General features: G+C 35.8%; 1 protein-coding gene across 1 annotated transcript; it reads right to left on the bottom strand.

Annotated features, from left to right (window-relative positions):
* Positions 1 to 285: 285 nt before the first annotated feature.
* On the bottom strand, positions 286 to 915 carry LOC144456396 (uncharacterized). Its single transcript, XM_078151621.1, has one exon. The coding sequence runs from the start codon at positions 913 to 915 to the stop codon at positions 286 to 288; it is 630 nt and encodes a 209-aa protein (XP_078007747.1).
* Positions 916 to 144179: the final 143264 nt, after the last annotated feature.

Here is a 144179-nt window from a genome sequence, read left to right as displayed (position 1 = left end):
TGACTTGCCTAGGGTCATACAGCTAGTAAGTGTTAAGTGTCTGAGGCCAACTTTGAGCCCAGGTCCTCCTGACTCCAAGGCTGCTTGTAGTATCTCTGCTGGTCACTGGAAGGCTCTAGAGGCTGAGGGCACATTAGCTGCCTTGGGTTTCCTGCTGGCATTGGGAAGTGGCACCAAATCTCCCTCAGATCAACCTACAAAGGCAAAGATCGCAAGAGAAACTGCAGCTGGGATGCTGCAGTGGCTCTTCCATCTGGCAAGTTCTGATTTCCTATTTCTTGGTATCTAGGAGCCAGGTGGGAGCCTGGAATATGAAAGGTCATCTACAAAATCTCCCACTTGTCCTTGGACAACTAAAAGGGGCACAAATAATTCTTCATCAGGACTCCCTTCACTTTCGCTGCTCTCTAGGTCACTAGAAGCAGACATGGTGGATCCTGAAGGTGGGGCTTCCTGCTCTGTCTGCTGACTTGCTTCATTCTCTTTGTGCACTTCTTCCTCTTCCTCTTCCAGTTCTACAGCTCTTCCACTTCTCTCTACAGCATTTGTGTAGCTCTGTTCTAACTCAGTCTGCACGTTGTGAAGGTGGGAGCCACCAGTGTCCATTCCTTGTTGGAGTTTGACACAGCCATTGCTATAGACATCATTGGCAAGACCATCATGGCTGTGATTGTCACTGTGATCACTGCTGCTGTCATGATTCTCAGTGCTGTCATCAGAATTATCACCATCACTGTCATCACTGCTCTTGTCTTTGTCAGTCTGGTTGGCAGGAGGGAGGTCAGGACACATAAGGGCATCTTCCAAGTATTCAAAATGTCCTGGGACACAATGGGGTGGTGAAGGAAGTATAACGAATTCTTCATCAGAACTCTGTTCATTTCCACTGTTCTCTGGGTCACTTGAAACTGTCATGGTGGCCCCTATGGTCAACATGGAGTCTGAGGGTGAGACTGCATTTTCTTCACGTTGGTTTGATTCCTTCTCTTTCTGTAATTCTCCTTCCTTCTCTCCCATTGCCACAATTTCACTTCTTTCTACAGTTTGTCTTTTAGAGTTCTGAAACATTTCTGCTTAAAAAGTGGAGGTAAGCAGTGTACAGTTGCCTTTCCTAGAAGCTGGACTTTGATGTCCTTACTGCTCTGAGCAGAAATCTGCCTGGCTTCCTTTAAACCCCAACTAAAATCTTACTTTCTATAGGAAGCCTTCTTAATTCCAGTGCTTTCCTTCTTTTGATCATTTCCTATTCATCTGGTATTTAGTTTTCTTTGTATTTCCGTGTTGTCTTCCTCATTGAACTGTAAGCTCTTTGAGGTCAGGTGCTATCTTTTGGGTCTCTTTGTATCCCCAGGCACTTAATAAATATTTTTTCATTTGAATTGAATATCCATCCATACTGCTTCACAAATTTAATTATTGGAATTTCATTTACCCTTGAAGCTAATGGAGAGGTATCTTTGAAGTAAGCTCGAGATAATTTTGACATAAAAAAGAATTCATATATCTACAGCATTCTTAAAAGATGAATCTTTTCTTCCTTTTCCCTTTAAACTTTCTGTTATACCCTTCCTTGCTCCAATACATTCATATCCACTTACAATATTGGCATACACATACAATTCTCACCTAGAAGAGAGGTAGTGAGCTGCACTAGCTAGAGTGCTGGCATGGAAGTCAGAAAGATTGAGTTCTAATTCTGTCTTATACATTTAATCATGTGTGACTCTAATCAAGTAATTTAATTTCTCTGAACTAGCTGTCATGTGAAAAATGGTGATCAGAATAGCAGGTTTGTTATAAGATTGAATGAAATAATACATGGAAAGGATTTTACAAACCTAAACATGCTTTTTAAATGTTAGCTATTTTTCAGAATAGAAATATTACAGCTTTGTAAGAAAATGTTTACTCCTGATGCCCTTGTCCCATTTGATTACAGACAACACTGATACTGCCAACAGCAAGGCATTCTTTGTCCGTGTAGTTCAATAGAAGGTAAAACAAAGTAAATTAACTTTCATGGGCATTACCTGCATCAATTTTCCAAAGCCATTCCGATGCTTTAACCAGCATTCAAAAACCTCTTTAAAAAAATGCTAACTGTACTATACAGCTTACAGTTTAAATACACTTGTGGACTATATGCAGATTATTGATGGCCCACCTGATGACTACTTTTGGGATACCTTTCAGTATCAGTATTTGAATTACAAACTTCAATTAGCCCTATACTAGAACCATAAAAGCAAACTGCATGGGAACAGTAGAGTAAATATACAAACATCAAAGCCTGGGGACTCCGAAATCAATAAAGGTGGTCTTTCATTTACCAGAGTCCATTATGCTATTGGGATGGAAATGCACTGAGATTATATTGTCAGACCTTTCTTTCTTATTATCTTCTGTTATTAAAGTTCACAAAGAAATGTAGAAGAAAGGGGGAAGTTTTTTTTTTGTTTTAAAAGATCAACAAATATTATGGGATAGTGATTCTGAAGGGAAAAAAATAGCATACTATGAATAAACAGGCTCTCCATTTTTGTAACAAGTATTCCAGAACCATTTTTAAGCTATAACCATGGCAATGTTTTTGTCCAGTCGTTAGAACCATCACAATATGACTGATGATTCCTGCTATTTTGTACCTCTCCTTCAGTCTGCAGTGGCTACCTTCTCCTCAGTCCCTTTAATGTGCAAAGACCCATCGTCTGCAGGCAGGCAAGATTAAAGTTCCCCTTCTTGACGTAGAATGAAGGCAAATTATACAGTTTGCAAGAGAAAAGATAATAAAGGAGAGAGTCTATAGAAATACTTTGATGAATTATATAGTGGCAATTTTCCGACATTAGTAATGTAGGGCAGAAGACAATGTTTCTGATATATAGATGTAAATTCATCATCCCGACTCCATTAAAGAAAACTACAGAAGATTCCTTGCTCTGGGGACTGCTTACAAGAGCAGTCAGTGAATGTTAGTGGCCCTTCTGAGAAAGCCCCTTTGAGTGCCTAAGGGGAAGCATTATAAGGATGGAATAGCCATCTTTCTAGGTGAATTGTGCCAAATATATAATGATGTGGACACTCACAAGGTATACCAATATCCAAATGACAATGCCAATATTGGGCACCACAAAGCAAAACAAACAATAAAAGTGGCAATCTAATTCTAATTGCTTTTAACAAAACCAGAGGGTTACGCCTTCTTCACTGGTTTTCTTTCCCAGAGAGAAAGAAAGAAAATGTGATCATTTTTTTAAATGGAAAGTGTTGTGTAATACTTTTTAGGACCCCAGTCTAGTCTTTCTCATCTCTGAAGTTGATGGAGATATCCTAAATATATTGAACAATTGCTACAACAGGCAGAAGGATTGACCTTCAGAGGGAATAATCAAAACATTTTTATGGTCCCAAAACTAGACACAAATACCATACTCATTTCTAAGGTTACCAAATACCTGTACCATATTGTATTTTGTCTGTAGCTGAGAAAGTCAATGCCTTTCTTTATAATATAATGAGGAAAATAAATTTTCCTAAGGTACCCAGATGTTTATTTTCTTTTAACAATACCCCAAACTAATTCCCCACTTCTTCTTTATCTTTCATAGCTTCTGTTTATGTTTGTCCCTTTTTACTAAAGAGAAGCCTCTGTCTTTTAATTTTAATTCCTTTAAGAAGAGACATTTAAAATCAAGATAGAACTGTAGGTACCTGTAGCTAAAAGGCTCTATGCTAATTTAGTCCCTTGCTAATTGGCAAATTTGGAATACTGTTACAGGCAGATGGTTATCCATTATGCCTTGAAGGATCTCCAATCATGGAAATGTCACAAACTCCCTTAGTATCACAGTTTAATATGGAAACAAGTTCTTTCTAATATCTAACATAATTAATCACCATGAAGACAGTGAATTTCTTCCCTTTGTGTGATAATTTCTCACTATAAATTTTTACCTTATTAATCTTTAATAAGAGCAGAAAATGTAAACAAAGTGGGTGCTTACAAATCTGGAAGTGGCAAAGCAAACTGTGGTGTAAGAAGCTAATTTAATTTTAGTGTTCCATGAAAATGGCAAAAATGAAAAATTCAGGGAACCAATGGAAGACTTCTATGAACAGATGGAGAGAGAGGTGAGCAGAACCAAGTTCTCTTGTGATCATTTAAACTATGATCACAATAATGTAAAAAAACAAAACAAAACCATGAAAGTTATCAGAATTCGGCTCAATAACAAAGACCAAACTTGGCTATAGAGGATTGATGGTAAAAAACATACATCATTCTTCACAGCAGGGAGTTATGGGTTTTCAGGCATGGCCAATGTATTACTTTATTTTTCTTAGCTTTACTTCTTTGTTACAACAGAGAATATTAATGGGTAAGGAGAGTCATTTGGGAAGCGACAGGGATGTTTTTTTAACAAGCATTAATAAAACATTTTTAAAATTTTGACTGGTTAAATTTAAGAACAAAATTTTGGACAACAATTTTAAATTTTAGTGCATTCACAAAAACCACAAAAAAGGGGGATTTAGAGGAGACCTCTTGAGGAAATGTGGGATAGAATAAAAATGACAATAGATATGAACTTTTACAAAAGCCTGATGTTAACAAAATATTAAGAAATCACATTCTATTTTTGTGTAGAGATTGGCAAAGTTAATTGCTATGCTCAAGTAAATTTTTTACAAATGAAAGAAAGCTGAAAATGACCCTTAGACTACTTGGGGGACATTGTTTTGAAAAGCCCCTAGGTATCTTGTCACCACAATCTCAATACTAAAAAAAAAATCATTAGAAGAATAACTGGGTTATGTAACTTCTGAGGCTCTTGGATAACAGAATGGATGCAACAATATACCTTATAACACTGAACATCTTCACTAACAACTTTTTTTTAAACAACCAAAACAAAACCATAAATCTTTGAATTTCTCTTTTTAAAGTTTTGCTTATTAGTGAGTAAAGAAAATGGCTCTATGTGGGTGGAAGTGTGAGTTTAGAAATACAGAGTAGACATTGTCTGCTACGTAATTCAGCAGGGAAGGAGAATTAAAAAGAGGAAAGGAAGGCCAAACGGCAGCCAGCCATGCTTCCAAATCAACAATTCTTCATGAAGGTGAGCTGTGGCAATGAAAGGCAGCTGAAATCTTGGTTCTCACCTTCTTGTTATTATTACTATGGCACAGCATGACTAAAACATATCAAATCCTAACAAAAGATATTCCTGCAGGCAAGGGACAAGAGAGGAGCCAGCCACAGATAGAAAAGGAACTTATTCTCCAATGATGTAAGGCAGCAGGGAAGAGAAATCACAGAAGCAAAGGCCAACATAATGGTCATGGTGTACAAAGCAATAACAACATACTGATTGTGAGTCACTACATCTGTCAGGAGAAAGTCAGGCTTGGATGTCCATCCTCTTGATCGTACTACCTTTAAACACGACTAAAGACAGAAGCAGATACAAGCCCACCCCATCTATCTCTTCCCTCACTCCTATCTATCCATACTTATACCTTCTATATATGGGGGGGGGAAGTATTAAGAAAAAAAAGAAAAGCTTTGCACAGTACAATAGTTACTTATTCACCAATGTTGATAATGTCAACATGCTATTGTCCAGTGGGTGAATTATTAAGCAACATAGAAGGGAAATTAATGAAGCAGAGGGAAAGCTGAAACCTAAAGTAATAACATCCTTCATGTGAAAGGGGCAAGTAGGGGTAGAAAACCAGGTGTGTCTACTCTTTGATCTTTTATCTAGCAAGTTCTTTTATTTTTTTTTCATCTCTGAATTCTAGAAAAGCCATCCATCTGTATTCTCAACAAAGGTGAACTCATTTGCCAGTGGAAGTTAATGTTTAAATCCCCAGTGCAATCATCCCATTAACGGAACTACAAAAATCAGTAGGTTTTTTTCCCCTGTCTTAATGTTTATTTTAAAATACGGTAATTTTAATCACTTAGTGTTTGAACTAAATGTCTATTCTGATGTTTACTCTTAATGGGAACTTGTGATTGGTCAGGATGAAATAGAAGATATTCAACTTTAGCCATATCAAATACTGAGAGTCCTCAAAGTTTAGCCAACTACCATTGCTATGGCCAGAATGATCCTCCCTCCCATTAGAGAGGCTTCTTTTCTGCTTGTCCATCACTAAATACTACTCTGACCTTCAGGCACTCTCTGTTGATATCCTTTTTGCCCCTACCCCATAGTTGACAAATAAAATTTGGAAGGGCACTTCCTCCATAGGCACAGATCCAATTTTCTCCCTGCCTGCTCATTCCAGGGTTATGTAGAACCAGGAATAGAAAACCTTACATACCCATTAAAAATAATTAGAGTGATGACACTTCTGATTATTCTTATGTAATCATCACAAAAATGCTAGGCCCTTCCAGGGTGCTAGACACAGTCAATCTTTTCTGAGGAAGATTAGAGATCATGCAAGTTTCAGTCTGGAAGAACATTCTTTGCCACTAGGCTAGTATTAATTTCCTGTTCAAAAGGGGCTATATTGTCAATGTGACACTTTAATCAGACACCAAAGTGACTCCGGGAATGCAGACTTCACAATCAATGTCAATGTATTTCATGTTGCCTCGATGTCGCTTAGTCATTTTGCTTCAGAAGTGCACAAGGAGGGTCAATACATTTCATTAGTTTGTTTCATCTAAAGGACAGTACAACATCAGAACTTTGATTATATTATAAGAATTGCCTTAATGTGACACTAGATTCCCTGATTGTGCAATACTAGGCATTCAAGTGCTAGAGGGCAGCTGAATTATCCTTTGCCTACACATTTAACCAGCCAGCACCCACACAATGTACTGCAAATAGTAGAAGAAAAGAAGAACCAGCTCCATTTACATAGTCCATCCAAGATTATAGCACCTATAAACGTATTATAAAACTGGAGCACAGAAAATTTAACTTTCAAGTATTCCAGTGAAGAGTTACAATTCATCTTTGCCAAATATCCTGGCCTATAAAAAAATCTAAGATTTCCAAGTAGCACATTATTTTAATAGCATGTGCTACTTAACTAGCTGCAATAGAATGCTTATGTGTTTTTCTTAGACTACTTTATATCCTCATAACTGTCACATGAATACAAGTTAGTAATAAGGCCCTATTGTATCAAATGCTTTCTTCCTTCCATTATTAAGTGTTGTTTTTAGCTGCCTTCAGAAACATTAAACATGTAGTCTAGGTAGAGCCATAAGTAGGAATCCTGGTGCCCAGAGAAGGTACTACCAATCACATGAGGGGTAAGCAACATAAAATATAATCGATGTTCAATGGTGGGACAGCATGGTGGCACTAGCCCATGGGGAAGTGGTGATAGAAACCCTGAATATCAGTCTGAGACTGCTGCTGGAGAGAACACCAGCAATGTCAAAGAACAAAATGGGAAGGGAGGAAGGAGATTACTTCAGCCAAAAATTTGGGAACATCCTATTTTAACAAACAACTTTAGGTAACAATGCTAATGTCTTTCTTTTGCATGCTGTTGAAGGAATACAATCATAACAAATTAGAATTTTCAGGCAATGTTCCTGTTTTCCAGCCCTTATTCCAATTCTGAATTTAGGACATTTTTGACTATTTCCTCCTTTTTTTTATACCTGCAATTCCTTGATTATTTCCTAATCAGAATGATTAGTCTTATTTCTTGGACTGTGATTCTTCTGATTTTTTTTTCACTTCGTTCTCTCACTGAGGAGATTTAGACAACTTTTATTTGTTTGTCTTATGAGACCTATGATTTCATCCGTATAAGGAGCACTGGGGTAAGGAAATTCCTATGCCAATTCACATTCATTACAGCTTAAACTGTTAGAAAACCATACAGGACATTAAGGCATGAAGTTGTTTGCACATATAGACAGTATGTGCTAGACACTGGATTTGAATCCAGGTCTTCTTGGTGCTGGGAGGAAGGGCTTGGCTCTTTCTACTACACTGCTAAAGTATCACTCTGAGAGCACTTTGATTTACTTTTACACACCAGTACCAATTTCTATCTTAGTTATATTTGGGATCCAAGTAAATGAGACCATGACTTCCACAGGAAAAAAAAAAACAAACTTTGGTTCTATGCTCATGAAGATTCTGTACTTAATGAAACATGTATGTGAAATTAATTATTAGTGTCAAGTGTGTGCCCAAGTAAAGGGTCAAGGCTCTGTCTCTTTTCTTAATATACATAGATATAGATAGATAGACATAGATAGATAGATACATAGATAGATATAAATAGATATAGATATAGATATATATAGATACACACACATATAATATATACATATATACACATACCTTATGATTACATTATTTTTGTACTCTAAATTTTGTTCAACATATGACCATTCTATCTTGCCAAATAGCAATTGTGAGTTAATAAATAATTAGGACAAAATCCTTTTTTATATCAAGATCATTTTTCCCTAGAAAATAGAAACTAGACATTTAAACAAAGAACCTTACTATGCATGCATATGCATGTTATATACTTATTATAATAAGATCAAATCATGTTTTTGCTTTGAAACTTTAGTAAGTCTATGATTTCGTCAGGATAAATATGTGTTTCGTTGAACCCTTTTAACCTCCTGACCACCTTCCAATACTTTCTTATTCTTTTTCATGAGTTACGATGATAAAATGAGCAAATAATATATTATTTGCAAAGCACCTAGCCAAGTGCTGGGCACAGAGTAGGCAGTTAATAAATGCTTATTCTTCCCACCCAACTCTCTCTATATATAAATGACATTTTGTATGTGTGTGTGTGTGTGTATGTGTGCATAATTGACACATATATGTGTGTATATACTAGAGGCATTCTTAATGTAATATTAATATCTTGCAGTTATTAATATACTAGTTGCTGTGCCCATCTCTCATTCCCCTTTTATGACCAGCCCATATTTGTTTCTGGTCATATATGTCCTCAGTGATATCAATTATGTAGCTTATGATTCACAAGTTATTGTTAGTAACAAATGTAATCTTCCACCCACTATATATACGCCTTTCCATTGGCTTTTAGGTTACTTTTTATAATTTTAGTTATTCTGGGATTGGAATCTATGAGTCATAAGCACATAGCATGAATGGTATCACTGAAAACACTGCATTTTACAAAATATGATCCAGTCCACTTACTCTTCCTATTGAATTCTTGGCCCAAAATCTTTTTCATGTACAGGGATTATCTGTGATTCTCTAATTAATGTACTGCCCACCTGTGTGTTATAATGTGAGGCAACAGGAATTTGGACACGGTGAAAAAGACCCAGAACAAACTATTTTCCCCCTATAAATGATAAGAAATAAAACTTTCCAGTGTTTTTTCAATACTACATTTATTTTTTAGAATATATAAGAAAATAAAAATATCCATTCACCACCCATATATATTATATAATACACATATATACATATATATTTCTCTGTGTGTGTATATGTGTGTGTTAGCCATTTGCATTTCATAAAACCTGAATTTACATTATATGAGAACTGTGTATAATAATATACACAATTTTTTATTTATCCATTTTTTTTCCAAATAGGGCCATTGCTACTATTATTCATTAGTTATTATCATCATCCTAAGGTAATATACTGAAAATTGGTGTTTTTTAGTGGCTTAAATGTATAGCTCTTAAATAATTTTTAAAAATTCTTAATTTTTTTTCTGAGTGGCTTTCTCAAACTCTAATAACTGTGGAATGCTTAACTAGTATGGCACCACAATGTTGAGGAATGGCTATAGTACTAACTTTCGAGAGAAAAAGTTAAAGTGCTCAGAAATCATAGGTGCCAGCTTAACTTTAATGAAATCATAGGTGCCAGCTTAACTTTAATATCTCAAAAAAGTAGTGGCAAATAGAAATTTGACACATGAATTTCCACTACTTTCATTCTTTCAACGATTAGAACAAAGAAAAATTGACATTCTACCATCTTCAAGACACTGGTTACTAGGAAAGGTACAAAGAATAAATAGTTATTATATCCAATACAGTATACCGGCCCTCATATTATGTCAATAGATTAAGAAAGATGAGACAGGTACATAAATTGCCATAATACAAGGCAAAATATAGACTTAAAGTAAGAGAGGAACAAAGAATTATGGGAGTTCAAAAAGATAGATTTCTCTTGCATTGGGAGATTAGAGAGAATTTTGGAGAAGATGGAATGTTAATTAAGGCTTAAAGAATATGTAGAAATTAGATTCAATAAAGATGGTAAGAAATAATGTTCTTCACAGAAAATAGATTTCTCTAAGGCCATAATGTAGAGAAGTAGGTAAGTGAGGAATGTGTTTCAGGAATGAAAAATAATCTGTTTCTTATGAAGTTTGGGGTTGCATGCAGGGAGTAGGAAAGGTGAAGATTAAAAGGTAGTTAAGGCCACATTTTAGAAACTCTTGACTACTAGGCTGAAAAGTCAATTGGAAGCCTCTGGGCATTATATGGATTAGAAAAGACTTGGAGAAATAGAGCCTGTTACAGAAACTATTTAGTACCTACCTCACTGGATTATTCTGAAGATTATATATGTATATATATGTAATATACACACACACATATACACACACATACACACATATATATGTATATATACATTATATATACACACATATATAAAGTATTGTGTTATTATTTTTAAAATTCTGAACTTAACAAACCAAAATTAAATATATATGTGTATATACATATATATACATACTTATGTATACACACATATGTGTGTGTGCATAATAACATACAAAAAATAGGATTGCACATGAAACTTCAGAGGCAGGTACAAAGAAAGACACAGACAGAAAAAGAGATCTCTTGTGTACAGCTTGCTTTTCTTTGTAAACCATTGCATAAAACTTAAAGTGCTACCTACATATAAATTATTATTATTATTATTATTATTATTATTATTATTATTATTATTAAACAGCAGGGAAGGTGAAATGAGGTCATAAATTAGAGCTGGTATTGGAAATGGATTTGAGAGACTTTGTGACAAACTGAATATGTCAGAAAATGGAGGAGTCAAAGTCTCTAGCCTGGACACCGAAATAGGAAAGTTGGAAAGAAGAGCAGTTTGTATGGGATGGAATTGGATTTTTAATTTGGAGACATACTGAGCTTGAGGTATTCTTAGGCCATCCAGATAGATAATTACCAGATAGATAATTGAAGATATGTGTCCAAAATTCAGAAGAAATGTTGGAGTACCATCCATAGATATAAGAGGTCATGTGAGTAGCTGTGGTCGTTGGAAACTTGTGAGCAAAAACATTAATGAGGCAGAAGAAACAAAGATAAATAATAAAGCCCCCAGGCAAGGCAAAAAATTAAGAGATGAAGGAAAGAACTATACAAAGAGATATAGGGGGAATAGCAAGAAAGTGAGTGGAAACAGGTAGAACATAAGAGTTAAAAGACAGAATCTAAAGCAAGATGCCCTGTTCAACAATATAAACTACAAAAGAGGGCTAAAGATTGTATTTGTTTGATCATTGTATTTCAACAGAGTAGAAGGGACCACAGAGAGATAAAAAGGCCAGAAGGAAGGAAGGAGGATAAGGAATTGAAAGCAGCAAATATAAACTATTTTTCAAGAAGTTTAGTTGTAAAAGGGAGAAAAAAAGTAGGGTGGTAACTCAAGGAATTAGTAGGATTTAAGGAAGAGCTTTTTTGTTTATTTTGTTTTGTTTTAGAATAAGAGAGAAATGAGAATGTTTGTAGGCTGAGAAGTCGACAGAGAGGGAAATATTAAGGAGCTACTATAATAGCTTGTTATTTGGTTTCCCTGATTTCACCAGTCTTTTCTCTAATTAAAATTCCCACAGTTGCCAAAATAATGATCCTATGACATAGGTCTGACTGATACTTCCCTAATTTAAACCTTCTGATAGCACAAAGATAAAACACGAACTTCTCAATCTGGCATGTAAGCCTTTTCCTAATGTGGATCAAGACTACTTTTCTAGTCTTATTTCACATTTCCTCCTTCACACACCATATATCCTAGCCAAATTCAACCACTAGCTATTTCCTGAACTCAGCTTTCCAACTGCTATGCATATAAAATGTGCTTCCACCTCAAATCTACATTTCTGAATTGTAATCTTCCTTTGAGATCAGCTCGAGTATCACCTGCACCTAGGCAGAGAGCAGTTATGAAAGGCAGAGGTAAGAGGCCAAGAGGTTAGTGTCTGCTGTCCCTAGGACCATAAAGAGTTTGCTCACAAGAGAAAACACACACACACACACACACACACACACACACACATGACTATTCACAAAGGGTTAAGAGATGAGTGGAAGGGTTCACTACCCAAAGTTAGTGAATTAGGATGGGGAACCCCCAAAGTCCTCTAAAGGGTTTTGCTTTGCTAAATACTGGCTTAGAACTGGTAAGACCAGCTGCTTACTTTAAAACATCTATTTATTTTTGAGAGGAGGAGTAAAATAAGGACTGGTGGAGCCTGCTAAGGGAACAGACTAGAAAAGAAGGTCTCTGCAATCTTTCATCCCTATCCCTATGTACTTAATCAATGCTGATGAGTGTCAGTGTTATGTGAAACCCCATTTTGGGAAGAGAGAGAGAGACAGACAGAGGCAGAGAGACAGAGACACAGGAACAGACAGGGAGAGAGAGACAGAAAAAGAGACAGATACGGTGAGACAGGGAGAAATTGGGGAGAGAGAGACAGAAAGCTTGAATCTAGACTCTTACGGTTAAATCGAGGATAATTGGCACATCTGTTTTGTCCTTCCCTGCAGTTTGATCCACAAACACTCCCTCACTCCCTCAGAATTCAATAGAAATCAACTTATTTTTATCTGGAGACAAAACTTATCATAAAACTATAGACAGCAAATAAGCAAGATTTGAAGAGAGCAGGAAACTCCCAGGGGTAAGTAATGCCCATTCATCAGGCATCAATAAGGCAGAGGTGTGGAGAGAGTGGGGCTACACGATTCCAATGGGAGAGCAAATCTAGGAAGACAATTACTTAAGTGGGTCAGTGAGCCAGATAAAGCTCTAAAAGCTCAAGCTATGATATGTAACCTTTTTATCTTATGCCACTGCCCAGGTCTCCACATTACTTCTGGCACTATCCTTGCCACACCTTCTCTTGCCCTCTTTATGTGCTGAATCCCCATTAGAATATAACCTCTTTGAGGGTAGGGAATATCTCATTTCCTCCTGGGTGTATCCACAAAGATTACCACAGTGCTTGGCACACAGTCATCGTTAAATGCTCTCTGTCTCTGCCTCTCTCTTCTATCTCTGTGACTAAGTACAGTTCAAGGTAGCAGATCTCTTCATTTGTAATAGGTTCACTGCTGCCCTGATATGAATCTACAGCTATGCTCCAAAGTTTTCAGAAGGCTAAGCCTGGTACTACAAGCCTATCACCCCAGTTACTAAGAGTGATGGATGACTTCATTTTGGGAGTTCTGAGGAGCAGTCTAGCTAAAACTGATTAGATGCCTATACAAAGTCCACCATCACTGGGTGCCCAGGGAATAGAGACCCACAAGAACGTCTAAAGAGAGATAAACTAGCAGAGGTTAAAAAAAAAGGAAAGTAAAATTTCCAGGCTAATCAGTATCAGGATGGAGCCCATGAGTGGCTATTGCACTTCCAACGTGGTCTAGAGTGAGATTCAATCTCTAAAATCAGTAATAAAAAAACCAGTTCCCAGAAGTCCTCTTCCTTCCTGTTTAGAACTCTTATATCCAATGATATTTCAGTCCCTTCCTCCAACTGGGAAAACAAACACTTCCCATCAACCCATTGGCAAATAAGGTACTCCATATGCTCCAACGTAAACACCAAAAGGTGACAACTTACATGACTGGGCTAAGAATAAACCCTGACACAATTCCTTCATGGTTAATTTTATGAGTTTGATATATGGAAAGAAAATAAGACAGTATCTTCACAGTGTACAGTATATTAATTTTAGGAAGGCTTTTGATTTGCCATTATAATATACAGTACTAATAAATAAAATTGGAAAATATGGAGTGTGCTATAATTGGTAGGTGAGTGCATAACTGGCAAGAAGGTAATTCTCCAACTGCAGTTACAAATGATACAATACCAACTAAAAGAATATAGCACAGAGCTGGATCTGAGCCCAGAATTATTTAATATTTTCATCAATAATGAGAGAGAGCATACTCATTAAGGTTTCAGGTGACACCAAAGTGGTGTGATGACTAGCACTTTGGAGGTTAGCATCAGGATTTATAAATACCCCCAGAAAGTTGAACAAATGGTCAGTTGATCTGTTAAGAAACATTTATTAAGCACCCAGCGGCTACATTACTTCATATTAGACACTTGGAACAAGCATTAGTAGAGACAAATAATTGACTTAAGGGATTAATGTGGCATAATGACTCAATATGAATCACTAAGGATCCACTTGTTAAATGTGTGAGCATGAACCTAAGAATAGTAAATAGGGACATAGCTTTAAGGAACCACAGGGCAATGTTCTTTCCCTCCATGTATCTTTGTACTTTTTAGGCCCTTTTTATTTGTTCCTGCTGATATCCAAAGACAAACCAGCCATTCTGCAGCTGAAGCAGCTCACAAATACAAAAATGAAAGAAATATAGAGAGAAAGAAAGAAAGAAAGAAAGAAAGAAAGAAAGAAAGAAAGAAAGAAAGAAAGAAAGAAAGAAAGAAAGAAAGAAAGAAAGAAAGAAAGAACTGAAAAGGGAGAGGGAACCAGAAAGGTACCCAACACTGGGCCATGATTGAAAAAGTCAGAAAATTCCCAAAGTAATGAAACCACATGAGAAATGAAATGTTCTAAGCTCATCTCCCCTCTTGAATTGAGGTTTGGGAGTTCATGGCTCCACCATCCAGTCAGAGGGATAGAGGGTAATGATGAAGTAGAGTTTAAAGACAGCTGGGATCTTGCAAGATAATGAGATTATCTCAATAATAAACTTCCTGGGACATGGCAGAAAAGTCAGAGAAGGAAAAAAATTCATGCACCTGATCCTATTGACATGATATTTTTTTTAGATTAAATGGTAGATTCAAAGTAAACAAGGACAACAGACTGGAGAGACATAGAAACAGAACTTTAGTTACTAAAATTCTGTAATTCCATGTAAACCCTTAGAGTTTTTAATTTGTGTTTAAAGTTTCAAATAATAAGAGAGTGAACTGCAAGTCAATATTTTTTGTTTGTGTGTACAAATTTTAATTGATAAATGAAATATTTTACTGAAACGAAATATCTTTCAAATTGAAATTAATTCCTTTTAATTTGCTAATTGTTTTTCAAACTAAAGGATAAATTGAGAGAATAAAAGATTATATCAGTCATTTTGATTTAGTAGGGTTATTTTTTACACATTTCTGCTTTATTTAAATTTACTTGTGAAATGGGATTTTTAAGAGGATTTAATGGATGTAAAGGGATTTTTTTTTTTGAGGCAGCTAGTGTCAGGGTAGATAGGCAGCATGGAGTTAGAAAGACTTGACTTCAAATCCAGCCTCACTTACTTTCTAGCCTTGGGACCTTGGGCAAGTCACTTAACCACTCTTTGCCTCAGTTTCCTCATCTATAAAATTTGAGATAATAATAGTACCTCCCTCTCAGAGTTGTTGTGAGGATCAAATAAGATAGTAATTGTTAACTGCTTAGTATAGTACCTGACACAGAGTAAGCACCATACAAATAACAGTGATGATGATGAATCTCTGCTAAACTTATCCTTATGATTAAGATTTTTCCTACTTATTTTTGTATCTATTTCTTTATGTGAAAGAAACTTTTCCAAATTAATTTTTTAAAATATTCTTTGATCAACTATAAATGAAGATAAAATTATGACTCTGGCTACATTGTCTATAGAATATGAAGAGTGAAGAATAATTTTGATAAAGTCATCAACAAATCTGCAAAAGTTAAGGCCTGAAGACAGAAAATATAGTATTAATTACAAAAAGAATAATATGTAAATATATTACTCTTTCCATTTTCAAATAATATATTCATGCAATTAAGACGTACTAAGCCTTACTTTTTGTTCCTTTGTTTTTACATGGAAATATTTATTTTTTACCAAAATGATTACATTTACAATAAAAGAAAAAGATTTAAGTTCAGATAGATTTTTGATCCCTTATCATTGATTTTATTTCATGATACTTATTGAAAACAATTTTCTCATATCTCTAGGTGAGGGGAGAGGGCTAGTTAAAAAAGTATATTATGCATCACTAAGTTTTATGCCAAAATGAAAATTCCAGTACTAGGCTCATGGAGAGTGGTGGAAGAAAGGGAAACTAGCTTCAGGACAGCTAAGCAAAAGCTTTGGGGTGACAAAGATGCCAGTCATATGAGTGGGCTAGAAAACCCAGAAACTGGGAGAATCAAGATAAAACTACAGGTCTGGCAACAAATCAACAGATTGGAACTGAGTACATAGGTGAATGGATAAAGCATTTACTTCAGCCTGACATGTAACACTCAGTTCCAACTGACTCCTACCTATAACCTCAGCAGCATCATTTCTTCCAATTCTTCACAAATTCTATGTTCTAACCATACTGGACTATCAATGACTATTGAATCCTAACACTCAAAATCCTGTCTCCTATATCTGGATATTCACATAAACTATTCCTTTTGCCTAAAATGAACTCCCTTCCTTACCTCTAACTATCAGAACATTTTTTTCTTCTTTCAAGATGTAGCTCAGGTATCAACTCTTTAACAACATTTTCTATGATACTCCCAGTTCATCCATTCATCCATTCACTTAATAATTTATTCAACAAGCACTTTTGAAGGTCCTGTATTTCCAGGCACAATGCCAAGCATTGGGGATACTAAGACACAAACAGTTCCTGCCCTCACGAGCTTACATGATACTGAAGAGAATAGCATGTAAATATAGAAATAAACATATAGTACTTGAATGGGGCCTTGAAGAAAGCTAAGAATTCCAAGAAGCAGAGGTGAGAAAGGATATTATTCCAAAAATAGGAAACAGCATATTCAAAGGTATGGAGATGAGAGATGGAATGTCCTATGAGTCATGAGACCTATACAGAGGACAATGATTGGACCAGTTGGTCTAGAAAGTTAAGTGCTTTGATGATTATTTTCTTTATTTTCTTTGAATGTGTCACTTACTAAGATGATGACATCTTTAAGATGAGGACATTAGAATACGTTATGTGCTTATTTTTCATCTTTATTATGACTGGCATTTTTTATTATTTGGTTGTTCTACAGTATTTTTATTATGTCAGCAATCTCCTTTAATTGGTTTTTTTAATGATTGATTTTTTTTTCTGCATATACACATCTCTGTCTAGCCATTCCTCTTCTCTTTGGTTGCTTTGTTTTATTTTGTTTGTTAACTTTTTGTGAATCATGTGATGAGCCAAGATCCTTTTGAGACTCTCTCTTAAATCTTGGATCACTGCAGATTCCTATCTGACTATATCTTTCCTTTTTTTGGGGGGGGACGGGGAGGGTTATCCCTAGATGCAGGGGAAATAACTAAAACTTGATGAGATCTTTTTACATTCTAGTATTTTAAGTTCCTTTCAATATGAAATAAGATCAATTGCACAACTTATTTTAATAGTTGAACAGAACATTGTCATTAAAAAGTTAATATCAAAATTAGAAATTTTGTGAACAAAACCTTTACCTATTCATTAATCATATGTAGACACATGATAAAAAAAAAACAGCATCTAAAGAATCTGAAGGAAAATAATATCCAGTATTGAAAAGATAGAAATTGTTTTCCATTTCAAATGCTGTAATAATCAGCTGCTAAATATCCTGGGTATAGGTATTGCTTTGGCACAGAAATGGTTAATTCCCCGGGAATGTCTCCAAGTTGAAGGTAAAGTCCTAGCTTGGATGGCAATAAAAGTTTTTGAAAAGAATAAAGCAGTAAGGAATTTTAAACAAGTTCGTCTTGAGATGGCTCATGGATGGGGATTTCTGAGGACTTCCAGATCTGCTTCTCTTTCCAGAACTTAATCTCTCCAAAAGCTTTTCATGTCCTGACATCATTGTTGGTAGAGACGGAAACTCACAGCAAATATATCTTTAAACATCCACCTACTCAATCACCCTACCACTCAAACACATGTCACATCAAGGGAACTTCCATAACAGATTTCATTTGGGGGATGTTGCTGTGAAATATGAGCACTGCCCAAAAATTTAGCTGCCATTTCATTAGAGAGATGCTGGAATAGTAACAGTTCCTTCCTCCCCCCTCAAAATATCATCCTACCACTCTTGCAGCTGAGAATTCATTTCTTGACACCAAGGATCTGATATCTCATGAGATATCCTATGTAAATCCATCATATTTAAGCTTAAATGTTTTATACATATGTATGAACATTGTATGTGTACACAGACACACACATGTGCGTATCTGCAATATGTCACATCTTGTTTTAAAGCAAAGGTTTAATTGTGATAAAAGAATGTACAGAAAATCCTTCAAATGATCAATACTTTTTTTGGGAAATGAAAGTAGAGGTTGTATTTTTTCATTGATGTACTTAATTCTAGGCCAATTTTAGACATGTTTACAATTAATGCTAATTTAAGGCTTTTAAAATTACTTTTCTTGATCAAATGACTTGTCTCAAAATGACTTATCTTCTTAGTGCTTAGAAAAAAATAATAATGACACTCATAATAATAATTAATAACAATAATCACACAATTCCTATGATTCTACAAAAATTATTCAATTGATCCTTGCTTTTACCTTTTAAGTTGAGCCATGTGGCCAATCTGAAATAAAATGCTAACTCTTCCACAACCACTGCCCCTATAAATCCTAATCCAAAGCCAGATTTGCTGTTATATAGTCTTTGAGAGGTCAGATTTGTGATAAATTTATTTTGTCCTTGTGAATGGGAATAAATATTTAAGAAGATGCCTATCAATGAACTCAGCAGTGTTTTCTAGTTTCTAGTTTTCTTCCATTGAATTTATGTGCATGCTGTGCACACATATCTGAGAAGAAGACCTAAACTTACATTCTCCTCTTCTTGGAAAGAGTTTTGACAGATAAGTGGGAGTTTGGTTGGAGAAGGAAAGGCTTATTACTCATTCCTAGCGGACCTAGACTCTTGCTGAATGAAAGTGATTAATATATGCTTGGTGTGGGAGTAGGGGGAGCTCATCCATGTTTAGTAACTCAGGGAGCCAGGGAACATTTAGTAAATTACTTATTTGGGGCCACTAAATGCTACCTTTCACTGAAGCATTTGGAGCTACATATTGCCTGACAAATAACACACACATTCTTGATATTTGGCTTGCATTAGGGAGGAAATGAGGTTAATTGTAGGGTATACAGCACTCATTTTACAAAATGACCTGTATAGCATAAACTATATTTAGAACACATTGGATGGATTTGATAAAATTAAACAAAATTTAAATGTAGGTTGCTTTTGGACACAGATGAAGAGGGAGGTCTCTCCGGATGCAGCTTTCTTGATTATCTTAATTTTTAAAGTACCTAACTTATCTGCTAGACAAAAATGAATCATTTGGTGCAATGAAATCACACTGGTTCATTATGATGATATGCAATCATACAGGTGACAATATATTGCATTCCTTAAACAAAAGGTACTATGGTCAATCCAAGATATTTTTCATTAATATTATTATTAGCACAAAAGCCCTATTAACCTGAATTTTGTAGCTTAACAACAATTTTGTTTGGTGGGATTCAAGAACTGTCAGACACCCTAGAGGAGACTAAAATAATCTCATTTTAGAGTTGAAGAAATTGAAGTGACTTGACCAAAATACATACATAGCAAGGAGAAGGCTCAAAATTCAAATTCAGGACCTTTTACTCTAAGTCATGTGAGCTTTTTTAAACTATAATTAAGGAGTAACTAGAATTCCCTTTATAATTGCAAAAACAGTAGAAGTTCCTATTTCTTTAATTTTTCTTCATTAATAAATATAGCTAGGGAAAAATAAAGCTTTGATAGCTTCCAACAAGTGGGAAGCTTTGAGGATAAACCTAGAAATAAAAGATATACTTTTTGTTCAAGGACCAGACTAGATAATTTAAATGAGATGCATCACAATATTGTCCATTGTGGGGACTGGGTTGTTGGTTGGTGAAATTTTCTACTATAATAAGCCTCGGAAACTATCCACTAAATCATGAAGGGTCAATAGTCTATACCAGTGAAAATATCAATCATTCTAGTATTCAAATACATTTGAGCCAGATGTGCCTATAATTCTTGCTACCAGAGAGTCTAAGGCTGGTGGATTGCTTGCTCTTAGGAATGCAGTAATATTAAAGCCAATCAAATCTGACATCAGTACAGTGATTGCCATAGAGATGGGGACCAATAGTCTACATCAGGAGGGGTGAAGTGCTCATATAAAATATGGAACAGGTCAAAGTTTTTGTCCTAGTCAGCAATGGAACTGGGCCCAAGAGTGACCACTGAAATTCCAGCCTGGGCCAGATAAGGACCAAGTTTAAAAAACAAACAAACAAAAAAAACCCAAATATGTTTCAGCACAAAGACAAAATTTGATGTGTTTTTGATAACTACGTACCTGGCAGTATCCCCACATTCTTCATTCTGCATGGTGTAGTGGAAAGAGCATTGTGAAAACATAAAGAAACCCGGGGTCTTGTCCCAGCTTTGCAGCTAATTTGCTGTGTGACCCTTAGCAAGTCATTTAACCTGATCTGGAAAATAGGAATAATGATATCTGCCTTATCTCTCAGGCCTGTTATGAAAATGACATGAGCTAATGTCTATGAAATCCCTTTGAGTAGTATGAAGTGCTGTACAAATATAAATGATTGCTTTGTGCCATGGTCGTAAGAGTTTGGAGAGGCTATATACTAACCCTAAGGTGCCCTAGAAATTCTATGCATAGGCATTTTTACTAGATCCCTGATATGACCTTGTTTACCTATGATTTATTTGTTTCTCCTTAAAGGACATTTTGAAAAATCAATTTGCAGTTAATTGAAGCTTCCAGTTAAGTTCCTGATTTTCATATATATATACACACACACACACACACACACACATAATTTTGTGTGTGTGTGTGTGTGTGTGTGTATGAAACAACTCAAGGTTTTTTTACACTTCCTAACTCATGAGAATACTGGAATGATAATTAATAAATCATTAGTTTGAGCATACAAAATAATGAAGAAATAAAAGCTTCAGTTGCTTTTAAATATACCTGTACTGTACTTTTTAATTCAACATAATCGGTTTTCAAAAATGACAATGATGATCTTTCCCCAGTGACTGACATTGCTGCCTTAACTTGGGTAATGGCCTTCCTTATTTTTCCCCATGGGCTGACTTGGTGTATATGTAAGGAGAAAGATTTTAGAAAATATAAGGAACCCAAACATGGTGGTGTGGATTTGTGCTCCCTGCTACTAAAGAAAGGTCAGCTAGTGAATGTCCTATATTCAGGAGGTCTGAGTTGCAGTGGATGTACTCGATCAGCTCTCCACAATAATTCCAATAACCATATGGTGAGACCTCAGTAGTGGAGGGCCATCAAGCTGCTTAAGGAGTAGCAAACTCACCTAGGTTAGAAATTTGGAGCAGGAGCCTAATGGTATCGGGGTCTTCTATTTAATGACTGCTGTACTTGTACTTTGGGTGAGATTGGGAGAGATCTAGTTTCCAAAAGAAATCAATTTATAAAAAGAATTTTCAAATAATTAGAGCTGTGCAAAAGTTGAACAGGGTTAGCTCATGATGTGATTGCCTCCTTTATTAATAGGGCAGCTCAAATGGAAGCAATATGATCATGTCCCAACAATGAGCAGAATGTCTTTTCTTCAATTTGGGGGTGTGTGGTCATAGCTCTTGGAACCATTAAGCTGAAATAGAAGTGAGACTAAGGTAACTGCAGTAGATACTTATTTCACATTTAGCAAATTAAATAAAAGTGTTATCGCATACTCAAATAATAGATTTTTTTTAAAGTAAACTTGTCAATGCTCACAATGTGTTACATCTTAGCCTAAAGATAAGTCTTAAGGCCTGAAGGCTTATTGTAAATCATAAATTTACTTCCAGTTGACTGTTAGCAGGGCATAGCTGAATATGAAGACATAAAAAGAAAAATAAAAGGTAAATCTAAATTATTTTTCATTATATTTATTTATTTTGCATTGAATCTGTAATTTCATCATTATAGGGAAATACCAATGAGGAAACTCCCTTTACCAGTGTAGATCATGAACTCTTCTGCAACTTATAGATGGGAAAGATTGTCTGGGGGACTGTGAGGATGACTTGCTTGTGGTCCACACCTAGCATTGGTCAGACACAGGACCTGAACTCAGGTTTTCTTCACTCTAATATCTGGGTTGCTATCCATCCATTATGTAGTGTCACCTTTATTAAAGATAACTACATACCCTTAGTAAAATGCAAGTTCAGACAAGCAAAGTTATTGAATCTTACAGTTGAAAACAAATGCAGATGTCAATCCTCCTATGCCAACACTAAAACCACCACCACCACCAGAACAACAGTTACAAATGGCATTTATATAGCACTTTAAGGTTTGCACAGTGCTTTCTGTGGACTTTTTCATGTATTCCTAAATTTTTTTTAAGGAAAGTATATACTTATCCTTTATGCCTGATATTCAAATCAAGGTCTTCAATGAACAGAAAATGAGAACAAATTACATAAAAAGTAGGTAACAGATGTACAGTAATATCCCCGAAATATTAATAGAACCAGAGGAAAGCACTGGTCCACTGGATAGTTTCTCAATGGAGGATTTATAGGAATACAGAAATAAGAGTCAGGCAGGCCAAGAAGCCCCAGAGGGGTGGAATTCTACATCAGTGGTGCATACCCCCATTGATTAAAACATGGATCCGTCAAAGTATTCATACACAAAAAAGCACCTAAGAATTCTTCTTTTTTATGTTCTAAAAGGATGTTATTGTTGTTGTTATTCATTTCATTTGGGGTTTTTTTTTGGCAAAGATACTGGAGTGGTTTAACATTTTCCTTCTCCAGCTCATTTTACAAATGAGGACACTGAAGCAAACAATATTTAGTTTATAGACGGTCTAAAGGCTGAGTAATTCTTAGCCTCCTCTTCCCTATTTTCCACCACTTGACCACTGTCATTGCAGAAGCAAAAATATAAGGCTAAAGATAATTTTGAATTTTTCTAGGTTTCATGGTTTATCCTGGCTAGAAGAATTCATCCTATTGATCCAGACTATTGATACATACATACATAAATATGTGTGTATACATATATATGTATAAAGTCTGAGACTGAATTCAAAATCTCCCCAGATTAATGTGCTTTGTTGACACAACTGTAAAAAACTCTAGATTGTTGTCATGCAATGAGGCATCTGAGTAGGACATCGTATGTAGTATTCTCTAATAGAACCTAATGTAAAGAAAAATAGTAGGGTCATCCATAGCCATTTCAGCACCATACTAAATAAACATTATCACGAACACCATTTTATTCTCATTAATGTAAATTAAAAGAACAAATACAGAACAATAACTTTTCCCCCCTGTGCAATAATTCTTATATCTTAGCACTTTCTAAGATCATAATAGGAAAGATACTTGAATGGGATATCAATAGTTCATCATTCCTAAACTCCACAAAGTAACACCTTTCTCCAATTATAGGCCTTCCAAACCAATCTGTTACAAAAAAGAATGCCATACTAAGGAGTCAACACAAGTTCAACAGACTATAACATGTGTGTCCCAAATTGCTGGATTTAGGTCATTATATTTTTCCAGGCAGCTAATTTTCCTCTTTGAAGAGTGCACAGAAGGTCAGAAGCAGTTTAAGCATCAAAGCTTTATGAATTAAACAGTTTCATAAAGAACAGAAGGAGATAACTTGCCTGCAGTAATGCACTACTGTGAGGGACCATGGTCAACCTTCCAACTAGAATCCACTGTACAATAAAGAAATCAATAGCTCACTGTCACCAGAAAAGACTTCAAGATGCTAAGCAAAAGTGACCCTTTAAAAGATAAATCTCTTTTGATTTTTTGTTTTGTTTTGTTTTTCTTTAGAGTTTCTGGGTGGTCATTGATTTGAAAGAAAATGAGGTATTAAGGAAGAGGAAACTGTTTACTGTATTTTATAATCTGGAAATTGTTTACTACATTTTATAATCTAGCTCCAAAATTACAAATATCCAACTAAACATATAAGCAATAAATATCCTATTATAAAGGATTGAGATACTACTGAGATATAGCTTTTACGCTATATATTTAGCAGTTCAAGTAAATTTCTCTGCTTATAATGACACTCTTTTTTCCATAATATGAATACCTATAATATGAGTCTTATTCTTGCCCCATTCATTATTAATGTCACATAATTCTAGAGTATTTTCAAATCTCACCTGGAAAGACAAATTAGCCTTCTCTAGGTAAAAGGTGGTTTCTGTCAAAGTTTACTTATTTAAATTATACTTGCTATCAATAAGCAAATGTACTTGGAATTGCTTTTCACAACCTTTTCTTTTTCATTGATTTAATGCCATGATATAGTACTTAATAATCAACCACTGTAATATATATATATATATATATATATATATATATACATATATATATATATATATACATACACACATAGATAGATAGATAGATAGATAGATAGATAGATAGATAGATAGATAGATAGATAGATAGATAGATTTTCCAGGATTATGGGAGTTGTTTGTATAGCAGTTAAATGTCCTGATTGGCTTTCTACTTGTGTCTTCTGTGAGATATTGTCATTTGGGTAAAGAAGCAGGAAAAATACTTGTTCAGAAAAATAAGAAGGAGAAATGAGGGGAGAAAGGAATTACTTGGAAAGTTTTATAGTAATTGACAAGTCCAGAGATGATACTTTGGTGACAGGGATTGGGGAGGACTTGGGGAGAAGGTGAAGGAGAAAAAGAATTATGCTAAATTAAAAGAGGACTAGAGCTGATGGAGAAGAAAGATTTGGGCTAAAGCATGGGAAGAAGAGCAAAAGAATTCAAGGATAAGAATGGCTCAAGCAAGAGAACCTTAGAAAATAAGACTTATGAAGAACAGAAAAGACAAAATTGAGGAGAAAAAATAGAAGAAAAAAAGACCTTCAGAGAAGAAAAAAATAGAAGGCAGAGCAGAAAGAAAAAAGGTGAAGGAAGAGGTGAAGGAATCAATACAATGAAAGAAGAGAAGGAATTGTGAGTCTTCAAAGTCTTTGGAATTCAAACAGACAGAAATTAAATTAGAGAAGAGGAAATTTTAAAGAACTTGTAGACAATTTAAGGAGAAGAATATGCCTTTATTAATACATGACTGGAAGTCTGCATGAACTTCTAGGGCAAAGATGTGAGACTCACCAGGATGCACATATGGTTTCTGGAGTGAAAATGCCACTTATTGGAATATAGGGAGTTTGCTATGCTAGTGACTCATAGGTTATTTTCTTATGAATTAGAGTCCAAGCAGCAGAGTTATTTCACGTATATAAAAAAGTAGGACTATGCAGAAAGAGAGGAGAATTGTGTTAATTGTTTATAAATTGTGGTGAAATTGTGTTGTATGCATTTTATTGCATAGAATCAAGACTGTGTTATATATCATATATGCATTTTTACATGGAGTGTCTTCATGGGATCTAGAGATCATTTTACCCACATTTATGTGTATCTAGACACAAGGTACATCCAAACTATATTCTGAAGTTACCTCAATGGAAATAATAAGATTCAAAGACAGAGTGATTTGCAGAGTAGCCCCCCAAAATAAAACAGGACTCTCTTGTGGTGCACTTAAAATTATCCTAAGTCAAAAGACTTAGATTCAAATCTTGGCTCTCCCACTTATTGCATTTATGACATTAGGTAAGTCAATGAACTTCTCTGAGCCTCAGCATCATCATCTGTAAAATGAGAAGGTAAGACTAGGTAACTCATAATGTTCCTTTCAAACTTTGATCAATGATTTGCTTATCCTATCATCTCTTGAGGTGGCCGGAGTCCTAACTCCTCCTTCCAGGAACTTTAGATTCAGGAGTGTCAACATTTCTACAGAAACCTAGAAGTCAGAAACTCCTATCAATTTAAAACAAATAGATCACCTTTTACATAGCTTCTATATCTCAGGGTGAGATTACACCACTGCCTCTCAATGTCTGGATCAATGAATTTGGCCATCTTAGAAAAAAATATGACTAACTCACATGTACCTTTAACCCAAATCATCCACTAGCTAATGCTGGGTGTAAGGATGGGGTGGGAAATTCTAAGAGACAAAAAGGAACAGAACACACTTCAATATTGTGATAGATCTGAAATCTCATAATTCTGTGTACTGTCTTCAATGGTGTAGAACATAATAAATCACGCCTTCTCATCTTTGGGGATTTTTGTCCCTGTACTCTGCAAACATCTTCAATAGAGGATTTACTCAATATGCTAAAGATCTTTTAAATTGTCAAAGTAGTCCCATCTACTTATTCCGTACTCCCCAAACATAACCAACTTACTTCCTTTTCTATTCTCTGATGACATCTTTACCAAAACTTTTCTTCAACTCCTCATTGCTAATATTTTATGAAATTAAATAAAATACATAATTTGCAAATGTTAAGGCATGATATAAATGATAGTTATCAGTATCACAATTATTAGGTAATTATGATGATGAGAAGAAGATGATGATGATGATGATGATGATGATGAAGAAGAAGGAGAAGAAGAAAATGAAGTTATCTACTTATATCCACTCTTAATTGCCTTTTTGATGACCTACAACTTTAATTCTTTAGAGGCTGTGGTATTCCATAACTTATAGCTAAGAAGCGTAGAGCATTAAATATTGAAGTATAATTGATAAATAGTATGGGGATATTAGAACTGAATCCCTCATCATTTCCCATAAGCAAAAGCCAATTTCTTTTGCCTGACTTCTAAGGAACTCCCTATTCTTATCCTATTGTAACTATCCAATCTCAGTACCCTAAGTAAGAACTTTCCATGTTTCTCAAACCTGTCTCTTTATGCTCCAAGCCCAACACTTCTGCCTTTAATTATTCTTTTTCCTCCACTCTGAAATAGTTTCAACCCTGCTTTGTCCAAACCATGAATAAGATTCAAGATCTGGTTCATATCTTACATATTCTATGAAGTTAAAAGTATCAGAACTCCCCCTTTACCCACAATAACTGGAGGAAAGTTCAATAACTTAAATTTCATTCAATTCAACACTTATAAGAACCCAACAAGTAAGAGGGTATAGTCTTCTCCACTGCATGTTTTCATATTACTTAAATCTTTCATTTGTGCAAATCTTTTCCCTCTACCAAAGGTGTATGTATTTTAGAAGTAAATGTCTATGTATTTGTTTTTCCATGATGCCAAATCATTTATTTGATTTGACTAGATATACCTCTTAATGGGTCTTTGGGAACCATCACATATTCAAGAATGAAAATAGAGAGAAAAGTCACAGAGTTCTTCTGAGATATACTATATATGAAAGGCAAAGACAATTGCTTTAGGGCTTTTCCAGAGTTTTGGGGGTATTAAGACATGGGAGGGGTGGGGTAGCATTAGAGATCATTTAGCCCAACCTCTTCATTTCACAAATGAGGATAATAAAGCTCAGAGAAGGAAAATGACTTGCCTAAGGTAACAAAAGTAGTAAGTAACAGAATTGGCACAGAAGCCATGGCCTCTCCATTGTTCCTAACCAAAGAAGTATGCCATTGGGATGAATTACATACATAAATACACATGTGTGTGTGTGTATATATATATATATATATGTGTGTGTGTGTGTGTGTGTGTGTGTGTGTGTGTGTGTGTGTCTGTGTGTCTGTGCATATGCATATGTGTATATAATCATGGATTCTAATGCCAATCATGTATGTGTATATTAATAAACATGATGCATGTACATTTATGTTCATGTATGTATATGCATATCTGTTGTATATATTGTAAAAATAAGTAAATATAGATGCATGCATATGTATACATATTATATATGTATGTATATATATCCAGACATGCATTTTATATGTATATATGCACATATATGAATATGTATGTATATGTGTATATGCAGGACATGTGTATATGTACATAAATATGTAGACATATATCCATATACATATATAGTTATAGTTATGAACAAGTATTATGAACACATACTGCACTGTATAAACCTGCTTATTTCTACAAATGGTGAAATGGTGGTGGAAATGAACCTTTGTATATTTCTAAAGTGTAACAGAAAAAATAAAATCCAATTGAATATCTTTGACATCAAAACCTTGGGAATATTGGATAAAGTACAGTGTGATATAGCTGGTAAAGTGGTGGAGTTAGAGTCAAGAAGTCTTAGGTTCTGCTCAACTTTGTGAAAATGGGCAAGTCCTTTCAGATCTCTTTAGCTTCAGTTAACTCATATATAAAATCGTATAGGATTTCTGTAAAGCCTAAATGAGATACTCTGTGTAAAGTGTTTTGCAGACTTTAAAAGTTCAATATTAATATAAGCTACTACCATTATAAAATAAATGTTTGTGATACATTGATTCTCTTATAACCATTCAAATTATAAAATGATGCAACTGAGCCTTGATTTTATCTTTAAAACATAGATGGAAAAATTGTTTCTAAAACAAAACAAAACAAAACATAGTTTAAACAAGTTTTTTTTTGATGGTCACAATGAATTAGGAAGCAATCTCTAACATTCACCACTGACTTCCCTAAAATTGTAACAGTTGTGGCTATTTCACCTTTTAAAGTTGCAGTTCTGCTGACCTTCTAGAAGATCCTCTTTCTCTTGCCCTTGGAAGGTGAAGGGCGTGCATCTTGCTGAGATAATACTATGCTATACTAAAGCATTGCAAAATGCACTCAGAATATGACATTATCTCAGCAGGACAAACACCCTAGAGTGGCCTACTGCTCAAGTGATATATCCTGAAAAGTTGTAATGGATAGAGAAAGAATATTTTTACCAAGATACATCAGCTTCCTTCAAAAGCTACGTGAATTATTTCTTACCAATGAAGATGATACTTGTGACTGTACTATAATTCTATGTTGAATTCTCTTTTATACCACCCACCTACATGCAAATGCACATACACATAAGGATGCATCTATAGAGACAGAAAAATAGATAGACACATTAGAGGCAGTATAAGATAATGGTTAAAAGTCCAGCTTCATCAGCAGCAAGATCTGGGTTCAAATCATCCCTCTGACATAGATTGGCTTTGTGACCTAGGCAAGCAAATTAACCTCTCTGTGCTCCAGATAATTCTCTAAAATTATGAGTTATGGAATAATGTGATCTTCATTGGTAGAGGGAAGTTTCACTCCAGAAGTTTCCTTCACTAATGAAATCAAAGATTCAGAAGACAAAAATGGATACAAATACAAGCACACATTTTGATATGGATTTCATGTCCTTAAATGTGTTACATTCAACAAGCTGTACATACACACATATATGAACAATATACATATGTATATTGCAAATGTACCATCTATATATGATATGTTCATATAAACAATAAATAGCTGCATGTGTGTGCATATACACACAGAGAAATACACATATATTTATCTATGTATGTGTGTACTATATGTCTACATATATAATACATTTGCACATAGAGGCTTTCCCTAAAACTTAATTCCCTTTTAAGTTCACTTTAGTAGCTTAAAACTGAATAATTTTGCAATACACTGAATTATAGATGAAAATACCTAAATACATACATACAAAAAACCTGCATGTACTCAAATATATTTCTACATGCTTTATAATGTAATATGCATATGCATGTATAGATTACTGAATATAGCACATTTAATGATATTAAATTGATATAAACAAAACATAGCATAAGAATGTCTCAATATAGGTATTCATCAATTTTATATAAATGCACATATGTGCATAAGCATTGCAAGTTCCACTTCTCTACTTTAAAATATAAGAGTGAATCACATTTAAAAAAAAATACAATCAAAATATTCAAGTAAAGCATGCTGTATTCAATACACAGAATATTCTAGGCAGTTTCATAGGCACTTAGATTACTTATATAATCTAGTCAGTGAGGGATTCTCACTGTGTAGGAAAGGATTTGGCTGGTGGATCACCTTCATTAATATTAATGATGGTGACAAAAACCAAAACAACTTTAGCCCTGGGAAGCAGAGCTGGCCTTATTCTTGGGGGACATCTATATTGTATAATTTCTGAACCACGAGGGAAGTTGCCAGTGTACCACCCCCACCTGTTTTCTGATGCTAAAAATTGTTTTAATAGAAGAAAAATCAGAAGGTTGCGAAACTGGTTGGATGGTGTAAGATGCAAATTCTCTGAGAAAGATCACATACCAACCCATAAATAACTAATATCAGACCCTTTTTTCAGAATGGTGGTTTGATACAGAAGAGACAGATCAAGAAAAGGAAAAAGAAAGATCCTACACATTTAAAATGGGCATAAGGAAGTAGAAAGTTTGAAGTGTCCCTAGATTGCAATATTGCCTCACCCTAGACCGGCTTAAAGAATATTCACAATAATAGCAGATACACTTACCTAAACTACATAAACACCTTTCATATAGAAAAGAGATTAAATGTCCAGCTTCCTATGCCCAGTACCTAACCCAATGCCTTATATATATATAGAATTTCATTGCTTTTTGGATTAAACTGGCTTCAGAAGGCTGAACTTGGGTGAATGTTTGGAAGTAAAAGGGAGGCTCTAATTCAGAATGAAGAAGAACCTTCTAAAAAGAGAAAAGGGCAAAAAAAAATTAGAATGTTCTGCCTCACTTGCTAGTTTGGTCTCTGTTAAGAAATGTTTTCCATCAGAGAATGGGTAATCATTTGTAGGCAGGAGATTGTAGTAGATAATATTATAATATGAATTAATACTTCTAAGTTCTGGGATTCTAAGCCAAAATTCTGTGCCTAACAAATTATGTTGAATATCCAGCCCTCTGATAAGTTTGAAATAAGGAAAAAGACACAGAAGTTTACAATATTAGGCTTCATTAAGAGGATCATAGTATGCCAAATGATGGAGATGGTAACCTTACTTTACTCACTGAGGCAGAGTGAGAAAAAGGGGAACTCTGGAATAAGACCTGTGTTCAAATCTGATCTTTCACTGCATATTACCTATGTGATCTTGGGCAAGACACATATGCTTCCTTGGCCTTAATTTTTTCATCTTTAGAAGTTGGGAGTTGAACTAGATGGCCTCTAAATTCCCTTCCAGTTCTACATCTATTATGATTCTAATCTCTGCTCTGGTAAGTCCTTATCTGAAATACTTTGTTCAGTTCTAGGCACAAGATTTTAAGGATGATGATAAACTGGGAAGAATCCAGAGAAGACTAACCAGAGTGAAGAAGTGCCTCAAGATTATGCCATAGAAAGATTGATTGACAATTATTTAATATTGAATATTGATAGCTTTGAGGCAGGTCAGGCGGTGATAGTTATCCTCACTTATTTAAAGGCCTGTCGTATGAGAGATAATTATTCTTGTTATGTTTGGCTCAAGAGGCAGAAATAGGAATTATGCAAGTGGCAAAGAGGGAGATTTTAGCTTTATTTCCAGATAAAGAAATCCCCCCAAATTAGTGATAAACCAAATTAAAATGGGCTATCTGGCAAGATTTGCATGACTATTTGTGAGGAGTGTTATAGAGGGACTTTGTGAGATACAGGTTGAGGTAGTTCTTTACAATTCTCCTTCACTTGGAGTCTGTAGGTCTATGGATATGAGAGAAACCAAAAGAGATGAACTAGCAGAAAAGTCACACTTTGACTGTTACCCACTCAAATCCTCTATGGGCAGTGTAGAAACAAATATCATCATTCTGAGGCTATGAGCAAATTAAGCAATGGTTTCTAATGAAACTTCTGTTCATACTGTTTGTGGTATCATTTTCATCAATGATATAAAATTTTGGATAATTTATTCTTGACCCCCAGCCTCAAATCCCACGTGGCATCCTTGGTAACAAGTAGGCACTCAGAATCCATGTTCTGTGAAATCCCACAGACAAATCATCTCTCAGGCAGACTATGCTTATGTCTGGGGTTGCTTGAACTTTTTGAACCATTTCAGTCCATCTCTAATGGAAATCTAATGGAAATCATAAATTACCAAAACAGGTCCACAGGTGCTGAAATTTACTACTGTGTTGACTGCTGGCAAGGTCTGAAACCGAGGAACAATGCAAGATGTGCTATGGAAATGAAATATTTATGACATTCATATTCTCCCTCTAGCTTTTTTTAAAAGCCCCTTTACTTGGTGACAAAATAATAAGGCAACAGAATTTCATGAAAAACCAATTTGCACTGGTATTTTTAGAAATTTTGCTAAATAATTCTCTTTAATGGATCATAGCTTTTTAGTATTAAAACAACTTCTTGAATTCTAAATAAACCTTAAAGGAAGAGTGAAGGGGGTGGTAATGTTCCAAATCACAAATTATATTGCACTTTGCTCAACACTAGATACCACATGCAATTGCTTCAGCAACACCACTTCCTAACCTCTCGAAAGCAAATTGGTCACTGAGGAATTGAATGTACTTAATAATAGAGGCATCATAAAGAACATATAAAGGGAGGAAAAAAAATCCTGAAATGTTGCATATAGAAATGAATACAATTCAGCATGAAACAAGGTCACAAAGGATTCTTCACTAAAAAAAAACATTCAGAGAAAAAGGGAAAGAACATCCTGTTTTTGGAGACAGTGGGCTGTCAAAGAGGCACAAACATCTCGTGACATAATGTCCTACCTCTTGGGACACTGTATCATTGGGAGATGATATATATTTGAACACTGCCAAAAAAATACAACTACTCAGTTGAAGCAGTTGTGGACTTTTTAATGTTTTGAGAGTTCATGTCATCCAACCACCTCCCCAAGACCTGGAATTAATGATGAATAGAAGGCAGAATCCTGGAATGAGAAAACACAAAGCAAAGAGCTTCTACCATCTGAATGGGAAAATAAAGTTGATGAGGTTCTACTTTCCTGAGTTGGGTGACAAGTAGAAATTAAATTATATCCAATTGTTTGTTATGCCTCATACCAAATATTCAATTGGTGGCATATTTCAAACAGCTCAGCTAGCCCTACTGTGAACCCATGATTCTCTATGGAGTTATTAACAAGGTACAGATGGAAACCACATGGGAAAAAAGAATAATAAAGTAGGGTGTTGTGACGATCACAGTCTTTATTTAAAGGTGCAGATGTGCTCCAGTGATAGTTTACTAGTAGATCCAGGAGAGAAATATATGATAACAAATCAAAAAGTAAAATCACAGCATTAAAAGGCTTGATAATTATACTCATCCTTTGATATACACTGGCCAAGCAACTGGGACTTGTTCTTTCTTTGTTCCTTCTCTTTCAGTCCAATTGACTTCTGACTTCTACTAGATCTTACACTTAGCCAATCAATCAAAAATCATAAATTTAGAGCTAGAAAGGACCTTAGATAGCCATCTAGAGGTAGAAAACAACCTACAAACTCCCAAAGGCTGCCCAAATCAGAACAAAATGTAATAGGCAACTGTTTAACAAAATCAATAAAATACAATAAAACATAGATAATGTTAATTTGTGGTTTTTTAAGTCAATATGGAGCCCACAGGGATTCTTTTCTATTTAAACTCAACACTAAGTAATCTCCTTGAAGGCAAGACCTTTTTTTTTTTTTGCCATTTCTTTTGTATTCCCAATGCTTAGCCTAGTGTCTGACACATAGTAAAAACTTAAATGCTCATTGCCAAACTAATCTCCATCTTCACACTGCAGATATAGAAACTCTGGCTCAGAGAAGTCAAATTATTTACCCATAGTCACATAGTTAAAATTAAAAGAGCTTAGGTTTAAACCTAGATCCTGTAATTCTAGAAGCAGCAATCTTTCTGCTACTGCCATTCTCTGTAAGCTTAATATTAGTTTACTCAACAGGGAAAGATATACTTTTTCTGTTTTATTTTGTTTTGTTTTTACTATCCATGAGCCTTTCTTCATCTAGGTATGGGCATCAGACACTGATTCTATGCAATCACACAAAGAAAAGGAAAAATATATTGGTGGGGGAAATAGAGGAATGGTTAGGTAGAGTGTAAAGAGTTTTTGTGCCATTGTGAAAACTGCCTAGAAATTCAGGTGGGAATGAGTAAACAACAACAAAAAATGGCCATAAAAAGCTACTATAGTGGCAGGAAGACCAAGACATGAACTCAGAAGAAGACAACAATATGGCAAATGACAATAAGTAAAGCCTCAAAGAAAAATGCTAATTGGACTCAAGCTGAGCAAGAATTCCTAGAAAAGTTAAAGAAAGAGATAAGAGTAGTGAAAGGAAAATTGGGAATAGAATTGAGAATGATGTGAGAAAATTATGGAAAGACAATTAACAGGTTGGTAAAAAAGGAACAAAAAATACCGAAGAAAATAAAATCTTAAAAAAAAAACAAAACAGAACTGGCCTAATGGTAAGAGTGGCACAAAAATGCACTAAAGAAAAACCCTTTAACAAATAGAATAGGAAGACTTTGGAGAAGAGACAGATAATTACCTGAGTTCTCCCCAAAAGTCCTCAAAAAACTTTTGATAATTCTTCAAAAATCATCATTCAATTTATTCAATGTTGTACCAAGTGCTAATTAGAACAGAGACAGAAAATGTATTTGCTGCCTGAAATACTGCCAAATGAATTTAAGGGTATTACTGGGGGCCTCTTCAGTCATCCTGATCTATATCTTGCCAATGGACCCAGATGGCTCAAGAGGAGAAAGTGAGGCTGGTGATCTTACACAGCCCTCCTTCACTTAAATCCAATTCACTTGCAAGTCATGGCATCATCTTCCTGGTGTCATGGTCCTCTTCGAGAATGAAGGACAAATAATAACAATTGATGGATATCCCTTTGATTTCCAGTTCTTAGCTACCACTAAATGATCTGCTTTAAATATTTTGTACATATAGATCCTTTTCCTTTTTTCAATTTCTTTGGGATATAGATTTAGTGGTGGTATTGCTTCTTGTGTAAATCATGTGCCCATTTTGACCTTATCTTCATACATAGTGTTGGTATATAGATGGTATATCTACTTTCTGAGAGCATCCTGTTCATCATTTCTTATAGTACAATAGTATTCCATTACAATCATATACAACTTGTTCAGCCATTCCCCAACTGAGAAAGGCCTGACAGAGTCTGAATGTAGATTGAAGTATGCTTTTTTCCTTACTTTCTTTATTTTTCTTATATTTTTGTCTGTTTTCTTTTTCAAAATGACTGACATGGAAATATGTTTTGCATGATTGTGCATATAAAACCTATATAAAATTACTTGCCTTCTCAATGATAGGGAAGAGCAGGGAGGGAGAGAATTTGTACCTCAAAAATTTTAAAAAAGAGATTGCTGATAATTTTTTTGCATGTAATTGGGGAAAATAAAATATCAAATTATAAAAAAGCAGAATAGCTTAAATAAAAAGGAGATACATAAGCTCACTGAAGAAAATTATTCCTTAAAAACTAGAATTGGGAAAGCAGAAGCTAACAGTTCCATAAAACAATAAGAAACAATTAAATAAAGTTAAAGAAAAATAGAGGGCAATGTAAAATACCTCATCAGAAAAAAAGAACAGCTAGGAGTGGAGGTAAGATGGCAGAGTGAAAGCAGTGACTTACTTGAGCTCTTCCCCAAACCCCTCCAAATGCGTATAAAAAATGGCTCTAAACAAATTCTAAAGCAGCAGAACCCACAAAAAAGAGTGAAGCAAATTTCTAGCCCAAGACAATCTGGATGATTGATCAGAAAGGTATATCACGCCAAGCTGGCAAACGAGCACAATGTGGAGTGGGGGCTCAGGACACAGCGAACCTGGAGCAGGCCTCAGAGGACTGAATCAAGGGTAGCTGTGGTGGTTTCCAGACTTCTGAACCCAAGAATTCCAAAGACAACTTAGAAGGTCAATGGGAAAAGTCTGTTTCTGTGGTGAAAGAGGAGCTAGGTCTCAGAGCCAGTTCCAGAGTTCAGAGCATGGATGTCGGGGCAGCAGCTGCATCCTGAACTTCTGGCCCATAGACTGAGGGGGGAATCCAGTGGCTGATTAGAGGGGGATTGCAGAGATCTCTTTGCCAGTACTGAAGCAGGAATCTCTTGCTTTGCCTAGGCTTGGATCTGGGTCACAGTTCTGGGTGACATCGTAGGGAAGGGAGGAGCACTGGCATGGTGGAGCTTGTAGTGGCTGTGAAGAGGAAACTTTTCTCAAGTTCCAGGATATAAAGGAGTGCTTGTGGTCACTAATAGACTGGAGCACAGGCCAAGAAAGGAGTAAACACCTTGCCCCTTATCATACCACCTTGCAAGAACTGAAAATTTACAGGTCCCTACAGGTATCTCTGAAAACAGCTGTACAAACCCCTGAAGCTTGGGGCAGTACATTCTCCACATTGGAAGCAGACTCTTACCTTAACAAAGAGTTTAAAACTCAAGTAATTGGCCAGGACCATGAGCAAGTAGCACAAAAAGAGTCAGACTATATTATCTTACTTTGGTGACAAAGAAGATCAAAACATACAACCAGAAGAAGACAACAAAGTCAAAGTGCTTCCATCCAAAGCCTCTAAGAAAAATATGAATCAGTCCCAGGCCTTGGAAGAGCTCAGAAGGGATTTTGAGAAGTAAGTAAAAGAAATAGAGGAAAAACTGGGAAGAGAAATGAGAGTGGTGCAAGAAAATCATGAAAAACAAGTCAACAGCTTGTTAAAGGAGACCCCCCAAAAATACTGAAGAAAATAACACATTAAAAAATACCTAACCCAAATGGCAAAAGAGATCCAAAAAGACAGTGAGGAGAAGAATGCTCTAAAAAGCAAAATTGGCCAAATGGAAATGCCCTAAAAAGCAAAATTGGCCAAATGGAAAAGGAAGTCCAAAAGACTACTGAAGACAATACTTCCTTAAAAATTAGAATAGGGCAATTGGAAGACAGTGACTTTATGAGAAATCAAGACACTGTAAAACATGTTCAAAAGAATGAAAAATTAGAAAAACAATGTGAAATATCTCATTGGGAAAACAACTGACCTGGAAAATACATCCAGGAGAGAGAATTTAAAAATTATTGGACTATCTGAAAGCCATGATCAAAAAGAGCCTAGACACATCGTTCAAGAAATTATCAAGGAAAACTGCCCTGATATTTTAGAACCAGAAGGCAAAATGGAAATTGAAAGAATCCACCAATCTCCTCCTGAAAGAGATCCCCAAAGGAAAACTCCTAGGAATATAATAGCCAAATTCAAGAGTTCCCAGGTTGAGGAGAAAATATTACAAGCTGCCAGAAAGAAACAATTCAAGTATTGTGGAAACACAATCAGGATAGCACAAGATTTGGCAGCTTCTACATTAATGGACCCCAGGGTATGGGATATAATATTCTGGAGAGCAAAGAAGATAGGATTCAGCCCAGAATCACCTACCAAGCAAAACTGAGGATCATCCTTCAGAGGAAAAAATGGTCATTCAGTGAAATAGAGGACTTTCAAGCATTGTTGATGAAAAGACCAGAGCTGAATAGAAAATTTGTCTTTCAAATACAAGACTCAAGTGGAACATGAAGAGGTAAACAGGAAAGAGAAACCATAAGAGACTTATTAGGTCTGAACTGTTTACTTTCCTGCATGGAAAGATGATATTTATAATTCATTAGACCTTTGTCAGTATGAGGGTAGTTGAAGGGGGGAAAATTGCATGTATGTAGATAGATAGATAGAGGGCACAGGGTGAGTTGAAGATTAAGGGGTCATATCTGGAGAATAAAATTAAGGGATGAGAGATGAGTATACTAGGAGAAGAAAGGGAGAGGTAGAATGGGTAAATTATGTCACATAAAACACAGAAAAGAAAATGCTCTTACAGTGGAGGGGAAACAGGGGAAGGTGAGAGGGAATAAGTGAATCTTATTCTCATAGGATTTGGCTTAAGAAAGGAATAACATACACATTCAATTGGGTATGGAAATCTGTCTTATCCTACAGGAAAATGGGGGGCAGAAGGGGACAAGAGAGCATGGGGATGATAGAGAGGAGGGCAGATTGGGAAAGGGGATAATCAGAAGCAAATACTTCTGAAGAGGGACAAGGTCAAAAGAAAGAATACAATAAATGTGAGGGGAGGATAGGATTAAGGGGAATAGAGTTAGTTTTTCACAACATGTGTACTATGGAAGTGTTTTGCATAACTGCACATGTATAACCTATATTGAGTTGCTTGCCTTTTCAATGAGGGTGGGTGGGGAGGGAGGAAGGGAGAAAATTTGCAACCCAAAGTTTTAAAAACACATGCTTAAAAAAATGTTTTTACATGCAACCTTGAAATAAGAAATACAGGAAATGGGTACAGAAGTCTATACTGCCTTACAGGAAAATAGAAGGGGAAGGGGATAAGAGAAGGGGGAGAGATAGAAGAGAGAGCAGACTAGGGGAAGGGGTATTCAGAATGCATGCCATCTTGGGGTGGGAGGAGGAGTGAGACGGGGTGAAAATTTGGAGCTCAAAATCTTGTGGAAGTAAATGTTTAAAACTAAAAATTATTTGAAAAATATAAATAAAACAAGAGAAAAAAAAGAAATTAAGGAGAATAGCATAACTAGAGTAGAAGCTTCATACTGAGGAATAAATAAGATATGATAGCTAGGGGACCAGATTTGAAGGGCCTAAAAGTAGGTAAGTTCAGACTCAATGGAGAAGATAACAGGGATTTTCTATAGGTCCCTTGAACAAGTGACTACCACGATGGAAGTGGTATTTTAGACCTAGTCCAATAAATACTACACAAAAAATAGACGGAAAAAGCTTAGGTCTAACTCAGGTGAGTTCAGTGGTTCATATTTCGAATTGTAGCAAAAGGAGACACTCACAGGCCATCTAACAGTTAACAGAAGGAGGTTTACTTAGCCATAGCAAGAAAAGGATACTCAACAAGAATGCAGTACTGGTTCAGATAAATACAGTTGTCCTTTTCCCTCACCTTTTCTCCATATGGAAATGCATGTGGTCAATAGTTGGTATTGGATCAGAGGTATGGTGATTTCCATGGCAATGGGGCATCTTCTGCCAAGTCTGAGGGGACATTGACTTCTGGTGGGCTGAATTTTTTATGCCCTAGGTAACTGCAAAACCGTATTAGCAGCTCAAGCCCTATCTCCCTAAATCAATGAAGTCTCAGGGACAGTTTCTTTGACTTTCGGGGAACTGTTCTTCCCCGAATTATGGCAAAGTCTTAAAAGAAACTAGTCTGGCCAATATGGCAGAGTCTTTCTTAGTATATATTGTCCTATAATAATAGGAAAGAAATATTGGAAACTGGGAAGACAAATTAGAAAGTTTTTTGCAGTAATCCAGGCATGAGGTGATGAGCAATTGGACTGTGGGGATAACACAAGGAATAGAGAGTAAAAGAAAAATTTGAGAAATATTACAAAGGAAGAATTCACAGGATTTGATGACAATGAATATAATGTATCAAGGAAAGGGAAGTCAAAGATAAACTAAAGATTTTGAGCCAGAGAAACTAAAAGATTAATGGTGCTTCTGAACGAAATAGGGAAGGTTCTCCAAATTCTCAACAAAAGGAGAATCTTGATGTTGACATATTTTTTCATACCATTGCTAATTAAAATTAAAATTTCTGTATTTTTGAACATCAAAAAAAAAAAAAAGGAAAAAGAAAAAAAAACGCTGACCTGGAAAGTAGATCAAAGAGTCATTATCAAAAACATGCCATGTTCCAGGCTATATTCTAAGTGCTTTACAAATATTAACTCATTTGATCCTTACAATAACCCTGAGAAGTAGGTTGTACTTCCCTGGATATCATAACAACTCCTAATGGTATTTGAGTTCCTAAAGGCAGCCAGCAAGTGTGATGGGTGAAACGTAGAACCAGAGGTAAAAAGTATGATCTCAGAAACAGGATTTTAGGAACAAAAGTTGCTATCTTGTCTGGTCATTCAGAAAAAATCAGGATTTGCAGTCACGTTTTCAGACAAAGCAAAAGTAAAAATTTGTAGTTTCAAGAGAGATAAACAGGTAAACTGTATTATGTGATGAAGAAAGACAGGCAGTGAACTAATATCAAAAGACTGTTTCAAATACTGTCAAATTTCACAAAATCAAAGTTAAATTGCAAAAAAGATAAATATTAACAATCATCATTGGAGACCCTAATGTATCTCTCTTAGAATTTGGCAAATTTAACAGAAAGAGAAACAAAAGGGAAAATACATAAATATTAGAGAATTTTGAACAAAAATATGTTTGGCAATTTTTAAATTAAAAATTAGAAATATTGGATCGGCGGAACCAAGATGGCAGAGTGAAAGCAGTGACTTGCTTAAGCTGTCCCCCAAACCCCTCCAAATACTCATAAAAATGGCTCTAAACAAATTCTGAAGCAGCAGAACCCACAAAAAGACAGAGTGAAACAAATTTCCAGCCCAAGACAACCTGGATGATTGATCAGAAAGGTGTATCGCGCCAGGCTGGGAGTACAGCACAGCACAGCTTGGGAGTGCAGGCCGCAGCAAATCTGGAGCAGGCCCCAGAGGACTGAATCTCGGGCAGCTGTGGAGGTTTCCAGACTCCTCAACCCACTAATGCCAAAGACAACTTAAAAGGTCAATGGGAAAAGTCTTTTCTGTCGGTGCTGAGAAAGGAAGGTGGGGTTTCAGCTTCATTCCCCAAGAGCATGGTCCTGGCGGGGGGCAGCTGCTTCCCGAGCTTCCGGCCACAGACTGAGAGGGAATCCAGTGGCTGATCAGAGAGGAATTGCAGGGATCTCTTTGCCAGTGCTGAGGCAGGAATCTCTTGCTTTGCCCGTGTGTGGATCTGGGTCACAGTTCTGGGCGGCAGTGCTGGGGTGAGGAGGAGTGCTGGCGTGGTGGAGCTTGTAGTGGCTGTGGAGAGGAACCCCTCCTCACAGTTATGGGACAGAAAGGAATACTTGTGGTCACAGGCCAGGAAAGGAGTAAACACCTCGCCCCTTATCATACCACCTTGGAAGAACTGAAAATTTACAGGTCCCTACAAGTATCTCTGAAAACAGCTACACAAACCCCTGAAGCTTGGGACAGTACATTCTCCACATTGGAAGCAGACTCTTACCTTAACAAAGAGTTTAAAACTCAAGTAATTGGCTGGGATCATGAGCAAGCAGCGCAAAAAGAGTCAGACTATATTATCTTACTTTGGTGACAAAGAAGATCAAAATATACAACCAGAAGAAGACAACAAAGTCAAAGCTCCTACATCCAAAGCCTCCAAGAAAAATATGAATCAGTCCCAGGCCTTGGAAGAGCTCAAAAGGGATTTTGAGAAGCAAGTAAGGGAAGTAGAGGAAAAACTGGGAAGAGAAATGAGAGTGATGCAAGAAAATCATGAAAAACAAGTCAACAGCTTGCTAAAGGAGACCCAAAAAAATACTGAAGAAAATAACACCTTAAAAAATAGCCTAACCCAAATGGCAAAAGAGGTCCAAAAAGCCAATGAGGAGAAAAATGCCCTAAAAAGAAAAATTGGCCAAATGGAAAAGGAAGTCCAAAAGATTACTGAAGAAAATACTTCCTTAAAAATTAGAATAGAGCAATTGGAAGCTAGTGACTTTATGAGAAATCAAGACACTGTAAAACAAATCCAAAAGAATGAAAAATTAGAAAACAATGTGAAATATCTCATTGGAAAAACAACTGACCTGGAAAATAGATCCAGGAGAGAGAATTTAAAAATTATTGGACTATCTGAAAGCCATGATCAAAAAAAGAGCCTAGACATCATCTTTCAAGAAATTATCAAGGAAAACTGCCCTGATATTTAGAACCAGAGGGCAAAATAGAAATTGAAAGAATCCACAGATCTCCTCCTGAAAGAGATCCCCAAAGGAAAACTCCTAGGAATATATAGCCAAATTCCAGAGTTCCCAGGTCAAGGAGAAAATATTACAAGCTGCCAGAAGGAAACAATTCAAGTACTGTGGAAACACAATCAGGATAACACAAGATTTAGCAGCTTCTACATTAAAGGACTGCAGGGCATGGAATATAATATTCCAGAGGGCAAAGGAGATAGGATTACAACCAAGAATCACCTACCCAGCAAAACTGAGTATAATCCTTCAGGGGAAAAAATGGTCATTCAGTGAAATAGAGGACTTTCAAGCATTCTTGATGAAAAGACCAGAGCTGAATAGAAAATTTGACTTTCAAATACAGGACTCAAGTGGAACATGAAGAGGTAAACAGGAAAGAGAAATCATAAGAGACTTATTAAGATTGAACTGTTTACATTCCTGCATGGAAAGATGATATTTATAACTCATGAGACCTTTGTCAGTATTAGTGTAGTTGGAGGAAAAAAAATATATATATGTAGATAGATAGATAGATAGATAGATAGATAGATAGATAGTATAGTAGTAGATGGCACAGGGTGAGTTGAAGATTAAGGGGTCATATCTGGAGAATAAAATTAAGGGATGAGGAGGATTATACTCAGAGAAGAAGAAAGGGAGAGGTAGAATGGGGTAAATTATCTCACAAAAAAAAACAGAAAGAAAAGTCTCTTACAGTGGAGGGGAAAGCAGGTGAGAGGGAATGAGTAAATCTTATTCTCATAGGATTTGGCTTAAGGAGGGAATAACATACACATTCAATTGGGTATGGAATTTGTCTTACCCTACAGAAAATAGGGGGAGAAGGGGACAAGAGAGCAGGGGATGATAGAGAGGAGGGCAGATTGGAAAAGGGGTAATCAGAAGTAAATACTTCTGAGGAGGAACAGGGTCAAAAGAAAGAATAGAATAAATGGAGGGCAGATAGGATTAAGGGAAATAGAGTTAGTTTTTCACAACATGTCTACTGGAAGTGTTTTGCATAACTGCACATGTACAACCTATATTGAGTTGCTTGCCTTTTCAATGAGGGTGGGTGGGAGGGAGAGGAGAAAGAAAATTTGAAACCTAAAGTTTTAAAAACATATGTGTAAAAAAAAGTTTTCACATGCTATCGGGAAATAAGAAATACAGGAAATGGGGTACAGAAGTCGATCCTGCCCTACAGGAAAATAGAAGGGGAAGGGGATAAGAGAAGGAGGAAGAGAAAGAAAAGAGGACAGAGTAGGAGAAGGGATATTCAGAATGCATGTTATCTTGGGGTGGGGGGAGGGTGAGACGGGTTGAAAATTTGGCACTTAAAAACTTGTGGAAATGAATGTTAAAAACTACAAATAAATAAATTTATATTAAAAAAAAATTAGAAATATTTACCAGAATCACATAACACCTTTACATAAAAAAATCCATGTGTTAAAAAGCAGAAGTACTAAGCATATAACTTATAGGTTATAAATCAATAAAATAGAAATTAACACAGAGGAAATAAGCAAAATTTAAAGATCTAAATGGGAGACACTGATTATACCATGAATAATGGGCAGTTAAATGAACAAATTATAGAAACAATTGACAACTGTGTGAAAGAGAATGATAACAGTGGCAGCTAGGTGGCGCAGTGAATAGAGCACTGGCCCTGGCGTCAGGAGGACCTGAGTTCAAATCCAGTCTCAGACACATAACACTCATTAGCTGTGTGACCCTGGGCAAGTCACTTAACCCCAATTGCCTCACCAAAAAAAAAAGAAAAAAAAAAGAAAAAAGAAAAGAAAGAGAATGATAACAATGAAATAATATACTCAAATTTCTGAGATGAATCTAAAGCAATCCTCAGAAGAAAAAAAAATCTGAAAACATATTAATGAACTGAAAAAGAACATAAAATTGCACACCAGGCTTCTTTATTAGGTTATGTATTAATTCTTCTAAATTTGTTTTTTGGTAAGTTATTCAGTAATCTTCTAAACAGGTCAAAATTTCAACAGAATGTTAAGTCTATGTGTGATTACCTTTCTAAACAGTTGTCTAGCAGGCGGGTTACTTGTAAAATTGTTTTCCAAACATATAAGATACTTTTGAGAGAAGGTTGGATTCAATGGTCTGTAAGGTTCCTTCTAGCTCTAAACCTATGATTCTAATGATAAGATAAGATCTCCTGGACAGCTAGAGTCTCTGCTTTGCAGTGAGCAGGTGAGTCTATCTGCCCAGAAGAGCCATGTTACCTAACCAAAGGGTGGAGTGGTCAGTAAATCTGGTTCCCCCACTACTTTGAGGCAATCAGAATAGGTGACTCCTTGGGTTTCTATCCTGTTCCTTCACTGTTTGAACATGACTGCCTCTGAGGAATGGCAAGCTCCAGGAACAGCTCTTCTCTTTGCTTTTCCTTTAACCAATCTTCTTGCCAGCAAGATCTTTCTATTTTATGGACTTTTCTACCAAAGCCTTCATGCCAGGTATCGGGCAATGTGATATAATGGAAATCAATTCTGAATTTAAATTAGAAGACCAGGATTAAAATTATTAATCTATGAATAATTTGATCATATTTGTATGACAAATCACGTGAACAAATAAATGTGAGGTGAAGTGAGAGAAAAGATGTTTAACTACTTGCTTACTCTATACAGTCTATATAATCAAATCATTTAAACAAATATGAGTAAGTCACTTGATTTTTCAGGGCTTCATACTGTGTGGAACAGTGGAGAGAATGTGGAATTGCAGTCAGGAATACCTAGATTCAAATTCTGGTTGAGTTATGACAACCAAACTTGTTCTAAAGAAAAAAAATATGAAAATGATGATGGTAATGATAGCTAGCATTTATAAAGCTCCTACTGTATGTCGGGCATAATATAAATATTTTCTCATTTGATCCTTAGTAATAGGTGCTATTATTTTTATACTTGAGAAAACTGAGGCAAACAAAGGTTACGTGACCTGTCTGAGGCCACACAGCTTGTTAAGTCTCTGAGGCTAGATTTGAATTCTAGCCTTCTTGACTCTAGGACTAGTGCTCTATCCACTGTGCCACCTAGCTGATAACACCTTCCTAGCATCATGATTTCTTTGTAGATATGAGGGACTACAGCTGAGGAATACACACACACACACACACACACATATACACACATATTTGTGTATACATATATATATGTATGTATACATATATAGTCAGATATACCTGATATGTATTTTAAATATTTGTTACATTTAGCAGTTTTCTTGATAGGAGAAGAAGAGAGACATATTAAGAAATGTATGTGATATAAAAACAAAAATTAGTAATAAAAGTAAGGTAATGAGAAAACATATGTAGGAAGATCATAAAGGTATAAATAAAATAGAACATTGCAGATAATTTTGGAAAGATATTTACCAAAATAGGACCATTAATTAAGAATGTGAAGAGACCTTAGAAATGAACTAAGTAAATACTTTCATTTTATAGAAGAGCCAAATAAGGTCCAGGAAATTGATATGAATAAAGTCATACCTTTAATAAATAATAGATCCAGTATTCCAACTCAGGTCCTCTACCTTAAGATCCATTGGTCTTCCCACAGCACCATAATTTTCCTCAAATATATGAAAATGATTGTAGACCACATTAATAATGGAGCCATTCGTGGAAACTTAGAAAATAAATTAGTAACCATCAAGAATCAGAATGGCTTAATTAAAATAAGTTGATTATAATCTACTCTCATTTCATTTTTTACAAATTTACAAAACTTTTTGGTATGGAAATTCTATAGATATACTTTAACTATATTTTTAAAAAAATATTTTTTTTGGCTAGGCAATGGGGTTAAGTGACTCGCCCAGGGTCACACAAGTAGTAAGTGTTATATATCTGAAGCCAGATTTGAACTCAGGTCCTCCTGAATTCAGGGCCAGTGCTTCATCCACTGCACCACAGTAATGGAATACTGTTGTGCAATAAGAAAGGGTGAACAGCAGATTTCAGAAAATCCTGAAAAGACTTGCACAAACTGATACAAAATGAAATGAGAAGAACCAGGAAAACATTGAACACTATCAGCGAGTATTGAACAAGTATCAGAGCCAAGATTATGGAGTAAAAGTAGTGACTTACTTGAGTCCTCCCCCAAACCCTTCCAAATATCTATAAAAAATGGCTCTAAACAAGTTCTAAAGCAGCAGAACCCACAAAAGACAGAGTGAAACAAATTTCCAGCCAGACAACCTATATGATTGATCAGAAAGGTGTATCACGCTGGGTGGGGAGAAGAATGCAGTTTGGCCTGGGTGCACAGGGAAAACAGGCCTCAGCAAAACTGGAGCAAGCCTCAGAGGACTGAATCACAGGCAGCTGCAGTGATTTCCAGACCCCTCAACCCACAAACACCAAAGACAACTTAGAAGGCCAGTAGGAAAAGTCTATGTCTGCAGTAAGGGAGGAGCTCAGTCTCAGCCCCAGTTCCTGAGTGCAGCCCTGGGATGGCAGCTGCTTTCAGAGCTTTCAGCCCACAGAATCCAGTGGCTGATTAGAGGGGAATTGCAAGGATCTCTTTGTTGGTGCAGGATTCTCTTGTTTTGCCCATGTTTGGATCTGGGGCACAGTTCTTGGTGGCAGTCCTTGGGTAGGAGGAGTACTGGCATGGTGGAGCTTGTAGTAATGGTGGAAAGGAAATCCTCCTTCTCACAGTTCCAAGACAAAAAATGAGTACTTCTGGTCACTTACAGACCAGAACACAGGCCAGAAAAGGAGTAAACACCTCCTCCTTGATTATACCATCTTGGAAGAACTGAAAATTTACAGGTCCCTAGAAGTATCTCTGAAAACAGCTGCACAAAACCCCCGAAGCTTGAGACAGACCCCTACCTTAACAAAGACTTTATGACTCAAGTAATTGGCTAGGATCATGAGCAAGCAGCGCAAAAAGTCAGACTATATTATCTTACTTTGGTGACAAAGAAGATCAAAACACACAACCAGAAGAAGACAACGAAACCAAAGCCCCTACATCCAAAGCCTCCAAGAAAAATACGAATTGGTCCCAGGACATAGAAGAGCTCAAAAAGGATTTTGAGAAGCAAGTAAGAGAAGTAAAGGAAAAACCGAGAGTGATGCTAAAGGAGACCCAAGAAAATGCTGAAGAAAATAATGCCTTAAAAAAATAGCTTAACCCAAATGGCAGAAGAGGTCCAAAAAACCAATGAGGAGAAGAATGCCATAAAAAGCAAAATCGGCCAAATGGAAAAGGAAGTCCAAAAGCTTACTGAAGAAAATACTTCCTTAAAAATTAGAATGGAGAATTGGAAGATAGTGACTTTATGAGAAATCAAGACACTGTAAAACAAATTCAAAAGAATGAAAAAATAGAAAATAACGTGAAATATCTCATTGGAAAAACAACTGATTTGGAAAATAGATCCAAGAGAGATAATTTAAAAATTGTCGAACTATCTGAAAGCCATGATCAAAAAAGAGCCTAGACAACATCTTTCAAGAAATTATCAAGGAAAACTGCCCTGATATTTTAGAACCAGAGGGCAAAATCGAAATTGAAAAAATTTACTGGTCACCTCCTGAAAGAGATCCCCAAAGGAAAACTCCTAGGAATATTGTGGCCAAATTCCATAGTTCCCAGGTCAAGGAGAAAACATTACAAGCAGCCAGAAAGAAACAATTCAAGTACTGTGGAAACATAATCAGGATAGCACAAGATCTGGCAGCTTCTACATTAAGGGAGCAGGGGGCTTGGTATAGAATATTACGCAGGGCAAAGGAGATAGGATTACAATCAAGAATCACCTGCCCAGCAAAACTGAGTATAATCCTTCAGGGGGAAAAATGTAAATTCAGTGAAATAGAGGACTTTCAAGCATTCTTGATGAAAAGACCAGAGCTGAATAGAAAACTTGACTTTCAGATACAAGATTCAAGTGAAACATGAAGAGGTAAACAGGAAAGAGAAATCATAATAGACTTATTAAGGTTGAACTGTTTATATTCTGCACAGAAAGATGATATTTGTAACTCATGAGTCCTTTGTCAGTATTAGAGTTGTTGGAGGGAAAAAATTATATGTAGATAGATAGATACATAGATACATAGAGGGCACATGGTGATTGAAGATGAAGAGGTGATATCTGGAAAGTAAAATTAGGGGATGAGAGAGGATTATACTGGGAGAAGGAGAAAGGTAGAGGAAGATTGGGGTAAATTATCTCAATAAAAACAGGCAAGAAAAGACTTTTACAGTAGAGGGGAAATGGTGGAAGGTGAGAGTGAATGAGTGAATCTTATTCTCATAGGATTTGGCTTAAGGAGGGAATAACATACACACTCAATTGGGTATGGAAATCTATCTTACCATATAGGAAAATGGGGGGGGGACAAGAGAACAGGAGGACAATAGAGGGAGGGCAGATTGGGGGAGGGAGTAATCAGAAGTAAACATTTCTAAGGAGGAACAGGATCAAAAGAGAGAATAGAATAAATGAGAGGGCAGGATAGAATGCGCGGAAATATACTGAGTTTTTCACAACATGACTAGTATGGAAGTGTTTTGCATGACTACACACATATAACCTGTATCGAGTTACTTGCCTTCTCAATGAGGGTGGATGGGGAGGAAGGTTGTTTCATGTTTGTTTTCATTGATGAACTTACTGAAAAGAGGACACAGGAGTTGGAAAATGTCAGAACATAATATAATGAATATTATATGTATATATATATATGTATATATATGTGTGTAATATATGTGTATACATATATGTATATATGTATATGTATATATGTATATATGTATGTGTATATATGTATATATAACATATATAATATAATCAATAAAAGAAGGTCATGTTCTCTAAGCATTCTTAATATTAATTTTGTTATAATGTTATATTTGGTAACTTGAATGCAATTATTAGTGTTACCCGGGTTTTTGTGAAAATTCTGGGGCATTTTGCATTTGGTGGGAAAAAAAGTTTGATGCTCTATTGCATGCCTGCTTGAGGTAAGGAATTAGTGGGAGAATTCTGGATAGAAGACTTGGTCTTCTTATTCTTTTTTCAAGAAAAGGAAATTGATTCCAGACATGTGAAGAGAGGTAAAGATACATTTTGGAAGCTATACACAAATATGGGAAATTGGCACCTCAACACGTTTCTGATTTTGAGCTTGCCTCCATAAAGACTTGAGGGAATTTCCCCTTATGTGAGATCAGGACCTCTTACTTGGTTGGGCTGATGTGTTTTGTTGCTCTTCTAAAGAGCTCATTCACTGTACATATTTTTGGCATGTTCTGATCTATAACAAAATGAAATTTCTGTTTAGAAATTGCTTGGATAAATAGATTTACTCGTTATTCACTAATTGTGGTAGTCATTATATAAGTATCTTTTGGTAGAAAGAAGTAAGCCTTTGGGTGTAAGTTTGGAGTAACATTCAATTCTTTAAGGGATTGCAAATAAGAAGGAAGTTTTTTTGTAGTAATCCCAGACCAGAAATATTTAGTGTGTGTGTGTGGGGAGGAGGGAGGTAGATAGACATATCCCTAGCCCAGTACCTCTCTCAGGGACTAGAAGAAGGAGAGCATAGCCTTGAGCTCTTAAGGACTACTTCTCCCCACCCCCAACACACTAGATAGTGTGCTAGACATGGAGGTGGTTCTGTAAGGAAGTAGTTCAGACCTATCAGTGCCTCCATCAGCAGCATTTTGGAAACCCATGGTATGTATCTTCTACAATAGGGACACATACCTTACCTAAGACATGCTACTGAGATATATATATATATCTGTAGTCTTGGAAATTTTCAGGAGTAGTATAACTAACTTGTCTCTTAGCTCTCCAATCTGTCCTTGAAGCTGCTGTCCAATAATTTTACCAATTCATCATTGATCACATCCCTACTCCATTTGAAAACTTTCAATGGCTCTCTTTTTAACCTTCCAAAAAGAGCTAAAATTCCTTATTCTGGAATTCAAGATTCTCCACAATTAGGCTTTTCCTCTGTATTCCAATTTTATCTTACACTATTTCTCTTCCCTCTATTACATTCCAGCTGAACTGGACTATTCACAATTCCCAGTTCTTACCTTTTTCATTCACATCCTGCTCTCTCCATTCTCCAGAAGTTAATATCTTTCCAAAAACTAACTGACATATGAAGAAGATTAAGATTAAAACCTTCCCTACCCACTCAAAGCCTTCCCAGGAGAAAGGGAGTAGGATACAAATTCAGATACAAGTATAAACCAAATGTCAGGCCAAACTAGATTGTGATTCTTGCCAACAGCTTAATCTAAGGGAAAGGGTTGAGACAGAAGCAGGAAGCCTTAGGCCAGAGCAGAAATTTTAGATGAGGGAGGTCAGTAGTGAATCATGAAACAAGCTACCAAGAGTATTTGACAAAGGATTTGTTTAAGGCAATGTGACTTTCCCAAAACATGAGCCTTTTATGGTGTTATGACACCAGGGATCTTCTGTTCTCATTGTGCTCTGTTATCTTGGCATTATCATAAGCCATATCTGTCATAACCTGTTTGAACTTAGCTGCATCCTTGAGATGGTGATTTCAGACGTGTCTTTCCTTTTCTTGTCCTCCACAAACAAAATGTGGTAAGTCCTCAAAGTGATGGGATCAGCAGATCATCTTACCTGTCTCCTGAGGAACCTCTATGTGAGTCAAGAAGCAATAACTAGAACCAAACATGAAACAGCTGATTGGTTTAAGATTGGAAAAGGAGTATGAAAAGGCTGTATATTGTCACCTTATTTATTTAACTTACATGCAGAGTATATCATGTGAAATGCCAGGCTGGATGAATCAAAAGCCAGAATTAAGGTTACCAGGAGAAATGTCAGCAATCTCAGATTGTAGACAACACTACTTTGATGTGTGTATATTAGAGTGTGTATATCTTTAAGAAAGCATCTGGATCCTTTTGAGGGAAGGGGCACTTTTTGCTTTTCTTTGTATCCTTATTGCTTAGCACCATGCCTGTCACAAACCACTTAATGAATGCTTGTTGACTGACTGATTATATCTTTGGAATCTTGCATGGAATAGGTACTTAATAAACCCTTGTCAAATTAAATTAGAAATATAACTAAACAAGTTCAACAGTTACGAAAGCATTCTTCCCCTCCTACCTTTTTTTTCTGAGGGGAGACGAGAAGAATAATGGTAAAAATACTAAAAGGAATCAGCAAGTATCCATTAAGGACAAAGATAAATAGGTGGTGTTGCAGCAGAGCCATGTCCCTGGATTCCTATCCTTCTATAGGTATGATTTCCTTCTTACTTCCTTTAGTAAACAGCACTGTATGCTATGATATATTCTACTGTCTACAATATCTTTTCTCTCCTTTAGCAAAGCTATCACTACAACTTATGCTGAATTAAAATACCACCTGAGCCCTCTCTAAAACGTACTCATCACAAGTTATTGAAAAAGCCATGTTTACTATGATCCCAGCAAATCATAGCTGCACAACACATGTTTGATGATATTTGAATAATGTTTAAATAAACCAAGTATGCAGTGAATATTATTCATTTTGACAGGCTCAGTGCAATAATGCTTGAACATCTACTTGTCTTTGAGGTCTACAACTGGAGTTGAGGACCATCATTTAATTTTTAAAGTTGTTTGGCAGTTAAACAATATGTCATTCCCCTTATTAAAAATGTTAATAACTTCCTACTGGATAAAGTCCAAACTCTTTAGAATTCCCTTCAAATCCCTCCACAATCAGGCCTTAACTTAGTCTCTTTTTTAGCTCTTTACAATCCAGCACAAAAGCAACAGCTCTAACTGAACTCATTGATTTATTTTTTCTCTTGAATTTTTGAAAGCAGTATGGAGTAGTAGAAAGAATAATAGATTTGATATTAGGAGGCCCAATTCTGATATATCCTAATTGTGTGACCCAAACCAATTCAGTCAGTTAACAACCATTTATTAAATCTGTTTCACGTCAGGCACTATGCTAAGCATTGGGGTGACCAAAAAAAGGCAATAATCAGACTGCTCCTGAGGAGTTCATAGTCTAATGGTAGAGACAACATTCGGACAATATGTGCAAACACAATGGATACATGATACTTTTGGAATAATCTCAGAAGGAAGGGATATGGTAGGAGGAATTCATTCCAGATATTTGTTGTTCATTCATTCAGTTGTGTCGGATTCTTCCCTGAGAAGGGCTTTTGCAGAAGGTGAGACTCTACCTGAGACTTGAAGGAATGCAGGAATTGAGGGGCAGAGAAAAGGAAGGAGAGAGTTCCAGGCATTGACAAAAAGCAGTAAAATGCCTGAAGTCAAGAAATGCAGTGCTATCATGTAAGTGAAAGAGTAAAGAGGTCAGTGTCACAGGATGGCAGAGTTCATAGAGGGGAATAAGACATAAGAAGACTGGAAATGTAGGAAAGGGTTAGATAATGAAGGGCTTGAAAAGACAGAGGATTTTATGTTTGATCCTGGAGACTTCTGGGTGCCAGATTACTCATTTATAAAAGGGAAATCATAATATCAACCACGGAAGAGGAGAGTTATAAGGATCAAATTAAATAATGACAATAAAGTGCTTTTCAAAACTTAAAGTGCCATATGCACATTATTAACTATTATTATTATTCATCTTTGCCGAAGCTTAAGGAATAACCTCTTTCCCTCATCTACCTTGACTTCTACGTATTCAGTACTTCATAAATTATTGTTGAACATAATTGAATTGAGTATCCATCTACAAAAATCCTACCTGTCTTTGACGGCACAGCTTGCTCTCCTCTTCCAAAAAGTTTTCTCTGATCACTCCCACCCACTGGTAATTGCTCTGTCCTCTAAACTCATAGTGTGCTTTTTCTCTGCATCCTTTAGATACTGTATGAATTTCCTTTATTGTTTAGTTCCATTTTAATGAATATATGTTGCCTCTCCCCACTGTACTGTAAGCTTGTTGAAAGTGGGTCCCAAACCTTATATATATTCTATAGCCCACAATGCTTAATACTTTGTCCTGAACATAGGCAGAAGTTCCTGAATCAATATTTGCAGATGATGAGTTGATATAAATTTGTTTGTTATCAGAAAAGCTCCTGGATATTGTTTATTTCATCTCTAACATTCCAGGAAAAAGGAATATCAATGCGATGGAGTGGGGCTTGGAATATTCAAGACCTGTAAAGGGGACAGTGAAGAGCTTAATTTAGTTATAGCAGAGAGACTACATATCTATGTAAGAGGACAAAGAGATATGAATTCAGAAAGGAAGGTTGATCCCAGATTACAGTGGGTCTGAACTTTAAGTGCCAACATTATAATTTAGGCCACTCAGTCATCAGTTGGAACAGCAGCTCAAAAAACTCTCGTCTTTGAAAATGTTTCTCCTTCTTTCCTTAAAAACACTGTCTGAATGTGTAGGTTTGATTTGAAGCAGTAAAGAAAATAGTATAAGGTTAATCCTCCAAAAAAAGTGGCCATCTTTGTAATTTAAACTGTTTAAATAGCAATTCTTTTCTCACAGAGACAGAACCTATGTGAGAAAATGGTGACCCTCATTAATGCCCTCCTTACAGACTGCTTATTGTTTTTACTTGTTTTATTTCTTTGCACTTGGATATAGAAGCAATAAATTTCCAGGGAAATGAAACTCACTTATCAGATTTCTGAGCATCAAGTTTCATATTAGGAAAGTAAAAAATCATTCTAACTGGACTCAATATAGCTGTAAACCAATATATGTAAGCAGTATCAGAGATTAAGCCTTCAGAGTTGGCTTGTTCATATGAGCTTCCCATTTCAGTCTGGGAGGAATAACAGTTTTCTGGATTGTTATTTAATGATGCATAATGTTCCTTAAAAATAATACATCAACTCAATGTAAGTGACATCTTAAGATACCAAAGACTGTTCACAGTTGAAGAAAAATGTGAATTGAGTAATAATTTTGATCCTTTTGCAAATTGTTTTAACCAAGATAATTACCTGAGTCAAGGGGGCCAGGGTTTGTTATCATTCCATTGGTGATTTTTAGTAGAAGTTGGGAAAAGAAATTTGGCTACGGGGTGATTTCAAGTTTCTTGAGGTGGGGGAATATCTTTCAGCCTATTTTACTCTGGTGCAAACATTCTTTGAAGTTTCGTAGTAACCTGAAAGAACACACTGGAAAGTGAAGGCTTTCAGAAGAAAGAAAGAAAGAAAGAAAGAAAGAAAGAAAGAAAGAAAGAAAGAAAGAAAGAAAGAAAGAAAGAAAGAAAGAAAGAAAGAAGAAAGAAGAAAGAAGGAAGGAAGGAAGGAAGGAAGGAAGGAAGGAAGGAAGGAAGGAAGGAAGGAAGGAAGGAAGGAAGGAAGGAAGGAAGGAAGGAAGGAAACAACAGGGGGGGGAAATGAGGAAGGAAAGAAAGAAGGAATGCTTAATTATATTCCATACTCTATGTTTGGGGAGGGATGGGAGAGAGAGAGAGAGAGAGAGAGAGAGAGAGAGAGAGAGAGAGAGAGAGAGAGAGATATTCTTGAAATAATTATATTCCCTATTTTATGTTAGCATTCATATACACACACGTGTGCCCAAATTGTAGAAGATACTATGTATGCTTAAAGATCTAATTAAAGCAGTTAACTATTACTTTCATTTTAGCAGCATGAAATATGAGTAATTAGGCTTGTTAAGAGAAGCTAGGAAGCATAAGGGTAACAACTGTGAAAAAGCATTCCAGAGATCTGTGAACTCCAAAACCAGAAAGAGAAGTTTGTTGAACAGAAAATCAGTAAGAAAAAAAAATCTAGTCTGACTTCTCCAGATCTCATTACCCAAAGCGAATGCAGCACATACTCCAGAGTGCATTCATGTCACCATGATGGTGCATTTATGTCAGAGAGTGCTCAGGAATTCTGTCCAGAGACCCTCTGTATAATAGATATGGCCATAGAATTATTTTGTATTTAAAACCAGCAAAAATGCAAGAAGTGATATGCATTAACATCTCAAATTTAACTTGAACTTGGTCGAAGAACTTGGATTTCCAAGTATGTTTTAAAGACTAGCTTAAAATCACATGAAAAGTACAATATAGAATAGGAATTTTAATGGAGATAGGCAAATGGCGTTTGTGAGTCAAATGCGTATATGCATACCTAGAGCAAGCCAGAGAAAAACAATCGCATGGAAGGGGAAAAAAATTAAAGGCTGACATAAGTGCAGGAGACAATATTTCAATAAAAGAGAAGTTGAATTTTGAAGTCATTAGGGATTCCCAGCTCACCTTTAGTGAGCAGTTTGCCTCAAGGACTTTTATTCACTAACATTATAAATGACAAGTTTCCTGTTTCTGAGCAACCATTTTCAACTGTCAGACAAGGCTTCAATAACTACATCAAAGTTGCTGTTAAATTTCAGCAAGGAGACACTTCAGCATGTCCCAATCATGCCTTAATCTATAAGTGTTGTTTTTGTTTTCTTTTTCCTCTAAGGATGGTGGTATTTTTTTTAACCTCCCCGCTCACCGCCACCCCCTCCACCTCCAACCTCCCCAACAGCCAGCTCTAAAGTAGCAGCAGCCGGGATCTTGCGAAACCTGCAATTTCCAAAAGAGCCCAGCTCTGCTCTCGGCCACTAGGAGGCACTGCTGCCTGCTTTATGCAGGGGGAAGAAAATCTGGTGAAGTGTGTATTCCACACAGCCATGGCTCCGGTGTCATTCCCTATTTAATGGCTGTCAGTGAGGGGGAAAGACAACGTGGCGGGTAATTAAAACCAAATTGCAGGCAGGAGATGACTGCACAAGAATGATATTGTCATTAATACTGATTTAACATGCACCTGGGTAAGGTGAGGGAGAGCAGCATGGGAATTCACACAGACGCCAGGGTTACCTAATTTAAAGATGTAGTGTTTCCAGCTGAAGCATGTTTAAAAAGTGAATAAAACCATCATATTATGACAGCAGAAATAAAACTGAAACAAATGTACTACATATGTCTGCACTGTGTGTGTATGTGTGTATATATCTATACGTATATTACAATTCACTCAGTTCCATGGAGTCCAAAGCATTCATTCCATCTTTGAACTTCAAAAAGTGTTTTTCAGAATGTTTTCTTGTACATTGGCTTCTCCAGTGTGGATTTCTAATATAGATATTCACGGATTCTTGTTTTATAGAACTGAATGAGGAACTGGAACATTTATTCAAAGAAAACCCGATGGCTTTTGCAAAGTCCAGTGTCACGGGAAAAGATTTCTATTCCAGCAACATTTTCAAGAGGCAGATTTCCCACCTGGAATTGACTTTAAAGTTGTTTCATTCACTTATAAAGAAAAGAAACTACCATAAAAGTATTGAAAGGAAGGACAGGAGCCGCGAAGGGTTGTCAAACCAATGCAGGGATATAATTTGCTGAGGTAAAGCTAAAAGAAATGGGGTACATAGTTAACTGTCTGGGGAGACCCAAAATTATGCTGGTCTTCCCAATGAGCAAATGGAAAAAGACATGGAAAAAATGCAAGTACTAAACATAGTTTGGAAATGACATTCCTCACCACTACCCCTCAAGCTGGTGTCTGAAATAACCAGTGGGCATTTCAAGACCCAGTTAACATTTTCCTGCTCTAAGAATAAAATGTATCCTGATTCCTACCCAAAGGGAAGAAATACAGAACTGTGCTTTCATCATTCAAATTAAACTTTAAGGTTTGACATTAAGACTGAAAACAACCTATTTGGAACAATAAAGTAAAAGCAAAAAAGCTTACAAAAGTTTGAAATACATTCCTGCAGAAGAAAATATAACTATGGGTTAAGAGTTCACACTCTTGCTGGAACAACAGTAGTGACCGATAAATCTCCTTCTGATGTAACCTTAAATGAAACCTATGTATCCTAGAAATGGCCATCCTTCTGTCCAACTCCAAAAGAAATGAATCATTAGGAATGTCATAAAGATTTATAATCACTATAAAGAAAATAAATTCAAAGAGCATTTCTTGAGCAATAAATATGGTATTATAGCAAAGGATCTCACTAAACAATGTCGAATTGGAAAAATAATAAAACCTCATGCTTGCTAGATCTCGAAAAATCTCCAGTCAATCAGTGTGCTTATTTTAAATTTTGAGTATTTGCCAAATTCATAAATTATAGAATTATATTAGTTCTTAAGCATCCTGATTTTTTTCCAGAATGCTTTGTTGTTGAACTTTGTTAATGAGTTTTAAAAATAACAGGACTTTTATTTTACTTTGTACACAGTGGTTAGATTAGAATGGAGATCGTTATGGGATAAGTGCAAATATTTAGTATGTTACAGAAAAAAAAATCAGACCACTGAAGAATTTAAATTGTGCCTTTAACCTGGAACACATACATGAAAAATGATGTTTTTTCTGAATCCACCAGTGACTCAGATTTTCAGACTAACATAAGATGAGAGCAAAAATGCCTACTTTTTAACTTGCCCTTTATGAAATGCCAGGAAAAGGAGATAGAAGCCAAGAAGGAAAGATCCTAAAAGACAAACATATCCCATGCTTTGAATTTGCTTCAGAAAGTCAAACTTGCCCACTGACAGAACTGTAGAAATTGGTGGGGGGAGCACAGTTGTCCTTAAGCTTTCCACACAGAATTTCATCTTCAAGTTTTCTCACATTTGAACTGCAAAAGTCAGTGATGCTCATCCATACTCAAGTCTTAGGGTTATCTGGGATCAGTATCTTTTACAAGAGGAGGAAAAAAAAAGTCTCTAAGGAGAAATAACTCAGTAGACTCTCTGAGTGTTATCACATTCCAGGAAATACAAAAAAGGCAACATAGGAATCTCAAAGCTCAATTGCTAAGGACACTTGCTGACATGAAGGAACCAAAAAAAAATTAATCTGAAAAAAAGATGTTTTATTATAATTAAGACTCACTTATCAATAAGCACTATAGCCATTGTGGCAAGTTTTCTTATCCTAACTGGTCCTAATCTACACTCCTTTATTGTAGATACAGCAGGCATAGAAAGTATCAATATTGAAGTTTGTATTTAAATTTATTTTTTCATTCCATTTGCTATGAGATGGAAAATGGCTCTCATAATCACTTGAACTGGTCTCCCAGGTTGCCAGTGTAACAAATATAATTTTTCAGCAAGATGGCTGCTGCCAGAAGCAGGCTCAGAAATGTCAATTTTAATTAAACATTTTAGTTTCAATTACATTTCACAGTTTGCATATGGTGACACTTGCTTTCATCACATGGACTTTTCAGGGACTAGATTGATACTGTTTTCCTATGCAGGGAAATGTGTATTGGTCAAACTGATTCACATCTGGAAAATCAAGTACTATCTTTGATCTGATCCATGGAAAATTAGTCTCATAAAGAGAATGATAAAGGTAGTTTTGTATTTCAGGTCAAGCTCTGGGTATTTCAGAATCAGTAAGAGGGAATCAATCTTATTACCACTAATACTAAAAGTAGCTTGGATTTAAATATCTTTATGCCCTTTGTTAGTATAAATGCTGATAAGCCTGTTTAAAAAAAAAAGATTATCTATGAAAATTCATCATCACCTTTAATACAAACTTGGGTTCTGTGTTTTATATTCTGTAAAATAAATTAAACAGATATGATCCCTGTCCTCTAGGAGCTTAAAATCTAAGAGCAATAAAACTGATGTATACCCTTTTTGGGGGGGGGGAGAAATAAAGGATTATTCAAACACAAATTCAAGGACTTTTTCCACATATGTCCCAAGATCAATCTAATGATTTCACTGAAGCAAGATATGAAAACTCATTGGTGGACCTCTCTGGAAAACAGTACTTGAATTATTTATCAATCACGAGAATGTGGGGAAAGAACTTGGCTTAGTGTGCCAGGGGCTTTGGACTTCATTTTAAGCAGATAAAGCTTGAAAAGAGTACAGCTGAGGCATCTCCTATGTTGACATGAGTCTCAAAGGAAGATGTTAACCAGGATGTGGGAAGTCCATTTTCTATCTTTTTAAAGTGAAAAATCGCTGGGTGTTCCCAACCCACCTCCCCAAGCTGACTGCTGGCTAAAAGTCAAATGCATGCTGATTTTTCCTCTGCATCAGATATTCACAACTCTATGTGTTTCCCTACTGATTCCTGTGTAGAAAGAGATCTGTACCAAGAGACTGACAAATTATGTTGAAGAGGGGACTATTAAAAGAGATACTAAAGTAAATACACACACACACACACACACACACACACACACACACACACACGCACACAAACTCTTTTACTTAGAAAAATGTCCTTTAGTTTTTTCAACATGTAGTATTCCCAAATTGGGGGAGGGGGTGGAGAGGGGCAGAAATTGTTCAAAATCCTGGTAAATTCTTTTGTATTCTTTATTTTTCAATAAATTTCCAGCAAAGTGTTTTCTTAAAAAGTTAATAGGTCCCTTTTTACCTAAGGTTTTAGTAAATACATTAAGAAAAGAACACAATAGAATTTCCAATTTTCAGCTTTAAAATGAAATATCTTTTCAACAGGTTACCAGCCTGGTTATAAAAGAAGCCAACTCACAACCAGCACTGACTCTTGAACTAATGATTTTCCAGAGTTTTGATTTTACTTCCTGGTTGTAATAACTATTTGAGTCATTTAAATCTCATAAACATACCATGAGACAGGTGATTATTGTTTCTTGAATGAAGAAACTCGAATATTTAGCCAGTCACACATTTTGACTGAATTTATACAGATGAGATTTTATGACAAGTTAATCTAGTTAATTTGATACCTCCAACAGAGTTAAGCGTGGCCTTAGATAATCCAAGGTAGAGATGTCATTACTCATTTAAATAAGAACAAAACTTTAGAAGATAGAAAGATAGAAATCCTAGAAATATAATTACCATAGACAGTATATGCTATAACGAAGAAAATAGAGGTCAACAGATGTCCAAAAGCAATGAATCTCTTGCTGTCTATATGTAACCAAATAAAGTGGAAAGAATTCTGGGATTGAAGTCAGGAAATACTGAGGTTTGAATTTCTTAGAATATAAAGTTAAAACAAGCAACCTGTGGGGAAGGCCCACCTCACTTGAAGGAAGAGAAGCTTCAGAATAACTTTAGTGGGATGTGAGATAAGGGAATCAATTAAGAAGGAGTTAAAATGAAGAAAGAAAATAAGGGCATAAGCATTTCTTAAGCACCTACCACATACCAGGTGTTGTGCTAAGTGCTTTACAGATACTATCCCATTTGATGCTCGAAGCAAACCTGTAAGTTAGGAGCGATTATCTCCATCTTACAACTGAGAAAACTGAGGCTGAGAGACGTTAAGTGACTTGCCAGGGACACCTAGAAAGGGAGCATCTGAAGTCAGATTTGAACTTAGATCTTCCTAACTCCAGGCCCAGTTCTCCATCCATTGAACAACCTAGCTATCTTGCTGGAAAATGCCTAGTATAAAATATGAATTTATATGATGATCAAGAAGGGGAAAAAAGCACAGAAGGATATATTTGGTATCATGCACAAAACTACTTTTTCATTGACTAGTTTTTCCTTTGTGAAGTTTACAGATTAGAATCATACTTATGACAAATGGTAAGTGCTATACACTAGGCCAAAAATGTAAAGCATGAGGTAACTTTACTTCTAATCATATCACATTATGGTTCAAATAGGATGCTATCATTCATCTGATACAATTAATTTCAGATGTGAAAACTGAGACCCTGCAGGTTTAGGTGATTTGACTAAGGTCACATAGTTAATTAATATCAGTACAGCAACCCGTATCTCTTGACTCCAAATCCAATGGGTCTTTCTTTATGCCATGTTGCCCCTTAGGGCTAGCAACTGAGGCACTCTCAAATGAAGCAAACCTGGATAGTCCAGGAAGATTCTGGATAGCCATATGACTGTTGCTTCAGTACCTTTATTAACTACTTTTAGGGGATCTCACTCTCTTTTCTGTGCCTCGGTTTACATATCAATGACATGGAAACACCTATGTTTAAGGATTATTTCACTTATTAAATTCTCTCTCTACAATGATTTTGATTTTTTTTAATTGATAATTACACAAACTTTGAGAGGCAGCATGATACAATGCACAAAGAACAGGTCTCAGAGCCAAGGAGGACCAGAGCCTAGTCCTCCATGAGACACTGAGTATGGAACCCTGGGCATATCATTTTAACCTCTCTGATTTGAGGGCAATTCTCTAAGACAGTGAGCTGCACAGCAGTTGCTGTCTGCATTTGTAAAGGGAGCATGTTAACTATGAGTTCCTACCACCAATGAAATAATATATCCAGTAAAAGAAAAATCTGACATTAGTGATTAAAATGCGGGACATACCCAAGTTAATTAACAATTGATGTATCAAATTATCAATAATCAGTATCAAAATGCCAGTGATAGCTCCATACTCTTGTCTATGTGGCTACACTCTACAGCCATCCATCTATGCCTTCTAACCTTGTGAGACTCCTTGTTCAATTTCTCTTCTCAACCCCTTGCTATTGGTATACAACCAGTGCATGTTCATTCAAACAATATACGGTAGAATGTGTGTGAACATGTGTGTATGTGTGTTTAAGTGATATCCACCTAGTGAAAAATGCACAGTAAACCGTTAAGTGTTTGTTCAATAATGGATAGAGTACTCAATTTGGACTCAGGAAAACCTGAGATCAAATCATACCTTAAACATTTAACCAGCTGTGTGATCCTATTCAAGTCATTTAACTTTTCTCAATCTCAGTTTTCTTCTCTGCAAAATGCAGATTATAACAGCACCTCTCTCACAAGATTGTTGTGAAGGTAAAAGGAGATAATGTGTGAAGCATTCTGTAAAATACGGTGCTGTATAAATGTTAGTTATCATCATTTCCATCATCATCATCAATCATCGTTATCACTATTCCCGCGATGATATTTATCCTCTACCACATGAGCACTATATTTTCTATGCATGATTTCAAACCTACAATCTCTATCCTTCTACCACAGTAGTTCTTAACCTACATTTATCCAAGGGTTCCAAGATAGATTTCAGGGAGTCCATGGACTTGGATGGGGGAAAAAAAAAACCCTCCACAACTTTATTTCAATATAATTGGGTTTCATTTATAAACCTATGTATTTTATTCTATTCATTAAAAAAAATAACCTTCTAAGAAGGAATTCATTGGCCTCACTAGACTGCCAAAGGTTTCTATGATACACACAAAATGATTAAGAAGCACTGCTGTACACCTTTAGGTCACAGAAATGAATCTTTAAAAGTCAATGCGTTTTACACATGTAAGACTCAGCTGAACTATTCCCTTTTTCCTTGAGGTTAACCGTAACCACTTCAACTCACACTTTTTTCTTCCTTTTCCCTGAATACCTATGAAATGAATTTTCTAACAGTATTCTCTACATAGTGCTTTTGTGTGTATGTATGACTATGTTCCAAAGAGACATGACTCTTTCTTATACACCATTTGCATCCTTGAAAGTACCTGGCACAATAGAGAAGGGGTGATTTTTGAAAGGATTAGGAAGCAAGGAAGGTGGGAAGGAAGGCAGCGATGAAAGAAGGGAAGGGAAGGGAAGGAACTATTCCAAAACTCCTTGATTCACACTGATAATTAGAATTTGTAACTACCATAATTAATTTGGCATTAACTGTATATTGTGGTGGAAATACTGGGGCAAAATATTTAATTACTTGTTGTTTATATAACACAATCAGTTGTCTTAATAGATAATCTTGTTTATGCATCTCTGTTAACCACATATATATATATTTACATACTTTCAAATTTGGATGCCAACTATTTTATGACTAGAAAGACACATGTCATTGGCTCTTATTAGAATAATATAAATGTAGTTTGCTTGCAAAGAAGAACACTGAATACTAGACTTGTTTTAACTCTGCAAATACTGTAATATTAATGAATCCTCTGAGTGGATTATGACATTTGCCTTGTAGCATAGTTTTACTATTCATTCTTTCTGACTCCTAGGAAATTAAAAAAAAAAGATAACCTTTTAATTCCTCTACTTTATAATTAAATGAGGCAAATGAATGAATCAACTAGTTGATACCTATGCAGTGCAGATAAAATAATTTCATGTTTCAAAGTATGCATATTGATTAGATCACTGAAATTGCGAGCTGCATGTCATCAAATATTTTACCTATGTCACTACAGAAAATGCTGTGCTCGCTACTTAAGGCCAGCTGAAGATATCCATACACATTTTATGAACCCAGTCAAGTTATGTCAAATATTTTTTTTAAATCCTTCTACAGAGAATGTGTATTTTTAATGTTAAAATACTTTCAATTCATTCCAAATAAGCCTCTCTTTTGCTCCACCTCTATCTCAAGAACTGGGATTTCATAGTAGTGGAGGATTTTGGAAAAATTATTTGGAGATTTTTCAAGTTCATTTATTCAATTTATTGTTTGCACATTTAAACATTTGTGCTTTGTTTTTTTATCCTACTAAGCTTCCCCATCAACAGAAGGTCAAGATGTGAAGAAAAATGTGCTTCGACTCATGGGGAGCTGGGGGCATGTTAAAAAAATAAGGTTGAAATTTGACTATAAAGAAATGACTTGGACAGTAAGACATTTTAAACTTTGTGGATCCTTACCATGAATAAGTTCAATCAATTAATGAACTAATCATTAAATGCTAATTAAGTACCTACTATGTGTCAGGCACTGTGGTAAGTTCTGGGGATAACAAAAAGAGGCAAAAGACGGTGCCTGCTCTCAAAGAGCTTTCAATCTAATATAAGAAGCACTCTGAGTTCTTCAAAGCTCCATAGTTCAAGACAGCATTGCATAGTGGCAAAATCTCTAAACTCAGAATTAGAATACCTGATATCAAGTCCAGGCTTTGACATTTGAAAATCTGCATGATGTGGATAAAAGCAAAATATGGTGTTTTTATCAAATTTGCAGAAGACACAAAATTGGAAGAGATAGCTAACACACTGCATGCCAGAGTCAGGATTTAAGATCTTGATAGTCCAGAACATTGGGTTGAATTTAATAAGATAAAATATAACATGGATAAATTTCGAATTGTTGAACTTGCATTGAAAAAATTAATTTCATAAGTACAAGATGGACAAGGTGTGGCTACATAGCAGACTGCCTGAAAAAGATATTGGGATTTTAGTGGACTGAAAACTCAATGTGAGTCAAGAGCGTAATGTGATAGCCAAAAAAATCAAGTGCAATCAGGGCAAGACAACAATCACTATGCTAAGGTTGCCAAAAAAAAAAAAAGAATAATAGTTCCCAGAACTAGGGAAATGATAGACCCTTGGTACTTTGTCCTGGTCAAGCCTTATTTAGAGTATTATATCCTTGGTTCTGGGCACCACATTTTAAGAAGGACATTGATAAGTTGGATTGCTTCCAAAAATGCACTAGGGGACAAGTATGAAACAGAATGGTGCAGGAGAAAGGGAAGGAAATACATGTTTCTATAGCTCCTACCATATGCCAGGAATTGTGCTAAGTACTCAACAAATATCTCATTTGAGACTTACAACAACCCTGTGAGGTAGGTGCTATTATGATCCCAATTTTAAAGTTGAGGAAACTAAGCCAGACAGAGATTAAGTGACTTGCCCAGGATCATACAGCTAGTTAGTGTATGAAGCCAATTTAAACATTGTCTTTCTGACTCCAAGTCCAGCCTTCTGTCCATGGTATCACCTAGCTCTAAACCCTGCCATATGGGACTGAATAAAGGAAATGGAGATATTTAGCCTGGAGAACATACTTAGCCTGGAAGTGACTTAGGACCTCATGAAAGCTGTTTTCAACTCTTTGAAAAGATTTGCCTCAGAAGAGAATTTATTCTACTAAGAGCATTTTTGGAATATGAAAAAAAAACCACATGAAAACTAACTGAAAGAGGAAAAAAAATCTAATAATTACAACTGTCTCAAAGAAAAATTGGACTGCCTTGGGATTTAGTGGGTGCCTCCTCAATAGAACTTAAGGGGTTTTTTTTCCATTTTTTGGTTACATATTTTATTGATCCTTTAAAAAATAGTACTATCACTTGCCAGTGACTTTAATACCACTCACCTCCCCACAAAAATCCTAGAAAAGAGAGCATCAAGAAGAATAGGGTAGTCCAAACTCTCCATTTTGATTTTGAGCAAATGAAGTCATTAGAAGTTAATTGATTTATAAAAGGTCACACAGACTCCAAAGCCATTTTTCGCCCATTACACCACAATGCTTCCTATTTCAGGGTTCTTTTTTGTCCATTTTTCTTGAACCAGGGCCTGTTCATTCCATTAATTAGAGTTTTGATATCTTTCAATGTTATTTTCTTTTATATTATTATGACTATAATATAAATTGTTAATTTCCTTACTTCATTCTATATCAATTATTAAGTCTCCAGAAATTCCTCTGGATTTTTCATATTTGTACCAAAAATATTTCAATTACATTTATATATCACAATTTGTTATATATCACAATTTGCCCATAAAAATTGCTACACTTTCCCCCCCAACCCCCCACTGTCTTTAATTTCCATAGGATATATCAGAAGTAGTAGAAGCCAATTAGTATGTATAGCTTAATGATTTTTCTCATATAGTTTCAATTTTTTTCACAGAATTGTTGGGCCAATTCATTGATCTATTTACAAGGCACTGATGTATTTGTTTTTCTACAGTCCTTCCAACAATTATTTTTTTTTAGTTTTGTCATTTTTGCTAGTCAGATAAGTATGAAATGAAACATCAGTTATTTTCATCATCATGATCATTGTCATTATTAATTGTTATTATTATTTGTGAGTAAATGAGATATTTTTAAATCATTTAGCATGGTGCCTGACACATAGTAGGCTGCTTATAAATGCTCAATCTCTCCATGGACACTCTACTTGAGCACTTTTTTTCATTTGGATAGCTTTCAAGCCTTTTGAGAACTTTCTGTTCCTATTCTCTGACCACTTATTTCCTAGGAAATGGATCTTGGTCTTTATAGCTATATTAACTCTCTAGGTATTTGGATATAGCACATTGAGCACAGGAATTGTTTGATTTTTTTTTCTTTCTATCCACAGCATCTAGCAGTACTTGACCCACAGTATTTAGAAATGCTTGTTAATTGATTTACCATATTGATAACCAGACATTTAAAAGAGATATTTGCTATAGGTTTTCCCAAATTACAGATTCTTTTCTGATTCTAGGTGTATTGGATTTTGTTAGTATAAAAACTCTTGAACTTCATATAATTAATATTATCTATTTCATCATTAATGACTACTTCTGTCCCATTTTAATTTTTTTAAGCAGTTCTTGTCAAATAGTAAGTCCTTCTCCCTAATAACTTATATTCTTTTGTTTAATATAGTGTAGAGTGCTACTTTGATTGCTTCTAGCTCTTGCCTACTAATCTGTTCCCTGATCAACTTTTGTTATCATCTAACCAGCTTCAGAATAATATAAGCCTTGGTAGTTTCATTAGTACAGCACTGTCTGTAAATTAATTTAGGTAATATTATGTAGTGTCTTTATCTCCATTTTTTATTGTATCTTCTGAGATCCTATCTTTTTGGATTCATCTGGTACAGACTAGATTCTAACACAAATTAAAGTTTAACTCTGGTTGAATCTTTGTGTTTTAAGCATTTCTTGTGAACAATATATTTGGTTTCTACTTTCTAATTCTTTCTGCTACCCTTTTCCATTTAATAGGTGAGTTTTACCTCATTAGCATTCATAGTTATGATTGTTAAGTTAGTTTGTACTTCTATGATTTCTATTATAGTGCTTCCTATCTTCTCCTCCACCTCACCAATTTTCTTAGAAATGAAAAAAAATGGAGAAAAATAAGGAAATGAAACAAGACTAGTTATCTATAAGTAGACAAATCTGATCCTAACTCTCTACTCACCTCTCCACCCACCCCAAACTTAGATCACTGTCTTGCCTCACTCTTTTATAATTAATCCTCTTGTTTATCTTTTGACTATTCTCAATTATACCCTTTCTGTTTAACCTGTTTCCTCAATTGCCATAGTCTAGTGCCTCATTTATTTTATTGTGTTTATAAATCACACTATTTTCCCACTGATACGCCCTTGACCAGATCAGATTAAAATGAGGCTCATATATTACCTCACAAACTTCATTTTTCTTTATAGGCCTTTCACAAATTTTCAGACTTGTACTTAATCCATTTCTTTTTCTTGGGAAATTACTTGTAATTATTGTAGAGATATTCTTCTGGTTTTCTATAGTTTTATTTTATAGTTTTCATAACCCATAGTATATTTCATTGTTCATATATATACACACATACATTTATATAGCTCTCACTATGTATTAGGTATTACGCTAACCATTTTTTTTACAAATAGTATGTCATTTGATCCTCATAATAACCCTACAAAGTAAGTACTATTACTATCCCTATTATATAGATGAGGAAACTGAGGTATGCTGAGGTCAAGTGACTTGCCCAGAGTTACATGATTAATAAGTTTCTGAAGTCAGGTTTGAACTCAAGTCTTCGTGACTCTGGGGCCCTCTATCCACTATAATACCTAACACTAAAATAAGGGAGCAGCACCCTTATTTCAACTTGACTTTCTGGTAGGAATGGCTGATGAAGACTGCTGTTGCTATTTTTCTAGGCTTCTATCTCTATAAAAAAATAGAATTCTCATATAAATCCCCAGCACTGGGCCCAGATAGGAGTACAGGAATGTTAGTAACTGGGTAAAACTCTAATTCCCTGGTTAAAATAGGGTATTGGACAAGCCCTCCTGATTGTGATTATTGTTCTTTCCCCTTCAATATGGTCCTAGTGAGGGTTTTCTCCCAGCAGTTCTTCCCCTTCCTTGATAGAGTAAAAGACTAGTGGGGAGGGATCCAGGGACCAGCATAGGAGGTAGGCAAAGATAGGAGCCAAATGTGGATCTCTTTTCCTTCATTTTCCTTTGTGTCTTGAATGTAGTAGAAGCAAAACTGCAAAATTTTTCTGAAATCCAGGTATGATCTCTTTAGGCTTTTACCTTCTCTGTGCTCACTGTAGTTATGATCCATTCACCTCACTCTTTCCTTTCCCCCAACTCACTTCAGCCCCAATTAGAGAACAAGGTGGGCCTAGGTTAGAGCCCTATGCTAAGCCAATCCATGCCTGAGTGAAAATGTACTCAATCCTGAACTATAGGAAGGCTATTTGTTGTTCATTTGCTTTTTGTTTTCCCTTTTGTGTGTTAAGGAGAAGGGTTACTACATGAATATATGTTGTATTTGATTATTTTTTTTTTGCTTGGGTTTGTAGAGAAGGCATTTGTTTTGTTTTATTATTATATTTTTTCCTAGAACCTTTGAAAGTGCTGTCTCTATTTAGAAGCCCATCACTGGAGGTCTTTGAGCGAAAAGTGAATTAACACTTGCAGGTTATGTTGTAGAGGACATTGTTGTTCAAGCATAGTTAAACTAGAAAGCCATTGGGAGCCCTTCCACCTCTAAGATCCTGTCATCAAAGGCAAATTATTCAGTCTCTCAGATTTTCATTTTTCTCTCCCGTAAAATGTAAGAATTGGATTAAATTGTTTCTAAAGTTTCTTTTACATTCAAGTTTCGATAACACCCTTATTTGATCAATATTTCTGTTCCAAAGAATATATTCTAGCATTAGTTATCAAATCAACGTATGTACTCCTATTCTACTACTTCATCATTGCATGGAGATGACTTTGAGTTACTAAACATTATGCAATGCCATTCAATATCTGGCAGGTCTGCAAAATTTCCAAAGTCTGAGAATTGACCTATTGCCAATTGTTGCCTCTGTTATCTTTATACCAATTATCATATTTTCAGAGACCCTTTTCCACAGAAGTTTGCCAACAAGGTAATTAGCATGTTCACCTATAGTAACTCATGAGATGAGGGGTGTGGTATGTTAGATCTGAGAAATAGAAAGATAGATGAGAGAGAAAGAAGAAAGAAAGAGAGAGAGAGAGAGAGAGGAGAGAGAGAGAGAGAGAGAGAGAGAGAGAAGAGAGAGAGAGAGAGAGAGAGAGAGAGAGAATCATTTATTTCATTTATTTAGCACTCATTCTGTAGCAGGCATGAAAGGGTAAGCCAGTATACAGACAGAAGGTAGCATGGCTGAACATTCTCACAATTTGGAAGTTCCAGAGAAGGACTCAAGATTTATTGCATCATTGAGCTAGATTCAAGGCAATGTTATCCCCAGAAAGGACTAATATGCCTAATGTCTAATGTCTAATATGACTAGGATGTTCCTTTATCACTTCAAAATCAACGTGTCTAAAACTAAAGTTATAAACCCCTTTAAAAAGAGATGGGTTATTCTCTCAGTAACTCAAGATCAAAACTTTTGATTCATTTTGTATTCATCTTTATTCCAGAATCCTCAAAATAGTCAGGGAGTCTGGTTTATTTTGGATCTGTAGCATTTATGGTACCTTCTATTCCTTGTCATTCCCATTACCATCACCCTAATCTATTCTCCCAATATCCCAAGCCATAACTATCACATTTTCCTAATTTGTCTTACTTCCAGCCTTGCCACTTAAATCTATAGCAAGATTAATATTTCTAAAAATTTCAGCATAATATATAACATATATAATTCTAATATATAATGTTCTAAAATTCTATATATAGTATATTATTGTAGTATGTAATATATTATATTTACATAATATACTAGAATTTTAGGAAGATTGAACTTGCTATAGATTCAAATGGATAGACTGGAAGTTTATACACACACACACATATGCATATGTAACTATGTGTGTGTATATATATATATATATATATATATATATATATATATATATATATAATAGTTATATGTGTATATGAGTATATGTCCCCTTAGTCTTCAAACATATCAAGTGCCTTGCAGCACAGACTCTTAATTCATGTTCCACAGATCTCCCAGTGGTCCATGTATACATTTCAGAGATCAATTAACTAAGACAGGAAGAATAAATTTTCATTTTAAACATAATTCATTCAAATACAATTAATTAAAATTGTATGCATGGAAACATTATTCTGTGTAGGGTTCCATAAGCTTCACCAGACTATAAAAGAATTATATGACACACAAAAAAGTTAAGAATCCCTGTGGAGAAAATCCAAGCTAGATTGTCTTGGCATTCAGGTCTCCTTATAATATAGTTATATAGTTTTACCTTCATTTTCCAAACTCTCTCCCACTACACCATTACATGAAACCTTAACTTCAGTGAAAATTATATACTCATGGACATTACATTCACATTCTTGATTTCTGTTTCAAACCATCCATTATCTGTGCTTATTTAGCTCAACACTGTCTCTCTTTCTCCTCTGTGAAAACTGCCTTGGCCATGACAACTTGAAGTGGTCTCTCCCTTCTAGAATTTCCTCTAGCCTGAATTGTCCAGATTACTTATTAAAATGTGGTCCAGTGCCCTACACTTCATAGTTTTCAACACTTATGTAGATTCTGAACTGGAATTTATCATATAGTCTATTAGTTAATTTTAATGTACTTTCCCCATCTTTCCAACTAGAAGTTAACCTTTTTATGTATGGGAAGGGACCAAGGTTTAGACCTTTCTACACTGTCCGTGGGTACATTATGAATGTCCTTTCTATTATTGCTATATTTGAAGAGGATTGCCATTGAAATTTTCTCCCCTCTCCCACCATGATGGTTTTTTATATTGCTGATTATTAAAGTTAAGACTGAAGGCAAGTTAATATCTATTTGTCACTTATGCTGTATATGCAGTAACTTAATAAAAAAATCAAACTCATTGAATCTTCTTTTCTCTACTTACGTTACAATCCACTTAGCTGAGAGGCTTAGATGTGAATATAATACTTCATCAATTATTTTCCCTTTTTTATGAATTCTGTATTTCCTATCAATTGATATGCATTTCATCCAGATGGCAAAATGAATGAATGCATTTACATTCCCCCAGGTGAGTAATAAATCCCCCCCCACTGTGTATTAGAAACATTCAAACTGCACATTTTAAAACAAGACCTCTTGGATCAATCAAGAATATACTACATAGCATGAGGTAGTTGACGTTGTCCATAATAACCTTATTTCTGAGATACAGCATGGGGTAGTGGATGGAGCATGGACCTGGAGTCCAAAAGTCTAAGTTGAAATCCCACATCTGACATTTACTGGCTGCTTAACCATGGGCAAGTCACCTTAAATTTCTGAGCCTCAGGCAACTCTTGAGGACTATAAATTATGTAAGCAGGTCATGATCTGCCTCAGTAGAGTCAGTTCCCACATGGAAAAAAAATCACAGGTCCTTGATGTATTGACATAACTTTGTTCCCAGGAAGCATCGTTTTCATAGGTACATGTCCAGCTTTCATGTAAGGAGTTGCTTCCTCATCAGACAAGTTGCCAACCATTCCCTAATGGTTATTATGGGTCCAGGACAGGTCTAAACATTATGAGTAGCACAGAGGAAGTATAATATATGTAATATTTAGTCCTAGTCCCAAATGAGTTAATCCTCTAATTTGAGAAAAGACAAATGCACATGAAGTGGTTAAAGAGTCAATGCAATGTGGAATTTAGAGCTAATTGATCTAATATAAGTTATAAGTGAATATTCAAAGGATTTGAGATTTCATTAGTGTAGGAAATCTTCAGTTTGGAAACTTTCCCCCACAATTATAGAGTATCTTGTAACTCATCCATGACTTAACAGACTTGCTTGAGGCAAGATGTTAGATGACTTACCCAGGGATATCCAGTAAGTGTCAGAGGGAACATGTGAATCCTGATCTTTCATAAGCCAATCCCAACTGCAGTTCACTGCACTAAGCTGCCTTATGTGTATGTATTTCTCCAGATAGAATCTAAGCTCCCTGAGACAGGAATTATTTCAATTCTGTCTTTGTGTCCCCAGTTTCTAGGACAATGCCTGCCAAATAGTAGGCACTTATTGATTGATTACCCCTCAATATTCAGTAAAGTAGGACAAGAAAAATCTTGTTCATATAACATTTCTGTACTTAAAACATTTTAACAATGCATCATTCTTATAAGATAAATCTCCAAATTCCCTCTTTTATTTCCCACAATATAGTCTCAGTATACTTATAGAAGGCAGCATACTATGTCAATATCTCTCTGGGCTTGGAGTCAAGATTTACATTTGAAGTTGAATACCTTTGGGTAAATCTTCTGAGCCTCATTTTCTTCATGTGCAAAAATGAGGATGCTGGACCAGATGATGTACCAGATTCTTTACAGCTCTAACTTATGATCTGTGTTCCTATTTTTCCAGGCTTATCTTCCTTTACATAAACTTTCCATTCCAGCCAAATTGGTTTAAACAATCACCATTAAATTTAGGTTTTTAGTCATTAAATTTAGTCAATTCTATAGCAAAAAAAAGAATTAACTGGGTGGTGTGCTTCGAATATTTCTGAATATCAGTGCTTTAAATATCCATTTGGTTTTCTTCTCTTTGTAAAACTGTGACTTATACCTACTGACCTCTCCTGTCACTTCCTCACCCTCCCCTGTCTATGTCTGTCTATCTCTCTCTCTCTATGTATATATATACACATGTGTATATATATATATACATAGAAATATATAAATATATATGTATATATTTGTATATTTCTAAATCAAGCAATAGTTTTTCTTTTTGCACATATTTTTATCACTAAAATTTATGTATACGGTGTTTGAATTTCCAGAAAAGTTTGTGTATCTGGGAATGATTTTTCTAGTTCTTTCAAGTTTAGGTAAGTATATGTTGAATTGCTTATTATTAAAGTTAAGCCTAAAGTCAAATTAATATCTATTTTTCAGTCACACTGGTATAGCTACTTAAAGGGAAAAACTAAGTTAATGCAATCTTCCTTATTTCCATTATAATCTACTTAACTGGGAGTATAACACTTTAAAATTATTTTAATTTTTGATGAATTTGGGATTTCCTAGAAATTATATTATTGATTTTATTCAAGAGAGTTCTGTGATCTCATTAGTGTGAGTACTCTTCCCACAAGTATAGATTAAAACCAATTCATTCCTTATTTTCTGTTGCATTTCTTTCAGATTTTTTGTACATCACCACAGAAAATTTACCCCAAGTTGTTATTCATTCTTCCTTTCTGATGTATGGGAAGCTTTCCTCTTAACTTTTTAATATTTCTTTATTATCAATGCCACAGTAGGGCTATACATTGGCTATTCCTCACTGACTGACCTGCCTTCTCTTAGTCACCCTGTCCTTACTGATATCCTTTGTCTTATTTCTCCTGTACAATGGTTGATGATATTCTGGAACTTAATTATACTCATCATATTTTGACCCATTTCCCTTTGTGTCATCTGTGGTTTTAATTCTTCTCAAGTTTGAGGTGTTCAATTATTTGCAAGCATAGAACATTACTAGAAGAAAATTCTAAGAAGTAACTATGGTTTTGTTGATATGACTTTCCTTCCAGAGACACAAGAAGTAACCCACCCTTCTCTGCCCATAATGGAAGATTGATGTCCATGTTCTCTCATAAGTTTGAGAAAGATGGGTCATATCCAAAAGATGTTTTACAGTGATATAGTATCTCAGAGTCTTTGTTTAAAGACTGTGGAGTCTCTAAAATGGTATCTAGCCTATTCAGCTACTTCTACTAATTTCTGGCTAAGTTCAGATCTGACCTTAGGTACTTACTAGCTGTGTAACTCTGGGTTATAGTCTAAAACTTTGCCTCAGTTTCCTCAACTGTAAAATGGAGAAAATAATACCTACCTCACAGGGTTACTATAAGAATAAAACAATATTTGTAAAGCATTTGCTCAGTGCCAGGTACATGTTAAGTGCTTAATAAATGCTTATAACCCTTCCCAGTAGATTTTTCATTACATATTCATTGAAAGATTAATTCAGTAAGTTGAGTATCCATCCAAAAATATATATCTTAGGCAATTTGACACTTCACCATCCAACTCTATACATTTTCACTAGCTATATCTTAGGACTGCAATCCTCTCCCTCCTTCTCTCTGCCTCAGGGTTTCCCTGGATTCCTTCAAGTCTCAGCTGAAGTCCTCCCTTCTGTAAGAAGTCTTTCTTAGTCCTCTTTAATGCTAGTAACTTCCCTCCGAGATTATCTCCAATTTAGTTTGTATGTATCTTCTTTTTCCATAGTTGCTTTCATGTTGTTTCCCCAATCAGACTGTGAGCTTCTTGATGACAAGATCAGTTTTTGTCTTTCATTTTATCCTCAGTCCTTAGCGTGGTGTCTGGCACACAATAAGAGCTGAACAAATGCTTCTTGACTTGAATTCACTCAACTTTAACCATTAAGTTATTCCTATTTTATTATTAGATTTCTGAGGATTTATTGAGGAGATCCTTTTTAGAATTCCTGACCTTAATGGAGTCTTCATAGTATCCACAAAAAGAAGCATCAGGAGAACCTCATTATCTATAGAGAATTCTTCCATTTAGATTTTGTCTGAAACATCTTCCATGAAATTTTCCCTTTGGGCAACATATAGCTTAGTTGATAATGATACTCAAAGCACTCTGCTTCAACATATCCAGGAATTTTATAATGGTCTTAACATGCACATGAGAAAAATCTTGCTTGGTGAAAAGTCTTTTGCTCTATGGAGTCATTTTTTATTGCTAGCAGTAAATGGTAGACTCTTTTTTTTCTATGCTCCTCTCAATTAATAGTCTGACTCTGAATATACAATCTGGTATAGAGAACTGTCTGTAAAGTCTGACTGTTCTTTTTTCATATTTTTATTAATGCTACTGTTTTTTTCATACACAGATTCCCATAACGATTTTATAAAAAGAGAAAGTATTCATATGCATTAGTTAATCATGCTTTCTCAATTATCATTTTTGTATTAATTGTTGGTGATATTTTCAATTACTTTCAAATATTTCCCTTTTAGATATCTTGACAATAACAGTGTTTTAAAAATTGCTTCCCCATCTCAAATGTTCTGTGTATGAATTTAGTCAGATTGAGTACCCACAACCATCTTTCTTGAGTTCAATTTTCATCTGTGAGGATACATTGGGTACTGATATATGAAAGTTTAAAAGTATTGCTGTTGCTGTCATGGATGATAGGAATTGATTGCAAAATAAACATGAGAAGGTCTGTTCCATTTCACATTTGTTTGATATCTTTCCAGTTTCAACTAGATGATCTCCAGATTTGGGGAGGACGGGGGAGAGATGTTACTCACTTTCCCTTCCATTGTTTTTCACTGTTTTGATAGGAAAAGCTGCATATGATATTCTATCATTCTCAGTCCTTGTTTTGTATTCAAACCAGTGTTACTCTTTCTGCCGTATCTCTTTGCTTGAGAAAATGTGTTGGTTGGTTAAAGTGGTTTGGGAGCTATTTGGTCATGTGGTTTTTGTTGCAATTTTGTAATTTTGTTGTAATTTTGTTGTAATTATTACATAGAAATTAAGTTATCTAAAAATGTTCACTTAACTTTTATTGAATTTTTATCACCAACTTTTAAAAATTAATTAAATCAAAGCTATTGTGATTGCACAGTGACTTCTTGTGATATTTATTTTTTTCTTCTAATTTGGTGTTAAATTTAATCTTTGCTATCATCAGTCAGCATGACTATGAACAGGCAGTTGATTCTGAATGAATCCCATGACCCAGTAATTTCTTGTTAAGATACCATCAGTTTCATTGAGAGGCAGATGAGAGAGAGAGAGAGAGAGAGAGAGAGAGAGAGAGAGACAGAGAGAGAGAGAGAGAGAGAATGAGAGAGATTTTGTCTTTCCTCATCATTTTTGTTCAATTTTTAATTATTTTTATTTATTGTATTAGAAATTTCTCATTTGTATGTAAACACTTTTTAATAATTATCAAAATTTTGAGTTCCAAATTCTCTCCCTCCTGCCCCTCCCCTTCCATGAGAAGCCAATTTTTTTTTCAGTTATACATGTGAGGTCATGCAAAACACATTTCCAAATAGCCATATAGCAAAAGAAAACATATACAAAATAAACAATAAAAATTTAAAAAAAAAATTTTTTGAAGTATGCTTTAATCCCCATTCAGAGTTCATCTGTTTTCTCTCTGGAGGCTGATAGCATTTTTCCTCATGGGTCTTTTGGAATAGTCTTGGATCATTGTCTAGAACAGAGTACCTAAGTCTTATAAGTCTTCCCAGATTTTCTGAAACCATCATGCTTATCATTTCTTATAACAACAACAACAAAAAGATTCCATTGCAATCATATATTACAATTTTTTTAGCCATTCCACAATTGATGGAAATTCCCTGGATTTCCAAATTTTTGTCACCATAAGGAAAGCTGATTTAAATATTTTTATACAAATAAGTTTTTTTCTTCCATTTTCTTTGATATATCTGTATTATAGACCTAGGTGCTGTTGCTGGGGAAATGGGTATATGGAGTTTTATAGCTGTTTGGGGCTAGTTCCTTCCAAATTACTCTCCAGAATAGTTGAAATAGTTCACAACTCCACCAACAATGCACTCATGTCCCAATTTTTCTATATCCCGTCCAGCATTTGGCATTTTTCTTTTCTGTCATGTTATCCAATTTGAAAGGTATGTGGTAGTATCTCAGAATTTTTTATTTGCATTTCTCTAATCAGTATTGATTTAAAGCATTTTTTTAATGTAACTGTTGATAGCTTTGATTTCTTTTCTGAAAGCTTCCTGTTCATATCATATGACCATTTATCAACTAAGGAATGGCTCTGATTTTTACAGATTTGGCTAAGTTCTTTAATCATTTCTCCATTTAGACTTTATCTTGGTATACAATGTGAAATACTGATCTATACCTAGTTTTTGCCGAATTGCTTTCTGGTATTTCTAGCAATTTTTGTCAAATAGTGAGTTCTTAGCCCCAAAGTTTAAATCTTTGGTTTAATTGAACAGTAGACTACTACAGTCATTTATTACTTTGTATTGTGTACCTAATCTATTCCACTGATCCACTAATCTATTTCTTAATATCAGATTATTTTGATGTTTATAACTTTGTAATATACTTTGAAATCTGGAGCTGCTACACTGCCTTCCTTAATATTTTTTTTCTTTGATTTCCTTGATATTCTTGACCTTTGTTCTTCCAGAAGAATTTTGTTGCTATTTGTTCTAATTCTATAAAATAATTATTTGGTAGTTTCATTGGCATGGCACTTAATAGATATAGTAGCTTAGTTAGAATTGCCATTTTTATTGCCTATCCAGGAACAATTAATATTTCTCTGATTGTTTCTGCCCCTATTTGTTTGAAAATGTTTTCATAATTGTGTTCATATAATCCCTAGGTTTATCTCAGCAGGCAGACTCCAAAATGTTTTATACTGTCTGTAGTTATTTTAAATGGGCTTTCTCTTTCTTTATCTTGCTACTGGGTTTTGTTGGTAGCATAAAGAAATGCTGATAGTTTATGTGAGTTTCTTTTATATCCTAAAACTTTGTTGAAATTGTTAATTGTTTCAACTACTTTTTTTGGTTGATTCTCTAGAATTATCTAAGTATATCATCATGTTATCTGCAAGAGTGATAGTTTCATTTTCTCATTGCCTATTTTTACTTCTTCAATTGCTTTTTCTTATCTTATTGTTATAGCTAGCATTTTTCATATAATATTGAATAATAGTGATGGTATTAGACATCCTTGTGTCACTCCTGGTCTTACTGAGAAGGCTTCAAGTTTATCGCTGTTACAGATAATGCTTGATCTAGGTTTTGGATATAATATTTATCATTTTAAGAAAGACTACATTTATTCCTATGGTTTCTGGTAATTTTAAATAGGAATTGGCGTTGTAATTTCAAAGGCATTTTTTCATCTATTGATATAACCACACAATTTTTGTTGTTTTGTTATTAATATTATCAGTTATGCTGACATTTTCTTAATTTTGAACCAGTCCTGCATTCCTGGTATGAATTCCACCTGATCATACTGTATGATCTTTGTGACATATTACTATAATTTTTTTGCTACTATTTTGTTTAAATTTATTAAACATACAATAATTTAAATGATCTTTAGTAATAAAGGTCAAATGTAGAAACTTGTTTTTTCCATTGCTATTCTTTAAGGGAATTAGTCAACATATTTCTTTCTCTGCTTTTTATCTTCCTGGTTCAGATATCAAAATCATATTTGCATAATAAAAGGAATTTGGTAGGATTCCTTTACCTATTTTTTTCAAATAGTTTATGTGGAATTTACATTAATTTTTCTTAAATATTTGGTAGAATTGACTTTTAAATCCATCTGATCCTGAGGATTTTTTTTTAGGGTGCTCACTGATTTTTAGTTCAGTTCCTTTTTTAAGATAGGTTTCTTTAAATATTCTACTTCCTCATCTATTAATCTAGTCAATTTATATTTTTATAAAGACTTATCCATTTCACGTAGATTATCAGTTTTACTGGCATGTAATTTGGCAAAATAACTCCTGATTATGGCTTTAATTTTATCTTCATTGATGGTTCATTAACCCTTTTTGTTTTTGATGCTAGTATTTTCATTTTCTTCTTTTTTTAAATCAAATTGATCAATGATTTATCTATCTTTTTTATCAAAACCAGATTTTATTTTGTTTATTAGTTCATTTTTTAAAAATTCAATTTATTAGTCTTTCCTTTGATTTTTAAGATTTCCATTTTGGTGTTTTATTTAGATATTTAATTTATTCTTTTCCTAGTTTTTTTTAGTTGCAGACCCATTCATTGATCTTCTCTTTCTATTTTTTATTAAAGTACACATTTAGACATATAATTTTTCCCCTAAACATTGCTTTGGCTACATCTCACAGATTTTGGAATGTTGTCACATTGTTGACATTCTCTTAAATGAAATTGTTTCTATGATTTGCTCTTTGACCCACTCATTCTTTAGTTTTAGATAATTAATACTTTTAATCTATATTTCCATGGCCCTTTATTGAAGTGAAACCAGTGGATTGAGGGGCTTTCTATATCTTTTATTTTTTTTCCCTTTTCATTGTTTGCCATAGTCAAAAATCCACTACCAAGGAACCAGCCAGCAAATGTCCTCTTCATTGGGGATAGGACTCTCAATACTGAACTATGATGGTCCTTCTAAATATGGCATGATCTGTACTAGAAGCCTTTCCAAAATGATTGTATCTTCCACTGATTCAATTTGCTGACATAGTCTTTGTGAACCAAAAGTTACCTCAATGACATAGTGAAATATAATGGTAGGACATTTTTGGATATGCTGAAAGATCACTGGTGTTTTAAACATGGACCTTTATTTCTGGCAGAAACTTTTATTCAGTCATTTCAGTCCTGTCCAACTCTTTGTGACTACATTTGGGGTTTTCTTGGCAAAGATGCTGAAGTGCTTTGCCATTTCCCTCTCCAGCTCATTCTGTAGATGAGGAAACTGAGACAAATGGGGTGAAGTAACTTGCCCAGTGTCACACAGCTAGTAGGTGTTTGAGACCAGATATGAACTTAGGAAGATGAGTCTTCCTTACTTCAGGTCCAGGACTCTAGCCTCTTGGAGAAACTTGGAGTTATAAACAACTTCACATAATTTCCTAAAGGCAATTTAGCCCATGTTTTTCTCCTATTCATAATGAGCCCAGTTCATTAATCATTTCCACTAACTGTTCAAAATATATGCACCAATGTGCCTTCAATGAGCTGTCTATATTTACTGAGTACAGGAATATGTATGCACTTCAAGATATTTCAGTACTTACATTTATGACATGGGTGAATTTGGGCAAGTCATTTAACATATATGGGCCTCAGATTCCTCATCTACAAAACAATACTAATAGATTAGGGGATTTATAATGTCCTTTTAGCCCCCAAATCTATTAATCTATGCGTAAATAAATATATGAAACATCTATATTCCTACATTTCCCTATGTGTCAGGTACTGTGCTAAGTTCTGGGGGGAAAAAGAAAGTCAAAAGACAGTTTTTGCTCTTAAGGAGCTCACATTGAGATTGGGGAGACAACATAAAAGCAATTATATACAAACACATAGAGTAGCAGGATCAGAAACAGAAACATGTGGTTGTTCTCTACAATCAATTTTATAGGTTTGTTCTGGTATAAAGATTCTAAACACAGAAGCACTGGTGGGTATTCCTCTTCTTTCCTACATGTTGGGCAGCAGGAAATGGGAGGGAAAGAGAAGAAGAAAGGAAGGAAGGAAGGGAGAAAGAAGAAAGAAAGAAGAAAGAAAGAAAGAAAGAAAGAAAGAAAGAAAGAAAGAAAGAAAGAAAGAAAGAAAGAAAGAAAGAAAAAGAAAGAAAGAAAGAAAGAGAGAAAGAAAGAAAGAAAGAAAGAAGGAAAGAAAGAAGGAAGGAAGGAAGGAAGGAAGGAAGGAAGAAGGAAGGAAGGAAGGAAGGAAGGAAGGAAGGAAGGAAGGAAGAAAGGAAGGAAAAATGAAAGAATGAAGGAACAAAGGAAAGAAGGAAGGAATGAAGAAAAGAAAGAAGGAATACAAGAACTAAAGAAGGAAGGAAGAAAGCATATATAAAGCACTATGGTTCTGGGGATACAAATAGCAAATAGAAAAGTAAGACAGCCCATGTTTTAAAGGAGCTCAGATTCTAAATGGGGGACACAACAGATATAAAAGGGAAGTATAAAAGGTTCTTTGTTCCTTAAGGTGTTGTATCAAAGCAGATGATAATAAATCTTATTTAATGTAATTTCTATTGACAAGATCATAATCAGTTTATGTTGACTCTTTCAATACAAAGACTTTGGAAGTGAGAGCTCTTTTTTCTTTCTCCCTCCCCTTCCCCTCCCCTCAGATAGTTAATAACTATGCTTCCAAAGAAGTATCATCAAAGTATCATCTCTGGGATTTGTTTTCAGGGATAATGGCTACCAGGCTGGAAAAGAAGTTTGATAATTCTGATCTCTCTGGAGGTTGTTTCCAGGTGTGATGGCTACCAGGGCTGAAAGCAAGACCAGTACATGTTTCATACTATTGTATGAGGGAAGTGCTACCATGTCCAGGGTTATTGGGCTTAACTTCCCAATACTAAGAAAATTTGTTTTGCATTGATGCTTCCTCAGCTGCTGTTGGTAGCGCTTCCCTCACTGATGATGTAGGGCCCACGATGGAAGCAAGGCCAGCTTTCTGAGGGCCATACTTTTCCAAAGGTTCTTGGACTCACCATCCTGGTCAATTTCCATCTGGATGTAAGGGGAAGTGGTGCTTATTGTTTAACTTGCCTGATATGCTGCTTCCAGTCTTTCCCAAGGGTGCCTTGTTGTTTTGCCAGGCTGGTTTTTCTGCTCTCTAGGCAGTGGTTAGGCAAATAAACATATCACTACCACCATGCCTACAATAGAAATGTCATTCAATTATTCTAACTCTATTCAACCTTCCCTGTGATTTCCCTGACCTTGCTTCTTGGCTACTACTCCCCTCTAAGTATGGTCTTCCCCTCCTATAAAAACAGCTTCTTAGAAACAAGGACTGTCTTACTTTCTTTATGTATTTATACACCCAGAACTTGAGACAATAACTAATATATAGTAAGCACTTAATAATTTCTTTTCATTCATTCATACATTTATTAATGCATTGAATTATTCATTCAAGTAGCAATGCTAAAACTTTAAACTCCCTTTTCCTTATTCAGTATCTCATATTGTTGATAACAGACTAGAATCCATTAAAAGGACTGTTTTTCATTAATTCAAAACTAATGAAAAGTTAACTCTTTGCTTGAGCTTTTGAAACATTTCACCATAACATTAAAAAACCGAGCTGGGACTGATTTTTTTTTCCTTCCTCTATTCTACTAATATATGGCATTACCAGGGAATTGTGTAGATTACCACTCACTCTCAATCCTTTTAACCCTAGAAATGGTGAGTAGTAGTTTCCATAACCTGAATTATCCTACTCAGTTTCCCCTAGGAGGATTCTGTAGATATAAGAAGCCATTGAGGGAAAAACTAGGGAACTTTGACAAGCTTCTGGATTGGTATAGAGCATTCACCTGAGCGAGAGACATACCCACCAGATCCCTGAGGGAAAGAGAACGTTGGGGCTATGGAGTAAAGGTTTCTCAATCTGCTGTGGGTAACGGAGACCTTGTAAAAGATGGTGGGGAAGAGCATGGGGATGGTGTCTTGGTCACTAAGTCCATGAGGCCAAAGGTTAGTGGGAATGAAATCAGAGTATCTAGTGCGGAGAAAGGTTTTGTGTGCCACTGTATTAGAGCTGTGTCAGAGAGAATTCCTTCTCTTGCTAAGACTGAGAGCTTGCCCACCTTTTAGTGTCATCTTATGGCCATGACAGCGGGCACAGCTAAGCTGAGCAGAGTGGGAAGAGTTACCCAGGGAACAATGTAAAATGACCCAGAACAAAAGGTAATATCACATTCTTGGAGCTGGGGGTGGGGGCAGGGAATAACCTATAAGAGGAATCGTTACTGTTAACTTTTAAAATTATACTTTTTTTTCAATTCATCAAGTATTTATTTTCTCTCTTTCCCATCTTCCATCTCTGTATGAGGGAGGGAGGGGAGTGGAAAAAGAGGGAAAGAAAGAAAAGAAAAACAAAACCCTTATAATAAATAGCAATAGGGGAAGTAGAGCCAAGAAATCAAAATACATAGCAGGAATACATAGTGAATACATAGAGGCCCCACCTCTACCCTCAAACTCCTCCACACAGAGCTAGAAAATACTCCAGACTGAATTCTGATCAAGAAATCCGAGAAAGAAGCACAAGGAGTGATTTTTCAAGCTTTATTCAGCAATGGAAAACAGATAAAGTTTTGTGAACACTGGAGATGAAGTCTGGCCAGGAACAATTTGTGCTAAACATTCCAGATCCAAAGTACCGTGCTTTAGGACAAAGCATAGACCCAGACCCATATCAGTATGTTACCTCATGCAGGCTTCAGGAATGGGTGCCAAATGGCAACTGTGTCACCTGCCCCTGGTTCTTAGGTACTGATCCAGGGCAGACTGAAGAAGGGACCTGTTTATATGTGTGGCATTCTGGAGCAATGAGTGCTAGCAGGCTCTGGGAGGCCTACCTGGGAGATGTAGAGAAACAAATAACAGTCGTATGGTTTAGACCCCAGAAACAGAACAGGTCTAGCTTCTAGTTCAGTCTGAAGCCTGCGGAGGAATAATGAGGGCAGGAACCTCAAACTCAGAGAGAAGCCCACAGTTCTGTGATTCCCAACCAGAACTTCAGAGTTGGCTGATAGGAAATGAGTCAAGCCCAGATCAGTAATTGTAGAGAGCAGACCAGGGGCTGTAATCAGACTTTGCTCTGGATCAGATCACCTTTGAAACACTGAAATCTTACAGATCCCCAGCCTGAGCAGTTCCTGAGATCCTAGACTAACATAATACTGAATGCACCTACAGAATGGGAATAAGATGAGCCCTGACCTTCCCTACCAAAATGTGTGGAACACTTCCCTAACTTAAAGCTATAAGGCAGAAAGTAAACTAAAAGAATGAACCAAGGAAGAAACAACAAAAGAACCTCCCCCCACCCAATAAAAAGCTATTGTAGTTATAATGAAGGGCAAGGCTCTAATCTGGAAGAAGAGAAAGACTCTGAAACATCCATAACAAAGCCTTAAAGAAAACACAACCTGGGATTCAAGTAGAATTCCAAGAAGAAACAGAGCAAGAATTAATATTAAAAGGAGTTAAAATTATACATATATGTATATACACAAATGTATATGAAATTAAAATACTAGAAGAGAATTTTTTTTTATTTTGGACTATGGATGAAAGATTTAGAAAGGGAAAGGAGAATTGGAAAACTAGATTCTAGAAGCACAAGACCTTGACAAAACAAAAAACTCTCTAAAAATTAGAATGGACTAAATAGAAGCCAATGACTCCACAAGAAAACAAATTTTAAAAACAAAACCAAAAGGCAAAAAAAAATATAGAAGAAAATGTAAGGGATCTCATAGCAAAAAGAAATGGCATTAAAACAGATCAAGGGGGAAAAAATGTGATAATTGTTTGGTGACCTGAAAACCCTGACCAGAACAATAAGCCTAGACATCTCACTTGAATAAATCTCAAAAGAAAAGTGTTCAGATCTCTTTGAAGCAGAGGGCAAAATAAAAATAGAAATAATCCACTGTTGACATCCCAAAAGAAAACCCCAAAATGGAAACTCCCAGAAACGCTGTAACCAAAATTCAGTTTCCATTTCAAAGAAAAAAAAATGAGACAGTCAGAAATAAATAATTCAAGTACCAAGGAGTCGCAGTCAGAATCACACATGGTTTAGCCACTACCACAGTTAAGAATTGGAGAACTTAGAATTGTTATTTTAAAAGGCAAGAGAGATAGGCTTTTAGACTAGAATAATTACTCAGCAAAAACCCTAAAAGGTAAAAATGAATCTTTGATAATGGATCTGCAAGTAATCCTGAAGAAAAGAATAGAACTGTATAGAAACTTTAAATTCAAACATAAGATATAAGAAAAACATAAAAAGAGGAATGAACCATCACAAGAGACTAAACAATGATAAACAGCTTACATTCTAATATGGATGAATGATACAAATGCCCCTTCTGAACCATATCATCATCAGGAGGCATAGAAGGGGTCTAACTAGATAGAAGTCCTGGGAATGGTTTTGCTATGTCTTAAAAAAGGAATGGAGAGAGAATGAAAGAGGAATGTTGTATAGAGCAAGGAGAAGGGAAGGGGAAGGAATGTCAAGGAAAATTATCTCAAGTAACCAGGGTGTGAAAGTAGGTCTATAGAAAAAAGGAAGGAGGAATTAGGAAGTGGTTAACAATTGAATCTCACACTTATCTGAACTCATTAAAGAAGGAAAGAATAGCATACACAAAAATGGATACTGATATAGATTTCACTCTCCAGGGAAATAGGAGGGAAAGAGAAAGAGGGAGAAGATGTAATTAGAGGGAGGGTAGACTAAAAGAGGAATTAGTCCTAATGAAAACAAAATCTAAATGAAGATGTACAAAGTTATAGCCCTTTTACAGGTGGTAAAAATTAGAGAACTGAAAACATTATAGTACATGAAGTGATGAGACACTACTGAGCTGTAAGGTGATGGACCTCATGCTTCTTGGTCTTGTACCATTTCTCCTTAAGGATACTTTCCAAATCTTCTAGAGACTATTTTACAGTTCCAAAAACTGGGATCCCTAAGATCCTGAGAGTGTTTTGCATATTTCCTTGAAATGTTTTCTTCCCATTGACCTTTGGTTTTAAAATGCAGTTAGATATCTTAACATATTCAGATACAGTTTTTCTCCTGTAACTGCTCTAGTTACAACATTTACATGTTGTGCCCGGGTGAGACAAAGGAGTTTGTAAGAATCACCTTTGCCCATTGTTGCAATTTGGTCTCCAGAATCAATATTGAATTCTTCTGCCTCTGTCTCTTCTTGGTCCAAATGATATTTTGATGTCTTTGAAAAAAGATTCTATAATAATAGCTGGCATTTATATAGTATTTTAAAGTTTGCAAAGGGCCTTGCAATTACCCTTTTGTGTAATCCTTACAGCAACCCTACGAGGTAGTTACTATTATAATTTCCATTTTACAGATGAGGAAACTGAAGCAGATAGTGATTGAGTGACTTGACCAGGATGACACACTTAGTAATTATTTGAAGCTGTATTGTAACACAAAGCTTTCTGACTTCAGGTCCAGTGCTCTAAGCATTGTATTATCTTACTGCCTACACAAAATGAATAAACTGTTTAGTTTAGTCTGTTTTGGGGGGTAGAGAAATAACTTAATGCCATTCATGTTACTTCTTGTGTTCCTTCTCATTCACAGTAATAATAACAGCAGCAGCAGTAGAAGTAATCTAGCCTTTATAATTTATTTGTGATTATCTTTTAGAATGATTTCCATTTTAATTATAACAGAGAGGTAAACCAGTGTTCTCTTCAGTTAAAATGAAGGATAATCCCACAGAGATTTCAAAAAGTTTTAATCTATAATAATGTATTTTGTTTTCTATGTTTTAAGATTATGAATACAAACATCAAATCCACCAAAATTTATGCCCATAGGATTCTATTTTTCTTATTGTTATATTATTCAACTCTTCATATTAATCGTTTGACTTATATAATTAATTCCTGTAAAATTGAAGAGATTGAGGTCAACATCTGAGGTTGCCTTCGACAGAGTTTTAATATCGAATCATAATCAAATTTATACAAATACAATAAAGCTGCTAACAAATTTAAACCATTCTTTAAAGTTGTCTAATTTATATTTATCAAGTTGCTAATTATGTCACATACCAATTGATTATTAAAAATAAAGTTTATTAAGGATGAGCAATAGATAAATGATAGACTTGCTTAGTTGTTCAGGCTCACAAATTATGCATTTAATAATGATCAATTAACTTTTAATATAGATAACTGCTTTATTAAATCTAAATCATAGTTAGATGCTTATTTAGAAGCTAACTTAGTGTTACTTCTTTAATTTTTCCGGTCATATTTTCATCATGAGAATAATTTTCCTATCTACCCATATCCAAATCTTATTATAACAATTCTTATAAATGGGAATGATTGGAAGAGAAATTCTTGATATTGTTAATTTTTTCTAAGTAAGGAAAAATCATAAAGGCTTAAGAAACAAAAAATACCTTTTTTGCACATATTACAATAATTTATATGTGTATAAACTCTTCTGATTATGTATCATACAAATTTTCTATATCATAATTATATATTATTTATAATAAATATATGACATATTATAAGGTAATGTATTAATTATGTCTAATGAAGTATGATTAGTCCACAAAAGTGAAATTAGACCTCTTTACAGAATAAGAGAAAATTAAGAGTTGTGCTTAGGATCAAAGTTGGTACTAACCATTGGAAAAATTATGAAATAAGCAGAGTTTATCTTTATTGTTATCAACTTCAGGAAGTTTGTACCCATATGTATGAACCTTTTTTCCTCAACAAAATCTGTTCATAGGAATTAATTAAAACTCATTCACACTCAGATGCATATTATAAAATATAACTTAAGTATAGAGAACGAGGCTTTGTTACAAAGATGAAAAGGTAAGACTGCAATCAGCAAATGTCATTTAGATAAAAAAACAGTTAACAGTGTGCTATTTTGAAAGGTGCCACTAAACTGGTTCCACTGAGAAATAAGCAGACATTTTCCATTTAGTTGAATCAGTCATGAATCAGTTATTATCTCATGATTTATCATGTTCTCCACAGAAAGAAGCATGTCAACACTCTACTATGTCAAGTTCCATGATATCAGCTCTCCCTCCAAACAACACTATCTAGCTGGCCTCCCATCTTGTCACAAGATGAATTCAGCTCACTGCATCAAGCTCAGTGACCTGGCCCCCAATGAGATACATTGACTCATTTTGCTTCCTTGCTTAATATCTTCTCTAGGTGGCAGAATGGAGAGATGGTGTCTGGAAGGCGATTAGGTGAAAAGAGTGGTAATTTGTTAGCAATTTTCATGGCTCCTGTACCCCAGTGGGAGTCATTCTGTTCTATCATAAGTAAGAGCTTTGATCAAACATCCAGGTAAGGAAGCATATGCACTCGACATGTAGCTAAGTTGAAGAAATGGGTAAAACACACAGAGCTGATTCTAACCCAACAGGCAACACTCTATGATAGATATGATGTGTGTACACACAGAAAAGCTGAACTGTGGAGATGGCTTAGATAAGATCACAACTATCAACACTATCATTATTCTCTTTCCATGTTTGGAGAACTTACAAACAAGGATGAGTAGCAAATACAGAGGACTCTTCTTCTTTTTTTTTTTTTAGCTAAGACAGATTTAGAGAATAAAATCATCTCATTATTTTCTTTGCAAAACCAGAGAAGAAGATTATTTCTATTTACCTGGACCAAAGACCAGAAATCCTTTGAAATGCTTTACCTGTACCTTGTTTTCTGGTTCATAGCTGATTTGCTCATCTATGATAATAAGATTATTTTTTTTGAGGGGAGACGGAAAGTGAGGCTAGACTGGCTATTTCTTGTCTACTTGTCTCTTCAAAAACATGCAGCTATATTGAAAATAGATTTTCAAAAAGCATGGCTTGATTTAAATGGGAGAGCAGAGGGATCTATAACCTACTAGAAAAATATATCTTCCTAATCCTAATCCTCACTCTCACTCTCAGTCTTCCAACTCTCCTCATGGAGTGTAAGGAATGGAGGTTAGAACCAGTGGCGGCAGAATTCTTTATCAGTGCATGCATGGTTCCAGCAAATGGCATGATCAATGCATGTGTGGCATGGGTGATAATGAAGACAGTTCTGCAGTGTGCATCACAAACCATGATTTATGAGGATTAGTGAATCTCAATGCATCCTCAAGATCTAAGAAGCTTGATTAAGGCAAAGAATCTCCTGAGTACAGAAATACAGAACTTTGAGAAAATATTTAGAACTATTGAAAAATGTAAATGGAGCAAATTATGGTGGCTTTTACATGTAAATTCTCTGTGAATAGCTATCTTCAGCTATGAAATTGAACTCAACCTATAAAAAAGAGACCAGCGTTAGAATTCTGTAGAAGTTATTCAGCTTGTGAATCAGAGGATGGGTTGATAGCCCATAGAGGATTTACATGAGCCTAATAAATCTGGTTCTTTTTTCTCAGTCTTTCTCTTCTCCTATACTGCCAGATAAATGGAAAGCTTTCCATTTTCTCCAGTGCTGGGTGGGTGGGTGGGTGGGTGGTGGGGAAGCAGAGGTGAAAAGTGGAAATTGAGCTATATATGACTGACTACAGCATGAGAAATTGGGGACATTATTTAGGTTTCTATATAAAAATGTTTGCAGTGTTCTCCCAATTAAGACCATGCTTCCCTATAGGGGCAAATAACGCTTCAAATGAAACAAGGTAATTTTTGTCCCCCTGGGCTGTTTGAATTAGTGTAGGTATATTAGCCTTCTATACCTAGCATGTACCTCATGCTCTTGAGAGGGCCTAGTGTGAGTGACCAACAAATCATACTGCTATTTTGCCAGTTCTGCCTTATGTCCGTTTTAGGTCATGCCACCCAATTTTAATGGATGCCAAAGCATTATAGGACACTATTAATTCATCATTCTGTTGTGACATACTACTTAAAAACCACAGTGGTCATAGGGTAATAGATTGAAAACTAGAAGGAACCTTAGTCCATCCTCATTTAATGGATGAGGAAACTGAACCTCAGAGAGGCTGAGTGACTTGCCCAGGGTCACACAGCTAGTATGTGTCAGAGGAAAGGTTTTAAACAAAAATTCTAAGTCCAATGTTACGTTCACTATGCCACAGGGATAAATCATTCCTTCACAAGGGGAGAAGGAATACATAATTATTCCCTTCAGTGTTTCTGGTTGTACCAAGTTGTAAGTATGTTTCCCCAAATTCTAGCTGCATGTTCCACCTCTTGTTAAAGACTTTGCAACTGAAAACAATGCTTTCACAAAAATCTAATCAAGCTATCTCAAATCCCAGCTTTGCCATTTACAACTCTGGTGACCTTGGACAAGGTGCTTCATCTTCCTAGCCTCAGTTTTCTCATCCCCAAAATGAAGGGGTTGAATTGGATGGGTTCTAAGGTCTCTTCCAGCTATGATCCCATAATCTGAAATGTGTTTTTCTCTGACACACATGATATAATCATTTATTTCAGAACTAGTAAAGTCTGAAGTTCCATGTCATCTTGGCATCTAAAATATGCCTGGCCTATAGAAAGAGTTTTGTGGCTGTTGTTTGTTTTGTTTTGTTTTGTTTTTATTAAGCATCCCATTGGAACAAATACATCCATGGGGCCATATTCCTATATCTGTACTGATGAGTTAATCATTCCCCATTGGTACAGGAAAACACACTCATTTTTACTCTGACATATAGTGTCTGCAGCTCCATAGATTTTTCAAAGGAAATAGTTTAAAGCTACATAATGACTGAAGGCCTGGGAAATAATCATCGTAGATTCTTCTTTCTAAGCCATTTGTCCTCTTGCTCCTGATTTTCATCCATTCTGTTGCAATTTTCATCACTCTGTCTCAGGATCATGAGTTATCATTGGTTGCCACTGGAACACTACAATGCAATTTATCTTATTGAAACATGGGCTAGCCCCATTGCTGTGAACAATCATTCACTTTCTAATATATCAAACATTCACTAAAATTCTCTCTCCTCCTGACACAAAAGGGAAAGCAGATAATGGTGTCCTATGGTCTGAAAAGGACAGAAATTAATAGTTTTCTTGTGACTTGAAAATTACCATAGTGTGTTCTGACAAATTCATTTTTAAACTTTGCAGTCAGTTTTAAGACATTTCATGAAAACCAAATGGTTAAAGTCCTCATTGATTAATAAAGAAGTCTTTGGCAAAATAGAACATAGCTGAGTACTGGGGACCACTCTATGGTTCTCTATTGTAATTACCCTTGAAAAGCAGCTCATATATCTGAGCCATCTTAAGATAGAAAGTGAAAGCCCTTGCACCGAGCAAGTCTAACCCTTTTAAGCTTGTTATAGATATACTGAGAGTATTGTGATTTGAGGAATCTGGGCTCTAATGATTCTGATATAAGGCTCTGAGGAGAGTGAGTATATCATGCAGGATGTGAGCATTGCCTCTCCGGTTTCCTAGGGGACAAATGTAACAAAACCAACTTCATGCCTGCCCACCCACAGCCCTCAATTTGCTACTGTTTTGTTTCCTTATCATTTTCTTTCACTAGTTTTAAAGAGAAAATGCTCTGGAATATTAACATTTAATTACCAAAATTACAAGAAAAGATTTCAAATCATCATAGAACCCACTACAGAACAAACCAAGGAATATCCTTTCACACAGGCTAGCTTCACCTATCTCAATATAAAAAAACCATAATTTTTCTAAATGGTCAATCATTTGAGATACATTTTTTTTTCTTTTTTGAAGGGGGAGAGGAACCTATAGACCTATGATTTTATCACTATAAGGAATTCAAGTTAAAGAAACGACCTCTAATAATTGAAAAATCAAATATCACTCAAATGAATGAGTAATTTGTCTGTAGCTTATACTTTTAGAGAATCATGGGGGGGGGAGAGATGGGTAATGAGAATTTAAGTGACTTGCTTATGGCCAAACATCTATGAGGTGTCAGAGACAGGGCATGAAATCAGATCTTCCTGACTCCAAGGCAAGCACTCTGTCCACTACATCTAGCTGCCTCTCTTACTAGTAGGTTTAAATATGAATAAATATTCCTATGATAGGCATAGAAATGTTATTAGTTAGTGGGAGGATGTTTGCCATATATAAAGTCAACTTCATCCTCTGGCTTTCTAAGTATCAAACTACCTTCAAAACATTTAGCATTTCTTTCTCATTGATTTGCTCCATTCAGATGATCTTTTTAAAGAGAAATGTGTGTAAAAATATTTCAAAAGGCCCTTTGGACAACAAAATAATTTCTGTAAGGCAACAGTTTGGTAAGTTAAATGCAAACAAATCAGAAACATATGGATTTAATTTTCCTTGAAGTACACATGGGCTTAAGAATTAAGGGAAATAGTGTTTGGCACAACCTATCTTGGGTCTTGCCAAACACAAAAACATTTGAAAACTAGTTTGATATATTCAGTCAACAAAAAATGTGGCCAGGTTTGTCCATCTCTATTAATTACTTAGGCAACCATGACAACTCATTCACTTTAACTGTTACAAATGTTACTGAAATGACAATGTAGCATGGGTAGCAACATCAACTGCCTTACTTTCCTATCCACCCTAAAACAGTGCTTTGCACATAGCAAGCACTTTATAAATATTTATTCAATTGCATAGCTTAATTTAATAGGAAACAACTTCACTATAAAAATCATACCCAGCAGAATTATTGCTAAAATGATCATGGCAAGTCAGTTTGTCGCTACTTGTGGCAAGAAAGGGAGAATAACTTTCACTGAAATTTGCAGCTACCCGAGCTGGCATGCTGCTCCCTTGGTATCCGGATGTTCACAGAAGAAGAATTATTGTATGACAAGTCAAGAAAAGTATGCTTATAATGGGGGATGCTTCAGCCCTCTATGACCAAGCCATAATCAGAGAATGGCTGGTAGAATGTTTAGGAGGAAGAAGTTAGGACTGGAGAAGAGCTTTTAGACATAATGATACGTTTATTTTTAGATTTAGATTTTTTTTTTACTAGAATTGCATTTTCCAAAAAAAAAGACTAATTAATTAATTCTCTATTTGTAATAATCACATAGGCTAAATACCAATTTCAACATTTTAAATAAATAATGAAATTATTCACAATATTCATTTTGCATTTTTTTAAAAAAAATGTTAGAGCAGTGTAACAGATAGAACCTTTGACTTGGTTTCTGGAAGACCTGGGTTCAAATTCTACCTCAGAAACTTAATAGCTTTGTGACTATGAGACAAATAAGTTCAATTCTCTGCCATCTATAAAACAAGGGAGTTGACTCAATAGCTTCCAAGTATCCTTCCAGCTTAAAAAAAAGAGTCAGTATTCTCTTGCTTTGGCTCAGCAGTGATCATGAACAGATCCACACCTTAAATCCCTTGAAACATATTAGTTGCAGTAATTATTACAGTAAAACAATTCATAATATTAACCAATGGTAATGCAAATTGTAATCACTAATGACTTGGACAAAGTTCATAATATGTTTGCTGTTTTGGATCAGATAAGATGTTTAAAATGACTTCAATAATAATGTACAATCACAAAGCAATTTGATTGTGAGACAGTAGAGGAAATGTATTATGTTAGATAGATGTGACCTTAAAACCAGGGAGATCTGAGTTCAAGCACTGTTTCTGACACATACCAGCTATGTAATGCCAGACAAGTCTCTTAACCTTTCAATACTCTAGGCGGGGGGGGGGGGTGAGGAGCCTGTGGCCTCAAAGCCATGTGTGGCCCTCTAGGTCCACAAGTGTAGCCCTCTAACTGAATCCAAACTTCATTGAACAAATCCCCTTAATAAAAGGATTTGTTCTGTAAAACTTGGACTCAGTCAAAAGATAGCATTCAAGGACTTAGAAGGCAACACGTGGCCTCAAGGACACAGGTTCCCCATCCCTGCTGTAGGCAATCTCTATGACTAAGTTGCATAGAAGGTGCCAACTTGTATTAGTAGAAGGGGTTTCCATCTCTGGGAGTTCCATATACTAATTAAATTATAGGTCTAGTTCTTATTCTTTTTCTATGAAGCATTTTATGTGTATTTGATCTTCACATCAATCCTGTGAGAAAATTACTATTATTATCCTGATTTTATAGATGAAACAAAGACTGAGAAAGGTCAAGTGATTTTCCCAGGGTTATACAGCTAGTAAGAAGTGTCTGAGGTGGGGTTTGAACCAACTTTTTCCTGACTCCACATCCAGTGATCTCTGTACATATGATATGTCTTTATCTGATTCAAAACATCATACATCAAGTCCAAATTTCACATCCCTATTACATAACTGACATTTTCTGTATTGAATGCTTGATAAACCTTTACAGGAAGAACAAGAATCATTATTTTGTATAGACATTTCATCTGGACTAATGAAATAATTGTAAAGTGATTTTAAAATATTCTTTAAATAAGTTCATATTATTCACTGACTCAGTCATCCAAATAAGCATTTATTGAATAGGTTCTGTGTGAGTAGCACTATGTAAAGCCAGACATCATTACTGGAACAAAGTAAGTAACTTATAACTCTTCATCTTTCACATATAGATTTCCCCCCGGCCTTGAGATTCATTTGGAGCTATTCCACATTTTTATAGAAGGATCCTCTCTTTCTAACTTCAGATTCTTTGATTTGAAGCAAATTTTTTAACGAATGGGAGCAAACTGTTATCAAGGAACATCACAGAGAGAAAATGGCATCTACATTTTTTCTGTGTTTTTTTTTCTGCCCACTAAAATCTGAGCCAATTGACTGAAATGCAATTGAATTGAATACATAAATGAACTGGGCCTAATGTGGCTTATAGGAGCACATTAAAAAAAAATGTGTCTCAATGTATTGAAAACCTTTTAGTGCAAGGTAGGGGGTTCTCAGCCTTTTTCAAACCATGACCCTACATTCAGGCACACACAACTAGCCCTCTTCAGATGTGCCGCAGTATCTTTTGTTCTCCCTTCGCTTGGAAAGACATGCCAGCTGAATCCTACAGTGATACACAGAGGGTGTCATGGGAATTAGTACAAAGGTTATGGGGTGCTCCTGGCACATGAAGGGTTCCTCACTGCAAGTGACTGAACACATCCACTTCAACGGAGGGAAGGTCAGCGCCTGGGAATAGGTTTCAGCCTCATGGCACCCCTCACCCCTGGAAAACTGCAGACAGAAGACCCTTAGATTGCGAATCACGGGGCTAGTGAACACCAGCTCCATGGAACTATCCCCTTGTGATGATTTCCCAGCATGTGTTTAATTACTGTTAGTGAAACACTTTGCAGCTGGCAATGCTAACAATTCTCCTATGTAACTCGCCTGATGCTCTGAGTATAAGGAGGCTTAGGTCTTTTAGGAGGAAGGAGTCTAAATATAATTTGCATCAAATACAATCATTCTTGACCATGTGCTTTAGCTCCCTCCACCCTATTTTTTGGTGGGGAGGGGGAAAGGAGGGAAACAACAAACAGGATTTCTCCAATGAATTAAGTCTAGCACCTGGGGTGTATCAATATTTCAACATGCTGTGTGGGAGTGAGCAAGGGTGGGTGAGTGGGAGGTGAGCTCCAAATGCTTTTCCTGTAGATTTACTATATAGGAGGTCACTCCAGGTTCCATCTGTCCAGCATTTATCTTTAACACAATCATTTTCTTTCCTTGATATTAGCAGTACTTATAGAGGTGTTAAAAGCGAGCCCTAATGTAAACCAAGCCTTTGATTTATTCTGTTTATATTCAAAGCCATGCATTACTCAGCCCCTAATACAAACAGCTCACATTCACACATTTTAGATCGCAACACTCATGGTTTCACAATCATTTTTCAAAATGTAAACAGAAACCTTTATCTTCTCCAGTGATTGGGGAGGTAAAATCCCTCTGCAGTGGAAATACATTCTTAAGAGACTTTTCTTATCCTAAAAAGTTTGCATTTAGGATTATGAATTCATATACACAGTGTCTGAAGAAGATGACCGGTTAGGAAGACTATTCAACCTTCTCACTTGTGAGGCATGAAAGCAGCTTTAAAATCCATGCTGTGCTCATTTACATGCTAATACCCACCATGCTTATTCTGGTGCTCAGCTATTTCATAGTTATACTGGGCTGTTTGTGCTGCTCAGCACCCAAGTTCTCTCTCTTTCTCTAATTAAAACAGTGAACTGTAAATATAAATTTGCTACCATGTTATATCTACCACAGAGTCAGACAAAAAAGGCTTCACCTAAAACCCTCAGAAAAAAAAATAGTTTATTTTCAGTTTCTCTACAAGGCCTAAAAATCAAGGAGTAAAATGTTAACACTAACTGATATTTAAATATTGCTTTATGGTTTGCAAAACACTCATGAGTGATTTTTAAGATTATACCCCATTATGACTTTTTTATACTTTAATATATAACACCCATAAACATAATTTCTATGGTTTCACCAAAGCTGAATCTCAATAAAGTTTTGATTTGCCCATGATTAAAATGAACCTATAACCATTATTAATAACTGTTTATATTCTACTCACCTCACAAAACCAACAAGACAGCAGAGATGAAACCATCACCATTCATGTAATTCACCTAACTCAGCATACCCCAATCTTTTTCTGCATTCTTAGATGAATGAACATATATCATTTGTCTTTGTATTGGAGTTCTCTTCCTTTTTATATTTTTTGTCAATTTGAACTTTAGAAATGTCTCTTTTATGGAAGCAAATCTATTTGATGCTGAAAGAACTTCAATTTGTCTTTTTAGCATCTAAAGATAGTTATTTAGCATTAAAGCTCAGCACTAAAAAAAAAACCTGATATATTATTATGCACATTTGGGACTAATTATCAGTACTTGTTATTAATGGAAATAAAATAGGCATTATCGTCAATAAAGATTTATTAAGCACCTACTCTGTGCCAGGCACTGTGCTAAGTCCTGGGGATACAAAGAAAGGTAAAAGACAATGCCTGCCTTCAAGGAGCTCCCACTTTAAAAGAAAGGACCAAACCAACTGTATGCAAGATGAATTAGAAATAACAATAGGAAGTCACTAGAATTAAGAAGCATCAAGAAATTCCTCATATAGAAGGTAGAATTAATTTAACTCTGACTTGAAGGATACCAGGAAAACCAGGAGGCATCAGTAGATGAAGACCAAACAAACTAGACAAGGCAGCAGAAATGCTGAACAGGAGATATGGTTAAGTGCAAGAACTATCCTGAATGTCGCCTAATGATGCCTTTATTTCTTTCATTCAGTCACCAATATTCTGTGGAGTTTTGACTTTAGATTCCTGAATCTAAATGAGTGAGGTCACACTTTGTATTATCCAGTACTCATATTTATAGTTTTCAATATTGGTTTTCAGTAAATATGGCCTACATGTCAACTCATTAATTTGGTGGGTTTGAATATAAATCAGCAGTCAAGTATTTGAAGTATAGTAGGTTAAATATTGTTTTGTGTTTACTGAGTGACAAGAATAAGGAGTAATATAATTGATTTTTATTGAATACATAATAAGCTTCCATAATTTTCAGAGCATATAAAAGGCATTGACCATACTATTTCCATATTTTAAATCTTTAAATCTCTGGTCCTTTTATTGACATGAAAAGTGAATATGCTTGTGAAAAATCCTTCATTTCTGATTGAATACATTCATTTTGAGGCTCTCACTTGTATAGTGTGTGCTTATATAGTATACAAACTGTTTTCCTCTTAACAAATTTGTGAACTAAGGGGTGAATGAATAGCTACCTCTATTTTCACAGTTGAGGGAAATAAGGCCCGAGCAAAAGGCCCAAGGTTACATACTAGCACGTGTTGGGCACAGGCAAAAATAACAATAACAATAACAATGACAACAACAACAACAATAATGTTTCTGATTCCTAATGAAGTGTTCTTTATTATCTCTGACTAAAAATGTTATGCTAAACAAAACAAAATTTTATTAAACAACTACTACGTACAGAGTTCTGCATTAGGAGCTAAAGGAAATATATAGATTAAATAAAATATCAGCCATGTTCTCATAATCTCATGGCATTTATAATGTAGTAAGAACACACACACACACATATGCACATATACACACATAAATATGTATATGTATATATATATATATATGACATCATATCCCCCCAAACAAAACAAAAAAAACCAATACACCATAAATATTTTTACTGAGAACATACACAAAATAATACATGAGGCCCATGAAGAAAATATTATTAATTCAGGGCTTTGAGAGAAAAGTGTAATTTGATTCATTGAATGAATAAATAAGCTGAATTTTAAAGGAAAGGTAGGAATTTAATAGGCAAAGGGAAGGAAGGATGTTCCAAGGAAAAGGAATAATATTAGCAATGTTAGGGAGATGGAAAACTGCAGGATAAATTCAGATGACTCTAGATTCAATGGAATGACATGAGATCACAGTTAGCATCATAGCATTATAGTTTAAAAGTCATTTAGTCCAATCTTTTCACTTTATAAATGAGAAATCTGAAACCCAAAGATATGAAATGACTTTCCCAAATCACTAAGATGGTCAATGGCACAGCTGGGGTTTGAACACAGAACCACAGATTACAAATCCCCCATTCATTCTGTAAGGAAAGTGTTGAAAGAACTCCAATTTGGCTCCATGAGGAGCACAAATATATTTTGGTTGAATCAATCAGAACTGAGCATGAGTAGGACCTGTACAACCATAGTCATTGCAATAGAGTGGGTCATTCCTTAAATAATTCATAAAAAAATAAGTAGAGACAATTTCAGGATTGACAAAGAAGGGATTCAGAGTGTTCAGATTTGAGAGGTTTAGGGAAGTATGGAACAAATGGAGAACTGAGCTGTGACAGAGCCAGCAGATAGAGGAGAATCATTAGTTCAATGGGTATCTCAGAGAAAAGTATCAAAGGTGAGGGAAGTCCCAAGAAAAGGTTTTTCCCTAACTTTTCTTCATAGAGTTTGTCTATCCACAGACACTAATGTATCTACTCTTTACCCAAATATTTCCAGTAAGCTGAATTTTGCTTCAACCATGGAGTCCAGAGGTTAATCAGAGAGAGAGATATGAATGTAAGATTAGCCAAAGCACCCAAATAGTGCATAGGTTTAAGGAACTTTTCCTAACTAGGCTTTTAGAGTGATTGTGACTACACTCAGAATTTTTCAACTGAAACTAAATTCCCCAATGCTGAAGAGAATGGAACCAAGTGGACCTTAGTGACCAATGTTGAGGATTATTGAGAGAATTAAATGAGATATATTTTCTAAATCTTTAAGTGCTATATAAGCACGTTATAGTGATAAATATTATTTTAAACAATATCATATAGAGTTTATATTTATTAATTTCTAGTACTTATACAACTTTTTAAAATCAGAAAATAAAGGATAAAAGAGAGCAGAGATGCTTGACAGGGTAATATGAATCAGTCAACATTTGTTTAAATACATGTTAATGCCAAAGAAAAATACAGAGACAAAAGTAAAACAGTTCATACCCTCAATGAGTTAATATTATGAATTGACAATTAATTTATGAAATTATGAAATGAGGTCAGTCATGCCCAATTCTTTGTATATTCACTGAGAAAGACCATGATGGCAATGGCACTATAATCACGTTTTAATAAGCACCAAGGGAGTGATGACAAATAGCACAGAAAGTGGAGACAAGTGGTGAAAGGGGTACAGAGGCAGGTGGTGTGGGGACAAGACATGGGATGGTAAAGGAAGGCAGTTATCATGAGGAAGGGGACTGGGAGTGCCAGACAGTATCACTCATGTAAATATAGATTAGAGTTGGGAGCCCCAGGCAGCATGAAGCCAATGCAGATGGAAGAGTGCTTGGGGTCCAAGAGTTTGAGGTCTCATTTTTCTAGGTTTTGGAGGGGAGAAACTAATTCTTAACTGTGCCACCTTGGAGTTAGTTCATTAACATATCCAAATAATTCCAAAGTTCTCAGTAAACATGTTAACATGTCCACATTATCTCAAAATTATCAACACAATTTGGTGTTCTGTTCATCTTCTGAAACTTGTCTAAGATTTACTTATCATAGAACCAAAAAAGTCCTTACAGCAAAGCTTAAATACTTGAAGCTTCCCCTGATTTAGCACATGTTACCAGGATGAGATTTTTGGTTAATATATAACACAATTTATAAATTATGTCCCTTAGATCTTTGCTATGATTTACATGTGACTTTCTGGTTCCTTTTTATAAACTTCCTTCTTTCTTTTGCCTCTGTACACTGGCTACATATAAATGTACTATACTGATCAGAAGAAGAAGGGTAATCGGGGGGACCACAAGAAGATATAATTTTAACACACATTTTTTCAGGAGAAACAATGTGCAGATCTACAAGTCTATACTAAGCACATACAAAGCATATTCAAAGTTATCTGTGGGGGAAGGAATGATATATTATGGGGACAGGATATAGAGGAATCAGGAAAATTCTCATGAAGGAGTAGAGACTGAGAATTAATAAAAAACGAGGAATTCCAAGAGTTAGAGATGAGGAGGAAGAGAGTTTCAGACATAGAGGAGAATAAGTGCAAAGGAACAGACAGGAGATGGTGGGGTTACATGTGAGGAAAAGAATGAAACTCAGTATGGATGGAATATACAGCACATGAATTGGAGTAAGTAATACATAATAAATCAGGAAAGGCATTATGGGGTCAGATTTTGAAGAGTTTTAGATGACAAAAACAGTAGTTGATATTTGTCCTGCATTTGGGGTTTGGGGCATAATTCTTTTAGGGAGGATAATCTGGTCAGAGCAAAACTTTAGGAAAATCACTTTGGTAGCTGTGTGGAGAAAGGTTTAGATCTGGAAGAGACTTGGGAAAGGAGGATCAATTATGAAGTTATTGTCATAGAACAGGTGAAAAGTGATGAGGGTCTAAGGTCGTGAATGCGTGAGTGAAGAGAAATGAAACAAAACAAAACAAAAAAACTCAAGCGATGTGGAGATAAAAATGACAAGATTTGACAACTGATTATAAATGTAGGGGAATAAAAGTGAAGACTTGAGGATGACATAAAGACCATGAAATGAGGCAGCTAGGTGGTGCCGTAGATAGAGCACTGGCCCTAGAGTCTGTAGGACCTGAGTTCAAATATAGCCTCAGACACTTATTAGTTGTGTGACCCTGGGCAAATCACTTAACTCCAACTGCCTAAAAATAAAATAAAAAATAAAGGCTATAAAACCAGGTAACTGGAAGGATGCCAGAGCCTTTCACAAAATTAGAGAAGTTAAGAAAAGAAAGAAGTGTCCTTAGGGGGAAAGATAATGAATTTTATTTCATAGGTGTTGAGTTTCAGACCTAGGCAGAGGTTGGGCTCTCAGCCTAATCTTACATTGATGTCTCTATCTGGTTAACCTTTGGATTCTTGGTGGTTGAATCAAAATTCAGCTTACTGGAAACATTTGGGTAATGAAAGAGTATAGCACATTAGTATATTATATATTATATAGAGACATGAAGATCAACATACCTAATAGGCAGTTAGTGATATAGGCCTAGCCCTCAGGAGGAACACAGACACAGAATATATAGATCTTGGAGTCATCTGCATATGAATGATAAGTGAACCCATGAGAGCTGATGATGTCATGAAGTGAGAATCTGTCAAAAGAACAAAGGGGTTCAGGGCATAGTCTTGGGTTATACACAGAGTTAGCAGGCCTCACACGGACAACAATCCAGCAAAGTAGACTGAGGAATGGTAAGATATATAAGATAACCAAGAGAAAATAGTGTTAACAAAAACTTGGAGAGAAGAGAGGATCCAGGAAGAAATGTGGTTAAAACTGTCAAATCCTAGAGAGGACAAAAGGGTTATTAAATCTGGCCATAACTAAATCATCAATAGTTATGTAGCAAATAATGTCAGTTGAGTGATGAGGTCAGCATCTATTTTGAATAAAATTTAAAAGAGAGAGGAAAGGAGAGGAAATGAATACAATGAGCATAGATAACTTTTTTTTTTTCTCCTAAGATTTTGGCTGGAAAAAGTAGGTGAAATATAAGAAAATATCTCGAGGACATAGTGCGTCCTAATGTTATATTTGGTTTTTGATTTTTGTCTTTGTTTTTTTGGAGGGGAAAGACCTGGGTATGTAGATAGGCCTTAGATAGGATGGTATTAAAGCTAAAGGAGAGAAACAGGATTATTGTGGAGCAATTTTCTGAAAAAAATGAGAGGACATAGGGTCATGGGTACATGTAGAAGTCTTTAATGAGGAGAAAGCCCACTTCTTCATCAGTTTAGAGAAGAGAGGAAGAGAGAATGGGTGGACAAGGGGAGAGTATAATGGCAATGGGTTTTGAGAAGAATTGAAGGAATGGGTTGGTTTTTGATTGTTTTAGGATTGGAGAAACCTGAGTATGTTTGCAGACAGATGAGAAAGAAACTATAATGGAGTGTAGCTAATGATTCATGAAAAGGAAGAGATGTCTACTGGATCATGATGCTGGAACAGGATGAAACAAGAGCACATGAAATAGGCGTAGCCTTAGCAAGGTTTGAGGATAGATTTTCTTTTATTGTAAAAGTTAAGGATGAAAAGGTGCATGAACATTTTAGTTCTGAACATTTAGTTCCCTAAATTCTGTTTAGGGAATAGAGAAGGGTGATTGAGGGCATCTGGGGAATCTGAAGGGCTGTTAAGTAGAAGTATTAGACTTTTTTTATGGCCTCGGAGACCAAAACTAAGAGTAATGGGTAGAAACTGAAAATTTTCCTCACGATTAGAGACATTCAAAAGTTAAATGAACTGCTTCAGGAAGCAATGGATTTCCCTTCATCAGAGTTATTCGAGTAAAGAGAGGATAATTGCTTGTCACATGAGTTATAAAAGAGATTCTTATTCAGGTATAGACTTCTGAGGTCCTATCTTCATCACTCCCCAGCTCAAGCAACTTCAGTTGCTCCCTATGGCCTCTAAAATAAAACATAAATGTCTCTGATTGGCATTTGAAACCCTTCACAACCTGGCTAGCTCTAACCTACCTTTCCAGGCTTATTGTACATTACTTTCTGTTATAAATTATGTGTTCCAGCCAATCTGGTCTACAATTCTATATCTCACCCTCCACCATTGTAATCATTTTTCAGTTGATATATATGTGTATATTTATACAACTATAACTATACATATGTTGTATATACTTCTCTGTTTGTAGTATTTACCCTATTAGATTATAAGCTCACTGACAGAACAAGCTTTTTTTTAATTTTTGTTTTTTTATTAGAAAAACTTAGCGGATTGAGTGTTGAGGATGTGACTATAAAGCCAGCACCCTCTTAGTTGAGCTTCAATGTTGAGATGCAATGAGGCACTCACAAGTCACTGAACATTTAACAAAGCAAGAGGTTTACTTTGCCCTAAGAGAACAAAGATAATGCAATAAGGGTATAGTGGCACCTGGATTCTCTGGATATGGCTTCCCTCATTTCCATCTGGAAATACAAATAGTCCATCAGTCATCAGAGTACGATGACTCATATTGATCTCAGGCATCCACCAAGTCTGAAAGGCAACAACTAAAGGAATTTGGGACATTTTATGTACCTAGATCAGTAAGCTGCATCAGTTAACTGAGGCCAAACATATTACGTAGGGGAAAGAAACTGTGTCAGGGTAGGGGTGGCTGTGTCAAAAAACTGATGTCCTACAACAGTGACTGTCACATAAAAGGTATTTAAGAAGTATTGATGAATGAATGAATGAAATTCTGAGATTCTGTGATCAGATGGCTTCTAGATGCTCTAAGAAGTTGGAGTATATTTCAAGAGTCTTAAGGGGAAAGAGTATGCTAATTTGGGGAAAGGATTAGATTGAAGGACTTGAGAGAGAAAAAAAGTTTAGAACAGTTACTGTGCGAATGAGGAGCAATAAGGACCTGGCTAAAGTTAAATTATCATGCATTTATGAGAGAAATTCGATTAATTTCCTGACTTTTTCTATGGACCTCAGATGTTGGGAAATTACCTAAAGTTGAAGGTTAGTAGGTCAGTACTCAGAATGTTGGAGATTAGGAAGATCATAGTGAATCAATAACATGTCCAACCATGGGGTCAAGACCAGACATGGAAACAAATCCAGTCATAGTTGGGCAGATGGATTACAAACAAAAGTTAAAGGACCAAATATCATGATGAAAGTAGAGCAAATGAGATAGTGGGGCAAGTGGAGAGATAGGAGTCTGTGATGAGACTGTAATTTCAAAGATTAACATTACAGAGGTAGTACAATTTCACTAAGGCAAAGATTCCTAATTTTTTTGCATCAAAGACCCCTTGTTAGTCTGGTGAAGCCTATGTCTGCCTTCTTAGAATAATGATTTTTAAATATTTTTTAAATGTTAAAAAATGGGAAAGCTGGGTGGTAGAGAGAGACAGAGAGACAGAGACAGAGAGTTGATCTTTCAATCAGGAAAACCTGAGTTTAAATCTAGCCTCAAATATTTCCTCACTGTGTGACCCTGAGAAAGTCACTTAACCTCTGTTTGTCTAATTTTTTTATGTGTAAAGTAGAAATAATAAAATCATCTACCTCCCAGTGTTGTGAGAATCAGATGAGATCCTCACAAATTTGTGCTTTCAAACTTTGAAGTACTATATAAACAGTAACTATTATTATTATTAAAAGTATAAAGTTAAATGCATAGGATTACAAAGTAAACCAATTGTATTTAAATAGTTACCAAAAGAGTTTAAAAAAAAGCATAGCCAAAGAACAACAGGTTAAGAATCCCTCACTACCTCATTAAGTCTAAGGTGTGACCCATATTTGTGCATTGCTAAAATGATATTTGGATGAGAACTGATTACGATGAGAAATTTAATGCCAGTTTATAAGAGGGACGAACAACATGAATATTTATGTTCCTGAGGATGGTGTCAGAAAATGAAATGAAGAGGAAGATTGTGAGTTAGTAGCTAAAGTTTTTTTTTAGAAAGTTGAGAATGGCCTGTAATTTGTTAGAAAGCAGCTAGTAATCATGGGGAGAGGATGAAGTAGACTGTATGGACTTCAAAGAATGAAAGACTACTAAAATTATCATCCTCACTACATAGCCTTCATCATTCATTCCCTAGCCATTATTATTCAATTGAACATTGGCCTCTGCACTGAGCAGACTCTCTAATATAATGGTAGGCCTTGGGATGGGCAGCCAGATGGCACAGTGGATAAAGTGCTGAGCCTACAGTCAGGAAGACTCATCTTCTTGAATTCAAATCTGTCCTCAGATACTTCCTAGCTGTGTGACCTTGGGAAAGTCACTTAACCTCATTTGTCCCAGTTTCCTTATCTGTAAAATGAACTGGAGAAGGAAATGACAACCCACTCCAGTATCTTTGCCAAGAAGACACAAAAGGGGGTCATGAGGTATCAGAAGTGACTCAACAATGACAACAAAAGGTCTCGGGATACAGCAAAATCTGCATTTATTTATTTATATTTATTTGTTTTTAGCGGCTGAGTTCATTGGATCAGAATAGGATCAATTCCTTTAAAATAAATCTCTTTTACGTTTCTGACAGGAAGGATCATTGCCAGTAATCTGTCCTCTTTGCTGCTCTATTCACTCATTTCTACACATTGACATTTTATCCCCGCATAAAGCTCTTATTCAAATTCAACTCATCATGAAGCCTCCCTAAACCCCAAGCTTTAACTTACTTCACCCAATATGATCTCCTAGTATTCTATGTTCCTTATAGGCATTTGTATTGGGCTTTTTGGGGTCTTGGGGTGTGGGTTGAGACTGCATCTCTCTATCTCAACCAGTTTGGAAATTAAGTGGCCCAAACCCATTACTTATTAGCACAGAACTTTGACCTACTCCAGGCAACTGGCATGGTGAATAGGGAAGTGGATCTGCAATCAGGAAGACCTGAGTTCAAATTTTACCTCAGACATTAACTAAGTAAAACTCTGTTTACATCAGTTTCCTCAAATGTAAAATGAGGATAATAATAGCACCTACCTCCCATGGTTGTTATGAGGATAAAATGAGGTAACATTTGTAAAAAATGCTTAGCACCCTGTCTGGCACATAGTAGGTGCTAAATAAATGCTCATTCCCTCTTTCCTTCCCCATTTTTATCTGCGCCTATTTGTCTCTTGTTAGGCACCCTTGCAGCCCCTTGCTTACGAAGGCTATGCATATTAGTGCTAGACTTATTGTGAATACCCCATCAGATTGGTCCACTGAAGGTCAGATACTTTGAGCTCATATAATTCATTTACCTCAGCTTCCCAGGTAAAAGAGATTATAGGTGAGGCCCACTACAAGTAATGTATTTTATTCTAATGTCTATCTCTTCATAAAGATTGATATCTCTAATTTTAAGTTCCTTAAAGGAGTAGAGTAGATCTTATCTTAATAGTCCCTTTTGTTTTCCCTAGTGCCTAGCCCTGTACATCTCAGATGCTTAGCAAAAGTTGCTCATTGGATGAATGATTGAGTGAAAGAGTGAAGGAACTCAGATAATTATTCCATGCCATGCACTGTTCTACTCAAACTTTATGCTCAGGTCACTGTCATTTGTGCTTTCTTGTGGAGCATAGAAGTCTATGATTCCTCCTTCTAATACACATATGCCTTCTTTAGTACAATGAGGCTTTAACCAGATCTCAGGAAACCAGAGTTACGATGTTTCATCCATACATAGGCAAAGGCTACAGAAGTATCACTATTACAGAATTATTCCTCCATAGAAACTCAACATTTCTTCGTGGTTACTGTGATTGCAATTATTTAAAAAAAAATTCTGCTCTGCTCAGAAGGCAAGTTACGTGTGTGTGTGTGTGTGTGTGTGTGTATTTATGTTATGTATAGGTATAGGCATATGTGTATGTATATGTGTATGTGTGCATCTCTGTCTATATATACACATATACACAAATATGTGTGTGTATATGTATATATATACATATATACATATACACACACACATATATGTACAGTGGAAACATTGAGCTTCCACTTCCTTATGTTGGAGGTATTGATATCTGAATACATATTTATCAAAAGTCATAAGGCAAATACTTTTAGAAATGGAAGAGTCTTCAGAGGTCATCTAGTCCAACCCATATCTAAGAGTCCACTGTACAAAAGCTCCCATAAGTGGCCATTTTGTCTCCATTTGAATGCCTCTAAAAAGGAGGAACCTACTCCAAAATCAGATGATTTTACTTGTAGATAACTCAAAAATTGCCAGATTTTTTATTTCTGTATATTATCTTCCAAGTAGTATGTAAGGTCCTTAAAGAGCAGGGTTTTTTTTTTCATTTTTTGTGTGTGTTTCCATCATTTTGAATTGGGCTAATTTCAATAGTAGGCATTTGGTAAAAACTTACTGAATTGATGAATCAATCAAACAGGTCTAAATTTGTCTCTGCAACTTCCACTGATCGCTCCTAATTTGGCACCAAGTAGAACAACTCTAATTCCTCTCCTAATTTTGCAGCTTTTCAAATACTTAAAAACAGCTGTCATGACCACCCACTCAAGTCCTCTACTTCTGGCTAAATGTCCAGGACACTGTTGGATTAAAAATATGGGATGATGGTGAAAACACTGGACTTACAGTCAGGACACTTGAGTATGATCCAAAGCTCTGATATTTACTTGCTTTTTGATGCTGGACTATTCATCTGACTTCTCTGAGCTTCAGTTTGCTCATCTATGAAATGAGTATAATAACACTTATTCTACCCACTTCACAGGGTTTGGGGGAGGAAAGCATTTTCCAGGTCTTAAAGGCCCATAAATACATAAGTTTTCATGGTGGCAATCATTTGCATAGAGATGATAAGTAAATTTATCAGAACTGACAAAGTCCTCAAGTGAGGTATTATAGAGCAAAAATGTAAGAGAGCCCAGGATAGAACTTTAGGGAATGCCCATGGTTAGTGAGCATGACATGAATGAAGAACCAGCTACTGTTTTTTAAATTGCTTTAAGGATTATAGAGTGTTTTCCTCACATTTTATATCATAGGCCAAGTGTTCTCAAACTTTTTTGGTCTTAAGACCTCTTTATATTCTTAAAAATTATAGAGAACCCAAAAAGCTTTTGTTTGTATGATACATATCTATTACTATTTACTTTTTTTTTATGGTGCCAATTTTCCTATAACTGTGAGGAGGGGTTCCTCTCCACAGCCACTACAAGCTCCACCAAGCAAGCGTTCCTCATTCCCCCAGCACCGCCACCCAGAACTATGACCCAGATCCACACACAGGCAAAGCAAAAGATTCCTGCCTCAGCACTGGCAAAGAGATCCCTGCAATCCCTCTCTGATCAGCCACTGGATTCCCCCTCAGTCTGTGGGCTGGAAGCTTGGGAAGCAGCTACCCCACCACCACCAGGGCCACGCTCTTGGGGAATGGAGCTGAGACCCCATGTTCCTCTCTCAGCACTGCAGAAACATACTTTTCCCACTGACCTTCTAAATTGTCTTTGGCATTGGTGGATTGAGGAGTCTGGAAACCTCCACAACTGCCCATGTTCAGTCCTCTGAGGCCTGCTCCAGGTTCTCTGCAGCCTGAGCACCCACACCGCACTGTGCTCCGCTACCAGCCTGGTGTCATACACCTTTCTGAGCAATCATCCAGGTTGTCTTGGGCTGGAAATTTGTTTCACTCTATCTTTTTGTGGGTTCTGCTGCTTCAGAATGTGTTTAGAGCCATTTTTTATGAGTATTTGGAAGGGTTTGGGGGAGAGCTCAAGCAAGTCACTGCTTTCACTCCGCCATCTTGGCTCCGCCTCTTAATATTTACTTCTTTAGAAATTACAATGTATTATCATAAAAAGAGTATTTATCTCACATACCCTCTGAAACTGTCTAAAGGTTGGGGAACCGGGGGTCTCGAGGCCACATGTGAACCCTTAGGTCCTCAAGTGTGGCCCTTTGATTGAATCCAAACTTCACAGAACAAATCCCCTTAATAAAAGGATTTTTTCTGTGAAACTTGAACTCAGTCAAAAGGCTGCACCCGAGGACCTATAAGGCCACATGTAGCCTCAAGGCTGCAGATTCCACATCCCTGACTAAGAGAACCTTAGGAGTCCCTGAATCACACAGAGAATTTTCATAGCTGTGATTATTCATTGCCTATTGTAGACTCCTTTGATTTAGAAGTTTATAATTTTCTATAGAACATAAAACATAGTGTGTAAGAAGATCACAAAGAAATTTATGGAACTTTGGCTAGCTGATTAGAACATTAACAATATTGCAGAGATGATATCAACATAAACAATGTGATTCCTTTATTTTCATTTACCTAATTACATTAGGTGATAGCTAATACAGGATTTTGCATGTGTCTTTGTATTTGTAGATGAGGGAATGTTATCAGGTCAAATTTTACTTATTGGTATAGTCCTCAGAAAAATTTAATTTAATAATAATTTTTAAAAACTTTAGTGTTTCTCAATCAGAGACTCATCGGTAGGAGGTTCATATGAAAAACCTAAGCATAGGTGTTTTTGTGTCCCTCCCCACCTTGTCAATATCAAAGTATTTTCTTTTCCAAATATGTGCTTCTTTGTCTATCTCCTTGTTGTTTGTGGGGTTAATGCTACCAATTTCACTGGTGGAAGAAGACTCCCTTTTTATAGCAGAACACCAATGAGTTTAACATCCTTTCTTTTGCCAGCAATAACATTTAGAATCCTGCATGGAATAAAAGGCCTTGAAAAAAAAAACCCTCTTCCTTCCATGTATTTGCGTGCATCAAACAGCAGATCCCAATTTGGGACTTGGGGAGTTCCTGGCCAACTGGAAAGGCTCTCCACCCTAGTCACTCCAGGGAGACCTGAAATGTCAAAATCTTCTGTCATCTCAATTGTCATATCACATCCTGCCACCATAACATGAAAGCTGTGAAGCATGCTCATGTTTATTGCCATGAAATCCCCATAAATGCTCACTCTCTATAAACAGTATCTCCCCAATTAAAGCCCTCTTTACCAAGCCTGATCATTTTTCAGACAGAAGTATTGATTAATTCACCTATGGGCACTGCATAGAAACATCTCTTAATGAGAATTATAATGACCCCTGAACTCTGCTCTTTAACCTCATAATATACTCTCTCAATTTTCTGTTAAGTGGCCTAGAGACATATCACCAGAGATGGAAAGACACTCTGTTTCTTTAATATCTACCCTGAAATGCACGAAAAGAAAGCTCAAAGCTTTATTGTAATGGGGCGGGGGAAGAGAATAATGTGGGCATGTGTGTGAGCGGGGATGGAAGAATATAAAGGTCACTTAAATGGAGTGCTCTCAGTTTGTTTGACAAGGATGCTTTAATAAGTCAAACGTTGTTGGGGTACACTTGCCAATCATATGGTTTAGACACTGAGGAAAAATACGTCAAGCAACCACAAATTGAGCTCTTGGGTTTATAATTGTTTCCCTATTGCTGTGTATCCATTATTTACCACATCTCACTGAATAAACAGCAATAGTTGGCACTGCTAGGTTTCTGCACAGAAATTTGAAGTCACAGTACTAACTTCAGACTATGCACATGCTTAACAATTAATCTGATACATCACCCCAATATGCTCTGTTCCTCTCAAGTTGGATTGTCACTTGGTGTGCAGTACATTGCTGACACAGGTTACCATGATACCACTTCACCAAACAGATTACAAAATTTGTTCAGAGAGGCTACACAGTTCTTCCAAGATAAATGTACACAAGAGAAAATCCTAACAGCTTTTAATTTCCATGCTTTTCAGTTTTATTGTTGTAAATGCAACTGTTTATAGGACTAATGACACAGCCTGGCTCTGTTGAGTCAATTACACCAGTAGGCACTTGGATCAGATACTTTGCCTGTGTTCCATTTACACTATCAAGATGTCTGATATTTGACTAAATTGAATTGCACCATGGTGCCTTGGTGCTTTCTGTATTTTACATCTCAAAGTCACTTTATGGAACAATGAAAAAAATAATATGCTAGATATGGTGTAGTGATTGTTTGCAAGCAAATGTGTCAACTGTTACACATTGAACAACAATCAACAAATTTCTGTTGCATCAGGAATCATTTCGATGATGGCAGTGTTAAATACGTAGAAATATTTGTCAGACTCACAAAGGACATTTGTTCCTTCATTCTAAATAACTTATTTAGATTTTTTTGTGGCTGATCTTTTTGCACAGGACTTAGGTGGTTGTGTAAAGAGATGGTGAAGAGGGGGGCAAAGGAGATTTGGTGAATTTTAGTGCTCATGAAAGTGAGAGAATAATAGGACCATCTGGACTCTAACATAGTGCAGGCAGATGCTGTGCAAGCTTTCCCCACACATATAGTGAATGTACTTCTGTCCTGACCCACAACCAACCATGCAATTCCAGTAATGAGCTACCCATTGTGCAGAGACTATCAATTGTTCTGATTTATGCTTGATTGTGGGTAGTTATACAATGCAGGGAACTGCCTGCTAAAAGTTGGACTGAGGCTCAGAAACATGTTCTCCTTTAGAGCCATATCATTCTGAACTTTGATCAACATCCCCAGAGAAACCCAGCAACTATAATATATACATACAGGCACATACATATTCATATGTATATGCATGTAGATATGTACACTAGTGTTTTATTTGTGTACATGTATAGATGCACATATGCATTGACACAAAACATACAGATGTATCTATACAGGCATGCATAGATATGTATAGGCACATTTATATGCTTATAGGGTGCTCCAAAAGCCTCAGTCTAATATTAAGTTTTAGCAGTTTAAATACTAAAATATGGACTTTTTTTTATATTAAATAACAACAACAACAAAAATGTGCAGCAGCTCTACATCCTAAACATGCCATTAAAGTTTAAAATAAGTAGGCCTGGTAAAATATATGACTTTGTTTTGCATAAAAAGGTAGAAAAATGACCATCTAAAATATAGGAAATATAGCACAAAATATATGAAATACATCAGTTAGAATCAAGACTATGGATCCTGAATAAATCAGTTTCTCTCTTGAAACTTTTTATAATATCTAATGGTCAAATGAACAAAGTATTTTGAAGCTATTTTTGGTTGTCACAAAGCTATGTCATCTTCAATTTTGTGCCATCTATTAATAGTTACGCTTTTGCTAAAAACAGAAAAAACTGACTTATTTAGAGACAAATTAAGAGAATAAAAATGACAAGCTTTTTAAAATGATTAAAGTTACTGCCTTCATATTATCTCTTATTAAACAAGGATACTTTTTTTATCTTTTCATCTCTGACTCTTGAGATCTCATAAACTTTTTCTTTCTCTATTTTTTAAACTAACATTTCTGTACCCATTAGGATAACAACAAAGAGAATGGCTTTCCCAAAACAGAAGGTACCTCTGAACCAATCATCCCAAGGCCCATCTATAAATATTACTTTGGATGGTTCCTTGTGAATAGATGCTTTTATAGAGTAAGTATATACTTTCACTAAATGGTGATACTAAGAACTCAGCTTTGTTTTTCTGTGCGTTCTTTATACGTATTTTTGGTGAAGTATTAAGCAAGGAAACCCTTAGAAAGATGGATTACACATTTTGTTCTTTTCTAAGTCCATGATCATTGTTTTGAGGCTATAATCTGCTCGATGGAAGATATAGAGGGAGATTTAAATTCAATGCAAGTAGCAACTGCCTACTGATGATAATGGTCAGAGTCAACTCAGCAAACATTTATAAAGTGCCTACTATGTTCCAGACACTATACTAAATGCTGAAGATGCAAAAAAAAAGGACAAAAATTAAAAATAACACAACCTCTACCCTTACAGAGCTCATGATTGAATGGGTGACACCAACACACGAACAACTATGTACAAACAAGATAGATGATAGCTAGCTAGATTGCTAAATAAGAAAGAAATAGAGACAGATGCATATGTATGACATATTAGAGATAATCATAGAGGGAAGGCACTAGCATCAAGAGGGATCCCTAAAGTCTTCCAACTAAAGACAGGATTTTAGCTGAGACTTGAAGGAAACTAGTGAAGCCAGGAGGCAGAGATGAGAACAGAGAACATTCTAGGCATGAGGAATAACTAATGAAAAGGCACGAATTCAAAAGATAATGTCTTGTGCAAGGAGCAGAAAGAGGCTGGTGCCACTGGATCATGAAGTTCATTGAGTAAGGAGTAAGAAGACTGGAAAGATAGGGAAGACCCAGGTTATGATAATGGAATGGGCTGTCATATTAAGTTTTCCTTCACCAGAAGTTTACAAAACACGTCAGTGACTATTTGAGTTTAGAGTAGAAATTCCTTTGCAATTAGAGGTTAAGACTAGATAATTTCCAAGAAACAATCCAGCTCTCAAATTCTATGGCTCTGGAATCCTTTTCTAGTCTTATGTACTTCTCTCAACTTTACTAACCCTTCAGTCTATAGAGCAGTGGAAAGGAGATTGAATCTGGAGTTAGAAAACTTAAAGTCAAATCTTAGTTCTGACTCTGTGTGTGTGTGTGTGTGTGTGTGTGTGTGTGTGTGTGTGTGTGAGCACGTGCCCTCAAACAACTCACAACTCTTATGGGCTTTGTTTCCTAATCTGCAAATTAGAGGCTGGATTAAATTAATTGTAATATCTCTTCTACCCTAAATCTGTAATTCTAGACACGGAAGAGTATAAATCAGGGGTGGGGAGCCTGCTGCCTCAAGCCCATTCCTTAAATAGCCAATCCTAGAGGGCATCATGTGGGCTCCTGGCCACAGGTTCTCCACCCCTAAAGGACATTAGTGGGTTGGCTATTTAAGGAATGGTTAGTGACTATTTCATACACTATCTTGACCATCTAAAAATCATTAACCATGTCCTTGTTAAGCAGTAAGAAATAAAGAAAAATGAAATGTATTAGAGCTTTCCAAATTGCTATAAGTTCACTTAAGCTAAAACAATTTCAGAAAAGTTTACAATATCCAAGTTTTAAAGTAAACCTTGGTATTTTCTTCAAGAACCTTAAAACTTTTTTTTAAATTACATTTATCTCTGTTTAGTACCTGTAAAGTTAGTATGGAAGAAGAATTTTATCCCACTTTCCACATGAACAAATTAAACCCACAGCTGTATTGATGTCACTACGTAATACAAGATTCTAAGTCTTTGTTCCAAAGTTTCTTCTCTATTAAGTTTTCTTAAATGTCTCAGATCAATACAACTCTTTCATAATTTTTCCTGTCTTCCCTGTCTCCATGTTAGAGATTCTAGTAAGAAGAGGAGAAATGTAAAGTTGAAGAAAACTGCTATTTTATAAATTATATATGCTCTAATAATCCTTTCATGAGTGAGGGTGAGAAAATTGCCCCCTTTAAGGGCATCCAGGTATTATTTAGTGCATTATTGTTTCCAGGGCACTTGATGGTACCTAGGATACCTAGGATAAGATAATTTCTATTACTAGGTGGGCCAATTATTTGAGAGTATTACACTCACCTGTTGTACTTTCACAGTAACCTGTTGTCTCCCTGTTGTGCCTGTTAAGATAACCCCCATAAATCATCAGATGCATTATTTTTAGACATATAATGGTATAATCAGAAAGGCACACACATTAAGAATATATAATTATGCTTAGTGGCCTATTTCTGCTAGTTTGGGTCTTGGTCAGTCATACGAGAACAAATTTATCACAGAAAATTACCACATTAAATACTAAACAAGTGATTTTTTTTTCATTTTGTGAGTGGCATGTTTTTCAAGAATAAGTTATAAATATATATATATATAATGAATATATATTAAGACAAAAATTTTATTAAAAAATCAGAATTCAATATACATTTGCCACATTCCATGCCAAACTACCAAAATATATATCCAAGGATATAAAAATTAAAAATGTATCCTTTGGAGAAATGTGTGTATGATTGAAGGACTACTGATTTCAGGTGATTAATTACTGTAGGAAAAAGTCAGAATATTAACTCCCAGCCGGCATGGTAAAAGGGGCTATAATTTAGAAAATCAGAAACTCATATCAGACAACAGTTCTGTATAGGCAAGCTGCCTATACTAAATATATACACACACATATATATATACACATATATATGCACACACACACATGCACATATACACACACATATATTTACATATATATACACACACACATACATATATATGTATATACTAAAATATAGACTATAATTTATAAAATCAGAAACTCAGATAGCAGTTCTGTATAGGCAAGCTGCCTATACTATATATATATTACACACTCACACACATACACACATACACACATACACACACACATATATATTTACATATATATACACACATACATATATATGTGTATATACTAAAATATAGACTATAATTTAGAAAATGAGAAACTCATATCAGACAGCAGTTCTGTATATTCATAGCTGCCCTATGACTAAATAGTTATAATTCTAAATCAGATGTTCATATTAAGTGGTAGCTAAATGTTAGTTGTTGTTATTGTTATTATTCCATATTTTTAGTTAGTTCTCATATTTCTTCAAAACAAATTCCTATTAGGTGGCAGCACTCCCTGTATTTCTTCTTTAATTATAACATTTTTTTCCACAAACTAAGAAAATATAAAACTATATTGCCAGAAATACAGTACTTGTTTCACATACATTCTATTTTATAAGGCAATTTACTTCCATGCCAAACCAAATCAAAAGCTGGTTTTGTAAGGACCACATGGACACTGAGGTTAGAAAGAAAATCCAACTTGTATATAATGTTTTGTTCAGCCATTGTTTAGCTTTGCATACATCTATTGCCATCAAAGCAAAGTAGAAAGGATATGAAGCAAGCAGTCATAAGGGGAAATCTTCCAAACACATAATAAGTTTAAATTTTGAATATGTTTCTTAGCTCGATGACTATAAGGGCATTTATCCCCCTGCCCCCTTCCCTTTTTAACCTTACAATCTGTCAGCAGGATTTTGAAGAGTGTTTTGGTTGGTATTTACATTCTTCTATTTCCCCACTTTGTGCATTTACATTTGATTTTAGAGAGAAGAATAAAAGTTGGATTTCACATTAGCCTCTGCTACTGTTAACTCAGTTGGATCTGAATTGTAACAAAGCATCTGGCCAGCCCGAAGAGGATACAGTAGCATTTTGCTTTATAACTTGGAAAGCACTGCACCCCATTATGAAGGAATTAAATCCTTACTGTATATTTTGATGGTGATGTCTTTCTAGAAAATCACTACCATTCCCAGCTCTCATGTATTTCATTATCCACCAGAATTGTTCTCCACCATATGAAGTCAGGGGAAACTAAGAAGCAGTGTTAGCGAAACAAAGCCATTGAGAGCCTGAAGAGACTGTTATCTCATTGTGTCAGTCAGAAATTTTGAATTAAATCTGTTCACTTACCACATGATAATGTTATTCCCACATACAACTGCATTTTTTCATCTTTCTACCACTACTTTTCAAATACATTTGGGTTTTTCATTTCCCTTCCTTTTCCTTTTTCTTTCTTTTCTTCTCTTTCTCTCTCTCTTCTATCTTTTCATCTGGTGGCAGCTGTTTCCTCTGACCTCTTACATCTCAAACTGCTGGGGTGTGCAGTTCCAGGACACCTTATGGGTATCCTGTAGAAATTGTGTTGCTTGCCATCTCAAAGAAATACTAGTTTGTCAATAGATAAAATTTAATGGTAACGATAATGTTAATGCTGGGAGCTTTGATGTACTAAACTTCAAGATTACTAATCCTAATTTTCTTGTTATTATTGTAGATGTGGAATGGTGTCATTGATATGCACACCCAAATATCAATACTTTCCAACCAGTAACATTCTCTTCCACTCTTAAACTTGGTTCTTTAACCTATTGTTGATAGAGGAGCTTTTTGCTAAGGGAACTATTTTTATTTTCCAGTCAGGAAGAAATGTTGTCTCCTTTTTTTTTTAAAAAGGGAAAACCTATAAAGAAATGGAATATTTCAAAACAGTGTGTTTTAAAAAAGCAAATGGAATCCTTACTGTCCACTTGCTGGGCTCAGAGATCCTCCCCACAGTATGACAAGGTCCGACCGCAGTTACTCTGATGGAGACAGGACATGTATTTCTCAGTAACAAGATAAGGTAGCCAAGCTGTATCTTCTAAAACACATTTTATTTTTGTTGGCTGCTGCCCTTTCCCCTTAGTCACCTCCATCAGTTCTGTTCTTGAATGTCCTCCTGAAAAGCCTGTATGCTCTATAGTTAGCTTTCTTTCTGTGAATTGTAGTGGCTTTAATATGTTGACTATATGGAGGGAGAGAGAGAAAGAAAGAGAGAGAGAGAGAGAGAGAGAGAGAGAGAGAGAGAGAGAGAGAGAGAGAGAGCTATTGAGGAAGAGAATAGCAAGTCCACAAAGTCAAGACAAGTCTTTTGAACATCATTTTGTTATGTATGTAAAGTAACATTATTTGTTTGCATTTTAGATTGTCATTATCAAAATAAAATCATTCAAAATCAAAAAACAATTCTCAAAAATTTAAGTCATAGCATACCATAAAATAAATAATTTTTAAATGTTTTATTTAAAATAAATCATTATAGCTTAAAATTTGTTAGGTTTGTATTTTTTTCTTTTACATCACAATGATCTCAAATTATTCCCCAGGGTTATATAATGACCATACATATTACATTTGAATTTGGGTGAATCATATCAAAACGTTAAGGCTTGAGGGCAGAAATATCTCATTTTCCCCTCAATTGGTATAATTTTAGATATTTTAAAAGAGTTAAATCACCAGTTTTACTTCCCTTGACTGAGGGGAGGGGGAAACCCTTTTACATTTCACCAGTTCTTGGTATAGTAGGATTCTCAGGAGTGGGAAGGTCATTGAAATGTAAGCATTGAACTAAAACCAGTTAGACAGGGATGAGGAAGAGAAAAACCAGAAAGAACTTTTTTTTTAACTTCAAGAATCCATGTATCTCTTTATCAATTATTTAATAGAGGGTATGAGGGGGAAAGAAAGCAGAATAAACCATTTCCCTCTGGAATACAGTCTTCTTTATATTCTCTTAATGGAATAGTTTCTTCATTCATCACAAGAATAGATCAGTAAAATCTAGTTTTAATTTCAGATATCCAAAATATTCGAGGGAAGCACAGGTTGGGGGTAGCTGGGTCATTTGCTTATCATTTTGTGGTCAGGAGACTCTGATTCATTTTGTTGGTCTGTGATAAGTTATATAAAATGCCCAATCATAAATCCTGGCATTCCTGTGTTCCACTGTAAAACTCTATTACTGTATCCTCAAAGGGTTAATGGCACTGTTGGCCAGGGGGACAATTCATTCTGTAGCTAAACGCAATGACAAATAACCATTATTCTTCCCAACTGCACTGATAATCGGGACAGCTTAAACATTTTCGCCAATATAAGTGAAACCATTAATCCTCTTGGATTTCACGATAAGTGGTGACTGCGAAATAATGACTGTGTCATTGCAGGCAAGAAAAAATGTTAACAATTAAAACAAGTTAGCCATTATCTTACAGAGTACTGAATCGCTTTCACATTTCATTAGCAATATTGTAAGTGATATGTACCTTATTAAAAAGCTCTTATTATCTGAGAAACCTAATTAGTCAAAATCTCTCAGTCATTGCTTTAATTTTCTAATGATGGTGGTTAATTCAATATGAGAGAATGTGTCTGTTTGTCCAAATGAAAGAGCTGCAATGTATAATCCTTTCTAGTAGAGCAAGCATGGTTATGAATGGGGACAGTCGGGGGCAGGGGAACTATCTCCTTCTGGAAAAACACTATTTTATTTAAAGTGCTTCACATACATATGTGTGTATATAACATAGGTATGTATTTGTGAATATGTATGAGTGCATACAGACACACGAGTGAGTAGAAGGGGGGACATTTTTTCCCCTACTTAACCTACTGCATATTCAAGTGAAACATTGAGTATGATAGCAAAAGTATATGACGTTTTGGGAAATAATAATAAAACTTTTTTTCAATAGAATTAAGAGACTTCACACTCAACCCTAGAGCTTCCCTTAAATAAAACCAATGAACTAACACCTGAGGCATGTCTATACCTGGAAACTTAAGAGGAGGCTCCTATGTTTCTCAAAAGCCATGTCAAAGATCAGTTTCAAATCCTTTAGGCTTTAGTTTTTAAAACCCATTAAAGGGCTGACAATATCAATATTTCTGAAGGTATGTATATGTGCATGTGTGCACATGGATATGAATGTATATGTATTCTTGCACATATTCTTTGTATAAATAAATGGCTATATATACTGTCTGATATTTGTACCTGTATGATATTGGACAGCTTGCTTGAATTTTCTGGTCCCAAGTCTCTTCATCCATGAAGTGAGGGGTTTTGATTACATAATTTATATGATCCCTTTAAACAAAATAATAATAATAAAAAATCTAAGATTATGTATACTCATATGCACATGTTAGAGCTATATAAATATGAAGGGTTATATAATCCGTGGAAGAACATCAATGGCAGAAACTAAGGGACTTCAAGGACTAGAACAGTACACTCCGACAATTGTTTAGGGAGTTTGCTGGGCTATCGGCTAAACTTTATCAGCTTGATGGGAAGTGAGCCTTTGAGATCTTATGGAGGGTATGGATATGTTCATTGGTATGAGAGTATGGACATGCCTGTTGCTGCCTGATTGGGGGAATTGGAGGCATTTCCTTAAACCTCAGTTATTAGGGATGAATCAATTGGCTTTCACTATTGTGGATCACAGCCAACCTTTCTGTGATAAGCTATAATGAAGAAGAGATATCAGTCAAAAACATGCCCTTTTCCTTCTTAGAGAGATCAAGAGAGAACTGAGTACAGACTAGAGAACAGCAGAGTTAAGAAGGTTCCTATTAGGGGCTCCCCTCCTCTCCACCACCTATACTCCAGCTAGAGCAAACTTGGGTCAAAGAACATTGCCATGGTACATTATCTCTACCACCCAGTTCAAGACAACTCACTTCAAGAGACAGCAGTTATAGGTAATGTGAGTAGAGTAACATCTCACTGTTTAAATTTTTTGAAGCTAAACTATTTATGCTAGCAAGAAATGAGTCAGGAGATACCACTTAAAATTTTGCCACATAGGTTACTGTTATTAACTGCACAGTATTTTAAAATATTTATTTTTCTCTATAGATGGTGCTCAGTCCTTGTCAGTAGTTTACAATTTAATTCATTTCCTCTAAATACCAACTACATTTCTATCTTCTAAAGACTTTTTCAATCCCTCTTAATTCTACTGCTTTTCCTCTCTTATTTCCTATTTATCCTATATAAAGTGTGTGTGTGTGTGTGTGTGTGTGTGTGTGTGTGTGTGTGTGTGCTTGTTGTTTCCCCCATTAAACTGTGAACTCCCTGAGGGTAAGGACTTTTTGCCTTTTTTAAAAAATCCTCAGCACTTAACATTGTGCCTGCCTCATAGTAGGCACTTAACAAATATTTACTGATTGATTGATAACTGGGAGCAGGAGAAGCAGGAGACTTTGTGAGATATGTAGCTAAATAACAATAATTTAAGTAGGAATAAAATAGATTTAAAAGGAGAATTCCAGACCAAATATTATGAGAAATTTGAGATGGGATAGATCACTTTCAGCTGAAGGGAGGGTGGGGTGAGAATAAAGCACTATGAGTCCATGGGCCATATTGGTGGTGGTGGGGGAGAGTGGTCACAAATTCAAGGATCAGAGTTTATGCTTAATTTGGTAGCAGAGTAGTGAAGTGTCAGAGGGGATCATTAGGATGATTATTTGTGTAGTGGTGCAATGGATTGGAGAGGGCATCAACTGAAAGTAAAAAATTAGTTAGGCGACTATTTGTCTAAAACGTTAGAAACAAGGCCAGCATCAGTAAGGTGTAATAGTTACTATTTATTTAGTGCTTAAATTTTTAAAATGCACTTTAGAAATTTTGTCTCATCTGTTTCTCACAACTATCCTACATGAGGTGCCATTAACATTCCCATTTTGTACACAAGGAAACTGAGGCTGAGAGGTTAAGTGACTTGCACAGTATCATACAGCTATTATCCGAAGTAGAAATTGAACTCAGATGTTCCTAACTCCAAGGCCTGCACTCAACCCATTGTACCCCCTATCTGTGTAGTAGAAAGAATCCTGGAGATAATTTCAAAATATCTAGGCTTGAGTCCTGACCCAACTTCTTGCTAATGATATAATCTAGGCAAGATCAGTTTACTTTTTTTGTCTTTTTTTTTTCATTGTAAAATACAAAGTTTGGTTGGGGCAGCTAGGTGGCACAGTGGATAGGGCACCAGCCCTGGATTCAGGAGGACCTGAGTTTAAATCCGACCTCAGACATATAACACTTACTAGCTGTGTGACCCTGGGCAAGCCACTTAACCCCATTGCCTAGCCCCCCCCCAAAAAAAATACAAGTTTTGGACAAGATGATCCTGACCTGGATAGAACCTATGGGAAACATCTGTGTAAAAGGGTTTGTAGGAGGCTGAGTAGTCTTCAGAAAACTTCACATATCGATTTACTTTTTAAAAAACAATATATATATATATATATATTCATAACCATTTTAATATAATCACTATTCTTTTTTTTAAAATTCTATATATTTTAGTGTGTTCATTAAAAAAAAAATCTTTGGAGAAAGGTATTAAAGCTTCACCAGACCTCCAGAGGAGTCCATGACACAAAAATGATCAAGACCCTCTGGCATGAAAGAAAAATTGAAAGTCTACATTTTATTGTACCAGGGCATGAGAAAGGAAAGAAACTATGACTGGAGGGAACAGGTAACGATAATGAAAAAGAAAGTGGTCAGGTCAGTCTGTGGGCTGTGGAAGAAAAGGTCAATAAGCAGACACAGGGAGGTGAAAACATTTCCAAAAAGATTTAAACAAGCAGAAGGTTCCACCCAAGCAAGCCCAACCCTCTGCCCCTTGCCCACGTCAACAGTATTTTTCCCACTTTACTTTTTTAATACTCCACCCTGCTGTCATTGATCTACTGATACAGGCCATAGCAGCCACAACAGATAGGGTAGAACTGGAATGGGGTTGGCAGTGTATAGCTTGAGGGACCCTGTTGTCAATGCCTGGTAGAAAAGGAAAGTAAGGAGACAAATGGATGATCATTTGTTCTAGTAGAGATTCCTTTGTATTTGAATTGGACTAGACGGCCACTGATATTGATTCCAACTTTTAAATTCTGGGATTAAGTGAAAGAGGAAGAGGATGTGTTCTTAACATTCTAAGGTGGAAATATCGAGGCATTTTCAATTGGGTATAATGGATAGAACAATTCTCGAAGAGTTATAATTTGTAGATTTGAATCTTGGTTTTCCCACTTGACTGTGTGCCCTTTAGCAAGGCACTTAAAACTTGGAATCTGGGTTTTCTCATTTTTAAATTAGAGCTAATAGTGCCTACTCTACCTTTTTTATGGAATGTGGGCTATCTCACGACATAATGTATGTGAAAGAATATTTTTTATTTATACAGTAATATATGGATTCAGGTATGATTATTCTCTATCACTGTTATTACAGTTCCATACTTCAACTAATTAGAAAATCAGACCACTATATACAACAGGTTTCTAAATGAAAATGAATTCCATGTTCTAAAGAACTAGATTAAAAACTCATATTTTAAATACAATCTTTTAGTATAAAAAAAAAATACAGGTCTCCCAGCTATTCCTCATGTGGGATGTTGCCTCTTTTGCTTCTATGCCTTTGTACAAGTCATTCCCAAATTTAGAATTCACTCCTTCCTTTCCTCTGCCTTGTAAAACCTTAGCTTCCCACCAAGACAGACTGATGCTGTTTCTGCAACTTAAAGTCTTAAGAGATTTTGCTTTGAACATAATAAGTGCTTAAAATTTTTAGTAATTGAATAATTGATTAATATGCATCTGATAAATTTTTGTTTATTTGAATTGAACTATTAAGTTAAGGATTGCCTATACAAAACATGGTTTCTGGCCTCAGGAAGCTGACAGTCTGACTGGGGTGCTCTTCTATTCTACTCCCTTATCTTTGAAAAAGAGATTAAAATGTTAGTTTATGTTTTACAAAACCCCATGAACAGTATCCAGAACTGCTCAGAGAAACATGACTACAGAATTTATTCTAAAAAGATATAGATATAGATATAGATATAGATATAGATGTAGATGTAGATGTAGATGTAGATGTAGATGTAGATGTAGATGTAGATGTAGATGTAGATGTAGATGTAGATATAGATATAGATGTAGATGTAGATGTAGATGTAGATGTAGATGTAGATGTAGATGTAGATGTAGATGTAGATGTAGATGTAGATGTAGATGTAGATGTAGATATAGATATAGATATAGATATAGATATAGATATAGATATAGATATAGATATAGATATAGATATAGATATAGATATATATGTGTGTGTGTGTGTAATATATCTCCTTATATTTTAGATGAGGCATTTATCTCATCACTTATGACCCTGTTTTACTTTCCACAGCTTTAGCCATAATTTCTAGTCAAAATACTGCCTTATGATAATCACAACAATATATCGCATATGCCTAAATACTTCATTGTTTCTGATCTCTTGAAAATGGCTACTGCCAGTTAGTTCAGTTCACAACTCATCTGTACATTTTCATCTTGTGTCACTGTTGTCCATGCCCTCTTATAAATTCTCTACTATTTGACTACTGCTCAGTGCACTGGGGCCTTTTGTCCAAATCTCTTGATATTGAAAAGTCAAAATTATACATCTATTGTCACTAATCCTTACTACATGACCAATTCATTTATTTTTTTGATTATACATTTATTCGATAATATCATTTCTGCTCCTTATCCTGTACAATTCTTTATGGAAAATAGACAGTGGTCTATTCCCTCTCATCATGTGTCTCTCCATTCCCCTTCAGATGAAATGCAATTTTAATTATCCAGGGATAGCATATCCAAAGATTTGACTTCATATAGCATCACTAGAAGTTTATTTGTGTTCATTAAAATAGCTTTTCTCTTCTAAAGAAACTTAAAGTCAATAAAAGCAAGGTATACATTTATAAAATTTCACTATTCTTTGAATATTTCTTGTGTGTATGTGTAAACAACAGTGAATGATCATGAATGCAACATAGTTAATAAGCTTCATGTATATGGTTCCCTTTTTGTAGGCCCCAGGCTAAGACCCCTTATTACAGCTGAGATCAAGCTACTGCCAGTAACTCCATCTCAGTGCTGAAAGACTTTTGCTTTGGGATAGTACGCTGATGTTTTATTGGTCCCCATAAATTTGCACTTTAAGATGACAAGGCAATCTGCTTGTTGGGTTTTCAATCCTTACTATGGAAACAAGAAGTAGGTAGAGGGTATGCTATGCCAAAGATTTGCTTTATGCATGGCCTGCCCTTGGTCCTTTTTGGTTTTTTATATTTGTCCAACTATTCATTCTCTACAGCCTTTGTGGATTCTTCATCTATATCATGCCCACTGACTGTGGCATTCCCTCAATGCTCTTGTCCTGAGCTCTCATCTTTTTTTGTTCTATCCAAATTATTTCTGTGATCTCATTAACTCTGATGGTTTCACTTATCATCACTATGAAAACAATTATCAGACATATATTCTATATATACAAATATATGTGTGTATGTGCATGTCTGTATGTATATGTGTATATTTGTGCACACACACATGAATGTATGTGTGTATCCCTAGGTTTCTTGAATTACAGTCACATATATCTGTCTTTTGGAAATCTCAAACTGGGCTCCTATAGACATATCAAATTCAACATGTCCAAAACAGAACTCATCACCTTTCCAGATTGCCTAGAGTAGCATTTTTTTGCCAGTCACTCAGGTCTTTCTTAACTCTTCATTCTTATTGAACCCATACACTCCATTTATTGCCAAATCTTGTCATTTCTACCTTCATATGTCTCAATTACATCTCTTTTTCTCTATCATTTAGTCATAACTTTAGTTCTTGTAATGACCTTCTAACTGGTCTCATTACTTCAAGTTTCTTCCCACGTGGACCTTTTTTCCATTCAGCAGTAAAATTGAGTTTTTCTAAAGTATACATCTTACCATATCATGCCCCCATTAAATGAGCACCAGTAGCTATTTATTACCTCACTTTTCAAACATGAACTCTTCCATTTGACATTTAAAACTCTTAATTATCTAGTTCCATTCTACTCTTCCAGTTTCCTTATACTGTACTTTTATTCATATGATCTAGTTTTAATGGCAGACTTGTAGTTCCTCAGACAGGATACTCTCTTATCTCTATGTCTTTTCACTGGTTTTGCTTGTACTTGGAATGCTCTGCTCACACAGCTAAACCTTTTAATTTCTCTAGGTTTCTTGAAGTACAGGATGGCATCCAGCTGAACTATCCCAACATTCTCCTACAAATAACTTTAAAATAATGTTTCAAATCAAAATTTGGAGTGGTGGAGCCAACAAACAGTCAAAGTGAGACATTTTTCCATCCTAAGACAATTTAGGAGGTTGGCAGGAAAGATCTTGACCCCAGACAGGAGTACCAGTAGTGAACCTTGGAGGTGGCCATGACAGTGGCAGCAGAAGCTTCAGTAATTCTTAGCCCAGAGATTTTCAGGGTCACAGTGCCAGGCCAGAAAGGAGCTCTTGTGATCAGTCACAAGAGAGCAAGGAATCTGGTCATAGTCATAGCACTTACAACTGTAGGGGAGCAGGGGCCACTCCTAGACAATGACCAGAGCACAGACCAGGAGAGCAGTGATCACACTTCTCCCTAGATCCCATCACCTGAAATGGCAGCAAAAAAAAAGTCTGAAATTTTTCACAATGCCTCTCAACCCCAAAAATGGCAGAGTGCAACTTTAACATAAAGTTCAAAGTGAAGAAATAGACTGGGGAAAATTAGAAGGAAAAAAAAAAAGAGAAGAACTTGACCATATAAAGCTTCTACTGTGGCAGAGAAGAACAAGATAAACACGTGAAAATAGCTACAAGCAAAGCCTCAAAGGAAATTGTTAATTCAATCTGAGGACACCAAGAATTCTTGGAAGAGTTAAAGAAAGAGATGTGCGGTAGAGGAAATTAGAGAAAGAAAGGAGAGTGATGAAAGAAAATCTTAAAAAGAGACTCAATATATTGGCAGAGGACATAAAAAATACTGAAGAAAATAACACCTTAAAAAACAGACTTTGCCTAATGATTAAAAAAAAGGCATAAAAACCCACTGAATAAAAAACTCCTTTAAAAGCAGAACAAATTAGAAAAGAAGTTGCAAAAATTCACTGAAGAAAAGAATTCTTTTAAAAGCCCAATTGGCCAAATGAAAAGAGAAGTACAAAAGCTCACTGAAGAACATAATTTCTTAAAAATTAGAATTGAGCATATGGAAGCTTGTGACTCCATAAGACTTCAAGAAACAATAAAATAAAACCAAAGACAGAAAAAATAGAAGAAAATGTAAAAAATATATTAGGAAAACAACTGAACTGGAAAATAGATCAAGGACAGACCATTTAGGAAGTATTGGACTACCCAAAAGCCATGATAAATATCATATATCATATAAACATCATACTTTAAGAAATTATCAAGGAAAACTGCTGTGGTATCCTAGAATCAGAGGTTAAAATAGAAATTGAAAGAATCTATTAATCAGCTCCTGATCCCCATATAAAAACTCCTGAGAATATTATGGCTAAATTCCAGAGCTCCCAGGTCAAGGAGAAAACCTTATGAGCACCTAAAAACAATTCAAATATAATGAAGCCACAGTCAGGCTCACACAAGATTGAACAGTTTTCACAATAAAGGGATAAAAAGCTTATAATACGATATTCTGGAGGGCAAAGGAGCTAAGATTACAACCAAAAATAACCTACCCAGCAAAACTGAATATAATCCTTAAGAGGAAAAAGTATATATTTAATGAAATAGAGGAATTGTAAACATTCCTGATGAAAACATCAAGCTAAATTGAAAATTTGACATTCAAAAAGAAGAATCAAGATAGGTACAAAAAGGTAAAAGTGAAAGAGTAATCATAAGAGACTCAATAAGGTTAAACTGTTTATATTCCTATATGGGAAGATGATACCTGCGACTCCTAAGAACTTTATCATTATTATGGCAGTTAGAAGGAGTCTACATAGACAGAGGGTATGAATGTGAGTTAAATATGTTGGGATGATCTCCCTCCCTGACTACTACTACTACTGCTACTACTACTACTACTACTACTACTACTACTACTACTACTACTACTACTACTAATAATAACAATAATAAGAATTAAGGGGTGCAAAAGAAGTATGTATTGGGAGAAAGGTGAAGGAAGAGGCAGAATGGGGAAATTTTCTCACATAAAAGAAGCATAGAAGGGAGAGGTTTTGTAGTAAAGGGGGAAATGAAGGGTGCAATGATTTAATCTCACTCTCATCAGAATTGATAGGAGAGAAGAATATATACACATACACACACAAACATACCTAGTTGGGTATAGAAATCTATCTTACCAAACTGAGAAATAGGAGGGGAAGGGGATAAGACATATGGCAAGGAGAGATGATAAAAAGGAAGGCAGATCAAGGGAGGAAATAGTCAGAAGAAAAATTAACTTTAGAAAAAGGACAAGATAAAAAGAGTGAGAGAAAGATAAAGAGAAGAAAATAGGATAGAGGGAAATGCACAGTAATCATAACTTTCAATGTGAATGGAATGAGCTCATTCATAAAATACAAGCAAATAGAAAAAATGGATTAGAAACTAGAATTCAATAATATGTTGTGTACAAGAGACACTCTTGAAACAGAAAGACATACACAGAGTTGAAATACAGAGCTAGAACACAATTTATTATGCTTCAGCTGAACTAAAAAAGGCAGAGGTAGCCACCATTATCTCAAATAAAACAAAAGCAAATATAAATGAAATTGAAAGAGATAATCAGGAAAACTACATTTTGCTAAAAGGTACCATAGACATATCAAAAAAAAATTACTGCAAGTTTCTCTGATAACAATCTCACTTCACAAATATATAGGAAACCAAATCAAATGTATAAAAAAAAATAAGATCCATTCCCCAATTGATAAATGATCAAAGAATATGAATGGGCAGTTTTCAGAGGAAGAAGTCAAAGCTATCCATAATCACACAAAAAAAATGTTCTAAATCACTACTGATTAGAGAAAGGCAAATTAAAACAGCTCTGAGGTACCACCTTATACCTATCAGAAATGAAGAACAGTAAAGGAGATGAGGAAAGATAAATACAGTAATAGACTGTTGGTAGAGTTGAGAATTGGTTCAACCATTCTGGAGAACAATTTGAAACCGTTCCCAGATGGGTATAAAATTGTGCATACCCTTTGACCCAGCAATGATACTACTAGATCTGTATCACAAAGAGATTAAAGAAAAAGGAAAAGGACTTATTTGTACAAAAATATTTATGGCAGTTATTTTTGCGGTAGCTAAGAATTGGGAAATTAAGGGATACTCATCAATTGGGGAATGACTGAACAAGTTGCGACATATGATTGTGATATAGAACTATTATATTATAAGAGATGACATGGGGGCCATTTTCAGAAAAACACAGCAATACCAAAGTGAAGTGGGAAGAATAGGGAGATAATTGTATGCAGTAAATATAATGTTGTAAAGATGATCAACCATGAAAGACATGGCTACTCTGATCAACAGAACTATCCCAGATAATTCCAAAGTACTAAAAAAAAAATTGCCATGTATCTCCAGAGAACTAATGGAATCTGACTGCAAATTAGAGTATAATTTTCTCACTTCCCCTTTTCTTTTGGCAATATGGCTAATATGGAAATATGTTTTCATGATTTCACATATATAAGTGATATATTGTTTGCCTTCTCAGTGGCTGAGGAAGTGGTAGGAGAGAGGGAGAATCTGGAACTCAACATTTAAAAAGAAAAAAAAGTTTAAAATAAATAAATAATTAAAAAGGAAAAAAAAAGGCAGCCTTAACACCTCCTTTATGAAATTTTTCCTGGTCTCCCTCCTTCCCATCCCAGTGCTAATGCCTTCCTACTTTTTGTTACCTTCATATAGTTGCGCTCTCTCTCTCTCTCTCTCTCTCTCTCTCTCTGTGTATGTGTCTTTGTGTTATACATCTAGTTATTTACATTGTCTCTTCCATTAGAATGTATAATTTTCTAAGGCAGGAACTATTTTTTTTGCCTTTCTTTAGATTTACTGCACTATCTATTATAAGGCCTGATATGTAGTAAGCTTGTAATAAGTGCTTGTTGACTGACTCATCAACTTACTGAAAAGTCACTCATTAATTAGACTTTAAAAGGAGAAACTATTTCCAATATAGCATTCTCTATTTCCATATGTTTAACATATTGGGACTTTTGAAGTGCCCCTCTTGGATTTCTTATGCTGTAGCAGCTATGACTTCTTGCACATTGCAATGAGGCAATGGAGTGGTAAGCCTGAGACTGGATCTCAAAACCCTGGCAGCCTCTTCTGCTTTGTATTTCTTTTCAATCAAACAGTGATCTTGACAGATGGACTTTTTCCAGCTTCTTAGGAATCTTAGGAATTCAAGAAGTCCAGGTTTTCTCAGTCAACATTAGCTGCCCTGAACAAAATGCTTCCTAGAGCTCCAGCTTCTTAGAGGAGATGTCCAGTGACAGAATAACCCATGTGCACTGGGCTGGCCAGGAAATAATGACCTTAAATAAGCTCCTAGAATCCAAATTGAAAGTTCTGTGCCTATTTACATTTTCAATGCTTGTATTGCATTGTATACTTGAGTCTTTTTTTTTAATCATTTCTTTTAGAGAGAGAAAATCTGTCTTTGTAATTTACATATCTTGTAATATCCACTTTGTAATTTACATATCTTTCCAAAGGGATCCTGCCAATCCTTTTTAGTGAGGCCTTTGACATGAGCCAAACCTGAGCTTTATAGAGGTTGTCCTAAAATGACAAAACAGGAAAATTATAAATGATGAAGAAGATGTGGGAAAATTAGAACACTAATGCATCATTGGTGGAGTTGTGAACTGATCCAACCATTCTGGAAAGCAATTTGGAATTGTGCTTAAAGGGCTAAAAAATGTGCATATCCTTTGACCCAGCAATACCACTTCTAGGTCTGTATCCCAAAGAGATCATAAAAATGGGAAAAAAGACCCACATGTACAAAAAAATTTATTAAAGTTATTTTTGTGGTGGCCAAGAATTGGAAATTAAGGGGATGCCCATCAACTGGGGAATGGCTAAACAAGTTGTGGCATATGGATATAATGGAATACTATTGTGCTGTAAGAAATGATGAACAGGCTGACTTCAGAAAAACCTGGAAAGGCTTATATGAACTGATGCTGAGTGAAGTGAGCAGAACCAGGAGAACATTGCATGCAGTAACAGCCACATTGTGTGATGACTGACTTTGATAGACTCATCTCTTCTTAGCAAGACAGGATATAAGATAACTCCAAAAGACTCATGATGGAAAATGCTATCCACATCCAGAGAAAGAACTATGGCGTCTGAATGCAGATCAAAGCATACTATTTACTCTCTCTCTCTCTCTCTCTCTCTCTCTCTCTCTCTCTCTCTCTCTCTCTCTCTCTCTCTGTTTCTTCTTTCTCGTGGTTCCTCCCATTCATTCTAATTCTTCTTTACAACATGACTAATGTGAAAATATATTTAATAAAAAGAGAGAGAGAGATTGTCCCCAGAGGTGTCTTCTGAGATGGAAGTCATAGGGAGCATAATTGACTTATTCAGCACTTAGTACAGTGCCTTGCTCATAGTAGGAACTCTGTAAGGATTGATTGATTGATTGATCATATTTTAGAGGTCAGGCACTCTCAGAACTGAACCCCATCTCTGAGAATTCAGAGCCAAGCCCCGTTTAGTGTGAGATATATATCTATCTATCTCTATCTATCTATCCATCCATCCATCTATCTATCTATCTATCCATCTATCTATCTATCTACCCATCTATCTATCTATCTATCTATCTATCTATCTATCTATCTATCTATCTATCTATCTATCTATCCAGGTACACACACACACACACAGATAAAGAAAAGGCAATAGAGAAAGAACCCAGCTATGTCAATATGATTCTGATATTTCCCCTTCACATTTTAATTTTATTTGAAAAAATATGATTGAAGAAAAGGAAAGCAACAGTAATTTTAAGATCTAAAGTTAAATGTGCATATACATATTAAAAGGAATCAACTCTTTTCCAAATAGCCAAGTTCACATGGAAAGCCTGTTCCTACAGACACTTCTTTTTATTAACTCCAAGGTCTTTCTGAATCACTTGCATAAATTCTGTTAATACCTTTATCCCTAGAGGATCCCTTAAGTGTTTCCCCTGGAAATGTTTCCTCTTTACTTCCCACAAATGCCTCAAATCATTCCTGTCTGCCCTCCTAGCCAGGGAAGTCTGGAAGCGATTGCTTTCAGAAGCCACAACCCCTGTACCAGAACTGGCCACAGGGGTTTCTTCAAGTGACTTCCTCTACAATTCCCTTGTCCTTGGTTGCCCTAGGGGCAAAGAGCACAGTAATGTGAGACCACAAATCAGGTCCAATTCCCATTAACATTAATTACATGTGCAAAATGTCTTGTACCTGTGACAGCAGAACTTATTTGCATACTGTTTTGGGGTAAACCTATTGTTCTGAACAAAGCTGGCTTCAATACAACCTCACCTGATGACTGTCCTGGTCCTTTAAATCAAGGATATTGTGATTTTTTTTCCTTTTTAGCTCTTTCCAAATTCACTTTAAAGTAAAATTTTTCATTTCCAGAACTTTTCATTATTTCACAATTGCTTCATTTTCTCCCACAACAAATACTCTATGAGCAAGTTGCATCCCTGTCATTGCCAACATTTATACTGTGCTTTATGGTTTGCAAAGCACTTCATAATTATTATCATCACATTTTATCCTTACAACAACCCCAGGATATAGGTGCTATTATTATTCCCATTTTACAGCTGAGAAAACTGAGGCAGGCAAAGATTAAGTGACTTGCCCAGTGTCTCATAGCTTGATGTCAAATTTGAACTCAGGTCTTTCTTACTCCAAGTTGAGAGAGCTACATCTGCTGTGCCACCTAGTGGCACTGTGCTGCCTCTATACATTGAAAGGCAGAGAATGTTCTTGCTGCCAGCTATGGAGTGAAAGAATGACTGCTATCCCTAGGGTCAGGTACAGAGTGTGTGCTTTTCCTCCCACCAGAACAGAAGCCATGAGCTCATCTTTCCCAAACAACCATGTGCCCAGGAAGGCCATTTCTCATTTATGTCCTTTCTTTTGGTAAAGGGACTTCTGAGGTCTCAAAAGGCAGCAGTCATCTTTCTCTTCCTGGGCACCCAAGCAGCAAGGACTCAGGTGCTAAAGCAGTGGCAGCAGCAACAGCTGAAGCAGAGAGGCCCAAAGAGAAAGAGTTGTAAGAGAGGCAGAAAGAGAGAGAGACAGAAACACGGAAGGAGGCAGAGATAGACAGAGGGAGACAGAGAGGGGGAAGAGAGAGAGAGAAAGTGAGAGAGAGACAGAGAGCAACAGAGAGACAGACAGACAGAGATAGACAGAGACAGACAGACAGACAGAGAGACAGAGACAAAGAGACAGACAGAGAGACAGAGACAGAAAGAAAGCAGCTAAAGTAGTGGTAGCAGCAACAGCTGAAGCAGAGAGGCCAAAAGGGAAAGAGCTGTAAGAGAGGCAGAAAGAGAGAGAGACAGAAACACAGGAGACAGAGATAGAGAGACAGAGGGAGAGAGACAGAGATGTAAAGAGCCCCATTGGCATTGATAACACTGTACAGCACAGTGGAGGCTGCTATGGCCTGTTACCTTTTAATCTCAACTAGTCATCTAGCTGTTTCCTGATTGCCACTGATGCCATGCTAATCCCCATCTGGATGAGCAGTCTCCACAACTGTCCTGGACCTCTGTGCTCTGGACCTCCAGCATCCACACACTCTATACCAGGAGAAGTTAAACTACTTATCTTTGTCATTTCCCCACTTACGTCTCAATCTAGTTGATTAGTGACTGAATGGTTGCAAATTAGCCCTCTTGGCCTAATTTATCTATTGGCTAGCCCTTTACTCCAGACTATGCTTTAATTTCACATGCCATCCAGATGTCCACGTAGGCTATTTTCACATCTACCTGTGGCCTTGTGCTTTATCCTCTCCTTCCTCTTACCTCTAGCTCTCTTTCCCTAGATACCACACCCTTCTTTTTGTTTTCCACTATTAGAATGTAAACTCCCTAAAAGCATATAATGGGGATTCTTTCTATAGTTATATCCCCAGTACTTAGCACAGTATCTGGCACAAACTAAATGCTTGATAATTCTTTTCATTCATTTCATAAGCAGTAAATAAGAGAGCAAACCGAAAAGGAAGGAAAGGAAAGGAAAGGCCAAAGAAAAAGATCCTGGGGAAAAGAGCAAAATAACACCAAGAGGAGAATCTTTCAGAGAATTCTGGTAGATCATGCACTTTTGAAACATTCACCATAGTTTTCAACAGATCCCTACAATGGCTCATTTTATCTGATTACTTGCTTATGAAACTGTCAATTAGTCCAAGGATCTTAAATCTCCACGGAGTCTCTGGCACTCAAAGTAAGCTTCAAATCTTGATGGTCTTGCCAAGACAGTATCAGTTTTCCTCTGAGTATAAGAAGTCAGAATTTATATAGACTGATCACAAAATATACGGTGCCACTAGTTAATTAGATATTCCCATGAGTAGAAGCCAAAAAAACACACAAATTCATTAACACCAGTATTTAGACAGTCCAATATACTCATGAACTATAGTCTACCATAAGGTCATAGAAATTGAGTGTTGTAAAAGCCCTATATATTTTATGCCAAAAGTATTTTTTTCCTATTCCTATGCCCCCATCCCTACCACCACCCCTTTTCAGACTAGACCTATGATTTCATTTGTATAGGTAAGTCACCCAGAAGGAAACTCCCTCCACTCACTTACCTCATAAGTTGCACTTCCAATTATAGAGTGGAAGGTTAAAATGACTTGCCCAGAGTCACTTGACCACCAGGTATCAGAGACAGTGCCTGGACCTAACTTGGCCTGACCCTGTGGCTAGCTCTCATTCCACTGTGTGGTCTCTCACAAATTATGCTCTCTCTCTCTCAGCAGCTTAGAAAGGTCAAAGGTAACTAAATAAGGTTCATATTTGGATTCGCATATACAGGATGCTAGAATAAGGTAGATAAATAAATGTAGAGAGAAAAGGTGGGAGACACAAAATCATATAAGAGATAAAGAGTTGGCCTCTGAATCCATAGGATCTGGATTCCAGTCCTGCCTATCATAAAAACTGGCTATATCCCTAGAAAAGTCATATTCCCTCTTAGTGCCCCCAGGATTTTTTTTAAGACTATAGGTTGCAGAGGAATAAGCGATCTGCATTGGTAAAGAAGGCTTTTTACTTGGAGTTCCCTATACTAATAAAAACAAGTCTGCTTAAAAGGTGGTCACAATAGAATCATTCCTTTTGGCATAAAAGGTAATAGTTAAGAATATAGCTGCATTAGTGTCACCTTATGATTGTAGGCTAAAGTTTATTAGTGAGTTGCCCCTAATATATATTTGAGCTAATTAGTCCATGCATTTATACACACATGCATACACACACATGTGCATACATACACACACACATATACACACACACACACAAGCAAAATATTTTTGTCCAAATATATGTTTCTAATCCGTATAGAGAAGTTCCAGTGTGGAAATTCCTTCTCCCTATGCAGAAGTACAAATTCTCTGAAATTTATTGTCTTAAAAATTTGACTTTGTCTCTGTTCCTGTCTGTCTCTCTATATCTCTGTCTGTCTCTCTCTGCCTTCCTTTTCCCCTCCCCTCCTTTCCTCTCCTCCTCTCCCATCTCCTTTCTTTTCCCTTTCCCTCCTTTTCACTTAGATTTCCCTCACCAGCTGGACTTCATTTAATGCAACCAGGGCTTTATGCAAAGCCACCTTCAACTTGGAAAATGTTCCATCCAGCAAAGGAAACTTCAACAGACCTGCCTTATAGCACACTGTATTGCTTCAGGATGGGTCAAATCAGCTGAAAGTCAGATTCTGGCTTTGCCAATGAGTCACAACTTTATCAGGTCCTGCCTCAGCTTATTACTCTTGAGGTGACCATCTTGTAACTAAGGAAATGCTACTGAAAAGCTAGGCCTGTCGTGTTCTATATAATCTCTAGGCCTCAGCCTGTGACTGCAGGTGTTTCTCTGTATTGAATCTCCCTGGGGAATCCTTGGCTTCACAGCAAAAGCCGGCTGAAGTGAAAGTGATTTGATTTGGATCCTATTACAGGCACTTTACCTCTTCTATTTCCGTGATAATAGCAGATTGGAGTCGATTATTGTACTGGGAGGGAAGTTAATGCGATGTCGAGAAACATTGGGAAAGCTGGCACGGGAAAATGTGGATAAATAAAAAAAAAAGTTTAGAGACAAGTGAAATCCTGTAGAAAAACCCTGCTTAGCTGCTGGTTAAGTGTCCTGCTTGGTTCCTAGTGGAGTTTTCCATAGAGCTGGGGATTACTTCCTTGATTTATCCTGGTTAAAGGAAAGAGATGATTTTGACTGTTCATCTTCAATGAGCCAACCTTTTATGCCCTCCTAACACTTTGGCCTATCCCTCCTCTGCCTCCTCCTCCTTTTGGAAACCTGTCTTTTGAGACCAAGGTGCTGCAAGAACCAGCAAGCTCTGATTGCCTGGCATCGTATTCCCTGGAGTCCAAAAGTTTGCCAGCCTTAACTAATTCACCTCTGACAGTCACACAAGGCAGGAAGAAAGCTGAGCTGGTTTTAAAAGAAGCACTTTATGTTCCTTCACAAAAGAAAAGAAAAACATTGAAAAATTTCCAAGAACTCCCTCTAGGTAACAAAGTAGCATCTGTTGGGGTTGCCGTTCAGGCCTCCTACACTTCGCTCCCCAAACCTTTGTGTTCAGCGTGAGATGGAAGTGATACCAGGTTAGAAAAACATGCCACATCAAACAAGACACCACTAATAGCGTGGAACAATGAGATTTAGGCCAGTTTAAGTCTGAATTTGTCAAAGTGACTCAATATAGTTCAATGATTCATCACATATATTCATTTTAAAAAACAGTCTGAGTTTAAACCACTCCATATGTCTAGTCATCGTTTTGAACAACTTCTTTGGCAAAAAAGTGCTCACCTTGCATTTCTGTTTTGTGGAATGTGTCACAGAGATGAAATGTATCATGCATACTGCATTAGATTGTAGTTTGTTATGGACTGTGTAAATAAGATATATGGCAAGCTGTTTTAAACAGCAATAAAATGATACAAAACCAGCATGCTTTCAAACAGTCTTGTCATCTATGTAATGAATGTTGTCCACTTTTTAAGATGATGTCATATATTTGGCTGCCATGAATAGCAAAACCTAGCTCTGGTCAAGGAAACTTAAAGTTGCACAGCATTTTGGAAACATTTGAAATCTCCAAAAAATAATTTGATAAGAAATGTCTCAACAAAGGCTATTCAGTAGCATCAAAGACATTGGACAAGGAGTGAACCCGAAATCTTGTTAATAAGATCTACCGGCTTTTCAGTAAATCTATCAACAAGCATTTATTAAGGTCTGACCATGTTCCACACAATGTGCTAAGTGTCAGGGACACAACCAAAGTCAAAAACAGTCTCTATGCTCAAGGCACTTACAATCAAATGAGTGAATGAATAGGTGAACACAAGATGCATCGGTAGATGGAATTCACTGCAAATGCTTGACAGTATGGCACCTGGATGTAAGGACTAAACACCAAGCAAGAGCTGGCAGCATGATATGAGCCTGACTTGGTTCTTATAACCAAGAACCAATAAGAAGTGACAGACAATGAAAGAAGAGGAAGCCACAGTTTTGAAGCAATAAGTTTACTTTTGTGGGGAAAAGATCATCTCAATGTCAAGATATATAAATGGGTTGCCAAAGAAGAATGGAATCCCTGTCTAAAGAGTTGAGCGGGTTGGTGGTGAATTATGTGGAATATACTTATTTCCCAATAAACTTATTTGAGGGTCAGAGTTGGGAGAATGCTTTGAAACGTGAATAGATTTCAAACAGTGAGTTATTTTTATAGTATATAACCTTATCCATGTTTATGTATCTTTATTCCTGTTTAAATAATAAAATCTGAGAGTCAGGCATGTTCACCTGCAGATAGGAGAAACTGAAAAATGCTAACTTCACTGGCATAAGGAGTAGGGAATAAGGAAAGAGGGAACCTCTAGTCCTTAAATTGTTAATGATAGAAAGGTTAGGTAAACAATACAGAAAATTCATTTCTAAAATTTGATTGTAATACTGCTTTAAGTAGCTTTCTATTTCGCATGCATTCAGTTCAAGAAGGGGAAAAACCACAAAGGGTCAGAAGGCTTATTTCATTTAAAAAAAAATGTTTTGCAGAGCTAGGCCATTTAGTGCACTGTAATGGATACTTATTCTTAATTGCTGGCATATTTTCACCTCGGAGAGCCCTCATGAAAAGTTGTAAAGGTAGTATACACTTGTTCCCCTGACAGAGTAGATTGCATGCATGTGTGAAAGAAAAAGTGGATTGAGATACCAACTTAGTATAGAGTGTAGTAGCTAGCTTGTGCAGTAGAGTGCCAGACCTAAAGTCAGGAAGACTCATCTTCCTGAGTTCAAATCTGGCCTTAGACACTTACTAGCTATGTGACCCAGAGCAAGTAATTTACCGAGTTTGCCTCAGTTCCTTATCTGTAAAAATGAGCTGGAGATGGAAATGGCAAGCCACTCCAATACCTTTGCCAAGAAAGCTCCAAATGGGGTCACCAAGAGTCAGACATGGCTGAAACGACTAAACAACAACAAATAAGTCAGCATTACCCAGCTACCATTTCATTGTTTGGCCGTAGTTCGTGATTTATCTTTACAAGTTTGTAACACTTTCACCTTTTTTTACTTCTTAACATCAATATTTGTAAGAGATTACTTCTTTTCCTTCAGTGCATGTCTAATCATGTGACTCAACTACTCAAAAAAGTAGCTTTCTATGTACCCTAGAATAAAAGATAAGCTCTTCTGTTTAGCTTCTCAAAACCTATCCAACCTACATTTACAATCCAATTGGACATTACTCCCACTCCTGCCTTCTGAAGGTCAGCTACACTGGTCATCTCTGTTCTTTACTCCATTATCTTTCTCTGGGCATTTGCACTGGCCATATCTCATGTTTGGAATATACTTCCATCTTATCTGCACTTCATAAATTCCCTCGTCTCCTTTAACTACAGCTCTGACAGCATCTTATGCACAAAACCTCTCTTGACCACCCCCAACTGCTAGTGCCTTCGCCCCAAACCTACCTTATATTATAGTCAACTACTTTATTGACGTGTATATGCATATGTATGAATGTGTTAATTAACTTAATATTTGTTGAATATATTTTATATATATTTGATTAGAATTTAAGCTCAATGTGATAAGGGATTGCTTTACTCTTTGTTCTTGTGATAAAGAGCCTAGTGCAGTGTCTAACCTATGCTCAGCACTTAATACGTAATTGTGGATTGATTGATTGATTGATTATGTCTGGGTTCCCTCTATCTCCTTGGAATCCTATCTCTACAGGGATAAGAATGGTGGACATAGTGCTCCATAGTAGAGAAATTAGATGTTATAGGTACACAAAATGTAGTTTGGTTTAAGAAAAAACTGGCTTATATAATTATTAATATTAATGATAATATTAAATATAATTATAATTATAATAATGTTGATAGTTAACACAGATCAAGAGATACAATTTTTATCTAGGTTTTTATATTGCTTTTGACATTGATATAGAGTATTAGATAAGTTCCATGCTTCTTAGAGTCTTTCCTGTTATCTATCAACATATAGATCTATAGATATAGATACATGTGTATATAGATCTCTATATCTGATTTGTTCATTTGTTTCAGTCTTGTCCTACTCTTTGTCACCCCATTTGGGGGTTTTGTAGCAAAGATACTGGAGTGGGTTGCCATTTCCTTCTCCAGCTCATTTTGCAGATGAGGAAACTGAGGCAAACAGGGTTAAGTGACTTGTCCAGGATTACACAGCTAGTAAGCATCTAAAGCAGGATTTGAATCCAGGTCTTCCTGACTCCAGGCCTGGCACTCTATTCACTGTGCCACCTAGCTGCCATACACACACATACTAAAATACATGGGACTTCTCTAATGTCCCATATCAATGCCAAAAGCAGTATAAAAACCGGGATAAGAACTGTATCTCTAAATCTGTGCTCTAACGAATTAAGCCAGTTTTTCTTGCACTAAACTACATTTTATATATCTATGATATGTAATTTCTTTACTACTATGGACCACTGTATCCACCACGCTTATCCCTGTACAGACAAGATGCCAAGGAGGGAGAGAGAACCCAAACACAGAAGGCTTAGGGGCATTTATGGCATCTGCCTCTTCCTACTATCAGTCCTCTCTCCTAATTTGTTTGGTCTACCACTAATTAAAATCTACCAAGCCAGAGAGATAGATCAAAAACCCTCAAAAAAAGAAAGAAGTTAAAGATGAAAAAAGGGGGAAGAAGGTTCACGAACAGGTCAAGGTCAACATGTGGATGATGATTTTACCTCTATGTAATAAATGCAGACAAAGAAAGTAATAGGATATACATAAAGGTGTACATTGATGAGTATTTAATGCCTGAGAAAAGATGAAAGATACAGATATTAGACAAAAAATAAAGTGTCCCTAGAATGGAACAATGTTGTATCCACTGAATCCCTTAGGGTCATAGGAAGAGAAAACAAAGGACTACAGAGGAACAGGAAGACCTATTCAGAGTCATGGAGGAAAAGGAGATGGAGAAAAGACTCATTTACAATCCAATTTATCATCAGGATGCAATTAAAAGTACAAGTCAGCAAGTGCTTATATAAAGGAATTATGTTCTAGGATCTTGATAATAAACGGCTAAGGATGACTCCAAGTGTCCTTTTGGTATTAACTCAGTTGTCATGGAAGAAAGGGTATGATGTAAGCTTTAGGAAAGAAGTGATTTGTGACATTTTTGAGAGTAGCTAGTTCAGTATTTCAGTAATACTACTAACTGGGTCAAGGAGAAAGAATGTGTACATATTATTTAAAAAAATAAATGGTTTCTAAAGTAGACAGTTGCATGGTTAAGAGACATTGTAGGTTATAAATCAGCCAAGGAAGATACAAAGCTATTGTGGGCATTGTTAAAGGAATATCAATAAATTTATTGTACCCTTGCTGGAATGCTGTCCTTGATGTCCATGCTGCGAGGCCAAGTTATAATTAAAGACCTGTTATAATAAGCAAGGCCTTTTAGCATTTCCAGTAGTAGATGGATGGGGTCCAAGATGCTCCTTATAAACTTTAACATTATGGCCTTCACAATTACCATTGTTCAATAATCAGGCTCCAATAAAGAAGGTAGAATATGGCAGGCGGATGAAGAAATTGTTAATACACACTTGGTAAAGTATCATAGCCCAATGCGATTAGGACATTTTTAGAAGAAGATGGAATCAAGCAGAAAAAGCTACTCAGGACCTTAAAAAATGACCAATTACAAAAAGTACCATTAGTCTCAACTTTCCTATTCTGAGAGATTATGGAATTTGAGGGATTAATTGAGGGAGTGAGAAATTTACAGGGGAGATAATAACAGCAAGGGCCCAGGTAGAGACAGCAGAGGGCTATAAGTGAGTGGAGGGCTTGGTGGCAGGGCAAGAATCCTGTCAGCATTATGACTCTCTGACTTAGGTATGGATCAATTACAAGAAAATAGTACATACTACAATGGCCTATGATAACACTGGAATCAGCTATCCCACACTAAACAAAGGCTGAAATTACTCTCTGACCTTGTTAAGTGGCCAAAAAAAATTCACCTTTTAACCAACAGCAGCTGGGGATGTGCCTGGACAAGAGACATACAATGACCCTTTTCAGATTTATGAAACCTATCATTATGGATGGGTTCCATGCCACTGAGGAATCAGACTACAACTTCAGTGGAAAGTGCTGGTATGGAAATTTGTATCCCAGGAAGAGCCCATAAGCTGCCCTATTATTGGGTGCTTCATGGGAGACAGAAGATTCCCCATTAGAAGGGAGGAAGAGTATTAAATGTCCACAATATTAAGACAATTGTCCAAGAAAGCAAACCTGGGATAGTAAATCAGAAAAAGATAAGAGTAAATTTTAGAAAAGGGTTCAAGATGCAAAAATCCTGGCAGTTTCATTGACCTTGGGAATATCTTGGATGGATTTTTCTCCTACCTCCATTTTCTAGTACTTAAAGGGGTTCATCTTCTAAGGAATATTGATAGGAGAAGCAAGAAGACAACAAAACATAGTATAGAGCACTGGCCTGGACTCAAGATGGCCCGGCTTGAATTCCCATCTCTGACAATATCTGTGTAACATTGAACTAATTGTTTCACTTCATTGGGCTTTATTTTCCTTATTTGCAAATCTGCTGAGGAACTTTAAGGGGAAGAAAACATTTCCTCACATGTGTAGAATGACTCTAGCAACAAACTATTCTTGACCTCCATCTATGAAAGCACATGCAATTCTGCTTCTCACTTCCTAACAGCCTTCCCATGTAATTCAAAAAGGAAAATAAATGTTTCTTATCTCTACCCTTGGAAGTAACCCTTCCATTTGTGTGGTACAGACACAGTGTCAAGGTCAAGTTTGTTGTTCAATAAAATTTCATTGATGGAGATCAATTGGGGAGAATGCCAGTCTGAATTAGGGGAAATCTAAAATTGTAGAATATTTTCAAAGAACTATAATTGTATTTCTTTCAAGTAGAAATAATCATTGGAAGTGTTTTAGTAAAGTGTTGCCTAGTACATATAATTCCTTAGGGAACTACTTGAAGGAATAGAAAAGAATGATTTGTAATTAGCATATCAAAGTGCCAATTCCATTACAATGACATTTTGTATGTAAATGAATTTTTCAAATGTATTTGAGGGTGCTTGAATGTAATCGGTTCTCTTAAGAAGGTAATCATTTCCAACTGGAATCTTGTTCACACCATTAATTTGCTTAGTTAAGTAAACCTTCCTATCCACCCACAAGCCCTAGATAGTGCAGAGGTAAACTTCAACTTAACCTCTGCCCAAGTTATCACAATTTGTGAATTAGCAAAATCTGAATTAATTAGTTATTACTACACTTTAAATACCATGCTGTAATGCTTAAAAAATTCAGGTTAAAATGTATGAGGAGAAAAGAATAGGTCAAACTGAGGACATCTGACCTAGATAGAATCTCTTCAACATTATCGAGAATCGGCTACTATATATATATTATATACACATATACACATACATATATACATACTTGTGTGTGTATATATATATATATATATATATATATATATATATATATATATATATATATATATGTGTGTGTGTGTGTGTGTGTGTGTGTGTGTGTATATCTTTGGGGAAGGACTTGGAAAAGGTTAGGTGAGAAATCATATTGGAAATTCTCATTTCAACTAAAATATGAAAAGAAGATTGATATAATGAAAATAATTGGAAAATTTATGGAAGTGATAAAGGTAATGCAATATGATTACAAAAAATATCTTCATAATAGAATCATTTGGACTATTACCATAGTTCCAGAAAGTTCAAAAGAATGGGAGGGCTAAGTGATCTATTGTTGAAATCTTATATACTAGACATATGATTCTTTACCAGCCCATCATCTTTGAATTAACTGAACAAAACTTAATAATATATTAGAGCTAACATTTAATCATGGTATGTAATCACAGCAAAAATTATCTAACAATAACTACCCATGAATTATTAGAAATGTAATTCTAAATCTAAACATTCTGATGGTTTTCCATTGACATGGATCATTTAACGTCAAAAATGTTTGAGTAGGGTAAAGCTTTGGGATTGAGGAAGGACAGCTCTCTACTGAATAGTTGTGGGGAAAGAAAGTCTAATTCCCCTTGATTCCTATTTAGTGAATTTGTAGGCCCCTTTATTGTTGTGCGAACAACTGTAGAGTGACTGCCAGAAAGGAAATGGATTAATTTTAAAATTACCATTTACATATATATATATATATATATATATACATATATATATATATATATATGTAATGTGTGTGTGTACACACACATACATATATAACATATCATATATATATACATATATATTTATGAAATGAGTTGTGTACACATTAATGCCCATCAGTAGTTAAAATGCCCTGTTTGCACATTTTTACACAGATTATCAGAACATGTTTCATGCAGTCCTCTATTTTAGTCATTAGAGGGTAGATTGAAATAATAACCATAATAAATATTACTTTGCTGTTTGAGATACAGCATCAGTTAGAACAATTGGAAGGAACAATTCACCCACAGTATTTTGAGATTATCCAGCCTAAAGAACCAAGAATCTAGCATTGCAGTTGTGAACACAATTGATGCTACTCTTTCTTTTCCACCTGAGACAAAGAAGATCCCCAAGATCTTCAGGAACCTCCTCATCTCAAAAAAAATAAATCACTGATTTCTGATGTTATTATGGGAATTGTTCCCCAGAGACATAACCCAAGAGTGACAGTTTCTGAATGCAAAGAAAGGAAAGAATAAATGGAGTTCACCTGCCAGGTGAAAATCAGTTTACTGTCTTGCTGAAAAATAGAAGATTTTTGCACAGATGAGAGGCATTCATTTCCCTTGGAGAAATGTGGGAGGGTCATTTGGAAGTGAAGACTGTGTCAGTTCCTTTCTGCCCAGACATGACTGTGAATGAATTATTGATAACCCAGGTATGGGGGGAAGGGTGGTAATTTACCACACATCACTCAGGAGAGTATTGTAGACTTGGATAAATTCAACCAGAACTCGTTTCTCTTGTTTTAGCCTGCTCTTCTCACCTACTCCCTTTGCTCCAAAACAACTTTTCTCTATTCTCTCAAGTCCCTTTTCCATCTCTTGTCTCTGCCTGGTTTGCCTCCTCCGACATGTTGAACAATTTCCCTACCTTGTGCACCTGCTTGCTGCTTTAGGACTACAGAGCAGTCTCAAAGACTATTTCTTTCACAGAACTCTTAACTGCAGAAGGCTAAATAAATAAATAAACAAATAAATAAATAAACTCTGCATCCATAGGCTGACTCTATCTCTGCATTCTAAAGTATAACCACTTTCTTATTCCTCTGGGTCTTTCTCTTAATTGTCTCTCCTAACTTGTTTATATGATAATTCAACTGACATGACTTCTTTTGGTTTTTGCCTAATGTCTAATCTATTAAATAATAATGTTTATAGTTTTGAAAAGGGTGAATTTGCTTTGTCAGGCCTGACAATAATGTTTAGTTCAGGGAATGCAAGGAAAGAAATTGAATTCATTAATAAAAAATGACTATTTCTGATACAGCAGAATCCTCTTGCATCCAACAGACTCCAAATATTTAGCAATAGGTAACTAATGGTCATTCATATTCATTTGGCATTATCCATTCATACTATCCCAGTAGAATAATCCACAAATAAAATTCTATCTCCCAGATATCCTGATTCAGATGGTGTCATTGATTCAAACTGAATTTCTTCCCTCTAA

Source organism: Phascolarctos cinereus, unplaced genomic scaffold (genome assembly GCF_003287225.1).
Source record: "Phascolarctos cinereus isolate Bilbo 61053 unplaced genomic scaffold, phaCin_HiC Scaffold_3;HRSCAF=262, whole genome shotgun sequence".
Lineage (NCBI taxonomy): Eukaryota > Metazoa > Chordata > Mammalia > Diprotodontia > Phascolarctidae > Phascolarctos > Phascolarctos cinereus.
This window is presented reverse-complemented; position numbering and strand designations above follow the sequence as displayed.

What these genes read in the sequence shown, in the direction of transcription:
- LOC144456396 (XM_078151621.1), bottom strand. Translation starts at nt 915, where the DNA reads ATGACAGTTTCAAGTGACCCAGAGAACAGTGGAAATGAACAGAGTTCT.